At 35.1% G+C, this 141,220-nt stretch overlaps 1 long non-coding RNA gene across 1 annotated transcript; it reads left to right on the forward strand.

Annotated features, from left to right (window-relative positions):
- The first annotated feature begins 36,816 nt into the window (after positions 1–36,816).
- On the forward strand, positions 36,817–101,983 carry LOC141564833 (uncharacterized). The gene is made up of 4 exons (XR_012488750.1): positions 36,817–37,114; positions 78,965–79,125; positions 101,275–101,372; positions 101,816–101,983. It is a non-coding gene; the product is annotated as an uncharacterized LOC141564833 (long non-coding RNA).
- The last annotated feature ends 39,237 nt before the right edge of the window (positions 101,984–141,220 follow it).

Here is a 141,220-nt window from a genome sequence, read left to right on the forward strand (position 1 = left end):
GGCAGGCACTCTACTGGCTACTGGCTTAATGCCCTTGAAGGAGGAGGGAACTTTTGGTTTGGGGTTCCAGGTCAAAAGGTAGAACTGAAGTACAGGCAGTCACCATTCCCCCATTCCATGATTAGAGGTACTTTCACTAATACTTCTCAGAGGAAAAAAAAAGGTGGGGGGAAAGGACAAAGGAGAAAGGAATCCAATTTATTATAGAAATAGGGAAGACTGGGGTTCATCTTTGAAGGAAGATAATGAAGTAAAAACAAGCCTCTTCTACCCTAAAGAATAGTATTAAATGTCTCTCTGTGTCCAGGTAAAATTTGTAGAAAAACTAAAAAAAATTTAGAAATAAAATGAGAGACATTGAGGAAAAACTAAAAAAATCAAAATGAAGAGCATCCAAGAAATGCAAGAAGATTATGAAAAAAGTTAACCAACTAGAAAAGGAGATATAGAGTCTTAGAGAAGAAAATAATTCTTTAAAAATTAGAGTTGGAAAAAAAAAAGGCCAGTGAAGCTATAAGAGACCAAGAAATAACAAAAAATATATAAAGAATGAAAAAATAGAATAGAATATTCTAAGAAAAACAACAGATCTGGAGAATAGATCAAGAAGAAAGAAATATAAGAATAATTGGACTACCTGAAAACTGTGACCAAAAAAAAAACCTTGGCAAAATAAGGCAAGAAATAATCCAAGAAAATTGTCCTGGAGCGATAGAGCATGAGGGGAAAATAGAAATAGGAAAAATCCACCAATCACCACCTCAAAGAGATCTTTTTTGCAAAATACATAGGAATATTATTGCCAAAGTTTGAAACTCTCAGATCAAAGAGAAAATTTTGCAAGAAACAAGCAATAATTTAAATATTATAGATTGACAATTAGAATTGTATATGACATAGCCTATCACACTAAATTACAATAAAAGACCACAGGTGATGGATTCATGTATACCAGTAATCAAAAAATAAACTAGGTCTGTGGCCAAAATTCTCATATCCAGAAAAATTATCCATAATGTTGAATGAAAAATAGATACTCAATAAACTTTCAGATTTTCAGGACTTTTTCTCAATCCAACCCAAACTTAATAAAACACAACATATAAGAGCTAATATCAAAGATTAATTTCAAGGAACTAAACAGACAAATTGTTTGTGTGTGTGTATTTTTACATGAAAATGTATACCATATGTTTAAGATTGACATCAGTAATTGGGGAGTTGATTGGGGGAGTAATTGGGGGCAGAGTTGAGTATGATCTGACTAAAAAGAAAAACTATCTAAGAAAAGGAAAAAGTATAAAAATTATGTTATAAAAATGAAGTACAGAGGAAGAATAGACACAGAAGGGGAAGGAGAGGTTATAGTTCTGAAAAATATCCAAAGTCTATAAAGAAGGAGGGGGACAGGCTAAGGAGGAAGCAAATGATGTGGGGAAAAGACAGGGAGAGAGGCATTGCTAAGTAATAACAGAATTAAAATAGGAGAGTTAGGAAAGATAGTAAATAAGACATATATAGAAACACTACAAGCATTAGGAGTAAAATTTATTAGAAAAACAAAGTAGGACTAGTAATCATTGATCTCAAAGTCAGAGTTAAAAGATTAAATCAAGAGAGAAATCTACATTCTATGTCAGCCATATTAATATTGTTTTAGATGCATGTTTACATATGAATAAATACATACATATGTATATTTCTGAGTATATGTGGATATATATGCTTATAGATCTATGTACATGTATATATATATATATATATATATATATATATATATAGATATAGTATGTGTGTGGGGGTCTGTTGATAGATGTGAATGTATGTGTGTATATTTATGTGTATATATATATTTATATATATATATATATATATATATATATATATATATATACATTTTATATATAAAAATAATCTATGCTTAACTGTAGCCTCCTTGAAGAAGGTAGGCAGGATGAAAGGAGGAAACAAGAATAAAGTAAATCGTTTGCAACAAAAAACAAGAGAATAACCTACAAGTAAGCAAAGAGGGACATTCATGATTATATTTCTACTATTATTATATATGCTTTCTTGAAATGGAAATTTCCCTCCCTCTCCTCAGACAGCAGAACTAGAAAAAAATGGGTAAACACTAGAAAAGCACATTTCCAGAGCTAAGAAAATCTTGTTAGTAATTGGAGCTGTTCAAAAGTAGAATAAGCTCCCTTAGCTTTTCATCTGTTCAACATGAAAGCATAGACTGCCATGCTGCTCTCCCCTGGAGATGACACAAGTTTGGGAGAGATAGTTAACTCGCTGGATAAGTAGAGGGGAAGAGAAATGAGAGAAGAAAAAGGGAGGGCAAAGTGAGGCAGAGAACATAAAGGAGAGGAAGGGAGAGATTGAGGCAATAATCAAGGGAGGAAAAGTTGAAGAGGAGAGGAACACAGAGGAAGGAGGAGGAAAGAGAGAAGAGATGAGAGAAAAGAAGAGAAGAGAATGGAAGGGAAGGAACGAGAATAGAAGGAAAGAGAGGAGAAGAGAGAAAAGAGGAGAGTAAAGTAGAAAAGAAAGAATAGGAGAGAAGAGAAGAGAGGAGAGAAGAAGAGAAGACAGGAGAGGAGAGGAGGGGAAGGAATGGAGAGGAAAAGAAAGTGAAGGGAAGGGAGGGAATGGAAGGGGGGAAGGATAGAGAGAGAAAGAAAGGGAAGTAAGAAGGGAGGGGAGGAAAAGGGAAGGAGATGAAGGGAGAGGAGAGGAGACACACACACACACAGAGAGAGAATGGTTGTAAGCTGTATTTCTAAAGAAAATGCTTATCACACCCCCACAGTACACAGTTTTTACAAAATACAAATACTAATATTCTTTCCTAAACTAAGTACTGACTCATTAGAGTAGGATGACAATTTACAGCTTTAGTAAGAAAACAGTTATCCTCATTTCTATGAATTCATTCTCAGGGGATTTTATTTGGAACATTGCCCAAGTTACAGCTAGCTTCTCTGCTGATTCACCCCGAATTTGAAGTGACTAATGCTTTGATGATAGTAAAGTTTTCCTAAATAATGTCTTTAGTCACTGTCACTCAATCTCTTTGGAAAAGAAAAAACATATGCTAATCCTACAGTTAGTGTATTAGAGTTTAACTTAAGGTAATAATATTCCAAATTATGTTTTTTAAAAAAGTTAGTGTAAGTCCATACAGCATATACTTACATCATATCAAATCATGGATGGTAGCAGGTGAATAATAGCAAGTGTCAAGATCTAGTGATGAGCTGAGACCACATATGAATAACGGATATTAATGGAGCAATAAGCAATGAGCCAGGAGAGCAGAAATGAAATAGACCCAGTATGGGGAGGTGGGTCGTGGGGGAGAAAAAGGTGAGAAATTCAAAGTTTGTATAAGTCATCAGCAAATTGAGAAGCTACCAAATCACTGAATAGCAAACTAGAAATTACTTCAATGGTCATTTAGTCAAACCTCTAATTGAAAGAACTGAAGAAATAAGGTCAGAGGCCTGAAAGTCAGCATCCAGGAAATTCACCGGAGCTGAGATGTCAGACAGATAAATGAGCCACATCATCCAAAAAGAAAGAAGCCAAGAAGGGGAGCCTCTTGTTGTCCCAGCCAAAACCACTTTTGCTTCCCTGCCTCCCAGACTTTGTTAGCCTAGATTCTAATCCTGTGATGATAACTGCATCATATGAGTGGTAGGAAGGGATGACAGAGGAATCTTCCAGACAATCAAAGTCTTTCTAAAGCATTAACCACATGGTCCAAGTCAGAGGATTTTGTTAAAAGGGGCATCAAGTCCCCAAGTTCTTCCCAGGTAAGCTCCTTCTATGGGTAAAACACTAACTTCCATTTCATATCAATACCCCATATACAGGAAATTTTAAATGAAATGACAAGCCATATTAAGCGAGTATAAATAGTCCTACAGTTCTGTTTCCATTACACCTATACATAATATGGAAAAGTGAACATTTCAGTTGGCCATCTGGATATTTGATCTCCATGACACGATGTATTAGGATATTTGAAATTAAGTAGAAAACTTCCAGATAACTGATGATTTTTTTTTACTTTTCTTGTGGCTTTTTTGGTATCATAATGAGTTTAAGTTCAAGGAATAGTGATTTTTTTTCTCTGAAAGGAATTAGTCAACAAGTCCTCAAGGATTTATGAAGCATCATGCTTAGCATTGATGATGCAAGGGCAAAAGAATGAAACAAGATCTATTCTCAGGAAGATTCCAATACAGAAGGCAATGAAAAGATATAAAACCTGTTGGGACACAATTTCCCTTGCATCTTTATATACTGTGCAAATTTCATGAATATACTATCCCCCATACCTCACAAAAATGCATTTCACCAAAGTCCTCAAAAGAGATCACATTAAATAATATAAACAAAGCAAACCTTAAAGGGCTCTATAAATTCTAGCTGTCATATTACTGCTCTTTGAAAGACAGTGTATCACAGCATGAAAAATCAGAAGGCTGAGTATGATTTTAGTTCTTAACATGTGACAATGAATCACTATTCACCCATTAGTTTCAAGTCACTCCTCTGCAAAATGTTGTAAGTAAAACCAATATTACCTTTTTCATAGGACTGTTGCAAGAAAAGGGCTGTTACTACTGCTTTTTAAAAATTGTAATATGCTATACAAAAAATGAAATTTCATTATTGTGTCACTAAAATAAATTATAACTATGTATTATAATAAATATATTCAGAGATCATAGAATTTAAAGTTGTAAAGAAATTAGATCAGGGAATCAGATTAGAAAATTCTATATTCTCAGTCTTAAGATGGATCTAGTGAACTTTCATCCTCAAAACAAGCCTGTGAAGTAAGTTCGGCAGGAATTATGGTCCTAGTTTTATAAATGAAGCACTGAAGGCCCATAGATTTAAAGACGTACACAAAAAACCCCACAAATATAAAAGGCAAAATTCAAACTCTGGTCTTTCTGGGTTCAGATTCTGAGTTTGAAAATATATCTGAACAGGATTTCACTGTTAGTGGCACTAGGAAATCATTTGCAGTTCTGGAAAGTAATTTGAACCATGCTAACTGTACACAACTCAGAAATATCACAACTAAGTTAATACCCCAAACAGATCAAAGATAAAGGTGTAAATGTGTGTAAAAATATTTGACAATATTTTTGTGGTGACAAAAAATGGAAATTTCTGGGGTGTTCAATAATTGGTGGCATATGAATGTGTTTAACTAGTACTGTGGTATAATAAATGATAAATAAAATATATGTAGATATATATAGATATATATATAGAGATATAAAATATATAGACAAATAAAAGATAGTTTCAGGAAGACTTGAAATATTTTATCAATGGATAAGCATATAACCAGAAGAATAATTTTTACTACCAATAATAGAAAGATAAACAATCCTGAAGGATTTAAGAATGCTGATCATTGAAATGACCAACCACAATTCCAGAAGACACAAGATGAAACATTCTATCCTTTTCCTAAAAGGTAATGGATCAAGTGCAGATTGAGACAGGGTTTTTTTGGACATGGTTAGCGGGGGAATTTGTTTTCTTTAATAGTACATACTAGTAACAGGAATTTTATTTTTTTTAATTTGAGGGTTGGAAAAGATAATGTGCATTTTTGTTTGAAAAAAATAATTAAAATATGTGTACACAAATATATATATATATATATATATATATATATATATGTATATATGTATGTATAATATATACACACATACCTGACTAATCTTGGCTTGAAGACTTCCAGTAAGAGAGAAACTCACTATTGCCCAAGGCAACCCATTTCACTTTTGACAGCTCTGATTTTAATTAAAATCTAAACAAGACATTATTTGCCAGCAATTGATGCTTATATTTTGCTGAACTCTGATATAATATAGCTTGGCAGTATGTAGATTCATAGATAACAAGTCAATCTTTTCACATGTCTTTTTAAGGCTTCTTCAAAGAAATAATGACTATATAACATAATACAATCCAAAGAGGCAATAGAGATTAATAGAGAGCTGGCTGCAAAGCCTAAGAGACTTGGATTAATGTTCAATTTTGAAACATAGTGGTTGTATGACCTAGGACAAGACATTTACTACTTAGTATTTCATGTCCAGTATTGTTTCTATTGTACCATTATGATTTTTAATGAAATATGTCATCTCACTAAGAGACTCTAAGATCACTTTATCAGAGTACCCAAGGAACCTCTCTGAGATTATACACTGCAGCAAAAAGGATAACTTCATCAATAAGTGGAATTTCCTCACAAAATTTTATTTATTACTGGAATTACAGGTTTGGAACACATTTTTATTAAAGCTTTTTAATTTTCAAAACATATGCCTGAATAATTTTTCAACATTAACCCTTGTAAAACCTTGTCTTCCAATTTTTCTCTGCTTTCCTCCCATCCCCTCTCCTTGATGGTAAGAAATCCAATATATGTTAAACATAGTAAAATATATGTTAAATCCAATATATGCATACATATTTATGCAATTATCTTGCTGCATAAGAAAAATCAAATAAAAAAGAAAAATGGGAAAGAAAATAAAATGCAAGTAACTAAGATGGGTGAAAATGCTAGGTTGTGAATCACAAACAATTCCCACAGTCCTCTCTCTGAGTATGCATCACTGTCTTCATCACAAGATCATTGGAACTGGCCTCAATCATCTCATTGTTGAAAAGAGCCGTGTCTATCAGAATTGATCATTATATAATCTAGTTACTGTGTACAGTGATCTCCTGGTTTTGCCCATTTCACTTAACATCACTTCATTTAGGTATCTCCAAGTCTCATTGAAATCATCCCGCTGGTCATTTTTTTATAGAACAATAATATTGCATAATATTCATTTAGCATAACCTATTCAGCCATTCTCCAATTGATGGACATCTATTCAGTTTCCAGGTTCTAGCCACTACAAAAAAAGTTGCCACAAACATTTTTGCACATGGGGTTCCTTTTCCTTCCTTTAAGATCTCTTTGACATCTAAATTCAGTAGAAACACTGCTGAATCAAAGTGTATACATATTTTGATATCCCTTTGGGGATACTTCCAAATTGTTCTCCAGAATGTTTGGATTTATTCACATTCCACCAAAAATACATTAGTGTCCCAGTTTTCCCACATCCCCTTCAACATTCATCATTATCTTTTTCTGTCATCTTAGCCAATCTGAGAGGAATGTTGTCTTAATTTACATTTCTCTGATCAATATTAATTTAAAGCATGTTTTCATATGACTAGAAATACTTTTAATTTCTTCCTCTGAAAATTGTGCATTCATATCTTTTGACCATTTATCAGGTGGAGAATGAATTGAATTCTTATAAATTCAAGTCAATTCTCCATATATTTTAGGAATGAGGCCTTTACTGGAACCTTTTAATATAAAATATTTTCCCAATGTATTGCTTCCTTACTAATCTTGTTTAATCTAATTAGTTGTAATTGTTGTAATCTAATTAGTTTTATTTGTACAAAAACTTTTAAACAATATAATCAAAATAATTTTGTGTTCAATAATGAATTACAGTTCTTCTTTGGCCACAAATTCCTTCTTTCTCCACACATCTGAGAGATAAATTTTCCTTTGTTCTTAAAATTTGCTTATAATATCATTCTTTATATCTAAATCATGAACCCATTTTGATCTTATCTTGGTATATGATGTTAGGTGTGGGTCAATGCCTAATTTCTGCCATACTAGTTTCCAATTTTTCCAGCATGTTTTTTGTCAAATAGTGAGTTTTTAATCCCAAAATCTGGGGTCTTTGGGTTTGTCAAACACTAGATTATTATAGTCATTGAATATTTTGCTCTGTGAAGTTAACCTGTTCCACTGATCAACTACTCTATTTCTTAGAAAATACCAAAGGGTTTTTGATGACTGTTGCTTTGTAATATAGTTTTAGGTCTGGCATAGCTAGACTATCTTTATTTGCATTTTTTTTTCATTAATTCCCTTGACATTCTTGACCATTTGTTTTTCCAGATGAAATTTTTTATTACTTTTTTTAGATCTGTAAAATAATTTCTTGGGAGTTTGATTGGTATGGCACTGAATAAATAAATTCATTTAGATAGTATTATCTTTTTTTAAAGATTTATTTATTTATTTGTTTGCTGCCAAGGCAATCAGGGTTAAATTATTTACCCATAGTCACACAGACAGTAAATATAAAATCTCTGAGGTCACATTTGAACTCAGGTCCTCCTGACTTCAGGGCTGGTGCTCTGTCTACTATACCAACTAGCTGCCCCTATTGTCATTTTTATTATATTTGCTCAGCCTATCAATGAGCACTTGATATTTTTCCAATTGATTAGATATGATTTTACTACTATGGAAAGTGTTTTGCAGTTATGTTCATATAGTTCCTAACATTTGGCAGGTAGACTCAAAATATTTTATATTACTGACAATTATTTTAAATGCAATTTCTCTTTGCATTTCTAGCAGCTGGATTTTGTTGATAATATATAAAAATGCTTCTGGCTTATGTGAATTTATTTTGTATCCTGAAACTTTGCTAAAATTGTGAATTGTTTCTATTGGTTCTCTAGGATTCTCTAAGTATACCATCATATCATCTGCAAAGAGTGATAATTTGGTTTCCTCATGACCAAGTCTAATTCCTTTCATTTCCTTTTCTTCTTTTATTGCCAAAGTTAACATTTCTAATACAATATTGAATAGTAATGGTGATAGAGGGCAACCTGATCTTATTGGGAATGATTCTAGTTTTTTCCCATTACATATCATACTTGCTTATAGTTTTAGATAAGTGCTACTGACCATTTTAAGGAAAAATCCAGTTATTTCTATACTTTGTAGCATTTTTAATAGGAATGGGTGTTGAATTTTATCAAAGGTCTTTCTACATCTATTGAGATAATCATAAGATTTTTTTTAGTTTGATTATCGATATAGTCAATTATGCTAATAGTTTTCCTAATATTAAACTAACCCTGCAATTCTGATATAAATCCTGCTTGGTCATAGTGTATCATCTTGGGGATGATTTTCTATAATCTCTTTGCTAATATTTTATTTAAGTTTTTGCATCAATATTTATTAGGGAAATTGGTATATAATTTTCTTTCTCTGTTTAGACCCTATATGGTTAGGATATCAGTACCATATCTGTGAAAAAAAGGAATTTGGTAACACTTCTTCTTTTCCTGTTTAATTTTTTTGAAATAGTTTACATAGTATTAGATTAATTATTCTTTAAATGTTTGATAAAAATCACATGTAAATCCATCTGGCCCTGGAGATTTTTTCTTAAGGAATTGATTAATAGCTTGTTCTATTTCTTTTTCTCAATTGGGACTATTTAAGTAATTTATTTCTTCTTCTGTTAATCTGGGCTATTCCTATTTTTGTAGGTATTCCTCTATTTCACTTAAATTATCAAATTTATTGACATAAATTTGGGCAAAATAATTCCTAATTATTGCTCTACTTTCTTTTTTGTTGGTGAAAAATTCTGCCTTTTCATTTATAAGATCAACAATTTGATTTTATTCTTTCCGTTTTATAATCAAATATATGTTTTGTTGGGTTTTTTTCCATAAAACCAACTCTTTGTTTCATTTATTAATTCAATAGTTTTCTTACTTTCAATTTTATTAATCTCCCCTTTTATATTCAGAATTTTAAATTTGGTATTTAATTGGGATTTTTTTTTCTATTTCTAGCTTGTTTAATTGCAAACCTAATTCACTGATCTTCTCTTTCTCTATTTTATGCAAGTAAGCATCTAGAGATAAAAAAAAAAATTTCCCTTAATAACTGCTTTGGCTGTATCCCACAAATTTTGGTATGTCATCTCATTGTTGCCATTCCCTTAGATGAAATTATTGATTGTGTCTATTATTTGCTATTTCACCCAGTCATTCTTTAGGATTAGATTATTTAGTTTCCAAATAATTTTTAGTCTTTTTCCTTTGGCCATTTATTGCGCGCAATTTTTATCTCATCATGATCTGAGAAAGATGCATTTACTATTTCTGCCTTTCTGTATTTGATTTTGAGATTTTTATGCCCTAATACATGATCAGTTTTTGTATAGGTTCCATGTACTGCCAAGAAAAAAATATATTCTTTTCTGTCTCCACTGAATTTTCTCCAAAGGTTTATCATCCCTAATTTTTCTAGGATTCTATTTACCTCCTTAACGTCTTTCTTATTTATTCTTGGTTTGATTTATCTAATTCTGAGAGAGCAATGTTGAGATATCCCATTAGTGTAGTTTTGCTGTCCAATTCTTCTTACAGCTCTCTTAACTTCTTCTCTAGGAATTTGGAAGCTATACCTCTTGGTGCATATATTTTAGTACTGATATTACTTCATTATATATGGTAGCTTTAAACAGGATGTTGTTTCCTTTCCTTATCTCTTTTAACTAGATCTATTTGGTTTTTTTGTTTGTTTTGTTTTGTTTTGTTTTTTGATTTTTGTTTTTTGGTTTTTTTGCTGCATCAATTGGGTTAAATGACTTGCCCAGGGTCATATAGCTAGGAAGTGTTAAGTGTCTGAGATTAGATTTGAATTCAGATTCTCCTGACTTCAAGGCTGGTGCTCTAAACACTGTGCTACCTAGCTGTCCCTCTATTTTTGCTTTTGCTTGTTCTGAGATTAGGATTGCTACTCTTTTTTTTTTTAGCCTCAGGTCTAAGTATAATTGATTCTGCTCCATCCTTTTACTTTTACTCTAAATATATCACTGCTTTAAATGTGTTTCTTGTAGACAACAAATTGTAGGATTATTTCTTTTAATTCAGTCTGCTACCTGCTTCTATTTTATGGGAGAGTTCATCCCATTCACATTCACAGATAAAATTACTAACTCTGTATTTCCTGCCATCTTGTTTATCCCAGTTATATTTTTTTCTTCCCTTTCCACCTTTCTCTCCTCCCCAGTATTTTGTAACTGATCACCCCCTTCCTCAAATAGCCCTCCCCTTTTGCAAACCCTCCCCATTTCCTATACCTTTCCTCTTCTACTTCTATTCTCCCTTCTATCAACATTTTCCCTTCCTTTCCTCCTTCCTCTCCTAGTTCTCTATAGGATGAAATAAGCTTCTCTGTGAAATTAAATGTGCCTGATATTTTCTCTCTGATGCAAATCTGATAAGAGTAAGATTCACACAATGCTCATTCCCCTCTTCTTTTCCCCTCAATTGCAATTGGTCTTTTTTGCCTCCTCATGAGATGTAATTTGCCCCATTTTAATTCCATTTTCCTTTTCTTCCAATAGAATCACCTTTCCTCCTCCAGTTTTCACATAACAGAGATACAGATCTAAAGACTTAAACATATAATCCTTTCATATAGGAATATAAGCTTTTTAACTTTTAAAAGAAAGTTATTTTTTCTTTCTTTGTTTACCTGTTTATGGTTCTCTTGAGATCTGTATTTGAAAATCAAATTTTCTATTCAGCTCTGGTTTTTTCCATCAGAAATAAATGAAATTCACCTGTTTCATTGAATGTCCATCTTTTTCCCTGAAAAATGATGCTCACTTCTAGGGGATAATTGATTCTTTGCTGTAATTTTTAACTAATTTTTGCTGTAGTTCCTTTGCCTTTCAGTGTAAAGGACTGAAACTCTGAGTAAGTGCACCAAATACTTAAGGCTCATTACTTATTGGACAATAATCTCTTAGAATATGCTTTTTATTCTGTGCTGGCTTAATCATTTGGTGTATACAGAGAATTGTAAGAGGGACTAGGGGGTAAAGTAAGCCAAGCCAGGGAAACTTTAGCAGTGGAAAAAGAGAGAAGAGTTCATGCAGATCCTGCATCCATCCAATTCACTTCTACCCCTAAGACTAAAAATAAAGACCAAGGACTTTTGCTTATCCTGACTCTGGCTGATTCTAAGGTATCCAGGATGCTAATTCAGACTTCACATTTCAGAATATCAGATTCCATGCCCTTTGATGCTTTAAACTGAAAGCTGCTAAGTCCTGGGTAATCCTGATTGTGGCACCTTGATATTTGAATTGTTTCCTTCTGGCTGCTTGCAATATTTTCTCCTTGACCTGATATTTCTGAAATGTAGCTACGATGTTCCTTGGGGTTTTTATTTTGGGATCTCTTTCAGAAGGTGATTAGTGAATTCTTTCAATGGCTATTTTACCTTCTGGTTCTAGCACATCCTGGTAGTTTTTTTAAATGATTTCCTGAAAGATGATATCATCATGGATTTCAGGAAGTCCAATAATTCTTAGATTATCTCTTCTAGATCTATTTTCCAGGGGAGTTGTTTTTTCCAATGAGGTATTTTACATTTTCTTCTATCTTTTCTTCTTCTTTTTTTTTTTTTTGTTTGATTGATTTGTGATGTCTCATTAAGTCATTCATTTCCATTTGTTCACTTCTAAATTTTAGTGAATTATTTTATTCAGTTAGCTTTTTTATCTTCTTTTGCATTTGGCCAGTTGAACTTTTAAGAGAGATGTTTTGTTCATTACATTTTTCCATTTTGCGGATTTTGTTTTTTTATTGAATTGTTTTCTTTTTCATATCTATTTTGTAAGGAGTTACATGATTTTCCCATTTCATCAGGTCTGTTTTTTAAGGAGTTCTTTTCTCAGATAATTTCTAGTGTTCTTTTTTCCATATCCTATTGCAAAGATCTCATTTTCTTTCTCCATTTCCTCATTTTCTTCTTTCTTTTAATGTACTTTTTAAAAACTCTTCTAAGAGAGCTTTGTGAACTGGGAACTAACTCATATTACTTTTTGGGACTTCATCTGGAGTTGAATTGCCTTTAGGATCCTCAGGGTTTGAGTTCTATTCTTCTCTTTCTCCACAAAACCTGTCTATTGTCAGAGATCTTTTTTGCTTTTTTGCTCATTTTTTAAAAGATTGAAGACTGCTTTTAAGGCAAAGGGGTGACAGCAGCTTCAGTTGCCGGGGGAAGTTCTGCTGACTGACTTCTGGTGCTGAGTAATACAGGCCAGGTCTCACATTCTTCTTTGCTTCAGTGACTTACAGTTTGCCTTTTTAATTGACTTCTGGGTGTCTCACAGAAAATCTGCTAAGTCACCAGCTTGCAACCAGGACAGCCTAAGAGCCTCACAGTAGATTCCCTGGTACACAGATATTGCAATACTATGGCTCCCCACTCCAGCTCCTTGCCATGTGTTCCCTGCACTGTAGTCTGGACTCAGAAGCCTCTCCTCCTTCCCAATTGAAACATACCTTTCCTGAAGTGCTTTCAAAGTATGTTATTCTGGAAATGTATTGTACTCAAAATATTTGTAGGTTTTGTTACTCCAAATCCAGTTCAGATGCTTAATATGCTGTTAATTTGAAGAAAGCTTAGAGAAGGTCACAGAGATACAGGTCTGTTCTCTGCCAACTTCCAGAACCCATTCTTAACATAGCCTAGGATTTAGGTATTTCTTATGAGAGAAAAATTGAAAGTGCATTTTAGTTGTTGTATTGACCATGGAATTCTGGTGTAAGATCTTCTAACTTTATTGCCATATTTTCAAATAAACATTGAGGTTGCCAAACATGTCAGGACCTTTTTTTTTTTTTTTTTTTTTTTTTTTTTTTTTTTCCTGAGGCAATTGAGGTTGAGTGATTTGCCCTGGGTCACACAATTAGGAAGTTTTAAGTGTCTGAGGATAGATTTGAACTCAGGTCCTCCTGACTTCAGGGTTGGTGCCCTATCCACAATGCCACCTAGCTGCTTCCTCAGTACTAATGGAGTAGAGCACTCATGGAGAGGCAGCTTGGTATAGTGAATAGAGCACCAAACTTGTCATGAAGACCTGGCTCCAAACCCTATCTCAGATATTCATTTTCTATGTGACTGTGGGAAAATAATAGATCCCCTCTGAGTCTCCAATAGATAAATTTGTTAATTTCAAGAAATATAATCTCAAAGGGTATAATTCAAATTCTTGAGAATTCGTAATTTAAAGATTGGGGATTTATGGGGGGGAGGAATAAGCTTCATTAGAGGGATTCTATTTTAAGCGACTTTTATTAAATTATATAAATGAGAGCAATTTTTTCCCAAGATGTAGGTCAACCCAAATGTTACATTGAATAAAATTACAGGGGACACCGGTCATTCTCCAGGAGGCTCTACAGGGTCAGGCGACCTCATGGGCTGGATGGAAATCAGTTGAGCCCTGGTTGCCTGGCACAGCTGCTGTTGCTATGGGGATGGACCCATGCAAGTATTCCATCTGCTGAAAAAGGGACACTTGGAAATCCTTTTGAAGGGCTAAGGCAGGAATACAACAAACATTGAGTTATGAAGGATTTTTGAGCAAGACACTGTCACCCAGATTTGGAGATGGGCAAATATGTTGCTTCTGCAATTTAAAAATACATTTGTTTTCCTTTTTTAAATGCTCATGAAAACAGTCCAATAATCAGGCAGCTTTCTATTCATCCCCAAAGGAAATCAAGTCATTTGAATGTTTTGCATTTGATCTCTATACAGGATTCACATTTGAGGCAACCTAGTATTTTGCTTAGCAGCAGTCCTTTTGTCTGAATTTCAGTTTTAATTCTTATTCTTTTCTAAAATTATATAGGCTTCAATGGGTTTCTTATTCCCCTGCCAGGCTTCAATGGGCTTCTGATTCCCCTGCTAGACTTTAAGTATCTTGAGAGCAGGATCCATTCTTTATCTATTTGTACCATTCTTTTGTACCATTCTCAGTATTTAATACAATCCTTATTAGTCTGTTTAGTTAGTAATATTCTCTCTCTGGAAATGAAATGACTTTATATTTATTCTTATATATTTTTGTTGAGTTCTTCTGCACATGTTTTATCTTTCCATTGAAAATAAACTCATTGAGAATACTAGTGGGTGGATGAGTGGGTGTGAAAGAGAGAGAGAGAGAGAGAGAGAGAGAGAGAGAGAGAGAGAGAGAGAGAGAGAGAGAGAGAGAGAGAGAGAGAGAGAGAGAGAGAGAAAGAGAAATTTAATGTATTTAATTCAAACTTGAATTGTATAAGCAATATACTTTTAATAAATGCTTGCTGATTCATTATTATTTTCATTCTGTGTTTAATAGGGATAGAAAAATACACAGCAAAATATGAAAAATATTTCTTTTCTTATTATAAGAAAGAATACAAAAAATAAAAAAAAACAACCTTGAATAAAAGAATGTATTATGTTATGTATTTCCACCAGTCAACAATGAATTAATCTGGGAACTATTATTATATTTTTCTTCTGTTCATATGGAAGTCTAAACAAGACAAAAATGTTGTTGAAAATCTGACTGTGGAATAAATGCATGAATAGATGAATGAATGAATGAAACAGAAAAGCACTTAAATGTTTACTATATGCCAAAAACTAGTAAATGATAGGGACACAAATACAAAAGTAAAGCTTGTTTCTGAGCTTACATTCTAACAGAGAAAGATATCACACAGAGAGAAAATTAGTCGTGGAAGAAAGAACACTTTGGTCTTCATAGTCATAGCAATGGTAAATGGGAAGATTAAGGGATTAGATAGACACAACCCTTCCAGGAGCAGTGCCAAAATTGATCATAGCCCCATACCTTGGGGTTTTTCAGTGGAAGGAAAAGAAAAAATATAAGGAAGTTGGTACAGCTATAGGGATAATGATTAGAGAGGAAATAATAAGGTGAGGAATCAATGGGGCCTTCTCAAAATAGTTATCTGGTAAAGCATTAGGCAATTAGTAACAGCTGTTAGAATATGGCAAAAATTGCAGTCGTCAAAAGGTTAAAGTCTTCACAGCAATGTGTCAGGTCCTTTGAGAAATTGACAATAGAGTAGGAAGTATAGAGTATGTTAAATTTCTCAGCACTAAATAAGCTTTAATAAAGTAACTGAAATGATAAGACATTCACTGCTTTTGCAAGTTTTCCTTCTAGAAATAGAAATAATAATAGCTAGCATTTATACAGCATTGATTTAATATATGTAAATACTTTACAAATATTAATTCATTTGATCCTCAGGATATCCCTGTGAGATAAGGTACTATTATGAGCTCCATTTTATAGATGAGGAAACTAAGGCAGACCGAAATTTAATGGCTCAGCCAAGGTCACATAGCTATTAAGTTGTCTGAGGAGAAATTTGAATTCAGGACTTCTTGACTTGAGACCCAGGCATTTCATCAACTGTTCCCTCTAGTTGCCTGTAAAAAATAGTCTCCAAAGTTAGAATTCTCAGTCACAAGTGTGTCCTAATCTGATAATAATTAGATTTGTTAGTAAGAGTAATGTGTGTTAGGGAATTAATAGATGAATCAAGTCAACAAATACTTATTAAGCACCCCTTATATGCCAGGCCCTGTATTGAGTATTTGGGAAACAAAAGAGCCAAAACAATCTCAGTCCTCAAAAGCTTACTTTCTAAGAGGGGATACAACATGTAAACAACTATGTCTATCAAAATATAGAGACAAAAATAATTTTGAATTATTTCATCTTTAATCCTTTTTTAAAAAATGTTTACTTTGTGAAAATTATATAGGACTTAAAACAGTTTACTTATAATTAAGTACATATATCATATATATGTGTGTGTGTGTGTGTGTGTGTGTATTGTGTGTGTGTATATTATTTTGTGGTTATGCATGTGCGTAATATCAGTAAAAATAAATTTTAAATAGGATTGTGTTTAATTTTTGTTGTTGTTGTTGTTGTTGTTGTTGTTGTTGTTGATAAAATGTGCAACCAAAATTTTGGAGCCAAAAATAATGGATAATGGAACATTTACTCCTTTGTCCTTGGAAACAAATTCTTTCTGAAGTAGAGAAGGTCTTTAGTTCAAAGTGTAGCAAACTGCTTCCCCTAGTAAAGCTACTTGAATACCAGATACTATAGGAGTTTGTGGTACCTCTCTACCCATAGTCCAAAGACATTGCTTACCAATTCTACTGCCATGTAGGGAGATATCCTGTGGCCAGTCCATTAATAACATATATATTGAGAAGCTATATTGTCAAGGGATGAGTGAATTTTCTCAGAAACATAATAATTTTTTTTGCCAGCATCCTTTGAAAAAAAATCCATTCAAAAAACTACTATGGTATATAAATTCTGTTATCTGATGTTCTATTAACTGAAACTTTCTGTTAAACAAATCCTTTATATGTATAATCTTAAGGTTTCCTAAGCAAAATTTCAAGATTTAGGGATATAATTTGTTTGTTTGTTTGTTTGTTTGTTTGTTTTTCAATGCCTCTCCAGGTTGCCCTTTTTAATTGTCACAATTTTCTCAGATAGTGAGGTTATATAATTTCATCCAACCTTTGAAGTATCTCTTTGTCCTCAATCTAGAACTGCTCTCCCAGGATGCAATTCAGGATTCAGACCTCTCCCATATTTTTAGTGTTATCAAAACATTCCTATTTCATTTATCATTAATTCAATGTTTCACATTTGCAATCTTAGCAGAATTGCTTTTATTCCTTTATGCAGTGGAATTCAGGAAGATAATGGAAGTTATTTAGGGGAAATGGGAATTTTCATTATCTTAAATTCTATAACTTATCAGCTGCCTAAAAAACATAAATATAGGTCTTAGTTATCAAATAAAATAACAGCTTCTCTGTCTCACCTGACCATGCAAGACAGAAGTACAGGATAGCCATTGTTTTGCTTTATTTTAGGAAGGGCATTGAAATGCTAGCAAACATCTAAGGGGGATCACTGAGATGATGAAAATTCTGGAGAATAAGTCGATTGAGAATCACTTGAAGAAACAGGGTATGTTTGACCCAGAGGAAAAAAACAAACAAACAAAAATTAAAAGGGATATATAACAGCTGTCTTCAAATATTTGAAGGGTTGTTCAAAAAGTAATGATTCAACTTGTTCTATTGAATCTCAACTGGCAGAATTAGGGGAAATGACCAACTAATACCTTGAAGCAAAAATAAAAACAAAACTTTCCAATAATTAAAGGCATTCAAAAGTAGAATGGGATGCTTTGAAGATCAGTGAACTCCCCTGAAGATTCAGGACATTCTAAGATCCCATGATTCTTTTTGAATAACAGATGAACAATTGATTTTCTGGATCATATGAGCACTCATCTTGCATCATATTCTCATTTTGAAAATTGGTCATCCATGCATGGTTATTGTGACATGCTGCATTAGCTCTATTAATGGACATGGAAATCAGAAACATCAGATCTAGGTAAATTGCAGAAACCAAAACAAAACCAAGTTACCTGATTTTTGAAATATTTCTCTTATATGGTCTTCACATACAACTTTTGATATGCATATCCACAAGTATACTTAGAAACTCAAATGGACCTGTGATCTCATCATTGCACTAGGTTTTTATGTCAATAAGGCAGATTCATTGCTCAACATTGAAATTAGTCTAAAATGTTCATCTTTCCATTCATAAAGGGTATATTATATTTTTTTCTATTATATATAATTTCTCATTTTCCAAATCTTTATCTTTGAGGAATTGATTGGTGATATTTGGAAAATTAGAAAGGAATGGAAAGATTTTAAAACAAGTGCTTTTAGAAATCAATTTCAAGTGCTAATTGATACTAAAAAGAGCCAAGATGGTGGACATTTTAGACTAACTTCAATATTACAAAAATGTAAACCAGTGAGATAAATGGAAATGAAGTATCAGAGCCAGACGTGGTGGCACATGCCCACAGTTGCTGGTAGTGGGTGGTTGAGGGTTGTGGACTATGATTTCTGAGCTATAATAAGACTAAATGTGTTTGGGTATCAACATTCTGTCCAATACCAATATACTGAAACTTGAGACCAATATGCTACCAGATTGCCTACAGAGAGATTAGCCAGCCCAGACAGAAAAATAGAATCAGTCTTGCATGAAAGATGGTAGTAGCATTGGTCACATGAGTGACACTTTACTTCCAGTCTGGGTAATATGAGATTCAGGCTTAAAAAAAAGAAAAGCGTCAGTTTAGCATGGATCTAATTAGACTTAGATACAGTATTGCATAATATTATACTGATACATCCTGATACAAAGAGTAATAAAATATTATGTGAATTGAATAATAGTTAAATGAATACTGAGCAGATGGAGAAAATTTTTTTAAAATTCAAAATGTTGTTTGTGAGAAAATTGTGTAGCTGGGAGAAGAATCCATCAGCTCTCTACAGGGTTCAGCTATAGGCCAGGTTATTCAGGGTTGTCACACTTCATTTGAACAAAAGATGCCTACGAAGCTCAAGTTTCTGTGGCCTAGTTCTCAAACAGAAGCTCACACACTATGTAAGAGTGGCTGACATTTATTCACACTTTATTCATAGTAGTAACTACTGACATCATCATTGTCTTTATTTTTTTTTCCTGTACCTGTGATGTCTTCAATATAGGAAACTGATGTTAAAAAAAAGCAACTTCTCTGCAATTTAGAATCTGAGAATTGTTTAGAATACTAAGATTAAGTGACTTGCTTATTGCATCAGAGGCAAGACCAAAATTCAGGGGCTAACTCCAACACTGGCTCTCTAGACATAACACCACAATGCCTTTCATGCCTGACATTTGCATAGCACTTTCAAGTTTGTAATTTTTAAACTCATCTAATTGATTCCTTTGTCATCCCTAGAAAGGCTACTTTTTATAATTTTACACATGATACATTTATAATGCTGAGTTGCAGATTAAGGGACATCAAAAATCACACACAGTGTCAGAAGTGAGAATGAAGATGATAATGATGGTGATGATGATTTCTAGAATTTATATAGGGATTTAAGCTTTACAAAGCACTTCGTTTTCTCCTCACATTGACCAGGTGAGGAAGATGCTTTTGGCATTCCATTTCTCAAGATTTTTTTTTCTCCCTGAGGCTGGGATTAAGTGACTTGCCCAGGGTCACACAGCCAGGAAGTATTAAGTGCCTGAGAGCAGATTTGAACTCAGGTCCTCCTGAATTCAGGGCTGGTGCTCTATTCACTGTGCCACCTAGCTGCCCCTTGGTATTCCATTTCTAAGATACTAAAACTGAGGCAAAAACAGTTTTAGTAACTTGCCTTGCTTCATCCAGTTGATAAAGGTCTGAGGCTGAATTTGAACTCAGATCTTCCTTACTCCAGGTCCTATGTGCTGGTACCACCTCTGAGCTTTGAATACATGTGCTGCTGCCATCATAGAGCATAGCTTCATGTCAGTAAACTTACTGTGTTATATTTATAGTAGGACATAAAAATAAGAGCTAGTGTTCATTCATATAGGACATTAAGATTTACAAAGCACTTCGCAAAATCTCATTTTATTCTCACAAAACCCTGGTAGGTTGGTATCAATATTACCCTCATTTTACAGATTAACAAACTGAGGCACTGACTTGCCCAGGGTCACATGACTAATAAACATCTGAGGCTGGATTTAAACTCAGGGATCCCTGCCTCTAGGTCTAATGCTATGCCCATAGGATTAAGCAGAGAAAAGTTATGATCTGCAGCTACTACAGAGTATGCCAATCACAAGACCACTAGTCTATGGGTATATTTGCCTACATTATCTCATTTGATTCTTACAATAACTCTCTGGGTTACATAGGTATGATAATCCTTACTCTACAGATACAGAGAATATAGCACAGAAATGATCATACAACTTTTAAGTCTCACAGATTTTAGTTAAAACCAAATATTCTTGACTGTAATTCCAGTATTTTATCTGCTGTCCATTCTGTCAGACTCTTGTATACTATTGATCCAACTCCAAGCATTCTAGTGCCTTTGTTTTCTCAACTATAAAATTGAGCTAGCTTCAAAATTGAGAGGAAGGAAGGAAGGAAGGAAGGAAGGAAGGAAGGAAGGAAGGAAGGAAGGAAGGAAGGAAGGAAGGAAGGAAGGAAGGAAGGAAGGAAAGATAAAAGGAAAAAAAGGAGAAAAATATATGTGGAATAGGATACTAAAATTCTTAATAGAAATATAAAAATTGAGTGTTTTTTAAGATTTCAAAATTTTAAATATACCTAAAATAAATATATGTATGTATGTATATGTATATGTATATATATATATATATATGTGTGTGTGTGTGTGTGTGTGTGTGTGTTTGTATATATATACAAACACACATATATACACAAAAGCAAATTTTGAGGAAATAGTTTGCTTTATTTGCATTTAAAAAAATATTTGCATTCTAAGTTTCCCCCACTATGTTGGATAATTACAGAAAAGATGCACATCTGGAATTATCATTTCAATCCTATAGCTCTGAAGCACTATCCCCATCAAAACAAAATAGCTTCAGTTCTACATGGACTTTAAAAAAATTTTTTAAAAAAGTTTTGCTGACAAAGCATCAGTCATAAAGCTGAGCAAGCTATAGTTGGTCCCATCCACAAAACACACATTCAGTATCTGCAGGATGCAAAGCAATCAATGATAACTATCAGTTTAAAACTTCAAAAGCATATTCAAAATTTTCCTCTTAACTGAGATAACCCATGACAAAAAAATTCAATGAATGTGACAATGCTCACAGCTGGCAAAAGTTGTTATTTTTGTTTTGTTTTTTGTTTTTTTGTTTTTTGTTTTTTCCCCTACTATAAGCAAAAGATGTACTTGAAATTTGCATAAAATATTTAAGCCTAATAATTACAGGGAAAATGTAAATGTATCTGGGCAGTAAATGTATTCTTTTGTCTAAAATATGAGAAAAAAATCAATGGATTTGGAAAGTTATAGCAGATTTTCAGTACCATTAAGCGCCTGCTGAGTCTTGTAAAGGTCTGTTGCCTTGGATCCTGGCTTTTCCCCAAATCTCGGTTCCCTTCTATCTTGGCTGAGATACTCCAGCAAGCTTTGTGAATAAAGTATATTTTAGCATGCCACTAGAATTAAATTACTTTCACTTGTACACATTCTTTTAAACCTATAATATATATTTTTAATTTGTACCCCATCTTTGGTGGATACCAGAAGACATACTAAAGAGAAATAGTCAAGTAAATAGCTCTAGGAAAAATTACAACGTCTACTAGTTCTAGCTGGTAGTCCTAAATAACTATAGATCAATCAATCAATAAATTTGCCTAAAGAGTTTCTACTTATATAGTAAGAATTGGTGACATAAGTCTATCATGATATATTTTTTATATTTTTCCACTTTCTATTTAATCCAGAACGTCTTTCCCTTTTAGTCTTCTTTACATTAATCCTAATATTATGTAACAAGTATTAAGATAAAAACAAATACCACTATATTTGACAAGTAGTTAGATGGCCCAGAATACTGACACTGGAGACAAGAAGACCTAAGTCCAAACCGTGCCTTAAAATATTTATTAGTTGTGTGATCTCCAGAAAGATATTTAATCTCCCTCATCCTCAGCTTCCTCAACTCTAAAATGAGAATCATAATAGCATCTATTTCTTAGGTTGTTATAACATTCAAATGAGGTCGTATTTTTAAATGGCTAAGCAAAGTGCCTGGCATTTAATAAATACTTGTTTCTTCCTTTCTTCTTCTCCACCCACAGTTTGTAAATGAGGAATACAATGGAACAACTAGAAATGGTAGTATAAAATCAAGACATTCTGGATTCAGGTCCTGCCACTAATAGATACCAGTCGTGTGACCCTAGACAATTAATTTAACAAGCCAATATCCCAAAGACACCTTCCAAAAAACTTCTGTCTTTACTATTATTATAAATCATTTCTGCCTCTTGTGGCTAAAGTTGTTGAAAAGATTGTTTATATTAGATGTTTCCACTTCCTCTTCTTTCTGTTTTAACCACCATGAAATGGCTTCCAACCCTATCATTCTGATGAAATTACTTTCTCCAAAATGACCAATTGTCTTTTCTGAATCCCCAGTCTCCTTAACCTCTATTAAGTCTTTGTCACTGTTGATCCTCCTCTTGATACTCTCTTCTCTCTAGGTTTTTGGGACAACATTCTCTCTTGGTCCCTTCCTTCAGACTTCCTTTACTATATCTTTAGGGAATGGCCATTAATGGTAGGTGTCACACACGGTTCTCTCCCAGGTTCTTTACTGATTCCCTATATTACACTTCATTTGGTCATCTCATCAGGTCTCATGAATTTGATTTTCATTTCTATGTTGATTATCAACTAACTTTGCTTTCAGAAAAAAAAAAGTTTTCCTTTTATCTAAGACACAGCTTTTCTTAAGTCCTCAAGACCATCTCTATTTCTAACCCCTTTTACAAATGAAATTTTCCAAAGCCAAAAGGACAATACTTCACATAGAATAAATTCAAGGTAATTATGGGATGGAGTTTACTAGTAGATAATGAATCCAGAAAGCCTTCATGTAGCAGATGGTATATAAGCTAGATCTTAGAGAAAGAAGGGAATTCTATAAGCCATAAGTGAAGAGGAAGTGTAGATCAACCATGAGATATGGCCAGTGAAAAGTAATGTAGATGAGATAACGAGAGTAACTTATGAAAAACAATGTTAAGAAAAGTTTGATTAGATATGGAAAGTATGGATAGGGAAGTAACATGTAATGAGGCTGGAAAAATAGATTGAGGGCAGAATGTGAAGGACTTTACAAAACATAGGAGTTTATATTTTATCCTCGATACAATACCCCTTATAATATATTGGTTGGGAGGCATGACATGATCAGATTTGCACTTAACAAAAATTACTTTAACAGCTGTGTGGGAGATGAATTGGAGTAGGGGAAGATGTAAAAAGGGAGAGCAACTAGAAAAAAACAGAGTTTCTTCATCCAGGCAGTCTCTACATCATTGAAATCACAGATCCATTCCTTATGCATATACATACACATATGTACGTAAGTATGTGTGTATATGTGTGTATCTGTATGTATATATGTATATATACATATATACATATTTATGTATGTATTTATATTTGTGTATACACACATATATATATGGTTATAGTTGTATTATCTATCTCAAAGAGTTGTTGCAGGATAAATACTATATAATATATAACTATTCTGATTACACATACATATTTTATATGCTCAACAAGTCTCTATATATATATACATACTAATATATATGAACACATGTACATATATCATATATATGTATTTGGTAAATGTGATATAAATACTGTGATACTTAATGCATGCTATTCCACTTTCTGGGGATTTTTTATTATTAGTTTGTCATTTTCTCTCTGATTTACTCTCTTAAATGCTCTTATACTTGTTAATTCATTGGTGTTCACCCCATCATACAACAATATATACACACATGTGTATGTGTCTATGTATACTTATATATGTATTTACATTTGATGTAAATATATGTATGTACATACGTGCTGAGCATATTATATATATGCATATATAATAAGAATAATTATATAATGTTAATTGTTACAACAATTATTTGAGGTAGATAATACAACTATAATTAGTCCCATTGAAAGGATGAGGAAACTGGTGCAAGAGTTTCAGTAATCTTCTCAAGGTCTGGAATGGGACTTCTAATCTGATTCTGGTTTTAGCTCATTTCCTACTGAACTTTGCCCAAATGTGATGGTATTTTGCTCATGGTTCCATGCTCCATCCCTGCCATTATCTTTAGGGTTACCATGCCTTTGTCTCATGGTTTCCATATAGCTTTCCAATGCTTGATGACAACTCCATATCTCTGACACATTTTCAACAGAAAACCATCCCAGCAACAGCCTAATCCTTGCTTTCTGTGATCGTCATGCTGCATGGGCTGAGTCTGTACTCTCTGGGAGATGGATAGTCCTTTCTCCTATAACTGTTGAAGACAACTGTGGGGAATCTGGATCCTATGTACCTTCTGTGCATCCTTCTGGACCACCACCTACCTTCTATGCACAACAAAATTTGCCTTGGTACTAGAATTCTTACTTTTGGCTCTCCTACCTATATTCACTGATTATAATTAGGAAGAGATATATTTCAGCTTTAGAATATATTACAATTCTGTTACTGTTTTTAAAGGCCATTTAAGTGTTACTTGCCTCATTAGTTTTCAATCAGTACATATTGGTGTGCTCACTAATCAAACTGATTGATTACATTAATCTGGATGGTATCTGGAGTCAAGTGGAAGGCGGGAAAAATCTTTTGATCAGAATTCCAGGGCTATATGCTCTCTTCCCATCTTGATTTCTATCTCCATCTGTTCTCTCTTAGGGAAAAATTAATGATTTTCCTTCCCTTCATGTTGTTACTGGTATATGCTGAGCCAAGAAGGCACACTCCCTCCACTTTGGGCCAAAGACGTAAACAGGGCCAATGTAGTTAATAATAGAAGTGAGAGGATGTGTTGTCTCCAATGCCAAAGAATGATTATTGATAACCATTATTTTATATGAAAAGAGAAGAAGTCATGATCTCTAAGACAGTTAATTGAATAATGTTGTACCACAAGTTAAATGGCAATGGGGGCAAATGAATAAGTATTTTGAAAGGTCAGATTTGCTGATTACCTTTTAGGTTACCTCTTCTCTCTAAGAGGTGCTTTATCGATATGATATTAGCCTTTTTTAAATGACTTCCATTCTAATCAAGCACACGCCTGATATTCCTCATTGAATGATTCATTATTCAAACTGAAGTGGCCTCTTCACTCCAAGAAGTTTAAGATGAAAAATTATGCCTTGTCTCAGATCTTAACTCTCTGTAAACACACCTTTAGTCTTTTTGGATGCCTCAGGTATATTATCTTTCATGTGTTTCTCAAAGGTCAGAAAAGACATTTCTTTTTATTAATAGATCCCTAGCTAATATCTCACACTTGATTTATTTAATATTTAAACTCTTTGATTCTTTCTTTTTTCTGTCTTTCTCTTAATGGCTAATAAAAAAAAGCTGATACTTTTGTAACAAGTAATGTGATATTTAATGAATGCTAAACTTTTAACTTTCTGTGTGTTGTTTGGCTTGTGTTTTTGTTACTGTTTGTTAACTTGTCATTTCCTCCCTGATTTAGTCTTTTAAAAGCCATACACTTATTAAGGCATTATATAGTGTACACACTGTCATGCAACAAATTATCCTCGAAAAAAGACACATATAGATATGCCTTCTTCCAGTTCGGGCTAATAAACAAATCAATTGTAACTGCTTCCATGGAAAGCACGATCTTTTTGCTTCTCTGAGTCCACTTAAAAATTCCCTTAATTCTGAGTTACAGGCTGCCTACCTAGCTCAAAATACTCTTTCTTGACTATGACTTTCTACTCTTTTCTTACCATACTTAATCCCATCCTCCTGTATTTCTTCCACTCTAAATGTCTTTCCATTTTTTTGTTTTGTTTTTTTGTTTTGATTTTGTTTGCTTTTTTTGGTATTTGGTTTTTATTGTTTTTATTGTTCACAAATAGCCTTTATCTCTTCCTAAACCCTGAGTAGTCAATTCAATAGAGTACTGAACTTGGAATGAAGAACTGAGTTCAAATCCAGCCTCAGATACTTACTAGTTATATGATCCTTGACAAGTCACTTAACCTGTGCCTCAGTTTCCTCATGGGAAAAAATAGAGATAATAATAGCAAGAGCTTCTCAAGGATATTGTGGAAATCAAATAAGAAAAAAATATATATATGCATATATATATATATATAAACCTTAAAGTCCTATTTAAATGTTGCTATTATTATAAATTATATTTAATTTTTATATAATTGTATATCAACCCCAATTCCCTGACAAAAATAGAGTGTTTCTATTTAATCTCTATATCCCCAGGAGTTGGCATAATTACTGTGGACTGAATTTAAGTTAGCCCATTATAACAGATTTAACATTTAAACTATAATAAGCACTAATGGGTTGTAAAATTCAATCAAAAGCATCAATCAGGCCTTAAAGGCACATGACACAAAGTAAAAAGTCATCTCCATAGTCATCAAGTCAGGAACTCAGTAAAACAAGCCACAGGTAGTTAGCACCCAGGAAAAATTACCAATGACATTACCAGCCTAGATTAAGCCTATTATGTTTCAAGTCACTTATGTCATATAAAGTGCTGAACTAGGCTGAGAAAAGGGAAAGGGATAAGACAAGAGATTTTGGCAGTGGGTATAACACTAGCAAGAACAATATAATGCTTCTGCTTTCAGTGGTGTAGAGCCAATAACTGCTTTTCAGTGAAGGCCAAGCTCCTGGTATGTTCCATCCATTGAGGAGAGGTCCTCAAAAGTTTGTAGGTGAAATCCTACTGCTAAAAGAAACTTAAAACAATTCTAACAACAATCCTAGTGCAAGAAATCAACATAAAAATCAATAAAACAATAGAAATTATCTTTTTAAAATAGTGAAGACATTTCATCAGAACCCATTCATATAGATTAAAAACAAAAATATTTATGATGGTCAAAATCTAGACCAGGAAAATGGAGTGCACTGAATAAATGATAATACCTTCAATATTATCAGTAGTTTCAAATGAATGACAATATAATCAAGAATTATCATTTTTAATAAGATACAACAAAAATGTAGCCCCTTTTCATCATATTCTCTCCCTTCCACCTTTGTTTACTTTTAATTTTTTGGTTAAATTTTCGATGATAATTCAAGAAATGTATCAGAGTGACTAATAGTCTATTCTGGCTTATTTTCTCCTTTTCTACTTTGCTTTAAGTTGTTCTGATTCTGTCTTTGGTCATTGGCTGATCTCTTATAGATTCCTGCCTTAGAGCAGGATCTCCTTGTGTGAAGTGTCTCACTTCTTCCTTAAGGTAAGAAATTCAAAAGTAAATTTCTTTCAAACACATTGAACATAGACAATGTACAATTTTTCATAGTTACTAAGATGTTCTTAGCATCAGGCTTATGCAGATATCCTCAAAATATGTACAGCAATAATATGCAAATTAACTTCTCTGAAACAAGACACTGGCCACAGTCATTTTTTTTTCTTTAAAAGGCAACCTTACACCCAATATTCAGTTATTTGTGTTTCTCCCAAGCACTGAAGGCTGTATTCCTCATACAGATATCATTTTTCTTTCCCTTTCAATAAATAAAATATGTTCAAACAAGAAAATATCACCATCTCACACTTAGGGTAGATCTTATAAAGTTAAATGCTGAATCAACTGTGTATACTCTTTGACCAAGCAATATGACTACTATTTCCAAAGAGATTGTAAAAATAGGGAAAAAGACCTACATGTGCAAAAATATTTATAGCAACCATTTTCTCTGTGGCAAAATATTGGCAATTGAAAGGATGTTCATCGTTGGGAATGGCTAAACAAGCTGTGGAATGTGAATTTAGTGCAATAAGAAATGATGAACAGGCAGATTTCAGAAAAATCTGAAAAGACATATGAATTGATGCAAAGTGAAATGAGCAGAACCAGGAAAGCATTGAGCATATTATCAGCAATATTATCTGATGATCAATTCAGATAGGATCAGCTCTTTTTAGCAACACAATGATCTAAGAAAAATACATAGAACTCACAAAGCAAAATGCTATTTATAGCCAAATAAAGAACTGATGGACTCTGAATGCAGATCCAAAAATGTTATTTCACCTACCTTATTTTTTGTCATACTCTTTTTCTCTTTTTGATTTGCTTCTTCTTTCACACTGTGGCTAATATGGGAATAAATTTTATATGATAACACATGTTTGAACTATATCAAACTATATCTTTGGAAGAGGGAATGGGAAGGAGAGAGAAAAATTTGGAATTCAAAATCTCATTAAAATGAATGAAAAAATTCTTGAAATGTAACTGGGGGGAAAATACTATTTTTAAAAATTAAATTAAAAGTTTAAAAAGTTACATGTTCAACTAAATCTGTTTCCCTATAATTCCTAGGATTGTATCTATTTAGTTTTGACCTCTAGAGGAACAAGATAATTGCACATTTCACAGGAAAGTCTTTAAAATACCTGAAGCAATTCTGATAGCTATAAGCTTTCTCTTCTCCAAGATATGTAGCTGAAATTTCCTCTCATTATATTACGGTACTCTGACTCTATGTTACACTAATCAGGTTCAGCCACATGTAATCTAGCTCATCAATATTTACATTTAAATTGGCCCATGAAGAAAATGGAATTCCTCCATCTCAACCCCTCAAGTTCATGTCCCATGATTCTAATCTACTTATCTCTTCATATTTGTATTATTTCAAAGACATCCTAAGTAACTATCATGCCTCTAGTCTTTGTACAAGCTGGCTTCAGATTCCCTCCCCTCAAAAAAAAATCTATGTGGAAGCTTATTTCTACCTGACCTTGAAGCATGGATAAGAGATAGAAAGGAAAACATTTCAAACACAAGAAAGAATCTGAACAAAACTCCAAAAACATGATGAAGGATGTTGAAAAGCAGGACAAGGAATTTAGATGGAAAATGGAATAGGAAATAGGGAGGAATCCAAGGTGTTTGAGTTGTATCTATAATTTGGCCTATTAGAAAAGGATCTCAATTTGCAGAGGACCAGTATTCAAAATATTGATCCCCTGAAGAGAACTTCTGCAGGTTATTTTCAAAAAAAATCACACACAAAAAAAATTGTAGGAGAGATTCCTGTTCAGATACATCTTACATCCTGGGATTCCATGATGTTTTTATGAGTTTGAAGATATACCTAAGACCCAACCTCAGTTTTCTCATCTGTAAAAGGAGGAATTTGGACTTAATTATCCTAAAAGGAAAGGGACCTGTGAAAACAGTTTGTTGAATTCATGAGTTGTGGGCATGAAGTAAAGAAGGAAACCAGGTAAAGGGAGGTCATTCCAATAATCCATATGGAAGGACCTGAATTTGGGTGATAGCAAAATAAATGAAGAGCCATTCTAAAAGCAAAACTGAATGTCTAATTAGATAGAAGGATTGTGGATGAGCTAATGTTTTCAGCTTAGAAAAGAGTCTCAAAATACTTCCAAAGGAAAACCTGTCAAATGAAAGATGGACTGGAATTATTTGGGGATTTGGGGAATTTCTTTCAAGTCAAACATCTATTAATCACCTTCTTCATGCAAAAGTGTGCTAGGAATACTAAAACAAAAGAATAAGACCTGCTCTCCCAAACTGACTTTTTTTTTTAGGAGAGGGAAAAAAACTTATATATGCACAAGTATATGCAAAGTATAAAGTTATATAAAGTGATTTTTAAAAGGAAGGCATTTCTAACAATGAAGAAGATCAAAAGAGGTTTTATAATAGTATGATTAATATAACAATATATAAATATAATCAATATAGGCTAATATTAACGGAATATGTTAATAGCATATTTCATAACATAGAATTATAATATTCACTATTACATATTTAATAAACTATTATAGTTTAAAATAACATAATATATTGAATATATTTACATATAACTACATTAGAATATATTATAATTATATAAAATATAATATATTATAGTTTATAATAATTAATGCACAATAATATATAATATAGAATTAAGATATATAATTATGTAGTACATTAATATATTATATGTAATATATAATTACATGCATAATCAATATATCAGCAACATAATATAATAATAGCTGGAATATATAGATATATACAACACTTATTATGTGCTAATCACTCTATTAATATTATTTCATTTGATCCTTACAATAGCCCTGCAAAAAAGGTGCTATCATTAGTCCCGTTTTATAAATTAGTTAACTGAAACAAACAGACCAGCATCATATAACTATCAGGTATATAACACCAGATTTGAATTCAGATCTTCCTGAATGAGGTCCAGTGTTCTATCCACTGTGATACTTACCTGTCCCTTATGTAGGAAATGGCAGCCAAATTGTGCTTTAAAGGAAATGAGCTAGGAAGATACCATAAACAAATTAGAAGAACAGTGGATAATTTACCTATCAGATCTTTGGAGAAGGGGGGACTTTATGACCAAAGAAGAACTAGAGAACATTATGAAACGCAAAATGGACAATTTGGATTGCATTAAATTAAAAAGGTTTTGCACAAACAAAACAAACAAGAGCATTATTTAAAAGAAAGTACAAAGCTGGGAAAAATATTTACAGCCACTGTTTCTGATAAAGGTCTCATTTCTAAAATATATCAAGAACTGTGTCAAATTTGTAAGAGGATATGAACAGTTTTCAGATAATGAAATTAAAACCATTTATAGTTACATGAAAAAATGCTCTAAATCACTATTGATTAGAGAAATGCAAATTAAAACAACTCTGAGGTACCACCTCACACCTTTTCAGATTGGCTAAGATGACAGAAAAGGATAAAGATGAATGTTGGAGGGGATGTGGGAAAACTGCATTATTGGTGGAGTTGTGAAAAGATCCAACCATTCTGGAGAGCAATCTGGAATTACACCCAAAGGGCTACCAAAAATGTCCATTCAGCAGTGCCATTACTGGGTTTGTAATCCCAAGGAAATCATAGGATAGGGAAAAGGGCTCACATGTGCAAAAATGTTTGTAGCAGCTTTTTTTTTTTGGTAGCAAAGAATTGGAAAAGAAGTGGACATTCATCAATTGGGAAAAAGATGTACAAGTTATGGTTCATGAAGATAATGGAATATTATTGTTCTATAAAAATTATGAACAAGCTGATTTCAAAAATACCTGTAAAAGATTTACATGAACTAATACTGAGCAAAACAAGCAGAACCTAAATATATTGTAAAAAGTAACAGCAAGAATATGCAATGATCAACTATGAAAGACTTTGTTCTTCTCATTGATTCAAAGAAATCCCAATAGACTCATGGGGAGAAATGCCATCTGCAACCAGAAAAAGAACTAAGGAGACTGAATGTAAATCAATGCATGCTATGTTCATTTCTTTTTTCTGTTTTTCTGTTTTTTATCTCTTTCATGGTTTTTCTCTTTTATTCTAACGTTTCTCTGCCAACATAATTTGTAAAATAATGTGTATTAAAAACAAACTTTTAAAAAAATTTTAAAAGAAGAAAACAAAAGACTATGAGATGAAGTTGAAAAATGAGATGTATTCCAGACATGGGAGATCAGCTCTGCAAAAGTCTAGTAGCACAGCTAGCCTTACCTCAAGAGGACAGGAAAGATGGGAAACATACTGGAGGATATAAAGTTTCAGGATGAGGTAGTGTGGTACAGTAGAGAGAGACTGGATATGAAATTACTGTCTGTGGCTACAAATCCTACTACTGCCAGTATCTATGTTGTATAACTGTGGACAAGTTACTCAACCATTTTTGCCTCAATTATAAGCTGCCATGGAAACCATTACTATATGACATTTGCCTTTGTATCCCCATTGCACAGACCAATGGCTGTAGAAGCAATTAACAGAGCAATTTGTATTTTCTGACTCCAAATGTAGGTGTCAACCATCACAGAGTCTCCAAAACAATTGAAGATTAGCCCCATGAACTTACTGAATTTTAAGCTGGAAAAGATTAAGCATCATTTGGTACAGCTTTCTTGCTTTACACATAAGACACTTGAAGTACAGAAATGTAATGATCACAAAAGACAAGGGTAGCTGGGACACAATTTGAATTTAGGTCTTTGATTCCACAGTCAATGCTTTTTCTAGTATGTCACACATTTGAACTTATACCAGTTTATCACACAAAATACAACACTCAGTTCCACACTATCTTGAATTAGTCTAAGTATGGAAAAAATTCCTGCCCAAAGTATTTATGAGCTTCATTTTTTTTTCCCTCCATGGTGCTTAGCACAGTATAAAGCTCTCTGTATATGCTGATTAATATCTGTTGATTGGCTATGTTCCATGCACACAGATTTCCTTTCCCTTCTTGGCTAGGAATTTCATAAATGCATGCCACTGATCAAAAAAGAGACCAGCTGAAAAAGTAGATCAAGGAGAATTGGTCACTACACCTGCCGCAACTCAAAGAGTGTGCCTTACTGATGACATCGCCAGCTATCCTGCTACAGTTTATTTTGCATTTGAATGTGGGCCCTTCATTTCTCACTTAGTAGGTCATTTTCCCCTTCATTTTCCTATACATAGCTTTTGACAAATTTAATCAATTCTATTTTATATCCTATTGGTTGGTGATTGTTGTCCTATTTTTTTCAGTGGTGTCCTGTTCTTCATGATCCCATTTGAAGTTTTCTTGGTAAAGATGTTGAAGTGATTCCAGGTCATTTTAAAGATGAGGAAACTGAGGCAAATAGGATTAATTGACTTTCCTAGGGTCACAAAGCTCATAAGTGTCTGAGATCATATTTAAATTCAGGAAGATGAGTCTTTCTGACTTCAGGTCTGGTACTATATTGACTATACCATTGATCTGCCCTTAAAAATGCCCCATATACTTGGTTCATGCGATAAAGTACTCTCTTGGCCAAATCATATAATTCTAAAAGAAGGACAGCCTTAACATCATTTTTTTTTCATTTAGAGCATAATCTTTGTGTTTTTTAGTCAGTCTGATGTTACCAGTGGACCTTTTCTTAGAATAATATTTTTATTGTAATAAATGTCATACCTCTCAAGGATTTATAGCAAAGGGCTATGTATATAACAACATATTCCCCAACTTTTGAACATCTTACATGTGCTGTCTGCCTCCAACTCTATCACCTGCCCCCCTCTGCAGCCATATTGAAAGAGCATTTCCTACAACAAGGATTTCCTGGATAGTGACATCATAGATGTGATTTCCAAGACAATTACGGCCTCCATTTGTTAGGAGCCCGGACCGTTCACAGGAAACCTCAACAGTGACTGCCTCTTCCAGCTTCCCTGACCCGAAGGGGCTTCAGACGTCTCCCGCCCTCCTCGTGGAGACGGGAGGAGGGAATCACCAGACAGAGAGCCGAGGTGGATAAAACACAGTGATGTTTATTGATGTTATAAGTCAGCAGTGTCTCCCTCTTTTATAGCCCATTTGTCTTTTTTGCATATTTCCCCTTTTGAGTTTGGACTCCTCCTTGATTCCTCCCCGAAGGTGGAGCCAGCCCTTACTGTGCCTCCCCTGCACCCACCCAGATCCTACCTCATCAGTTGCCATGGTGACAGATCTGTCGGGCGGGTCCTGACACTAAGGTGTCTCAACTATCCCCCAGGAGGTTCAGGTCCAGAGCCTCTTACATCCATTGAGATTGTTAATCCACTAGTGCAAGTGCAGCATGAAAGTTTAAAAAAAAAAAAAAAAAAAAAAAAAAAAAAAAAAAAAAAAAAAAAACTTGCTACTGATAAGCAATATAAAGACATAACGAATTATATAGTCTGAATTTTGAAGGACCAAGGAGTACTTTCCTTCTGATAGGATATAATTTAGTAAATAGCATCATATATGTTCCCACCCAGGCCTATAACTTTTTTAAGGATAAGAACAGTCAAAAGTTTGGAGAAGGAGTGGATGAGCTTAAGGAGAACAAGAAATGAAGATGTTTTGCTGGTAATTTCCCCACTTTTGATATAGCTAGAGCCCCTTATCTCAGCTTTTTCTACTCTCTAAATTTTGTGAGCAGTTGATGTTGGGAAATTTGGTACTGAGAGGGAATTTAAAGGCCTGAGAGATTGACTTTTTGAATTCACCTGGTTTAATGGAATCCATGGCTTGTTTGAAGGTTCTAATGCCATCAGGTCTGTTATTAATGCTAAACAGCTGACTTTGAACCTATGATACAATAAAATATATGGTCCCATATCCTAAGAATGACCAAACTGGGATGAGTTGGATGATTGCACAATCAGTGATTGCCATGACAATGGTCCTCTATCCATTTGATACAATAAAGCAGCAAAAGTTGATGCCATTGGGTGCCAAAGGGTTGATATCCTGTACACTGGGATGACTAAATGCTAAAGGAAGATTGCTAAAATGAAAATGGCAAAGCTTTCATTACTGGTAACTGGTCTAATGTCCTCAGAGTCATGGATAAATTTCTTGTGTTTGTCTTACATCATGAATCAAACGTGATCTAAATACATTATAACTGAAAATGCAAGAAAATACTTATAAATTAGGTGACACAGAAGTGTAAAACAGCTGATGGACCACACAAGTTCCACAACACTCCAGAGTTCAGTATGATTCAGATTAAAATGTAATTAGAAACTATATAACCAAATAAAAAATACAACAAAATTGAGATAGTTAATATGTAATTTTTAAAGGAAATATGTGTCCACAGAACTCCATAAGTATTGTTTAGTGTTTCTCATTTCTATTAGAAGGTATCTAAGTGTCACAACAGATAAAGTCCCAGGCCTAGAGTCAGGAAGTTGTGAGTTCAAATCCAGCCTTACATACTTACTAGATAAGCCATTTAACCCCATTTGCCTCAGTTTCCTTGGCCAAGAGAAACATAGTCACAAAGAGTTGGACATGACTGAAACAACTGAATGACATTTTTATTAGAGTTTGATGCCACTGATAAAGAATATTTAATCACATTTAACATTTTGGACCATTGACCTTAAAGAAATTCCTATTGTCTTTTCATCCAGTATAGATCATGTCTTTGGAGGAGTCAAGAAAATCTCTTAGAAAAATTATGGAACTTATATAGGAAGTCTTATATAAAATAAGGACAACTAGATGACACAATGGATAAAGCTCTGGGCTTGGAGTCAGGAAAACCTGAGTTCAAATATGGCTTTAGATGCTTAGTGTCTATGTAATCCTCTATTTACAAGGCAAGTCACTTTACATTATTTGCCTCAATTTATTAAATTGCAAAATGGGAAAATTAAAGGTCCCACCTCCTTGGGTTGTTATAAGGATCAAGTGAGATAATAATTATAAAGTACTTAGTACTGTGGCACATCGTAAATGCTATATAAATATCAGCTACAATTATTATTAGGATTACTATTACTATGTATTTCAGATGACATGAACTTGGATCATTTTGTAGGAACATAGACTTATGTTTAAGAATTTCTTTTTAAATACCATGCCTCTCATTTGTAATTAAGCATGTGTGTGTGTGTGTGTGTGTGTGTGTGTGTGTGTGTGTGTGTGTATGTTGTTTTATACAGCTGGATATTTTACAGTTAAGATCTATGTTGGGTATTTACTGTAAAATAATTTTTAAAATGTTCTAAGAGTCTTAATGTAATAACTAGATTATAAAAAAAAAAGAAAAGTATGATTTTTCTCATAAAAGTTTACATACCCTATATATCTATCCATAAATGTCTTCAGGGTATATAAACCCAAGGTTATGAATTTGTAATACTGAGATGCAATAACTCTAAGTTTATTATAAGGAATTAATGAGATTAAACAATTCATTAAGAATTGTTAAAATGTCAAAAAAGAATTGGTGATGATCACATAAAGGAAACTAAGGATTATGTCATATATGTCATAGAAATAGCAGTAATTTAGAAGCCAAAAAATAGAGATTTCATTTTCCCTCTGCATTTTATCCTTTTTATGCCTCAGTTTTAATCATTCATTCACTCATTCAACAACTTGAGGAGGTGACCACTATGTGCAACTTGAAGATGATCCAAATTAGATAACATATGTAAAACACTTTGCAAAACTATTAATACTGAGTGTGATAGGTGAAGACTTCTCATTTGTTCAACCTCTAAAAGTTTACCAGAAATTATCTGACTTATGAGAAATGAGAACTCTAAGTTGCCTGCCCTTGAATGCTATTGTGAGACTTTGCCACATCAGCAGGAGTTAGGCCAAATAAGGTTAGGTTACAAATATTTTTATGATTTTGAGTTGGTTAATTTCTGTTTCCCCATTTTAGATTGTGAGCCTGCCTCCCAATCACTGGGATTGGAGGTCAGTGGTGGAAGAGGATTTCCCATTTAGGGATATAAAATTTGGTGCTTTTTTCTGTGATTTGCCTCTATTTGTCTGACTGCTTGTTAGGAGGGAGATGTCTTTTCTTTCAAGATAATAATAAAATTGCTTTCTGCTTTCACCTTGAGGAATCTCTGATTATTTGAGCCCATGGTCTTTGTCTCACACAGATAAGTTGAGTGCTTGTCTGGGATCTTGAAGCCTACCTGGGAGAGGAGCTCTGTTTCCAAGACTGGGGATAGGTGTATCCCGCCAACCTTTGGCAGTCTCGGACCCAGAGGGTGAGTGCTGAACGACCAGAGAAGAGACTCTGGTGAAGGAGAAACAATCCTGGAAACCACTCTGATTGTACACCCAGCTGGGTGAGTAGAGCAGTCATGTAATTGTACATATGCCAAGAGGTAAGCGCTAAAAGATCGGGGTTATTTGTGGAGTTTTTGAGACTCAGAGGAGATGGATGACAGCTCCCAACCAAATTATGGGCAACAAACAGTCTAAGTCTGTGCAGTCAGAGAACAAAAGTGAAGTACCAATTGATAGTCCATTAGGGGCCCGACTAATCAATTGGGATCTACCCAAGTATAAGAAAAGGATAAGAAAAAGATGATAAAATATTGTTGCTCTATGTGGGAAGGGTGTTTCCAGGACTAATTGAGTATGTCAGGCTTAAATCTTGTAAAAGCTGGAAATAGATTTCTGTGTGTATCTTGTATGAATGTCTGCTTTGCACTCTGTATTGTATGTTAAAAGTTAGCAAGCTTGTGAGAGATAAGAATTCAGCTTCTGTGTTGAATTCTTATCTCTGGCTTGGAAAAATATCAGGCTGAATTGTTGGAATTCATTCAGAGTAGTAATTCTTTCAGAATGGCTCAAGTTAAGATCTTTAGAAGTTTCATACCATCCTGTTGAACACCCAGTTTTAGGGCTCCAATCCTTGATTCAGAGTCCTAAAATTCCTCTGCATCAAACTTGGTATGAGCTGAGGGAGGTAGCTTTCTTAGCCCCCTTTCAATGAGAGACTGCTCTAGTTTTGGGAAATGTAAGAGAGCAAGGCAATGTAGGAGAATAGATTGGAATTTCAGATAACTTTGGGAATGGGAACCTGCACTTTTAGAAATAATAACTAGGAGGTTTGGTATCTGTCCTGTTTCATGGAAGGAGAGGAGATTTATCCCATGGAGACAATTTTGAGGTTGTAATTCATTTGAAACTGAATTTGGGAGCTAATTCTGGCTCCTTAAGGATTAGGATAGTGCAAGGAAAGAGAATATTTTTCTTTTTCTCTCCCTCTGCCTCTGGCTGACTGCAGTAACCTTTCAGGGAGAGGAAGAGAAGAGTAAAATATATTTAATACAGTGAAGATGGTAAAAGCCAGTGGAAGAGGTGTCAGATCAGAGTGATAAAGAAATGAGATATACAGTTTTATACATAAATAGAAAGTTAAATGAGAGAGTTTGTAATCTTCTGGGAAAACAGAAAAGCAGTACATTTACCACTTTAAAAACTCCTGCAAGCAAGGGGCCTGAAACTTTGTTATCAAACTCATCACTTATCACTTATCAAAACTCATGCCAAGAAGAATCTCAAGGTACAAAGCCATATGAAGCAAAAATTAGCACATAACTCTTTCCTGGCTTACAAAAGAGAAGAGGTTTCTGTGAATTTGAAAAACAACTAAATGATAATTTTGCTTGAATGGAACATCTTAGTAGATTTTAAGGAATCCCCAAAACTAAAGTACTGGTTAATTTTAAATTAACTTTTAAATTGGTATATGTGTCAAAATTGGAAACTTAATTGGTTGTGATAAAATTGGTTTTATTCTACTTGAACTGATAATCAATGGGTTATTTCTGACATTATAGCACCCAGATCTGGTTTGTTATCTAGTACTCTGAATGTTATTAGAATATAAACTCAAAAACTTACAGGAGGTGGAAAATGTGTTAAAGAACCTGTTGTTATTATCAGCTTTACAAACAATAATTGTAATTTAGGAGATTGGGTAGATTGTGAATTAAGAAGAAATTACAGATGACCATTTGATAGTTACTTATGAAAATTATAAGATTATTCATTATTTTAAAACTTACAATTGGCAATCAGTGTATATGTAGAACAAGAGTAAAAAGAAGAAGATTTAATAGTTACTGGAGTGGACTTTTTAGTCAGGAGTTTCAGGATTATAATTATGAGATAGCTGTAAATTCCAGAGGTGGGGAATAACTTGCCAGACAGAGATTGTATTATACTATTGGTATTGGAAATAAAGGTGTTGAACCATCAGAAAGATTTAAAATACATCCTCTTTTGGTAAAATATGAATGACAAAATAGGAGAGGTTTAAAATTTCCTCACTTAAAATCAATCTGAAAAATCTAAAAGATGTGATGTGTCTGCTAAACAATATTCTATATCATGGGAGGGAAAAATAGGATTGCAATCAGTAAGAAAGGGACTTATGAAGGATGGACTATTTTGTATGTCCCCTTTCAATATTCCTATTTGCCCCTTAGGAAATCAGATGAAATTTATGGATTGATACAAAATCTGGGGGCAATAAATAATTTAGTGACATGTTAGAAGAGTATTAAGAGAGCCTGGCTCTGCTACCTCAAGAGAGATTAATAGAATAACATTGGATTAAATTATATCTAGGTGTGGATTGCTAGGGACTATTGAATTTTGATAAAGGAATACACTTTACTTCTACAGTTTTATAAGAAATGAGGGAAAGGGTGCTGCAAATTTTGAGTGCATCTGCCCTCATCACGTAAAGTGAAAAGAATTAATCAATTTTTAAAGAAACATTACCAAATTGATGTTAGATACTAAATTGCTTTGGACCAAGTGTTTCTTTATTGCTTGTCAAAGAATTAGAACTGTCTCCAGAAGTGATCCTGGACTTTTCCCATATGAGATGTTGTTTGGATTAACTTATAAGGGAGGAGAAAGAGAAGTACCCTTTTTTGTAACAAAGACTAAAGTTTTAAGGAATTATACACTGGCAGTGTCCTCATCCCTTTCAGAATTTAAGAAGCAAGGATTGCTGACTCAGAAAACATCTTTAAGTATGGTTCCAAAAGAATGGGTGCTTACTAAGTCCTAAAAGAAGCAGAGTGGGAAGGACTTACCAAATATTGCAGATGACCAGAGTTAAAGGACCTGTGGAGGAACTTCAAGAATAGATTGTTAAGGATAATTTATAATTTGTAAAAATTGACTTTGAACCAATGTTTTGGTGGAGGAGGAAGTGTATCAAAGAGTATATCCCATAGAAAAGTCCTAAAGATGGTTGGGGTGAACAGGTAGGAACATCAAGCTAGCCCCTTCTCTGGGACCCTTGTTGATTTCTCTATTTGAAATATTATTATGTTTTTTGAAACCATTTTGTCAGCCCTTTGAAGAGTTTATTTAGGTTTTACAATCTCCAAAGAAGGAATGGATTTATTGATAATCTACAAGTTTGCTATATAAAAATTATTTCTATTGTTTATCTCTTATACCAGAATGACTTTTGTTATAAAGAAAAGGGATCAAAGATATTAAATGAAATTTTTTATATATGTAAAGTTTAGGAAACTTTGTTTTAATTGGTTGTATTGTGCCATCTTAAAGTTGTACCCATTATTTAAAGGGATTCTGAGAATACTAGTTAGTGTCTTTGTTCCTTTGAACATATTTTTGTATTAGATATTATACAATTTTGAATCTATGCCTATATATGAAAACTTGAGCCTTTGGTTACTAGTTATTGAGTATTTTAAAGCAAAAAATGACTTGTTTAATATTGAACTTAAAACTATCTACTTAGATATGAAAGATAAGCTGTGAACTTTCTAGGATGAATCACTTACTGTTATCATTGTAAGATCATAGTCAATACTTATTTAGTATGTGTGATTCTTGAGAGCTAATTAAATTCACCTGAAGTTTTGATTAATGAGACTTGCTTTTTGAGATAAAATCTCTTGGGACTGTAGCCAATGTTATTTGGAGTTTTAAATTTAAGTATGATTGTCTGATGTATTATCAAGTCAGTTATCTACCATCTGAAAAGAATATGCCACAAGCTACTCAGAAAACTGTGATCCTGAATTGTTATAGGTGGAAGTTAGTATCTGGAAATTAGAGGACAATCTTGGCCTCTGCTTAAAGTGGGATCCTCCAGACTCATTTTCCCAGTGGTGTTCTTTTGAATAAGAATTATTCCTAAGTATGGCTATAAAGTGGTATGGTTACTACATGATTAATTGAAAACTGATAATTATCTGAAGGGAAACTGAGCTAAAGATCATGTATGTGCTCTCAGGTTACAACCTAAAGGATCCATTTTGATGCTATTATAACATGTCTCTTATGGCAAGTTTCTATAATCAGAGCAAGTTTAAAAAAAATGCATTTGACACAAAGAGGCATACAGAGTGAAGGTAAAAGGCTGGAATAGAATTTATTATACTTCAGCTAAAGTAAATAAAGCAGGGGTTCAATTCTGATCTCAGATAAAGCAAAAGTAAAAATAGATAAGGAAGGAAAGTACATCTTGATAAAGGGTACCAAAAAAATGAAGTAGTAATGATACTAAATGTGTATGCACTAACTGATAGAGCAGCCAATTCCTAGAGAAGTCTTTAAGACAGCTATAGGAAAAAATAGACAACAAAACTATTCTAGAGGGGGACCTCAACTTTTCCCTCTCAGAAATAGACAAATCCAACCACAAAATAAACAAGAAAGAAACGAGGGAGACTAATAAGATCCTAAAAAACCTAGATATGATAGACCTCTGGAGAAAATTGAATAGTGACAGAAAGGAATACATCTTTTTTTTCCCAGCAATACATGGCACCTGCACAAAAATTAACCATATATTACATCATAAAAATCTCACAGTCTAATGTAGAAAGGCAGAAATAGTCAATGTTTCCTTTACAGGCCACAATGTAATAAAGTTACATTCAATAAAGATCCAGGGAATGATAGACTAAAAACCAAATGGAAATTAAATAATCTAATTCTAAAGAATGAGTGAGTCAAACAACAAATCACAGAAACAATCCATAATCTCAAGAGAATGACAATAGCAATTCTAAAACTTTATTATAAACCAGCAATCATCAAAACTATTTGGTACTAGCTAAGAAATAGAGAGGATATATCAATGGGATAAATTAGATGTACATAACACAATGTAGTAGTCTAGTATTTGGTAAACTCCCAAATTCTAGCTTCTGGAATAATAACTCATTATTTGACAAAAATTTCTGGGAAAACTGGAAAATAATGTCAGAAACTCAGCATAGAACTACATATTATATCCCATACCACAATAAGGTCAAAATTGATACATTATTTGGGCATAAAAGATGGTACAATAAACAAATGAGGAGAACAATGGACAATTTACCAATCAGATCTTTGGAGAAGAGAGGAATTTATGACCAAAGAAGAACCAGAGAACATTTTGAAAAACAAAATGGACAACTTTGATTACATTAAATTAAAAACGTTTTGCACAAAACAACAGAAACAAGATTAAAAGGGAAATGCAAAGCTGGGGAAAAATCTTTACAGTCAGTATTTTTGATAAAGGTCTCATTTCTAAAACAAATGAAGAATTGTGTCAAATTTATAAGAATATAAGATGACAGGAAAAGATAATGATAAATATTGGGGGGATAAGAGAAAACTGGGACAATAATGCATTGTTAATGGAGTTGAAATGATTCATCCATTCTGTAGAGCAATCTGGAAATATGCCCAAAGGGCTATAAAAATATGCATACCTTTTGACCCAACAATGCCACTGCTGGGTCTGTATCCCAAGGAAATCATAAAGGAGAGGAAAGGACCCACATATGCAAAAATGTTTGTAGCAGCTTTTTTGTGGGAAGAAAAAATTGGAAAATGAGTAGGTGCCCATAAATTGAGGAATGGCTAAACTAGATGTATATGAAGGTAATGGAATATCATTTTGTATTAAAATGATGAATAAGCTGATTTTAGAAAAGCCTGGAAACAATTAAATGAACTGATGCTGAACAAAACAAGCAGAACCTGAAATACATTGTAAAAACAAATAACAGCAAGAAAGTGCAATGATCAGCTATTAAAAAAACTTTGCTCTTCTCAGTGATTCAGTGATTCAAAGAAATCCCAATAGACTCTTGGGCAGAAAATGCCATTTGTATCCAGAAAAAGAACTAAGGAGCCTGAATGTAAATCAATACCAACTATGTTCATTTCTTTCTTCTGTTTTTTTTTAATCTCTTCTATAGTTTGTTTCCTTTTGTCCTGAGTTTTCTCTCCCAATATGATTCATAATGACATACAATGTTATGCCACAGTTCTCTTTTATTGTCCTGACTTAGTTTTCCTAATTATCCTGACCCAGTCCTGCCTCAGTTTCTCTAATTGTTCTGCTTCAGTTTATAATTGTCAGCTCAAATCTCAGTCCTGCAAAACCTCCCCTCCCTCTTTATCAGAATATTTGATAAGGATAAAAGATCTTATGTTTTAGAATATCAGAATGCTTCTCCCCATCCCAAGCTATCAGAATATCAGATACCATCTTATCAGGATGCCTCTCCTCTTCTCTGGGGTGCCTCCCCCCATCTCCCGTCGCTCACCCCACTCTGTCAGAGTCCCGTCCTGCTCTCAGCATCTGGACTCCATCCCTGCCTCAATCTATCTCCTGAGTCTGAGCCATGTATATAGGTCATTGAGAACTCACATTGTCTGCTGGATTCTTGGAGACAATAGTCTCATTCAGCCCTGGGACCAAACCATGGATCCATTTCATCCCAATAAATCTCTCCCTTTTAAATAAATTATTAAAAACTCTCTAATCTCTATCTTGCCTCATTTTCTTCAGCATTACAATACATGTTAAAAATAAATTTTAAAAATATAATCAGAGCAAGTAGTCAGTAAAAGCCATGTATACAATTCAATTATGTAAGATCTTGTAGTCTTCAATCTGAAAAATATGTGGTTATTATATCATAAAGTAAGTAAGTGAGAATTTGGCATTATCATCTATATGTTGCTAGGTGCATAGCAATTATGTTGTTTCTAGCTTTTGTGATAGGCATCTTTATAGGTGCTACCTGCTACTTGGGCCCAAGCCAAACAAGAAAGCTTTCCTCCTAGCACTAAATGGAATCCTCCTACTCCCAATTTGTATTCCATGCATGATGCATTATCCAAAATAATTAGAATGGAGAAACATGCTGGAAAATCTGTCAAGTTAATGATTCTTAGAGGAGAAAGGTGGGCGCCTGCTAGTATAAAAGAAGAGTCTGACTTTGACGAGCAGAAAACTGATAATGAAGAAACAAATGAACTATATAAGCAGTGGTGTGAGAAATCTTCAAAGAGTTAGTAGAAGAGGAGAGATTGCGTGTTATGGGTGAAGACTTCTCAGAGTCACTAGGATAAATTTGTTCAAATTGTAGCACTCAGTTTCATTTACCAGAAATTATCTGACTTATGAGAAGCTGGAATTCAAGTCCTCCTCCCCTCAGTGCTATTGTGAGAATTTGCCACATCAGCAGGAGTTGAACCAAATAAGATTATGAATGTTTTTTATAATTTTATATTAGTTAATTTCTGTTTCCTTATTCTTTGTATCTGGGATAGTTTTCCCCATTTTAGATTGTGAGCCTGCCTCCCAGTCACTGGGATTGGAAGTCAGTGGTGGATGGGAAATTTCCCATTTATTTATATATAATTTGGTGCTTTCCTTCTGTAATTTGCTTCTTCTTGCCTGACTGTTTATTAGGAGGAAGACACCTTCTCTCACAAGATTGTAATAAAAGTCCTTTCTGCTTTCACCTTGTTTATTTGAGGCTATGATCTTCCCACACATTATATAAATGATAGCTATTGTTTTTGTTTTTTATTGTAATTGTTTGGTAAATAATTATTCCCCTTATTAAAAAGTTTATAACTTATACTTAGACATTTCATCCATTTTAAAATAAAGAATTTAAGTAAGTCAACTTATAAAATAATTTTTAGCTCACTACAAAGGAGCTCCAGAGTAGGACTTACTTCGCTTTTGACTTTATACTCCCACATTCTACAATGGCACCTGGCAAACAATTGCTGTTGTTATTTTAGCCTAGCCCACAATAGGCACTTATTCTTTCTGAATTGAATAGATTCTGAATAGTAGCAGGTCAGTGAATTTAGCAAGGACTTGAAAGGAAGATATTTCAAATTCGCTTGATTTTACTTTTCTATGCCTTTTCTAACATGATTAAGTACTATTATCATTTATTGGAGTAAAGGAACTAAATTATTTGTTAATTATGTAGCATTTTATTTTTCTCTATTACATGTTTAAACTTTAATACTCAGTTTTAAAATTCTGAGTTCCAAATTCTCTCCTTCCCTCCTCACTTCCTTCACTGAAAAGGCAAGCAATTTGATATAGGTTATATATGTGTAGTCATGCAAAACATATTTCAGTATCAGTCATATTGTAAAAGAAAACATAGACCAAAATAAAAATCTTCAAGAAAAATAAAGGTTAAAAGTATGTAATCAGATTCCATCAGGAGAGCTAAATTCTTAATGTATGTACTTAGGTATTGAATAAAACATTTTGCAAATATGCAAGACAGTCCCCGAAATAATAGATCAGAAGATTAATCATTAAAAACTAGCTAGGGAGAGAATGCCATAAAAAGTAAGCAAGGGTAGATTTTCTTTCTTGAATAAATCCCTGATCATATTTTGGAGCATTCAGCATGTCTTTATAGAATCATCGGATCTAAGAGTTAGATAGGAATAGAAGTCACATTATTCTGTTTCCTATCCATTGAAAGAATTTCCTCCAGTTATTGAACCTTACTTTTAACATCTCCCCTCTGACTGATCATGGGAAACTTTTTAGTTCATGAGGTAGCCCATTCCATTTTAATATAACCTCTCTTTACTTATGTAATCTCTAATTATTCACAAATTTTTTATATTTATCTGAAATCTGTATTGTTGAGTTCTCCAGAGCAAAAAGGGGAAAGTTACCCTATTAAATATACATATATAATCATGTATTTTATATATAAATATGTATTTTATATATAATATATAGTGCCACAGATAAAACATATATATATACATACACATACATATATATGTAATAGAGAATAAAAACATAAAGATTCCTACTCTCTAATTGAATGATAGATTTCTGAACAGCTGCAAAACTGAACAGATGTGCAGAATCTTAAGTAAGTTCTGTTTTCCAAGAGTGAAGGACACAGACAAAACAAAGAAGCAAAAGAGGAAGAAAGGAGATAATGAGAAACACATATCAAAAACTAGGGTCTATGCTGCAGAAGGACGAGCCTTTCATTTCATTGGATGGATAAATTCAGGGCCTAAGAAACAAGTTTCACATTAACAAAATAGCCCATTACAGTCTCCTGATTCTCCATCCATGTCTTTAATGTGAGACAATTGTATGCTGCAAATGTTATCTCCACTGAATAACAATCTATAGTAAATCAGCTTTGCAAATAGGAAATTTACCAGCTCCAGCTTATAGCAATTTTCCCCCAGACTGAAGTCCACAGAGACAATGGTGATACCCAGAACATTTACCACTTAATGATTGTTATTCCATGCCACCTGGCCACCTACACTTAATAAGGATGGACATTATAGGCTATTGTAGCAAGCCTACAAATAATGACATCATTGTACAATTTCAAGTACCTAGCAAATTAAATTCAGTGTATCAACAGTAAAATAAATTGCACAGATTCCTTCCTTCCACCCAACTCCCAACCCCCCCATGTAAACCATATTTGTGCACATGCCATTTTCCATAGACAAATGTAGGCAGTTTGAGGGAAGGACTACTTTTTAATATTGTTTTATTTTTTGTTTTTTGTTTTTTTTGGCTGGTGCCTAGCATATAACAGGTAGTTAGTAAATGCATTTTAAATTGAACAGTTCAAGAAGGGAACATTACATAAAAATTAAGTGTTCAATGTTATAGAGCTGATGTTGAACTCAGAAAGGAAGGAAATTGTTGGTTTGATACTTTTCAAAGACCAAGGCAAGTTAGTCTAAACAAGTCTAGGTTCCAGACTCAAAAGGCAGTGAATGAGACAAAAGAATTTGCTGTATTTTTAGCCTTAAAATTCAGAGTTTCTCCTTTATATCAAAAGGTTTCCTTGCCTAATCAAGTTAATGACCAAGACTTCCTTGGTACAATTCAATAAAAAGACAGCTTCCTCACAGCCTGAAGCAAGATTACAGAATCATCTCTTTGTTTCCCCTTTCTTGAATTTGGGCCATAGCATGCACTTCTGTTTGCTAACAATATTAAATTGAAAGAAATATCATCATCATCATCATCATCATCACCATCATCATCATCATCATCATAATGGGGGATTGTCTAAAATGGAAGCAGCTCTATTCCTCCAATATTATTCAGGTGCTCTGAGGACACCAACAGATAATTTTACCAAGATTAATTTTTTTTAACTGTCTACTTCTGAAATATTTACAACCTGCTCCCCCACCTCTTTTTGAGAGGGGGGGAACGATATAAAACTAATGGTAACTGTCATCATTCTTAAAGCTGTGAAGGCTGTGATATGATGAAAGAGCATCAAATCTTCAAAGACCCTGTGTTTAGACTCCAGCTTTTTCTCATTAGACATTGGATATTCTCCCTGGACCTCAGTTTATACATTTGCAAAATGGTAAAAGTTATAAATGTGCAACTTAATTCATAGAGCTTTTTGAGCAAAATTCTCTGCAAATTTGAGGTGCACATATAAGATTTTTTCAATCATTTAAATTAAGCTGTCCATTTGTTTTTGTTTTGTTGCTGTTGTTGTTGTTGTTGTTGTTGTTGTTGTTGTTGTTGTTGTTGTTGTTGTTTTAATGGATTCTGAGTTATGACAAAAATGTAGACCAGGAAAGCAGTGATCAGAGATAACTATCCCAGGATTGCTCCATCTTAGAAGTACTGAAAACTTGCATGCCTTCAGAATTCTGAAAACAGAAGCACGAAAGAGCTTGAAGCTTATGACATTGCCTCTCACATATGTAAGAAGAGCTCAACTTTAACAAAATTCAAAGTCAAGAAAAAGGCTGGAAAATCAGGCAAAAAATAATTTTAAAAACTACTGAGATGGTGAGAAAGACCAAGACAACTCAGGAGAAAACACTAATTTGGGAAAAGCTTCAAAGCCTCAAAAAAAATGCTAATTAAACTAAAGTCCAACTAAAATTTCTGAAAGAGTTAAAGAAAAAGATAAGTATGGTAGAAAGAAATTTGAGAAATTAAATGAGAGTAACATAAGAAAATTGTGAAGAGAATTAAGAGGCAGAAAAAATACTGAAGAAAATAACTCCTTAAAATAGAATTGTCCAAATGAGAAAAGAGGTACAAAATCTCATTGAAGAAAATAGTACTTACAAATTAGAATTGGGGAAGTGGAAAGTAACGACTGCACAAGACATCAAGAAACAATTTAAAAAGTCAAAAACATTTTTTAAAAAATATTTTTCATCCTTTTTTATCTTTTTTTTTCTTTTGTGAGACAACTGGGGTTAAGTGACTTTGATGAGGTTTAGATTTGGGATATCCAGATGAAATTAGGATTACTGGTGTTCAGGGAAATGAAGTCTAGTAGTGGTGCAAGCACTTTTCTGTAAAGGAATTTACAGACCCGAAAACGTAGCTCGATAAATGAGGTTTATTATTGGGATTGGAAGTAAGGTTAAATTCTAGTCTAGTTAAGGAAATAGGTGAGAGTAAAGAGAATGGGCACTGGAAACCATTTTCCAGTGGACAGAGGTTCCTTGGAATGCCAAGCATGACATAGCTGGCATGTTTAGAACCTCTGCCAAAAGAGGACTCCATCTTGGCTCTTTTTATACTGAGAGATTTAGCTAAAGGGGCCCATGGGTGGAGTCCCAAATTGGCTCAGATCCAATGGGGGCTGGGAGAGCCCAAGTTGGCTCAGATCCAATGGGGCCGGACAAGCCCTGATCTCCTATTGAAATTCAAAGGGGTACTTTTGACCAGGATTTGTGAATCAAAAGTCCTAGCTTCCTGAATTGATGCATCAGCTAAGAGGGGTTGGGAATCAGAAAGGAATAAATCAATCTGAAAGGACTAGTTTCTTTTCTTTTTTTTTATTCATAGGAAAAATATTTTTATTAATTTGTTTATAGTTCCCTAAGCAAGAAAAAGGCTATAATGGGCAGAAAAAAAAAAAAACATAATCTAATGGACTGAGGGGAGTTAGCTATGTTAGTTTTTTTTTATTAATTTTATAATTATAAATTTCTTTGGCAGTATATATACATGAGTAATTTTTTTATAACATTATCCCTTGTATTCATTTTTCCAAATTTTCCCCTCCCTCCCTCCCTCTACTCTCTCCCCTAGATGACAGGCAATCCCATACATTTTACATGTGTTACAGTATAACCAAGATACAATATATGTGTGTAAATCCAATTTTCTTGTCGCATGTTAAGTATTGGATTCCGAAGGTATAAGTAACCTGGGTAGATAGACAGTAGTGCTAATATTTTACATTCAATTCCCAGTGTTCCTTCTCTGAATATAGTTGTTTCTGTCCATCATTGATCAGCTGGAAGTAAGTTGTATCTTTCCCTCAGAATACGTCCTCATACAGTATTGTTGAAGTGTATAGTGATCTTCTGGTTCTGTTCATTTCACTCAGCATCAATTCATGCAAGTCTCTCCAAATGAAAGGACTAGTTTCTTAAAGGGACCATAACCCACTTCAACTTGACTAGAATCACATACTTAGGAAATATTAAGTATCTGAGGTTGGATTAGAATTCAGGTCCATCTGACTCCAGGGTTGGCACTCTATCCACTGTTCCATCCAACTGACACACTTTTTTTAATAGAAGAAAATATGAAATATTTCATCAGAAAAATAATTGATCTAGAAAATAGGCCAAGGAGAGCCAATTTAAAAATTATTGGACTACCTGAAAGGCATGATTGAAGAAAGAGCTTAAATATTATATATCTTGAAATGATTAAGGAAAATTGCCCCAATATATTTGATATAGAGAATAAAATAGAACTTGAAAGCATCCACCAAGCACCTTCTGACAGAGATTCCAAAATGAAAACTTCCAAATTCCAGAGCTCCCAAGTCAGAGAAAATATTTCAAGCTGCCAAAAAGATATAGTTCAGATATGGTGGAGTCAAAATGAGGATCTCACAAGACTTAGCAGTTTCCACATTAAAGGATGGGATGGTTCAAAATATGATATTACAGAAGGCAAAGGAGCTAGAATTATAACCAAGAATCAGCTACTGAACAAAATTGAGTATAACCTTTCATGAGGGAAATTATTTAATGAAATAGAGGAATTTCTTTTTCTTTTTTTAAAATTAATTTTATAATTATACATTTTTGACAGTATATATGCATGAGTTATTTTTTATAACATTATCCCTTGTATTCATTTTTCCAGATTTTCCCCTCCTTCCCTTTACTCCCTCCCCTAGACAACAGGCAATCTCATACATTTTACATGTGTTACTGTATAACCTAGATACAATATATGTGTGTAAATCCAATTTTCTTGTTGCACGTTAAGTATTGGATTCTGAAGGTATAAGTAACCTGGGTAGATAGACAGTAGTGCTAATATTTTACATTCAATTCCCAGTGTTCCTTCTCTGGGTGTAGTTGTTTCTGTCCATCATTGATCAGCTGGAAGTGAGTTGGATCTTCTTTATGTTGAAGATATCCACTTCCATCAGAATACGTCTTCATACAGTATTGTTGTTGTAGTGTAAAGTGATCTTCTGGTTCTGCTGGAAATAGAGGAATTTCAAGCATAGCAGATAAATAGATCAGAGCTGAATAAAAAATGTGACATTCAAACACAAGACTCAAGAGAAGCATTTTTTTTAAAAAAAGTTAATCTGAAAGACCAATCATAAGGGTCTCAATTAAATTCAACTGTTTAAATTTCTATATAGGAAAATGATACATATAACTCCTAGGAACCTTTTTTATCATTAGGACAGTTAAAAGATGTTTATGTAGATGAATGAGTATGCTGGAATGATCTCAAAAAAATGAACAGAAAAGAAAAAGAGCACAAGGGGAAGCTAGGGGAAGACAGAATAGGGAAAATTTTCTTAAACAAGAGGTTCACAAGGAAGAGCCTCCTATGTTGGTCTGCTCATATGGTCTAATTTATGAATTAATAGCTCAAAGAACCTTCTATAATATTTTCCCATTTGCATATTAGTTATGACAAAAAAAACAAGTATCTGTGATCCTATATATTTTTTAGATAATTCTCATAAAATCAACCTATATATATATATATATATGTATGTATGTATTTTAAAATGAAGCCTATTGTGAAGGTGATATTGAAATAGGATGAACAATAACATTATTTGGCTGGTAATTATGCAGAAATCAAAATGGCAAGAGAACCGGGAAACTCTCTAAAACTCCTTCAAGAAGACATTCTCCTTGAATACTATCTCTATGAGATTCACCCCAAGGAACCAAAATAAAGTGGTTGCAGTATTCAATTTCAAGATTTTCTACCCCTATTGTTGGCTCAAAACCACTCCCAATAAGTGGTCTCATCTAGGCCTTGGGGCAGTGACAGCATTGAGGGAATCTCATTCAATTGAAACTTCAGTCTCAGATTTCTTTATAAAATAGTGATTTTAAACTCACTGCTTGCAGAGGACCTAACATGCCATGCCATGCCATGCCATGCTATGCCATGCTATGCCAGGGAAACCTCTGCCTGCTAAAATAATACTCTCTTTCAGCATTACCCTCTCTTTATCTCTCTCACCTATTTCCTTAATAAAACTTTATACCTCTCTGTCAGTATTTCTCTGCTAGAAAATCTCTCTCTGCCAGGATTCTTCCACTACTTTACTCCCCTGTTGGGATCTTGCTACTAAGGAATTCAGCCCTTCTATTCATTCATAGCAAGTACTGGCTTCCCAATACCAATAATAAACTTCTTTTTATCAGTCTGGTTTTTCAGGTCATAAATTCCTTTATGAAGAACCTCTGCACCACCAAACGGGAGTTCCCAGAACTCTCTGCTATGCACCAAATCCAAAGGGTATTTAGGGGAGTGAAACCTTTTCATTTGGTTCCCTGAACCCCGATCCTGCCACTAACCTCATCATTTAATTCCCTGATCACCAGGAACCTTATTCTCATCATTTGGTTACCTGAATCTAATCTCATCAAAAATATATTCCTTTCTGTCTATTGCTTCATTTAATCATTCAGTCACTCAAACATTGGTTAAACACTGACTTGTGTGTAGAGGAAGGTACAGAGTTATATAAGTCTCAGAAGCCTTCCTTCAAGTATTTGACTTTAGTAGGGAAAATAAGGTGTTTACCCATATAACTAAAATACAAAGCATATGTGCTTGATACCACATTAGTGGTGCAAAAAAAGTGTGGAAAGTGAGAAAAAAATTACTTCTGGCTGAATTGTTATAAGATTATAGATCTAAAACAGAAAAGGCTTTCAGAGTTTATCTTGTAAAAACCCCTTCATTTTTAAAATAAGAACACTACAACTATGGGAAGGTGCATAAATTTCCATTGCCCCAGAATCAGAATTGCTTCCACTTCTAACTTCCAAACAGAGCATCTTTGAGTAGAATTGAATAGAGCATTGAATATTAAATGCTACCTCCTGAAAATCTCAGCAAATACTTTAGAATGAAATCAGAGAATCACACAATTTAAGAATTGTAAAGAACCTAGGCACCTTGCCCACACAAGAAATGAATCCTCACCATCAAAGGCTAAATGAAGGCTTGGACATCCAAGGAGGGGAAAACACACCATTTTCCCACTGGACAGCTCTGTCAAGATTTCTGGGATCTCTTAGAAGAGTATAAAAACCCTCATTTTGAAATCCTACCTACAGAAGGAAGCAGAGCAGAAGAGAATGTTGGAGGCAGATAGGAGGTAGAAAAACACCATCATAGAGCTTATATAAAAATTCATATTTATATTGTGAACACCAATTCCTGTCTTGTCATTCAATGCAATAGCCAATAAACATTTAGGAAGGTAGTGACTTTTCTGAGAACACAATACTGGGTACTGATGAAGAAAAAATTCATTTCTTCCCTAGCCTTCAGCAAGATTATAGTCTAGTAAAGTGAGTTACTTGGCTATAAAAATATTTTTCAAGATCATAAACTTAGAACTGTAAGAAACCTTAGAAGTTATCAAGTCTGATCCCTTCATTTTAAAGATGAGAAAATTTCAGAAGCCCATAATCTCTCTCAGGTTCATATGGATAGTGCTGAGGTAGGATTCAAATCTAGTGAAATTTTCTTGACTTCAAAAGCCCATATTCTATCTACCATGCCAAACTAGTTTTACTGCTTCTTTAAATTATATTTTTATTTTATTTTATAGATGCAAAATTATTTCTTTACATCTATCTCAAAAGTTGAGGATTTTTTTTATTTTCTATTTGTTGATAACAAAAAAGTAACTTATTAACAGATTACCTTGATCAAATATTAACTGCATCAGAAAATCCATTCTTTTTCACTATTTTTACTTAATAATTTATATATCTATATATAGATATGTGTATGGGTATATAATGCATATATTATATACACACACACATATATATATATATACATATAATATATAATTTTTTTTTCTAAAGCATTATGCATAGTGCCTGGTACATAGTAGGCACTATGTACATGTTATTGTTGCTGTTATTATTACCTTACATTAAAAATCAAAATTATTCTTCTAAAAATATCTTAGAATTATTGTCTAAAAAATGTTCTATATGACCAAATAAATTGTTTTAATCTCTTGTCTAACTATAGGACTCGTTTCCCTTTAAAAAAACAAATAAAAAGAAATAACTCTAGATTTTCACTTTCAAAGCAAAGTCAAAATAAAGAGGAAAATATAAATACTGATTGCTACAATTGTTTTTGGCACCCAGTGAGTCAGATGAAAAAAGAAGTGCTAAAAATTCTGATTATCATAATTAAAGCAATAAGAAATAAAGAAAAAGAAAAGTAAGACTTCTAGAGCTAATGAATTTCATATATCTCTCTTCCTAAATATGTTCACTGGAGCAAAGTATACTTGAAGCCAGTGAGTAAGTTTAACACAGTTTACTATATAATGTTTCCAATACAATATAAAACAACAAATCCATCATGCACATGCCCCTAAACTGAATAAACATTATTGGATTAATCCAAATCCCCAATTGTTCAGAACCATGCTTGGCCTTCATACTTGCTTTGCACTCATTCCACTCTAATTTCATGGATTTTTTAGTTCATTTCCCAAAACAACTGTTCCCAAATTTTTATCTCTCATCAAATACCCAGCCATTCTACTAGCCCTGATGCTTATAACCTATAACTTAGACCTTTGCTTTTCTGAGAAGAGTCAGATTATCCAATGGTAGCTTTCCTCCACATTTGTCCACACAGCCACTCCTTCTTTCTTTATCCTTTTATGACTCAGAAGTAGAGATAACTCTCCTAGAGATAGCCAAAACATTCAGACTAACATGAAAAAACAAAATATAGTCTCAGTTCTGGGGAGCTCAGAAAATAGTCTCAATAGACAGAAGAATGGGTAGTTACTAGTCTACTTGGCTTTCATTCTTTTAGTACTTCTCCCATTTTTGTCAGTAGTCTCAGAAGTTCTGATCTCTCCCAACCTCTTCTTACTTATCTCAAATAGCTGTGCATTGATCATTAGGTTGATTATTCTTCAGATTAAATTGTTAGAATTAGTGCCATTTCTAGAAATAGCAGATCCAAGTCAAAGCTCTCTCTCGTTAGAAGAGAATAATGGCCATTCTCTAGTTTTATAGAGACAATCCTATTTTCTAACTCCAAAAATCCCATTACTTCTTTCCTGGGTTCCATCATATTTCATTTTCTCCAGATCCTTCTCCAAAAAATTTCCTGTCTGCTTCATGTATCTTCAATTACTCCCTCCCTATTGTCTTGTTCATATATGAGATAAAAGATCAAAAAGACTTTAGATATCCTGTCCTGTCATCCTTTCTGCAAACTGATTATCTCAGGGATAAAAAAAAAAAAATTTGATTTAGTCTCTTTAGGCCACTCAATCAAAGTCCAGAAAGTACTACTAGTAATAACATGTTTTGCTGACTCAAGTGGTATTTTCCCAGATATGATCATTTACCTAACAGTACATGAATTAGGATTTCAAATCTCTATCATTAAAAAAAAATCAACAAGCTTCATCATGTTACAGAAATGAATCTTTGTTTTAAAGCATCTAAATAAAAATGTCTAAATATTTCAGTGCTTAGCATAGTGCCTGAAACCTAGAAGGTACTAAATAAATGTTTATGGACTAATTCAACTTCAAAATTATGTATTGATGCACAAATTCCTATATAAAATACTATTTGCTATCTCTAGAGAGATGCTCAGGATCTTCTTTCAAATGTGTAATGACTTTATCTTATATAAAAAGAGTTGTCTGTTGCTTCATCCTGTCTATATCCCAGACAACTTCTTCCCAGACAACTCAGGCACTGGGATAATTAAGTCTATTTCATTTGAATACAAGTTCTATAAGGTATAAATAGGCTGGAAATGCTTTGATTTAAAAAGTCATATGCTTGTCATCCAAGATCCAAGTTAGCAAACTTCAAATCAGTGACTTGCTTTTGGCCATACCAATTCTTGGACACTGTTTCCCAAATTTGAGGTGGGTAGCCATCTTATATAAAAATGGGAAGATGGCTGAATAGATGCAGTGATATTAGGGGAATTCTCAATATAATGATATCAGTGAGAACAATAGTGAAGGATGGCAGAGATCTGATCATTGTAATGACCAATCTTAGTCTAGGAGAACAAAGAATGAACTAAGTTCCCCTCTTCTTGGAGAGATGGATCTCCTAGTGTAGAATGTCAGACATGATTTCTTCCTAATTGGTTTTGCTTTATGGTCTACTGATGGGCAGAAAGAATTCTATAGGGTACAAGATAGTATAGAAGTAAATGACCTCACTGTAAAAATAAAATCCATAAGTAAGATTTTAAATTTTTAACAAAATTAAAGAAAAAGAAAGCAACTTTTAGAGAAATGAAGCTCTGTAACCTCTTGCATATAACATTTTAGAGGATTATACAGATTCTTTATCATTTACTAAGTTTCTAATATATGAGAATAAAAAAAAAGAAAAATACAAAAATGCATTGCCATTCTTGAATGTATATCAGGGCTCTAGACTCTATTTCCCCTCTATATTACCTAGACTTTTAAAGCAATCTTTTTTCTAGCTAAAACTCAGACTATCAGAGTTGCCTGCTAATCCAAGCTAATTACACTAGTGTGAACACATCTGGAAGTCATGCTGCAGCTAAACTGGGTCAACTGACAGATCCAATACATCTTCCCGTGTGTTCATTCTGACATACATTCTGGGGGGAAAAAAGCAGTCATTAAGGAGGAGGAGAATTTAAGAATGACATTTCCCTAAGTGTACAATTATTATAATTGCTGAGGCTGCAGTCACCGCATCCTGACCTTTCATAAAGATTTCCTTCTTTCTGTAATGGAAATGGCTTCATAAATGAGCCTAATGAAGTAGAAGTAGCCAGCCCACAGAACTACTCCATCACTTGGTGGTCCTCAGCTCTGCAGCAGGGAAGGAAAGCAAGGATGAGAGTTATTCCCTTGTCCTTGAAGAACTAGAAAATCCCACCACCATCAAAATGGCAGAGTGATTGACCTCAAAATCCTCAGTGCTGAAAGATGCTTTTCTCTTACAGTAGGAATTTGCTATTTCCTCAGAATCCACAGAGTATTTGTTTATGGCTCCTAACACATTCTGCCTTAAAGAGACTTGCTGGTATATACGTGTCTTATCTCCTTTAAGAAAATTGTCCTGAGCATAAGGACCATATCCTATTTAATGTCAGTTACTATTACCAGCATTTTAATGTTTGCGAAGCACTTTACATAAATTATCTCATTTGAGCCTCATGGCCACCAAGTGAGGCAGGCACCACATTTACCTTCATTATCCTTCAGAGAAACTAATGATTTATCTGTAGTAGGCACAGAGAATTTGTAACTCAGAATTCAAAGATAAATTTTTCCAAAATAGATTCCTGAACTCTAACTACTTCACCATATGCTCATTTTCTTTCTTTTTTTTATGTCTCATCACACCTAGTACACAGCTTAGTCTATATCAGGGAAGAAAGGAAGGAATGAGGGAAGAAGGAAGAAACCGAGGAAGGAAAATATGAAATAAAAGGAGGGAGGGTGGAAAGAAGGAAGGGAAAGAGCTAGGAAGGAAGGGAGGGAGGGAGGAAGGAAGGAAGGAAGGAAGGAAGGAAGGAAGGAAGGAAGGAAGGAAGGAAGGAAGGAAGGAAGGAAGGAAGAGAGGGAGGGAGGGAGGGATGGAGGGAGGGAGGGAGGGAGGAAGGGGAGGGGAAAAAAGAAGGGAGGGAGGAAAAAAGGAAGGAATGAAGAATGAAAAGAGAGGGGGAGGGAAGAAGAGAAAGAAGAAAGGAAAGATTTATTAAGTGCCTATGATCTATAAGGCATAGCAGGCAAGCCAAAGTCTCTGGATCATATAGTACATGAAGGGACAATAAAGTGTAAGATGAATAGAAAAGCAGAAATAATTCAGGTTAGAACAGATATGGTGCTGATAGCTAAACCAGGGAGAGAGAAAAAAGAGAAAGAAAATTATAGACCAGTTTCCTTAATGAATATTGATACGAAAATCTTAAATAAAATATCAGCAATGAGATTACAGAAAGTCATCCCCAGAATAATATACTATGACCAAGTAGATTTTATATGAAGAATGCAGGGCTGGTTCAATATTAGGAAAGCTATCAGCATTACCAACTATATCAATAACCAAATTAACAAAAATCTCATGATTATCTCAATAGATGCAGAAAAAGTATTTGATAAAATCCACCCATTCCTATTAAAACACTAGAGAATATAGGAATAAATTGACTTTTCCTTAAAATGATAAGCAGCATCTTTTTAAAATCATCAGAAAGCATCATATGTAACAGAGACACACTAGAACCATTGCCAATAAGATCAGTAAGGCTGCCCACCATCGCCATTACTATTCAATATTGTATTAAAATGTTTACTTTGGTCTTAAGAGAAGAAAAAAAGAGATTAAAGGAATTAGAGTAGGTCATGAAGAAACCAAATTATCACTCTTTGCAGATGATATGATGGTATACTTAGATAATCCTAGAGAATCAACTAAAATTTTTCTAGAAACAATTCACAACTTTAGCAAAATTGCAGGATACAAAATAAAACCACATAAATTATTAGCATTTTTATATATTACCAATAAAATCCAATAGCAAGAGATGATACAAAAAGAAATTCCATTCAAAATAACTGTCAATAGCATAAAATATTTGGGAATCTATCTGCCAGAGAAAGTCAAGAATTATACAAACACAACTACAAAACAATTTTCACACAAATAAAATCTAATCAATTGGAAATATATCAAGTGCTCATGGGTAGCGAGCAAATATAATAAAAATGGCAATACTACCTAATTTAATCTACTTATTTAGTGCCATACCAATCAAACTCCAAAGAAATTATTTTACAGATCTAGAAAAAATAGCAGCCAAATTGATCTGAAGAACAATGAAGGTGGCCTAGCTGCCAGATTTAAAACTATATTATAAAGCAACAGTCATCAAAACCATTTGGTAATGGCTAAGAAATAGAGTAGTCAATCAATGGAATAGGTTAGGATCACAGGATAAAATAGGCAATAACTATTGAAATCTAGTGTTTGACAAATCCAAAGATCACAGCTTTTGGGATAAGAACTCACTATTTGACAAAAACTGCTGGGAAAATTGGAAACTAGTATAGAAGAAATTAAGGCTTGACCTACACCTAACACCACATACCAAGATAAGCTCTAAATGGGTTCATGATTTAGACATAAAAAGTGATATTATAAGCAAATTAGGGGAACATAGGATAGTTACCTCTCATATCTGTGGAGAAGGAAGGAATTTATGTCCAAAAAAGAACTTGAATCCATAATTGAACACTAGATAGGTAATTTTGATTATATCAAATTAAAAGGTTTCTGTACAAACTAAACTAATACAGACAAGATCAGAAGGGAAGCAATAAATTGGGAAATCATTTTTACATTTAAGGGTTCTGATAAAGGATTCATTTCCAAAATATATAGAGAATTGACTCAAATTCATAAGAATCCAAGCCATTCTTCAATTGATAAATGGGCAAAAGCTATGAACAGACAATTTTCAGATGAAGAAATTAAAACTATTTCTAATCATATGAGAAGGTACTAAATTGCTATTAATCAGAAAACTACAAATTAAGACAACTCTGAGATACCACTACACACCTCTCAAATTGTCTAAGATGATAGGAAAAGACAAGGATGAATGCTGCAGGAGATGTGGGAAAACTGGGACACTAATATATTATTGGTGGAACTGTGAATGGATCCAGTCATTCTAGAGAGCAATTTAGAACTATGTTCAAAAAGTTCTCAAACTGTGCATACCCTTTGACCCAGCAGTGTTTCTATTCGGCCTGTATCCCAAAGAGATCTTAAAGGAAGGAAAGGAACCCACATGCACAAAAAAGTTTGTGGCAGCCCTTTTCATAATGGCAAGAAACTGGAAATTGAGTGGATGCCCATCAGTTGGAGAATGGCTGAATAAGTTATGGTATATGAATGTTATGGAATGTTATTGTTTTATAAGAAATGATCAGAAAGATAATTTTAGAAAGTTCTGGAGAGACTTACATGAACTGATGCTAAGTGAAATGAGAAGAACCAGGAAATCATTGTACACTATAACATCAATATTATACAATGATCAATTCTGATGAATATGACTCTTTCCAACAACGAGATGATTGATGCCATTTCCAATGATCTTTTGAGGAAGAAACCATTTATACCCAGAGAGAGGAACTGAATATGGATCACAATATAACATTCTCACTCTTTTTGTTATTTTTCACTTGCATTTGTTTTCTTCCTCATTTATTTTCTTTTTTTATCTCATTGCTCTTGTGCAGCAAAAGAATTGTATAAATATGTTTATACATATTAGATTTAACATATATTTTAACATATTTAACATATTGAATTGCTTGTCCTTTAGGAGAGAAGATGGGGAAAAAAGAAGAAAATCTGAAACAAGGCTATGCAAGGGTCAATGTTGTCAAATTACCCTTGCATATGTTTTGAAAATAAAAAGCTTTAGAAAATAAGCTCAGTTTAGGAAAAGCTTTTAATAATCCAGGGAGATGATTTTATAGTTGATCTTAGAGATAGGAAGGACCCCCTCTTGAATGGGGGTAAAGAGTCAGATCTATACTTTAGGAGAATCACTTTAATAGGTGAATGGATGAATGGAGGATGACCTTGAATGAGAATAGCCTAGAGTCAGGGAGACAAATCAAAAACCTACTGTAATCATCTAGGCATGAAAGGATGAAGGCCTGTGCCACTGATAGCAATGTTAGAAAAGATAAAGGGGCATAAATGGGAGATGTTGCTAAAGTAGAAATGACAGGACTTAACAATTTATTAAACATAGGGAAGGGCAAGAAAAAGTCAGGAGTTGAAGATAACATCTAGTTGAGGTTACTGAGAGGGTATTGTTTCATTTAACAATAAAAGTGATATTGAGTGGTAGAATTCAAATCTTAGTAAATGTCCATTGACCCCAAATACAGCTGCTTTTTCCACTGAAGCAGGCATTTCAGATTCCATCTCTTACATACTAATTGGCTGACCTTGGGAAAATTATTCACTCTATTAATACCATTAGCAATTCTATGATATAGATGCAGATCTACTTTGATGAAGGAATATTTCTCACTGAAAGTTCTATTCACTAAAGACATTTTCCTACAGTTAGAAAATCATAATCTTTATACTATACTTCACACTAAAGTGCTATATAAATAGCAGCAACAACAGCAATAGTAGGACAGTAGTAATAATGGAGGTGTTCACACTGAAAAGAGCACTAGATCTGGAGTCAGGAAGACTTGAGTTCAGTTCTGACCTCAAACACATACTAGTTGTGTGACCCTGTCCTAGTAATTTAACCATTTTTGCCCCACTTTCCTCATTTGTAAAAGGAGATAAACAAGGAAATGGAAAACAACTTCAGTATTGTAAGGCAATGTAAAATAATCATTGAAAGGAAAATTCAAGTAGTCTTCCAGGTTCAAGAATTCTTGCTACTTCTTTTACAAAATTCCAAAATGAGTTTTTGAGTTGAAAGAGACTTTAGAATCACACATACATACACCCCTGTCCAATACAATCTCCTTATTTTAGAAATTAGGAAATAGGTCCAGAAAGGTAAAAGGACTTGTCTATAGTCACATGTTAACTGGGAGAACCTAGATTTGAATACAGTCCTTTGTATTCAAATACTATGTTCCTTTTATTCATGAGAGGTAGCAACAACAAATTATGATCATAATATTACATTACATTAATACATTACACAATGTGCCATTACATTAATGGATGATTTTGAAAACAATTTTAAACAATATCTAGTCTCCCTTTTCAAATGTGAAGCATTTTTATAAAAATTGAATACAAAATAAGAAAAAAAATTATAAAAAAAGAAAGACAGGAAAAATTTTTAAATGTCATATTCTCAACAGAATATCAGAAAGAATTAAAAATACATAACAATAAATTTCCAGAAGCTAAGATGGCAGAGTGAAGCCAGGAAGCTACTCATGCTCTCCCAATTTCCCTCAAAAACAATTTAACCAAGCCTCTGAGCAATCTGACAAAATGAAACTATTCTCCAGTCAAAATGGATTAGAAAAACCTCAAAGAAAGTTCAGTCTCACTGGGGCAAAAACGGTGTTCAGTCTAGCTCAAATGGAGTCTGGGAAAGCCAGTGAAGGGATCTTAATCACAGAAAATAGGCAACTAAAACCCTAAGTCCTGGCTCAGTAGAGAAGCAGACCAGTGGTGCAGCTTTCAATTTCAGCTTGGAAGAAAAATTCTAGGAAACCAGAGTATTCCCTGAAAACAGCAGATAAATTTATACCCTATAAAACATAAGATACCCCTGTGCTCAAAGTTGAGGTTGAGAGCTGCACAGAAAGCTTGGGACAGTCCCCCCTTTATCCTTAGAGCAGAGCTCAACCATAAAAGTCACAAAAGAGGAAATATCAAAAGAAAATGAACAAGAAACTGAAAAGAATCTTGACCATAGAAAGATACTTGGGTGACAGGGAAAATTTGTGATTGGGACCAATTCTCCCATAAAATTGAAGAAAATAACAGAGTGAATTAAAATACAAAATCCTACAATATTTTGTTTACAAGAAACATATTTAACACAGAGAGAAAAATACAGAGTAAAGGTAAAAGGCTGGAATAAAATTTATTATACTTCAGCTAAAATAAAAAGAAACAGGGATATTAATTCTGATCTCAGATAAGGCAAAAATAAAAAGAGATCTCATTGAAAGAGATAAGGAAGGAAAGTATATCTTGTTAAAGGGTATTGTAAACAATAATAGTAAATGTATATTTATCAAGTGGCAGAGCACGCAAATTTCTAAAAAAGAAACAGATAGTAAAACTATATTAGTGGAGGACCTCAAACTTCTCTCAGAATCAGATAAACCTAAATAAAAAATAAACAAGAGAAAAATTTAGGGAGGTTAATAGGATCTAGAAAACCTAGATATGGTAGACCTCTGGAGAAAATTGAACAGAGACAGAAAGGAATACACCATTTTCTTGGCAGTACACAAAGCACCTACACAAAAATTGACTGTATTAGGGAATAAAACCCCTCACAATCAAATGCAAAAAGATAGAAATAGTAAATGCTTCCTTTTCAGTACATAATTCAATAAAAATTATATACAATGAAGGATCAAGGAAAGAGAGAGTAAAAACCAATTGGAAATTAAGTAATCTAATCCTAAAAAATGAGTAGGTAAAACAAATCACAGAAATGATCAATAATTTCATACAAGAGATGACAATAATAAAAAAACATATCAAAACCTATGGGACACAGCCAAAGAATTGCTTAGAGGAAATATTATATCACTAAATAGCTATATAAATAAAATAGAGAAAGGAGATCAACAAATTAGGCATGCAACTAAAAAAGCCAGAAACAAAAAAACAAATTTAAGCCCCTCAACTAAATACCAAAGTAGACATTCTGAAACCCAAAGGAGAGAATAATAAAATTGAAACTAAGAAAACTATTGAACAAATTAATTAAACTAAGAGTTGATTTTATGGGGAAAAAACAACATATATAAACTTTTGATTAATTTGATTAGAAAAAGGAAGGGAAAAAAGCAAATCAACAGCATCAAAAATGAAAAGAATGAACTTACCACAGATGAAAAAGAAATTAAAGCAATAATTATGAGCAATTTTGCCCAACTGTATGGCAGCAAATTAGACAATCTAGCCAAAATGGAAGAATGCTTAGAAAAATATAAATTGCCCAGATTAACAGAAGAGGAAATAAATTACTTCAATAGTATCATTTTAGAAAAAGAAATTGATCAAGACATTAATGAACTTCCTAAGGACAAATCTCCAGGAACAAATGGATATACAAGTGAATGCTACCAAAGATTTAAAGAACAATTAATTCTATACACAACTATTTGGAAAAATAAAGAAGGAGTCCTGCCAAATTCCTTCTAAGACACAAATATGGTACTGATACCTAAACCAGGAAGAGCCAAAGCAGAGAAAGAAAATTACAGACTAATCTTCCTAAAGAGCATTGATGTAAAAATTTTAAATAAAATATTAGCAAAGAGATTCTAGCAATTTACCAACAGGTTAATATATTATGACCAAGTGGAATTTATACCAAGAATGCAGAGCTGGCTCAAAATTAGGAAAACTATTACCATAATTGAACATACCAACAAGAAAACCAATAGAAATCCTATGAAAATTTCAATAAACACAGAAAAAGCTTTTGACAAAATATAGCACCTATTCCTGTTAAAAACACTAGAGAGCAGAGGGATAAAGGGAGATTTCCTTAAAATAATAAGTTGTATCTATCTAAAACTTTATTTGTAATGGAGAGAAACTGAAGGAACTATTATTAAACAATGTATAGAAATTTTGGCTTAAAATAAGAAAAGAAAAAGAAATTAAAGGAATTAGAATAGGCAACGAGGAAATAACTGTCACTCTGCAGATGATATGATGTTATACTTAGAAAATAATTTAAAAACCTACTGCAAATAATTAACAGCTTTAGTAAAGTTGCAGAATATAAAATAAACCCACACAAATCAGTTTTTCTATATATTACTGACAAAGTCCATCATCAAGACAGAAGAGAAATTTCATTTAAAATTACTGTAGGCAAAATAAAATACTTGGGGGTATACCTTCCCAGACAAACTCAAGAAATACATAAACATAATTACAAAACATTTCTCACACAGATTAAGTCAGATCTAAACAATTGAAAATATATCGATTGTTCATGGCTAGACCAAGCTATTATAATAAAAATGACAATTCTACCTAAATTGGCTTACTTGTTCAATGTCATACCAATCAGACTGACAAAACATTATTTTATAGAACTATTAAAGTAATTACAAAATTCATCTGGAATAACAAAAGGTCAGGAATATCAAGGAAATTAATTTTAAAAATACAAAGAATGTTGGCTTAGCAATACCAGACCTAAAACAGTATTATAAATCACAGTCATCAAAACCATTTGGTACTCACTAAGAAATAGAATGATGGATGAGTGAAATAGATTGGATACACACCACACAATAATCAAGGCCTATAGTAGCCTAGTATTTGATAAACCTCCAAACTCTAGTTTCTAGGATAAGAACTCATTATCACAAGACTTGCTGGGAGAACAAGAAAATAATGTCAGAAACTTGGCATAGACTTACATCTTACATCTTACATACCAAAATAAAATCAAAATGGGTACATAATTTGGACATAAAGGATGATATGCCATTATGCATATAAAGTGAATGCTACCAAAGATTTAAAGAACAATTAATTCTATACTATGTAAACTATTTGGAAAAATAGATAAAGAAGGAGTCCTGCCAAATTCCTTCTAAGACACAAATATGGTACTGATACCTAAACCAGGAAGCAAATTAGGAGAGCAAGGGATAATTTATCTATTAGATCTTTGGAGAAGGGAGGAATTTATAACCAAAGAAGAGCTAGAGAACATTATAAAAGGCAAAATGGACAACTTTGATTACATTAAATTAAAGTTTTTGTATAAACAGGACCAACAGAAACAAGATTAAAAAGTACAAAGGTGAGAAAATATTTGTATAGCCAGTGCTTGTGATAATGGTTTCATTTCTAAAATATATAAAGGAACTGTGTCAAATTTATAAGAACACAACTCATTCCCCACTTGACAAATGATCAAATTTTTTAACAGACAATTTTCAAATGATGAAATTAAAGCCATATTCTATAGCAATGGTCCTCAAACTTTTTAAAAAAGGGGGCCAGTTCACTGTCCCTCAGATTGTGGGAGGGCCAGACTATAGTAAAAACAAAAACTCACATTCTGTCTCCATCCCTCAGCCCATTTGCCATAACCCAGTGGGCTGCATCTGACCCACAGGCTGTAGTTTGAGAACCCCTGTGTCATATAAAAAAAATTCTAAATCACTATTGATTAGAGAAATGCAAATTAAAATATCTCTGAGGTACCACCTCACACTTCTCAAACCAGATAAGATGACAGGAAAAGATAATGATAAATGTTGGAGGGGATGTGGGAAAATTGGGACACATACATTGTTGGTGGAATTGTGTAATTATCCAACCATTCTGTAGAACAATTTGGAACTATGCCCAAAGGCTATAAAATGTTCATTCCCATTGACCCAGCAATGGTACTACTAGGTCTGTAGTCCAAGGAAATCATAAAGGAGGGAAAAGGATGCACGTGTGCAAAAATGTTTGTAGCAACTTTGTGTGTGTGTGTGTGTGGTAGCAAAGAAATGGAAAAGGAGTAGATGTCCATCAATTGGGGAATGGGTAAATAAGTCATAGAATATAAAGGTAATGGAATATTATTGTTATATAAAAATGATGAACAAGATTATTTTCTAAAAGACTGGAAAGATTTATATTATGTGATGTTGAGTGAAACAAGCAGAACTGGGAATACATTGTATACAATAATAGCAAGAAAGCCCAATGATCAACTATAAAAGACTTGATTCTCCTCAGTAGCTCAGTAATCTGACTTTAAATCTAGACTTTAGATAGAAAATGTCTTCTGCATCCAGAAAAAGAACTATGGAGATTGAATGTAAATCAGTACATGCTATGTTCACATACATGCATATACTAACACATATATACATATTTACCCATATGTAAAAATTCATCTAAAATTATATTAATTTGGCTAACATACAAAATAAATCTCTCTTGATTATTGACTTTGTCAAAGTCAATAATAACTAGCCTTTTTTTCCTAATAAACATTACTCCTGATCCTTGTTGTAGTGTTTGAATATATCTCTTATTTTCTCCCCACAATCTCTGCCACACAACTGAGCCTGGCATTCCTAATCAGCAGAAGTTCCCTCTGTTTGCCCAGACTCAAACCCCTGACTTCTCACAAAGTCTGGGAAGTGAATGTTCTTGTGGTTCAAGATGGGGCTTCCTCCAAACCCAATTAGGCCTAGGCTTCATTGCTTGCTGTTTTTGTGGAGCTAGCCTGGATGCATTTGCACTTCACATTGATTAATCACTGTTTGGGATCTTTCTTTGGGTCTTTTTTCCCATTTGTGCCAGGAGGACCCTCTGGGCAGAAACCCAAGTCGTTTTTGTTTTTCACAGGTCTATGTTCACCCAGAGGTACAAATTTGTTCCGTTTGTGGGGGAAATCTGGATGGAGAGCTTGAAATTTACCAACATACTCCACCATCTTCCAAGAATCCTCCCTAAAACACATATTGACTCACTGTTCACATCTAAAAAAAATCTACAGGAAACTTCAGCTGCACTTACTGAGCTATTTCCTAACTGACCCAAAATAAACTAGTTTGATTTTGCCTTGAATATATGGAAATTCACAAGCCAAAACTGAATACAACCCTACTGATAATGAAAATAATCACAGTAGAAGAAAATCATTTGTTCTGGCTTCTTTTTCCTCATTGTTCTTGCTATTCTCCTCCTCCTCCTTGCCCTCCTCCTCCTCCTCCTTGTTTTCTTCCTCCTACTCTTCTTTCTCCTTCTTCTTCCATGCTTGAGCCAAAACTATAGACTAAAAGCCAATAAAGATATTTCTCTGATTTTACCCATCTTGTAATTGGGCACTGAATCATCTAATATCAAGGCAGCATTTTAAACTCAGGAAGTATTTCATGAGTATTCACAGTTTTCCTATAGTAGAAACATAGAAAAATATATCCTATCCTGCTATTGTTATGCAGAAGTCATTGGTAAAACTTATTCACTAGATTAAAAAAAAGAGAGAGAGAGATTAAGAGGTTTGAGGACTATTCCTGGCTTTATTTGTATATATGTACAAATATTGCACATATTTGTTAGTATGCAAATACATATTTATATGTATTTATTTGGGAAAAGGGATATTATAATTTGATCTATCTGATATTTTCAATGTAGGTACTCCCTTTAAAGCCATCACTAAGGCAAAGTAACCAAAATTTTGTCCCAGGAAGCTGAATTTTTACATCTAGGGATATTAGGTAGTAGACATAGAGTCAGGAAGACCTTAGTTCAAATCCAGTCTTTGACACTTACTATCTATATGATCCTGGCAAGTAATTTAACTCTGATTGCTTCACTTTCCTGATCTATAAACTGAGCTGGAGAATGAAATGGCAAACCACTTCAGTATCAAAATGGAGTTAAAAAGAATTGAACACAACTGAAAATGGCTAAACAACAGTATTCCTCTTTTTATGGCAAAGAAGCAACTGAACTTAGCACTAAGATGACAGGAATAATTTGATTAATATCAAGTGCTACAACTGTCTTTTTGGTGTGGGCACATTCATTGTGATTTCTTTCATGCAATTAACACCAACTACCCACTCATCCAATGGCCTCCTCAACCAAAGACTTGAAGTATCTTAGGGTTTTTATCTCCAGCCCAATTTAATTGCTTTAAGTATCAAATTTTCTAATCACTATTCTGGTTATCTGTAATGGTAGAGATCACATGTTCTCTTACTTTGTATTTTTCTCATGTCCTTCCAACTATTATTCTCCATTGAAAATGTAACAAAAACATGGTAGACTTTCCTTTTGGTCTTTTATCCAAAGCAGTGACCGGTTCACTTGATCATTCATCTCCTAAATGTTATTTTTATGCCACTTCTTGGACTAAAGTTCATTGTTACTAATATATCTTTAAGTTGATTGTACACAATTGATTCACTGAAGATTGTGGTGGTATTTGTCTTATATGCCTCATGATTTAGCATTCCTGAAAAAATATATTTATTTCTAAGATGTTGATTTTTCCAAGGGGAAAAAGTTGGGCTTGCTAATTATGATGATGATAGTGGTGATGGTAGTGGTGGTGGTACTTTACAAATAATTTTGCACTTTTTCCTCATAAAATCTTTCAAGGTAGATGTTATTGCTATCCTCATTTTATAGATATGGAAACTGAGGTAGACAAAAATTAATGACTTGATCATGTTGCAAAACTAGTGAGTGCTTAAAGTCAGATTTCGACTTGGACCTTGCTGACTCTGGTAAAATGCTCTATCCACAGCACTAATTAATATCATTGAGTTATCTTAATGAAAGCATAAAAAGTTTCTAAATTCAATCCAAATCATTATTTTTCTGTTGAGCTGTGATTCGAACTAATTGTCAACTGTAGTAGCTAAGCAAGGTATAAAATGTATTGATGGACTTACTCAACAAACTGTTTATATTACCTCTCATAATCTGGTAAATAAGCATTCTTTATCCATTTAATCTTATGGAGTTTTTTTTTTCCTTGTGTGGATTGTTATAAGGATGAATAAATGTTCTTACTATTCAGTAAGCCCTGTATTATTTTAGAGGAATATGCAATAAACAAAATATAATCTGTAAATAGCATATTATGTACAGGCAATTTCTCTTCTCTCTGAATTCTGAACAGGACATCCTCCTCCCATTCCATATGTACTTTTTCCTGTATGAGCAATATAGAATGTTAGAGTTGGGGTCATGCTGATAAATGTTTAACAGCCTTCTAAAAATGTACACACAATTTTAATGTATTCACAACACACTTTTATATTTAACTTGTATTTTTAACACTTTTGAAAGTTTACACAATCCACGAAACAATAAATTCAAGCTCTGATTTGTCCAATGTGGCAATTTCTGTGGTATAAATGCTCAAGCATAAAATTTAAGAATTGATTTTTGTAAGCCAGTTTGAACTAGCTTTTATATACTCCTGGTTAGAGACCAAATGTGTTTGTTTTCAATGATAATTATTGCTACAGCAACATTACCAAATATATTCCATTTTGTACCTATTTGCTGCCTTCTCAGTCTTACCTATACATGGGTTGATATTGTATGGGACAAAATCAGAGACTCTCAAGATAGAAAAGGAAAAAGTATTTATCAGTCATTCCATGGGATTCAAAGCAGCATGCATTTTAGTCTCTTTGGTCCCACTGGTTAAAGATAATCTAGTCAGAAATCCAAGTTAAGAAAGCTCCTGAGACCATCCACTATGGAAATTCTAGTCATGTCCCTGAGGTTAAATTTGCCCTATAAAATCGACTTATGGGCCACCCCATAGCTGCTAACTTCCTTTGGGTCAACTCATCGACCCACTTCTCCTTATAGCTAACTAACTCTTTTAGGGTGCTAAGTCCTTTTCAGGATTTAACCAGCCTGCTAAAGGCATGCCCCTACCTCATAGGGGTACTCCCTATCTACTGGGAAATAAGTTCCCTTGAGGAACTTTCATATGCTCCCCCAACTATTTCATTTTTACCATTCCTGGTGAATATTATATCCCTTCATTTTATCTGTAACCTATTCCCCCAAATAAATCTACCCTTGTGCCAAAGAGAATGGCCATTATGAATTATTCACATGACTAAATCCAAGCTTTTGATACCTGCCATTATTTGGTGACAGATCCCATACCAAAGATCACAAATGTGAGAACCAGGTCTAGAATAAGACATGGGTCAATTTTCTGATGTCTTTGGCAATTTCCTTCACACAGCAAAAATTTAATTTCCCACAAACTCTCCCTTCTTCAGCCAACAAATAGTCCAATAGTAATCTTCTAGAGTACTCCTTTCTAATCTAAGTGTCCTGATCTGCTATCAAATCCAGTACTTTTCTCATCTGGTTTGTAATTAATTACTTTGACCACAGAGGCTGGAGTCTACTGAACCTATTCAGCATACATATTAGGGTTCTGTACTCCCACATCCCATATATCATCCCAGCCATTTGTATCCCTAATAATTAGAGTTGATAATTCTTCACCAAGAAAAATTTTCTTATCAGGAAGGTCAGCAACAGCAGAAAATGTTGAAAGAAAGAGACAGGCATGTGCATCTAGCAATAGATAGATGACCAAGCCAAATACTCACCTACTTATTTAGAATATAATGACTTCATATTTTCAGATAGGAAACTACAACATCTTACATATTTGAACTGTTTCTCATAGCTTCTACTGAACACTTACACTGATTATAGAAATTTGTTTTAAAAGGAAAAAGCTGGGACATGATTATGATAGCATTAAAACCTGTCCTTCAGGCCTCAGCCTGTGAGCACATACATGACAGAATAAAGCATCATTAGCTAATTGTATGTATAATAATTCCACTTTATAGCCAGACTCAGGAATAATCAAGTGGGTTTTTAGTTCAAAGGAATACCGCTGGGAAACTGAGTCAGAAGGATGTCACCTTAAATGGAGACCAAGGCTGTCCTCCCAATTCGTGCCCACATACTAATGTTTACCTGTAACAATTCAGGATTACATTCCTCTGAGTAACTTGTGGTATGTTACTTTCAGATGGTGGATTACTGGCTTGATAATCCATCAGACAGTCATATCTGAATTCAAAACTCCAAATAAAATCAGCTAGAGTCCCAAGAGATTTTATCTCAAATAGTCTCATTAATCAAAGGTTCCACTTACCCCTCTTAAAGCAGCAGAGCTCAGGGCAAAGCTTCCACCCTTCCTATCAAATGGGCCACCATATCTCTTCCCCACTGATGTCATTTCACTAAAACCTAATGTGAATATTTTGAAGCCAAGATCCTTCCCTCTGGAAAGACACTTCCTCAATATCTTCTTATTTATCTTTAGACATTACACACACATTTTAGATACAATTTGTTTATATGTCCCTATGTGGCAATTTTTCTTACTTTTACTTCTTTATTAAAGGATAAAAAGCAAGACAAACCTTAATATTCAAAATATAGGTAATATCTAAATAACTTTAGACCATATTTCACAAAATTTATATCACATATCAAACAGGGCTGAAAAAATGTTAAAGCACATCTCATACAATTTTTTTTAACTTCAAATTAAATACAGATTGAAACTTCTAGAAGCAATAATTCAATATTAATGCACACATATTTCTAAAATATTACACCATAATAAACAAGTTCACAATTTTAGCACACATTAATGATGTCAAGATATAGTCTTGGGTATCATCAATATAGAGGCAGTGAATTGTCCACAATCACATGGGTGATAAGCAACAGGTACAGTACTAAGTAAATGCAATTTAAATTTAAATTAAAGAGGGACAACTCTTTTGACACATAAACAAACTTCCTTAGAGGATAATGAAAAAACACACAAAAACATTGTAGGCCTAAAAGCAGCCACCAATTAAGAAAGTGTTAAAGGTCAAACTCAATTTTCTCTTTGGGGACAGTATTTTTTCCCTATCCCGGGCCTTCAGATTAGAGAAGTGAGGAAAATAAAGTACTCCAGAAGAGAGAACAGCAAGGGATATGGAAGATGGTACTTTTAACAAGCTAAATGCATCCCCCCCTCAGTACTTAAGAATGTTATATGCTTCTCTCAATTTATACCCCAAGGGTTTCATTAATTCAAATTATATATATAGTCATCTTGTTTCTATAGACACTAAATTCACACAGACCCAGTGTCATTTCTATTGCTCTTTCCTAAATTCTCCAGATGTTCTTATGTTTTTATTCCCCTACTCTTGCAAACATACTTTTTCTAAAGGCAGCCAAAAACAATTGAAGTCTCTTTTGATGTTCCATAGCACTATAATTTCCTACCTAATTTCCTATCGTTGTTTTTCTATTACAGTACTTTCTTTACTTTGATCTTTTTTTCTGATTCTGTTTGGGTTATTTTCAAGTTGAATCACTGATATATTTTACAGCTAAATATCAGGCCTAAATATCCATATTTCTTAGCTTGTTGAAGGCTTCTCAGTTATTTTCATATTCATTTTTTAACACTTCAATCTAACATCATCTGCTAATGATACCTATTCATTCCATTTCTCTTTTACTTGTTTTACAAAGATATCAAAACTAGCTCTTGCTCTTCAACCTTCTCTTAATTATCTTGTCTTCATCATTAATCAGCCTTTTTCAATCAGGTTAATATATTCATTTTTTCTAGTAAATAAATGAATGAATGGATAGATGATAAGTATAGAACATTCCAACCAATGAATTCAATTCAATTTTATGGGTTTTTTTGGCATATATAATATACCATGGCCCCATCATTGGAATTCAATAGCTTGATACAGCAAAGGGGAGGGTGGGGAATGACATGACTTGAGGATCTTAATAAGACATTTGAAAGTAATCCAAGAGAAAAAGAAGAAAGAAGTAAAGGGTTGTTTAAGGATTTGTGACTTCACTAGTTTAATCTTCTTCTGAAACATATCACAGCACTTCCTTTCCATGCCTTAGTGGGCTTTATTTATGAATTTCTTTGAACAAAAAACTCATAATCCTGTGGTTGGCCTTGAAATGAGGTTTTCTCTTTTTTTAATTTTTATCTATCTTGTTTTTAATTTATAGAATAAAACAAACATTTCTATAAGATATATGTATTTTAAAAGTATGATTGCACATGATACTGAACTTTTAATGTACAACTTGCTATTCTTTTTAAATATATAATAAATATGTTTATATATTTAATAAATATAATAAAGTTATCCTATAAATTTCTTCTTTTCCCTTTGTTTCTCATCTCCCTCCCACCCTGCCTAATCCTAAATATGGCTACCATTAGACACAAACCAACTTAGATTGATCCTAAACAACAGATTTAGCACAGTCCACTTTCAGCCTAATATGATCTGCCAGTGCTTTTATTCTTCTGGGTTATTCTTTTAGAATCTAATGTTTCATTCATCTCTTGATGAAGGATCAGAATAATAACTGGATCAAGTAAATAAAAAAGATTGCTCCATGCTCCATGCTATTGTCACTCTTTTAAGTACACAGTGACCTCTCAGTTGCCTTTGCTATCTTTACATAGAGCCAGTAGAGGCAGTATGTCCTAATAAGTGGAGGGTTGATTCATATCATGGGACACTCATTGGATTTCTCAAAACCCCAGGAAGCTTTCTAAGATTATACATTACTAAAGAGCTATCTCAGTGAAAAGAAGTTCTACACCAAATATTCTCCTACATCAACCTACCAATAAAAACATAAATCCATACTAAGGGTGATTGATTCTGTGTGTTTGTCTGTTAGGGCAATAGGGAAAGAATTGAGGAATATAACAATATGCCTGGGAAGGTAGATTCCTGATTTATAATTTATTATCTTATAATTGTTTCCATGTTTAGATTATATGTGACTTCTATCACCCTATTCCATGACTTTTTATGATTGTCCCATGGGCTAAGAATAATCTCCCCCCTCACTTCTGTCTCTTTTGAGTCTCAGATACAATTGCACCTTCTGCACAAGATCTTTCTTTCCTCTACCCACTCAGTGCCTTCTCTCTGAGATCACCTTCCATCTTCCCTGTATATATCTTGCATATGTTATATGTATATGTATACACATATATGCAATACAAATATATTATCTATGTATGTTATTCATATGTTGTCTAGTCCACTCCCCACCACTGCCTCCCTTAGAATGTGAGTTCCTAGAGGGCACGGACAGTGCTTTCTTTGTATCCCCAGTGTTTTCCACATTCCCTTGCACAAAGCAATTGTTTAACAAATACTTATTGACTGATCAACTTGTATATCACAAAACAATTGTTTGATTTAATTTTTTTAACATAAAATCTTAGAGCTAAAGTTAGAAGGGTCCCCAGAGGCTATCTAATTTATCCACTAAATTTTACAAGTAAGGAACTAGGATCATCATTAAGTGATTTGCCTGAGATCACAGAGGATATAAAAAAGGTAGGTTTTGAATCTGTTTTATGACTCTGGAGCCAATGCCCTATCAGTGCAGCATGCTGTATATCTTATGTGATGGATTTTGGTTGGATGCCCCCCACAATAGTCTGTCCACATTCATTTCCAATTATGAACAGATATGTCACATTGTTTTAGGTTTTTCCAGATAATATGTTTCTGATCTTTTCTTTCTTTACCTATATTCCCTCTAGTTTCAATTCTTCCCATGATGCTAGCTTATTTTGAAGCTGAGTTAAACAACATCAAATCAATCTTGTAATCTTGTAAATTTAGGTTTCTTTAGAAAGAAAATAACCACATTTCTGATCATAACACACAGTCTAGGGCTCAGCAATTTTCCCCTTCCTCTTAATTAAAAGTTTTTAAATCCTCTGTACAAACAAAATACTGCTACAAAAAAGCAACACCATAGACACTTTTCAGTGGCCAACCACATTTTTTTGAATAAACTGTTAATCATTAAAGATTTCAAGGATCATGGACTCATAAAGGGGATCCACTGTCTAGTCCAAAGCCTTATTTTGCAGAAGAGGAAACTAAGGTCAAGGTAGTTTAGTGATTTACCCAACTTCACATAACTGATAGAGATAAGATTTGAATCCAAGATTTCTGGCTCTAAGGTCATGCTTCTTCCTCTGGACCACACAATCTGTCACCAAACTTTAGTTTCTGGTTCAGATTTAAGAGCAGAAAATTGATAGCTGTCACTTAATCTTAGATATACCAGAGAAGCTGTTGATATACCTTGAGACTTAGCAGAAGTAGAGGTTGTAGGGTAGATATGGCCTAAGGTAGTTTTGTATTCACATACTACCTCTCACATGTGCCTATGGACAAATCATTTATAACTTGACCTCAGTTCCCTTATCTGTAAAATGGGAGTAGTACTATCCATGGTAACTGTATCACAGGATTCTTATAAAACTCAAATGTATAATATCTGTATAATACTTGGCAAATTAGATATGTACACATATAATGAAATTTAAAAACTGGCATATTAGATACATAAGACAGAGTAATAAATGATAGATGATAGACAGAGCAAGAGCGAGTGAGAGAGTGAGAGAGAGAAAGATCATGAGAGAGAGCGAGTAAGAGAGAGAACTAGAGAGAGACAGAGAAAGTGAAGAGAGTGAGAGAGAGCGAGCAAGAGAGAAAGCTAGAGAGAAGAGAGAGAGAAAGTGAATGAGAAAGCGAGCAAGGGAGTGCACAAGAGTGAGCAAGGGAGCATGCAAGAGCAAGTGAGGGAGCTAGAGAGAAAGTGAGGAGAGAAGAGAGAGAGAGAGAGAGAGAGAGAGAGAGAGAGAGAGAGAGAGAGAGAGAGAGAGAGAAAGAGAGACAGAGCAAGAGCAATCAAGAGAGACACAGAGAGAGAGCTAGAAAGAGAGAGAAAGCGAGTGAGGAGAGAGAGAGAGAGAGAGAGAGAGAGAGAGAGAGAGAGAGAGAGAGAGAGAGAGAGAAAGTGACAGAGAGAGCAAGAGAGAGTGAGTGAGAGGGCTAGAGAGAAAAAGTGAAGTGGGAGAGAGAAAGTGAGAGAAAGAGAGCAAGAGAGTGAGAGAGACAAAGCAAGAGCAAGCGAGAGAGAGAGAACGAGTGAGAGAGAGCTAGAGGCAGAGAAAAGCGAGCGAGGGAGCATAAGAGAGTGAGTGAGAGCTAGAGAGAAAGAGAGAGAAAGTGAGAGAGAGAAAGCAAGAGAGAGATCAAGAAAGTGAGAGAGACAGAGCAAGAGCTAGCGAGAGAGAGAAAGAGAGCTAGAGAGCAAGAAAGAGAGAAAGCAAATGAGGGAGCGAGGGGGGGGAGTGTGCCAGAGTGAGTGAGGGAGCTTGTGAGAGAGAGCAAGAGAGCATGTGAGAGTGAGCAAGGGAGCACGTGAGAACGAGAGAGCAAGAGAGAGCAAGAGATAGTGAGAGAGTTAAAGAGAAAGAGAGAGAGAGAAAGCAAGAGAGTGAGAGAGACAGAGCAAGAGCGAGCAAGAGAGAGAGAGAGAAAACTAGAGAGCAAGAGAGAGCAAGAGATAGTGAGAGAGAGCCAGCAAGGGAGCACATGAGAGTGAGCAAGGGAGCTAGAGAGAAAGAGAGAGAAAGTGAGAGAGAGAGAGAGAAAGTAAGAGAGATAGAGAGAGAGCAAGAGAGTGAGAGAGAGAGCAAGAGCGAGCAAGAAACAGAGAGAAAGAGAGCTAGAGAGAGAGAGAAAAAACGAGAGAGTGAGAGAGACAGAGCAAGAGCGAATGACAGAGTGAGCGAGAGAGAGCAAGAGAATGTGAGAGTGAGAGAGAGAGAGAGAGACAGAAAGAGAGCGAGAGAGAGAGAGAAAAAAAGAGAACAAGAGAGTGAGACTGAGCAAGAGGGAGCAAGAGACAGACAGATAGATAGATAGATAGATAGATAGATAGATAGATAGATAGATAGATAGATAAATGTTAACTTGAAATGTGTTTTGTTGGTATTGGAAACCACATCTACCAAGCAGTCAGCTCCTGCCTTGCAACTTAAATTCTCAAAGAATTTCTTAGTGTTAAGAAGTTAAGCCCCCTGATTAGTATGTATCATAGACAGAATTTGAACCCAGTTTCCTGCTGAAGACAGCCCTCTCTTCGTTGTTCTATTAGTTATTAGTAGTTCCTTTTAAGAATATGAAAAGTTGGAAGAGTAAGATTTGCACTGTGATCTATTTTATTTCTTCACAATGATAAATCACTGTCCTGTCCTGCAGGAATCTCTTGCATTGAAAGTTATTACTACAAAAGATGAACAACATTATACCTGAAAATAAACATTTCCTAGAGTGACTCCGTTATGGAATATCAATCAAAGGTTCCAGCTGGTCACTCCACAAAGAGATTTGGAGAAGGCTTCATTAGCTCTTTTGTATGGTTTTGCAAAAGGCTAATCACTATTCTGAATGCTTTTGACTTGCCTCTATACCATGTGTGTATGCAAGCTTAATATAGGCGCATATATAGTTCATTATACAAAACACAGCTGTAAGATTATTGTTTACAATTATAGTAAAGAATAAAGCACAATGCAGCAGCCTGGATACCAATAATAACTGATGGAAGCTGATTGAGATGTCTTTTCCCCTTCACAGTTCCAAACACAACTCCAAAAAAGGAGGTCATTGGACAGCACTAGAGGAATTGAATTAGTTCTGCTAATAATTAGATCTGCTAATACATTTTCAATCAGATTTGTCTTCTGCACTCTCTTTATTAATTACAATGGATATTGAATGATTTTTCCTCCCTTTCTATTATTAATCTTGTAGAGGTATCAGGGTATGAAGAATAGGGTCAGTGACTGGGATTCACATCCCTTCTCCAGCATCTACTGGCCGTGTGATGCTGGGCAAGTCTATCACCTTCTCAGTGTGCCCAGAAAATGCTCTAAAACCTAACTTTGCATAGATGTTGCTAATAAGCATTGGTAGAGTTTGATTATGGAGAATTTTGTTAATAATGAAATCAGAGATTTTTACTGTTAGCAACTTAACAAAAATTGTACATTTTGCAATTTCATCAAAGTGCAATTGCAATTTCATCTTCCCAGTGTGGAAACTCCCTCCACTTGTGAAAAACAGAAACTCATCTATAATTTCTACAATTTGAAAATTGCCTCAGGTCACATAACCCGTATATAGACAAACCTTCAGGACTCCAGTCAAGCCTTTTAAATCACCAAAGGCTCTTTCTTGGATCCTTTCATCTTTTCTCTCTAGAGTCTCTCACTTAGTGATCTCATCAGCTCTTAATGACTGTCTCTATGCATATGAATTCCATATTTATACACATAGTGGTAGTCTCTCCCCTTAGCTCTAGTGCCTATTTGACTTTTCAAATTGGATTCTAGGAATATGTCAGATTCAACACATCAAAACAGAATTCTTCCAAAACCATACATCTTCTGAATTTCCTATTTCTGTGCAAGATGTAACCATTTGTTTCAACATTAACCTCAAATGTTACATTTTTCCAAGTCCTTCCCTCCTCTCCTCCCAAAGTTACCTAGTATGAGTACAAATTGTATCCCATATTAGAACATAAGCTTTTTAAAGGTAAATACTGTTTTGATTTTTATTTTGAAACCCCAAGACATTGCCTGGGATAAGATATGTAAATATGTATAATACATAAATATGAATTTGTTACATAATAACTTAAATTAATGTCGAATAATTTTATGACATAGCATGCTTCCTTCATGTAAAATGCAGTAGCGGAAAAATCCCTTTATGAGATGTTGTCACTTAAATTCTTTTCTTCTGCTAGCAAAGAAAAACTACAAATATTACTATTTCTATTCTCATGTTATAGTAACAAAACACTCTGACTGGGCAAAAGAATGAGAAAGTCGGCAACTTGGGACATCAAATCTTGATAGGTGTACAAATCTAGTTCAGTCACTTCATCTGTCTACCAAGCAACACCTAGGAATCATGTTTGCTTCACAAGTGGATTCACTGAAAAAAATACAATTCTTAGAACCAATCTTTTATCAGGCTGATTTAAGAGAAAGCTAGCACTCTGCTGCAACCTACTGGTAAAATGGAGAACTACAAGTATAATACCATGTTTACTTTTGGAAATGCAAATTTTTTTTTTTAAGTTGATCTTTATTATTCTAGGTGAATCAAATCAAGTGTGAACCCGAAATAGAATTCCAGAACTTCCCAGTTGGAAGGGATCTCAGAGGCCGTTTCATCTAACGTGGTTGTGCCCGACCAAGATTCTTCTCTAAAATAGCCTGGGATGTTGCCCTGGGTGCTCATCCAGCCTGCTATTAAAGGTTTGTGTTGAGGGCAGGGATTCCATAACCATCTGGGATATTCATAATTGTTAGGGATCTTTCTTCATAAGTAAAAACTTGTAGTGGGGGAAGATTAATAAAGAGAAACACATAATTAAAAGAGGGCTTCTACTGGAGGGCAGGATGTTGTTAGAAAGGATACAGTAATGGCAGAATAAGAAATCAAGAGACAGACATTCAGAAAGAGAAAAGGGGAGGAGGAGGAGAAAAAGGAATAGGAAAAGGAAGAGGAAGAGAAAGAGAAGGGGGAAAGAAGGAGGAAGAGGAGGAGGAGAAAGAAGAAGGTGATGATGATGATGATGATGATGATGATGATGATGATGATAAAGAGTAACAATTGAAAAACGGGGAAATATGCAATTAATTATGTAGCAATAAGATATATACAAGATAAATAAGAGATAATCAGCAAAGGGAAGGATGATAACCATTAAACAGGACCAGAAAAGGCTTCTTGTAGAGAAAGTAGATTTTAGTGGGGAGAAGGAAAGCAAGGGATCCAGAAGGAGGAGATGAGGGGGAAATTCAGGCATGGAGACAGCCAGAGAAAATGCCTGAGAGTGGAAAGAGGGAGTGTCTTGTGCAAGTAACAGCAAGGAGGCCAATGTCATCAAATCAAAGAATACATGGTTTGTGGGGAGTTTGGGAAGGACATAAGTGTAAAAAGATAGGAATTGCAAAGAGAATGCAAGTTAAAGAAAAATGAAAATAAAAATCATTAAGGAAACATTCAAAAATACATAGAAGCTAAAAGAAGATAGTTCAGAATGAGTTGCAGATATCAGGTGCCATTTTGTTACATTGATGCATACAATCCTTATTTGTAGGTTGAAATGTCTCCTTAACTACCCAGAACTTTTGAATTATTTTATAATTGCCCTCCCTTGCCAATTAGAAAAATCTGTGATCAATTTGATACTTCTCATTAATTTGAGCAGATCCCATAATATGATCTTTGTTTTGAGGCATCTGAGTGATTACCTCCTCATAGAATATGAGCATGTCTATTGTCCCTGGATTAATTGGAATAGGGGTTACCTGCTATTGATTGGCTGACTGAGAAACAGTCAACATCCTTGGGGTCAATAATATACCAGTCTTTTTTTTAGCTCTCTCACTCTTCTGAACTATCCTTATGCCTTTATTCTTGCTTTTGTTGCTCAGTTATGTCTGATTCTTCGTGACCCCCAATTTGAGCTTTTTGAGTATCTGAGACCAGATTTGAATTTTGGTCTTCCTGACTCTAGGGTTGCCACTCTACCCATTGTATCACCTAATATCCTAATATCAGCATGAATATTGGTGTGTGTGATAGGAAATTTCTGATTGGAGCAGAAGTAGACATGTGCTTCTATTCAAATAGAAAAAAGCACCCCTATATACAGTTTCTGCCCCATCATCAAGTATTGATGACTCTCATCAAGAGAGTCCTCTCATCATTAGGACCTCATCAAGAGGTCCTAATGAATTACATATTTTCACAGAGGTTTGAGAGGCAAGTTACCTGACCTTAGGTTCCTAGCCATCTGTTATCCTGATATCTTTCCACTTTCCTTTCTGAATACAATTAGATATCAAAGATCTGAAAGTCTTATTTCTCAAATCAAGCTAGTAACAGTCAGGGCACCAACTTTCCTATAGAAACACATGGGAGAAACAGACGAGTACATGCCCAATCAATCTGAGAAGAGTTTTCTAGTTTGGGGAGCTGAGTAAGCTCTTTATCATGCAAGAGAGAAATGAGTGATTGGTTCTCAGGCATCTGAGCAGTAAAAGGCAATCTTAGAAATTCAAACAGTAAGAACAGTGGAATCATTAACATTCTTTGGGAAGGCATTCCCTAGATGCTTCTAAATAAAGGCACATGATTAAATTTCATCAAGCTTAACTGGGAATCCACTGATCCAATTCACCCTTCCCCAATTTCATACATGGATACAAACACACACACACACAGAATTAATAAAACAATGTGTGTTATTCTAGCATTATTGACTTTATCACCTACTATAGTTATGGGCAGAAATAGAAATCAGAAAGAAACTTTTGAGGAAGTTGGAATTTTAGCTGAGTCGAGGGAAATTACGGAATCTAAGAGTCAGGGATGAGGAAGAACATTCTAGGTCAATGACAGCAAAAAGGTATTGATATGGAAGATAGAGTCATCGCACAGAGGTCAAGGCAACTGAACCAAGAGATATTTTAGAGGGAAGTAAAGTCTAAGAAAACTGGAAATATTGGAAGATGCCAGGCTATCCAAGTCTGCAATGCCAAACAGAGAATCCTAGAGGTAATAGAGAATCACCTGAGTTTATTGAGTAGTAGGGAGCTATACTTAAACCTGAGCTTTAGCCTAAGAAAATCACCTTGGTTGTTAAATGTATGGGACCTTGGAATGAGAGAGAGATTTGATCCCCCAAAGCCAAATAGAAGATCTGATCTCACTTCCATCTTAAAATCTGTGTTCCTGTAATCCTACTTTATCAGTGGAAGTCCCGGTATAAAATCTCCCTCCACTAAAACAACTTGCAACCCAACTCTAAGTAAAGTTTTAGTTACAAAAAGGTTAACTGCCTTTCCTAGGTCACTAGGTGCTAGAGACAGAATTTGAACAGAGATAATTCCATTCATCTCATTCATCTCCAAGTCAGACACTTTATCTGCCTCGGGATGCTGCTTCTCCTTTTAATTCTATATGGTAAAATACTTAGCCATGAATATGCTTTTTCTCTGCAATCTCTCATTCCATTTATCTTCTACTCTTTGACCTTGGATTTCAAAAACAGATGACAATAGGAGCCTACACCTAATAAGTTTGTGGATAAAACAGCAGGCTTGTCCTAGAACAAAATAAACAACATGGAAATTGCTTCTGTTGAGTGCTTTGGGATTCCATGGTGCCAGGGTGAGGGTGGGGGAAGATATCAAATATCTATTATTCTCTGACCTCTATAGTTTCAGGTTTAAGTAAGCTCTCATTCTTTCCTTCAGCTGAGGGAATATAGCTGTGCTCCTTGGCAGGTGTAATAATCTCCTGCCAGAAAGACTGATTTCTGGAAAGTGACCTACAAAATGCACTATATATCACAGGTTTTTGTTTTGTTTTGTTTTTTATCAGCTGATATTACTCATATCACTGTGACATCCAGACACATATAAGTATCTTCCTCCACTAACTCATAAAAGGAAGTCATCTACTCAGGAAAGAAGGAAACTAAAATCAACAAAATTACTTTCCAAGCACACAGGGGATGTAGTTGAGAGAGTCCTAGTTGGCCAGGTCAGTGCTGGTGCAGACTGACATGCCAGAAGGATCTCTTCTTTGTAATGAAACACTTTCTCTAAGAAAGGTAAATTTTGAGGTTCAAATTAAATAGGCAAGCTCAAATTTCCAGCAAGAAAACTTCACTGGCCAGGCATTGTAGCATATAACCATCATATCTGCTGCTGAGGACAGTTGAGATTGGTGGATTGCAGAAGCTTAGGAGTTCTGAGTAGCAATAATGTTTAGCTAATCAAATTTCCACACCACATAGAGTAGGGCTAAGCTGATCCTGTCTTCACTAAGAAGGGGGTAACTGGACAGCCTAAGGAGGGACCAAAAGGCTCAGGTCAGAAATAGACTAGGTAAAAGCTTCCATGCTTATCAGTAGTAGGCTCAGACCTGTGAGTGGCTGCTGCACCTCCAGACTGAAAAATGATAGGAAGGTGCAGTTTCCATAATAAAATAAAGTCACACTGGTCTCCTTTGGCAACAAAGGTTACTGAGTCTCAGCCATTAAAATGGTGTCCCACAAACTATGAACAGCTAGGTAGTAATAAAAATCACTAAGATGTTCGTGGAGATAATAAGATTGCCAATTCTTTTGAGCATCCTTTGTTTATGTTATAACAAGGGAAGATAAATTTACAGGATCATAGGTTTACATCTAGAAAATCCCATAGAGTCCATCATGTCCAATTCCCTCTTTTTACAGATGGTGAAACTGAGGCTGAGTGAGATTAAATAATTTTTCCAGGATCCCACAGCTAATGTATCTGAGGAAGGATCTAAAGCCAAGTCTTTCTGGCTACAATTCTAGAATTGTATTTACCATACTATCTAACTGTCCCATATGCCAAATACTCAATTCAATTCAATAAATATTTATTAAATGCCTACTTTGTGCCAGACACTATAAGTATTGGGAATGCAAGAAGAGGCAAAAGACAGTCCCTTTCCTCAAGAAGCTTACAATCTAATGGAAAAATTTTATTCAAATATGCATAATAACTAATATCTATAAAGTGCTATAAGATTTGCAACACGCCTTACAAAATTGTCTCATTTGATCCTCATAAGAACACTGTGAAATAGATGTTATTATCCCCATTTTATAAATATGGAAACTGAGGCTGGTAGAGATTAAATAACTTGCCCAGTGACTCACAATTGGTAAGTGATTTCCAGATCATTGGAAAAATCAGCAGAACAAAGGACACCCCTGAGTCTCTTTAGCCTTGAATCAGAAAATTCTAGTCTGCTGAAATAATTTCTTATGTAAAATAAAGAAAAGGGGATGTAATGATTCAAATGAATTCTACCAACTGTGATTCATAGCAAGAAATCATCACAATATTTCCTAATCTTGATATCTAGTACTACTCTCAGATTGCACCTTTCAAATAGCATCATCAGGACAAAATAGAGAATATGTTCAAACTAAACAAATCCAGCAAAGCATAGTGACTTATAAAAGCCATATTGAACAAGTTACCAGGGCTCAAACCCTAGATGGGAACATCTTAGACAAGATAAGCAATCTGTCTCAGCCTCAGTTTACTCATCTATAAAACAGAGATGATAATAATGCTTATACTATCCAACTCACAAAGTTGTAATGAGGAAAGCACTTTGTAAACATTTAAATGTTATATAAATATGAGATCTTATTATGTTGAGTAGCTATGCTAGTTTTCTAGCAGACTACAGAGCCCAAGTTTGGTTTGGGCATTTAAAGCGAATGACCATTTGCTTTTGCAAATGGATATAAAACGGCTTCTGCCCTGTTGCCTTTGGATAGAATTGACTAAACAATGGAGGAAGAAATTAACTCAAGTAAGACTTTTGGATATCAAGGATCCAGATGCACTATGGGTTTCTTGACTGAAATATTTCTGTGTGTCTTACTGAGAGACTGATGGGCTTAGAAGATAAAAGGAAAGGAATTGTTGTTTAGTTTCTCACCAATCTAAGCTTGGGAGATTTTGAGATTCTGTGATTTGATGATTTTGTCCCTATGATTTTGCTTAGATTCTATTGCAGAGCAAGATTTCAATTCCTGAGTGTGGACTATAACATAGCATTTTCACTCCTCTTATTGTTTGCTTGCATTTTTGTTTTCCTTCTCCAGTTTTTTTTTTTCTTCCTAGATCTTATTTTTCTTGTGCAGCAAAATAACTTTATATATGTGTGTGTGTATGTGCATATATATATATATATATATACATATACATATATTGGATTTAACATATAATTTAACATATTAAACATGCATTGGACTACCTGCTATCTAGGTGATGGGGTGGGGGGGAAGGAGGGGAAAATTTGGAACAGAAGGTTTTGCAAGGGTCAATGTTGGAAAAAGTACCCATGCATATGTTTTGTAAATAAAAAAGATTATAATTATAATTATGATAATGAAAAGATTTCAATTCCTTGAAAGAATGTGATGTCCCTAGGATATAGTGATATGATGATATGTATGAAAGTGATTGATCTTTGATACACTAGGTGAAGCAGTAATTATAGCACTGGGCCTGGAGTCAGGAAGGCCTGAGTTAAAATTCATCAACAGAAATTTACTACTAGCTGTTATGATCCTGGGTAAATCACTTAATCTCTGCCTCAGTTTCTTCATTCTCATCTATCTCCCAACATGTTGTAAGAATCAAGCATGTGATACGTACAATATAAATAAATGCTCATTCTCTTCAATTCCCTCCTAACTATAGTTACCCCATTTCCCATAGGAGCAAGTTTGATAATGCTTTCAGATAGCATCATCAGGACAAATTATTATTATTAGAGTAAAAGGAAATTTTTCTGGGCACAGAAGTTTGCCTTGGGAAAGATGGGTCCAGAATGTCCATTTATGATTGTCTTTTTAATTTGTCATGGAATCAATTTAAATCTCTTCCAAAAAATTTGATTAATATCTTTCCAAAATGATTGATTTATTTAAAGGATGTGGTAAAATCTAACAGAGACTATTTATTTTCAAGTGATTGCTACTAGCAATAGACTAGTTTAAAAGTCATCATTTTGTGTCAATCAAATCATTATAGTAAGGTAGAAAAAAAGAGCTGGGTTAGCAGTCAGGGGTCCTGGGTTGAAGTCTTGAGATACATCACTTAAACTCTCCAATCTCAGTTTCTTTACTTGAAAAGTAAAGATATAGGATTCTGAGGATCCCTACAGTTTCAAAAATATGAATGAGATTCTATGAATTAAAGTTCTACCTAGTTAATAGCTCCCACTAGAGAAAATTGATGGAAAGAGAACCCCTCACCTCAAAAAAAATGGAAGGATTCTACATTCTGATTGAGTGAAAATAATCTCATCATAGCATCATAAGATTGCTTCTTTGTCCTCCTGACTGTTAAATGGGAAAAAAAGCAATGGATCTTAGAACCTGAGAGCAAGGAATAATAGAGACCACAGGTTGAAAAATTACTACCTGTTTGATAGGTACTCCAGGAGCAGTTTGAATAGTTATTCCTTCTATATCACAATTTCCCCCATCATGATTTCAATATTTCACAGGTTGTCTCACGAGAAATTAAATAGGAATTTATGGTGAGCAAAAACTGCAAACTGCATACAAGGGCCAACTGGTAACACAGAAAAATACTTAACCCCAATTTTACAATAAAGTATTGTAAACACCCAATGAAAGAAAAAGAATTATTCAGGCTTCTCTGGTAAGAGGAAGATTGTTACAGAACACAGGAGTGTCAAGTCCTTAATGTCTGCAATATAGAATGGATAACCAAACTAAAAGTGGTTGAAAGATGAAAACAAGAAGGACTTTTAACTTCAAACTATTATTCTAGATGACTTTTTATCTGGGCTAAGCTCTGAGAAACATATGACTAGCTAGGTCTATGATGTTGAGAAATAGAGAATTCAAATACTAATAGAAAATGCCAATGCAAATACCAAGAACAAGGCAAGTAGGGCAATTATGGAAAACAGACCTAATAATGGTATTTCTGAGTCAAAGTTTTATAAATCTTTGGCCATAATTTCAGATTTCTCTTTAGAATGATTATATCATATCACAAATCCATCAACAGAGGGGACTTTTTATGGTCAAAAGAGGTGCTCCTTTTTGGACCCCATAATTCTGAGGTGCTTATGAACTTTCATCATCATTATCATAATACTTCACATTGATGCTAAGCTCTAACATCTACACAACCCCTTAAATCTATCTTCTCTTTCTGATATTCAGGGAATATTAATTCTTTATACTAGAAAACAACCAGAAAATGATAAGACCTTGACAAACTTTAAATCTGATTCCTCTGCAAAACTATCTAGAATAGTGAAAGTATGACAGTCCTGCAACTAATGAATGAAATGCCTGTCATAGAATTTGAATTGACCTACTGTTCTGTTAGTTGCTGCAAAAAAATCTTTAGGAGCCCAGATATTTAAAGCTGAGAGCTCATCTATAATTTTCATTTTTAGATGAGGAAAATGGGGCTAAAGAGGCTCATTTTTAGATGAGGAAAATGGGGCTAAAGGACTTTTATAATTTAAAGAAAGCAGAAGAAATTATTGTAACTAGTTTGGGCTGACTTGGACCAGTTCTCAGGATACCAAAATTTGGATGGGTCTTGCAGCACTTTTACTCTTATTGCAGGTAGAAACTTTTGTATTTAGCACCTAGGTAGCATGGATAATGAGTTAAGATACAAAGGATATTCTTCTTTCACTTGCATCCTCAAGAGAATACAACTTCAGTGGATCCTGCCCTGCTTCCTTCTTCAGAGTTAATTTCCCAACACAATTGTAGTAATGTCCTAGTCTAGAGTATTTTTAGTAATAATTTAGTTGTTTTAGTAGTAATGTCCTAGTCTAGAGTATTTTTATATTCTAAGCCTTGAGGTCTTTCCAGCTAAACATCAATCCATATATAAACACTGTACCGGACACACTTTACTAAATACACAAAGAAAAGGAAGGGAAATCCTAAATGTTGGATTTGAAGGTTCTTTTCATAAAGATTTCTCCAAAGAATATTTTGTGATAATTTTCCTGAGTTCACAAATAGTCATTATAGTTCTGGGAAAAGCTATGGTATTTTTCCATCAAAAAAGCAAAAAAAAAAAAAAAAATCCTATATTAATCAAGGAAACATTTGTTACATTAATTTTATGTGTCAGGCAATGTTTTTCACTGAGACTTACAAAGACAAAAACTAAGTAGTCTTTACCCTCAAGGAATTTACATTTTAATGATAAACTACATGCAATATATAGATATGTGCAAAATGCATTTAAAGCAGACACAAGAAATTCTGGAAGGGCAAAAATCAGGAGCTCAGGATTACAGGAAAGGCTTCCTGTCGAAGATGAATCTTGAAGGAAACCAGAGATTTCAAGAGGTTGCAGAAGAGAGTTTTCTAATTAGTATCCATTCATTCACTTGAAAAAATCTTTCTGAATGGCTGAATAAGTTGTGGTATATGAATGTTATGGAATATTACTGTTTTATAAGAAATAATCAGCAGGATGATTTCAGGGAGGCTGAGAGAGACTTACATGAACTGATGCTGAGTGAAATGAGAAGAACTAGGAATTACACATGGCAATAGCAATTATATGGTGATCACTTCTGATGGACATGGTTCTCTTCAACATGGCCAGTTCCAATGGTTTATGATTGTGGGAACTGAATGTAGATCACAACATGGTATTTTCACCTTTTTGTTGTAGTTTCCTTGCATTTTATTTTCTTTCTCATTTTGTTTTTTTAATTGATTTTTCTTGTGCAGATTTGTAAAATTATATATAGAAGAATTACACATGTTTTTACATATATTGGATTGCTTGCCTTCTAAGGGAGGGTGGGGGATGGAAGGGAAAAAATTTGGAACACAATGTTTTGCAAAGGTGAATGTTGAAAATTATCCATGTTTTGAAAACAAAAAGCTTTAATAAAAAATAAGAATATTTCTGAGGACTTGCTATGTTCAAAGCACTGTCCTAGATGTTGTGTACAATGCCATTATTACTATAGCAACCCTATTTACTAGGGAACTACAAATGTAAAAATCTTCCTAACTGAATAGTTTCCAAGAATTTCATGTCTTAAGAGTAACTCCAGAGGTTTTTTTTTCTCCTTCTTTTTTACTATATTATCTGATGGATTGAATTGGCCTGTGAGCTTTCCATTTTCCTTTTTTCTCTAATGAAACCATGTCTCCCTAAAGCAGCTTCCACTGGGAGGAGGGGAGGTTCTGTTTATTTTTCTGTGTCTCAGCACAGATGCTGGTACCAAAAGCCAAAACTCTGGGAATAATATGCCTTTGTTGAACACTAGCTGTACACCTGCAGGGTCACTGCTGGCACTGTCTCATGATTCTAATATCCTGGGCCAGATGAGAGAACATACCCAGTAAATTGAGCATCCTAGCACATAACCATTTACAGACATGTATATGGATTTGGGTTCTCTCTCTCTCTCTCTCTCTCTCTCTCTCTCTCTCTCTCTCTCTCTCTCTCTCTCTGTGGGTGTGTGTGTGTGTGTGGGTGTGTGTGGGTGTGTGTGTGTGTGCGTGTGCGTGTGTGTATATATGTGTGTATTCTTTCAAACTAAAGGCAGATATAATTTTTTGGAGAGTGACATTTCCTGCTAGATATTACTTTGGAGAAAAATCTTGTACCCAGTAGATCGACAGTTTGTTCCCTTTAATACTGAATCACCAATGCAGCTAATGCAAATACTGTTCATTTAAAAAGTTGTTTCTACTAGTGAATTTTTCCAGAGTATTTAAATTTATTCTCTTCTTTGCACCATAGTAATGAATAGTTTTATTTCTCTGTATTGTTACAAGTAGCAAACAGTTTATATGATAGAATGAAATTGTTTGTAAGCTTGATATTAAAAATAAAATTCACAATAACATTTATTCATTCCATTTGATTGATATTTCTATTCATTTTAGTTACTATATTGGACCAAAAGTTAGTTAGTTTGTTTGTTTTAAACCCAACCAGAAACTTGTGTATATGATCTACCATTCAAATCTCTTCTCCAAACACACATAGTCTGGATTCCATTTGGAGAGTTTCTTTTCTTTGATAATTTTTATGTTTCAGTCCCAATCCATGTTTAAAACTTGGGAACTTTAGAATTTGGTTCCTATCTTACTCAAGGTCTTATTTCCCTGAGGTTAATGAAACTTTTTTTTTATTTTTATGTTTGCATTTATATTTACATGTATTTTTTCCAAATACATGTAAAGATATTTCAACATATATTTTTATAGAACTTTGTGTTTTCCATTTTTTCTCCCTCTCTTGCCTTCATCTTCCCCAAGACAGCAAGCAATCTAATATAAATTTAAAATGTTCAATCCTTTAAATTATATTTCCACGTTTGTCATGTTGAATGAGAAAAATCAGACAAAAAGAAAATAATGAGGAAATAAACAAAAAGGTGAAAATACTGTGCTTTGATCCACATACATTCTCCATAGTACTCTCACTGGATGTGACTGGAATTTTTCATCCCAAATCTATTGGAATTGCTTTGAATAACATGATTGTTGAGAAAAGCCAAATCTATCACCATTGATCATCACATAATCTCCCCATTACTGTGTAGAATGTTCTTCTGGTTCTGCTCTTTTCACTCACATCAGTTCATGCAGGCTTTGTTGGGGTTTTCTGAAATCAGCCTGCTTATCATTTCTAATAGAACAATAAGATTCCATTATTTATTCATAAATAAATAAATATCACTCCAGAGTGGTAGGGGTCTTCATGTACTGATCAGTGGGGCCCATTTGTATTTGAGTTTGAACTACCATCATGGAGGAAATAATATCTACTATAACTTAGGTAATAACCAATTGGCCATCAGCCTCTAAATGAAGATCTCCAAGAACAGGGCATCCACTATCTCTCAAGCCCTTTTCACTTTTGAATAAGAAGGCTGTTGTGAATATCAAAAGAAAAGTGACCTTCTGTTAGGTTCTTACTAAGTGCTAATGAGATAATAGGTTCTTACTAAGTGCTAAGTCAGTACTTAACAATTCTCTAGTTCTGGTCTTTACTGGGGAGCAAGTTCATTGGTTGAAGTAATTTTTCCCAGAAGCCCTTGCATTATCCCACGTCCATTCTCTGGGAGGATAAAAGAGAGCAGCTCTGGAGGAAAGAGGGAGTTTTGTCTGGAGGGACTTGAGGCTACTCTCTGCAGGAAGGGAAGTCGGCTCTCTACAGGAAGAAGAATCTGTCCCAGAGATTTGAGTTGGCACAGCAGATCTCCTCCCAGAGAGCGATCAGTAGCTTCTGAAGACAACAGCACATTACAACCTTCCTTGTAGTCCCACTGCTTACCATAGTATCTGACATAGAGTAGTCATTTAATAAATGCTTGCTGACAGATTTCTTTCCTAACATTATGATTCTATTTAGGAAACTATAGTATCCCCCCCCAAAAAAATCATAAAGGTGTAGTCTAAAAAAGACACTGAGTAGAAATAATGAGAAAATATTTAGGGTTCACAGATATACTAATTCTTACCAAAAAAAAAAAAAATAGATCCAGTACTGCAATTACCTTTCTTTGCTCTATTTTGAAATCTTTTTTGGTCTCAGCAAATAAAAAATATGCATTGTCCTTAGGAGTAAAGAGCTCACATTCATTGTTTTTAGTTCCATGGCTTTCATGAAGAAAATCACTTTGCAGTAGCAATGAAATTGAAGGAATGGTTTGGTTGTGGGAATAAGGAAGGAGAATATCTAAAAGCAAAAAGTTATTGAGAGATTGTCTAATTTTCATAGATCATGAAAGACTGAGTCCCATGGGGATATAGTTTTAAGTTCATTTCATAATGTCAGCATTCACCATATTCCAAACTCATCTATTTTTTATTATTTTAAAAAAGCATTCTTAACTGGTAACTTGTGAATGTGTGTTTTTCTTTGTTTTTTAACTGAATATCCTGATAACACTATTTCAATAAATTCAGATAGCTAGATCCAGAGAGCAGTGGACCTGGAGTAGACAAGAAGGCCTTTGTTCAAATTCAGCTTCAGATATTTATTAGCTTTGTGATTCTGGACAAGACATGTAATCAGTTTAAGTTAATTTCCTCAACTGTAAAATGGGGCTAATAACAGCAACTATCTCACAAAATTATGTGAGGATCAAATGAGATAAGTAATAAAGTACTTTGCAAATTCAAAGTACCATAAGTACAAGCTATCATTATTATTAATTGGTTTTGATTGATAATTTTATCTTATTTATTTAAAATATTATTCTGAGTAAGGACCCCCAATTTTACTACAGTGCTAAATGAGTTTATGAAATGAAAAAAAAATTTAAGGATCCCTGATCTAAAAACAAAAAGTTATAGGACAATTACCAGTCTGTAATGATAAAAGACTTCTCACTAGCTATTTCAAATTCTTTCCACCCAACCCCACCTCACCTCCCAGAAACCTACATTGAAAGACCTAGATTTGTCCTGTTTCAGCTTTTTGTTTTGTTTTTTTTTTTAATCACCAAAGCATAGTATAGTTTTTAAGTGAGGCAATCAGGGTTAAGTGACTTACTCATCCAGCATCTTACAATTACTGTGAAGTATGAAGTCACATTTGAACTCAAGTCCTCCTGATTCCAGGGCAGATGCTCTATCTGATATACCATCTAGCTGCCACTTTGAGAAAGCCCTCATTCTAGAGAGAAAGTGCTGATTCTTTCATTGATTTAACACTGAATTCAATGCAGAAACCATTTTATATTAAAACCAGAAAAATTCATGAATTCCAAACTAAAAAAGAAATAATTCAGACATCCATCAAAAATTTTACACTGAAATGCTAGGACTAATAGAACAAAAAGAAAAAAAAAAGAGATATATTTGTCTGAGTTAGGATTTCACTAGGGCAGATGGGCTGCCGAACCACCCACATACCCGGCAACCTATTTGTCGCTTAGTAGCTGTTCTTTAAGTGCTGCTGTATCTGAAACATTAATTACTCTGTAGCCAACCTGGTTATGGGCTTCACAACTTAGCCAGGCTGACCTTCAACTGGCAGACATACAGTCTGTCATTTGGCCTCCATTCTAAACTCTTCCAGATTAGTGGGAGCCATGTGCCAATGACATGGCTTTAAAGAACCCATGGTAAGTTCTGCTACTCAATGAAGCATCATATAAGGGTTTTAATGGAAGAAAATCTTAGATATTTAAACAGAAACATTTAACTATATGATTACCTAAAGAGTAGGTAATCAAATTCAATTAAAAAACATTCAAAAACAAATTCAAATTCAAAAACAAAAAGTAACATAAAAGGTGTTTTTCTTCACTGCCAATGGAAGAAAAATGTAAGATCCTTAGCTTAGAGACTTTAGGGCTCATCTACACCTCATTTCACAAATGGAGAAACTGAGGTTCAAAGAGTCTATCACACAAGGAGTCATAGAGGCAGTATTTGAAGTCAGGTCTTTTAAATCCAAAAACAGTTATCCTTTTATTCTATGACACTATTCCATTTAAAGGAGTTAAACACAAGCTCCCTGGAGCCCTATTTTATTTCTTAGAAATTTGAACTACACTGCAAAGTAGCACAGTTCTTAGAGTCAAGAAGACTTTCAAATTTGTTCAAATTTGAGTTCAAATTTGTCCTAAAATACTGATTAGTGTCCTAAAATACTGATTAGTGTGACCTCAGGAAAATCAATTTCACCTGTTTGACTCATTTCTATATTTCCTCTTTTGCAAAATGAGGGTGATAATAATAGCCACTACCGTGCTTATTTTTTCTCTTCTCTTACCCTCTAACCTAAAAGGTAAACTTATTTATGCTGACTGAAGGCATAGAGTTGGTTAGTCATGCCCTTAATGTTGGCCTATAAACAGAACCTATAGATTTATTGTCTATAACATGTCTAAGATAAAGGGAGTTTTCCTTCCTGGTAACCCTAAATGCAAATTCTTTTACAAGGGTTCCTCTAATTTTTCTGAGACATGTGCCATAATTTAATGAGGTTTTTTTGTTTGTTTGTTTTCCTGGAAACTAGAGTCTATGTTTTAATATAATGTGAGTTACAATCGTTTGTTTGTCTGGGAATTTTTGGTTTCTTTTGAACAGAAACAACCTAATTTCGTTAATGTAGCATGAGAATGGTATTTTCCTGAACAGCAGACTTCTTGTGAAGAACAGAGGGTCATAAATGTGATCCCACTATATTAGGAGGAGGAGGAGGAAGAGCTAGGGACTCATAGCCATGATAAGGAGGGAAAAAGGATTCAAATTTTGTATAAAACAATTCCCATAAATCACTTGAATATTTTAAGTAAGATGAGAATGTGAGTCTATCTAGAAGTCCCAAGTATATTTCCTTTTTGTGAAGAATCAAAACCTCAGAGTAATTACAAAAGGCAAGGTGACTCTACTGGTCTCTATGGCATGAAATTAAATTTCATTGAAATGATAGAGTATTGTCCCTCTAGCCACTACAAATGGATTTCCCTTCTGAAGGGAGTATACATCACAGTATTTGGACTGTTTTATGAATCTGGGAGGCAGGATGCATCCCTATGGAAAGTTGAACTTACTCAATGTTAGGGACCCACTTATAATTTGAGTTTCATTCATTTTTGAGGTAGACTCACAATCAGAAAAAAATGGCATTATGAGTACAGAGGGTTTGATAGCTCTATGGGAAAATGGAAACAACATTTTATTCATTGTATATGAATTATTTTGGATCCTTTGTGTGTGTGTGTGTGTGTGTGTGTGTGTGTGTGTGTGTGTGTGTGTGTGTATTTGACGGTCTCCCTATCTTACTCAGCCTGAAAATTCAGTAATCACTCATAGCCTCAATCCTAATTCCAAAAGAACAGCTTTACTTTGCTTCACTTTCCTGACTTGGACTGATTCATCCCACCTTTAGAAGAGATGGGCTTCTGCTCCCAGGAACTTATCATATTGGTGCCATATGTAGTGTAGAACCCTAATTGATTTTAGTCCTATCGCAGCTCATGACTCTAAAACTCTAGATTCGCCAGCCTCAGCCTTCCCAAGAAGCAAGGATTACAAACGTGCCATAATGTCTGTCTTCTTTTATTTAGTATGTACCTTTGTTTAAGAGCTCATAGAAATCAGTTAACTCTTTAAGACTATGTTCAGGGAATAGGTGCCAACCTGAATTGGTAAAAAGTTTCCTTATACAGCTATTTCCTATGTCAATAAAATCACAAGTCCATTTTCTATCTTCTTACTCTATGAGATCTTTGCATTTTCTCTAGAATGAAACAAAAGCTGTCCTATTACCCAGTGAATCCATTTGTTACTTTTAATGTGTGTGTAAAAGCTGGAGACTGCTTTTATACACATCTATAGAAACATAAACTTTAACTATATTCAAAATTTTTCTCAGAATAAACTCTAATTGCAAAATGAGGCAGAAAAAATAATATTTGGAGGCAGCCACTAAGATCCAGTCTAGTCTGTGAACTATATGTTCAGTCTATTCTGTGAGCTGTAAGTTACAAAAACTCAGATAACTTTCATTACCTTATCTATAAAAATGGTTATAAGAAATAAATTAGTACGCAAAAATGCTTTATATATGTATATGTATATATGCATATGAAATCCATGTATTGATGAGTATTATTATAGAAAACTGAAGTAAATTTCTACTCATAACAATGGTAAATCAACATAAGTAACCACATGCCATTATTCTTATATCCCTATAATTTTATTCATTTCTTACAAGATACAATTATGTTCATTTTGCCTGCATTTTTATTTCCTTTAGTATTAGTGAGAAATTACATTTCCTACAGCATACAATATGTTGTGTGGGGCGGGGCATGGATATGGTAGAAAAGCATTCTGATATTTAAAATTTAAGCATTTGTATTTTGCCCTCACATCATCAAACCATATCTAAGGATTTCCAGTCACATTGCACCATATTGGTTGAGTAAACAAATTTTATTTTTCATACTGCTATCCAGCTACCATTATGAATAAAAGAAACTCCACCCAAAAGATGTGCATGTGATGTTTCTCCTAAGCAGTCACTCTAACATTCCAAAGGGCAGTTAAAAAGCAGCCCTAAAACATTCAAAAATCACAATACAAAATTAGTCCTGTGTTAGGCCAGAGAAAAATCCAAAGCAACAAATACAACTGGGAAATTTGCCCAGGACCCAGATGCTAAGGCTGCTGTTTGGTTTCCCTTTCCCCACAGCTGGGCATCTGCTTTCTGTGTCCTAATAACTGAGGAGATAAATTGCACCAATATCCACATTCAAACGGAGAGAACTTGTAGACACTACACAACCAAATAAAGCTATTCACGTCAAATATCAGCATTACTCAAGGGGAAAAATTTTTACAGGAAAAGGGAGCATGGATTCATAAAACTGAAAACAGAAAGGGACCCCAGAGATCATCAAGAAAAACTCCTTCATTTAGGAATGAGAAAAAGCAGGAGGGGGAAGAATGATTACAACAAAATGATGATAGCAAGGAGGATTTGGGAAGATTGGAATAAGTTGTTGTTGTTGTTGTTTTCCAGAAACACCACAGTGAGTACATTCTATGTAAAAACAATAGATTATCTCTCATGTCTCTCTCTCTCTCACTCTTTCTCTCTTTCTCTCTCTTTTTGTCTCTACATATATGTACACTTGAACACACATATACACACATGTATACATAGTTACATTCATAAACACATATATACATATGCAATTGATTTTAGCTCTTCAGCAGCTCACAACTTCATAATGTAAGTGATCTGCCAGCCTCAGCCTCTCCAAATCACAGAGATTACAAATATGCACCAGAATGCCTGTCCCCTCTTTATGGGTTTTCCACCTTTGTTTAAAAACCTTTGTTCATATATATGCATATATTCATGTGTGAGTATATATACATTTGTGTGTATATGTATACAAATATATGTATATATTTATATGTATATCCTCACAGTGTTGTTGTTATTTGTTCTTTGTTCTTGAAGAGAATCATTACATCAGCAAGCTGTTACCATGAAATGGAAGCAAATTAGATTTAAGTTAGGGAGAACTGTGCAGTCACCAGCCTTACTTTCTCTTCAGAACCACATGGGTTCAGTGAGCAGCTGTAGATCAGAATGGAGACAATCTATCGTTTTTACATAGAAAGCACTCACTGCAATGTATATTTATTTATTTATAAATATATGTATGAATATATGTGTGTGCATATATGTATATATCATATATACACACGTGTTTATGTGTGTATGTGTTTATATATGTTTTTATACAGAAAATACTCATTGTGATGTTTTTTGGAGAAAAAATCAATTTAATTAAACTTTAACTTCACTCCATATCTTCAGACCCCAAACTGGTATAGAGAGAAGGGAACAAGCATTTATTAAGTGCCTGTTGTGTACCCAGCACTATAATAAGCACTTTACAAATATTATTGCATTTAATCCTCACAACAACTCAGTTTATAGTTAAAGAAACTGTGGCAGAAAGAGATTACAAGGGTCACCCCCTTTTAAGTTTTGATACCAAGTGAAATCATTCTGACTCCAGATCCAGAGATCTCTTGTACTACCTAGCTGCCAGTGCAGTTGGAGTTTCATCCCAAGTACCAAATTTGAGGAGGGCAATCTAAGTGGAACCATGGGTGATTCTGTGTTGACACAGTGTTAAAGTTTCCCTCACCTTAGTTTATTGCATTACCAAAATTAATCATTTTTTAAATGATTCCATATAGAACTCTTAGTATTCTTTAATTCTGTAAATACTTATATGTATTTTCTTATACATATATATTTTTCTTACATATATATATATATATATATATATATATATATATATAATTTTCTTCTCCAGTAGAATTTACACTCTTTAAAGGTAGTGACTATTTTATTTCTGTATTTGTATCACCAGGGGTTTGCACAAAGTAGTATCTTAATCTCTCTTGATTGATTTCTTGGAATAAAATTCTCCTTGATAGTTAGTCACTATTATAAAATCACCTTTCCTTCTGAACCCTCTTCAAGTTTATGTCACTATTTTTTTGTTCCTATCCCCTCATAGTTTTAAAGTCAATCTTCTCTAACCTATTAAATGATAGCTATTTCATTCCAAAACAGATTTGAATGGAAAATGTCAATATTCTTTCCTTACTCATCTGCAAATTCTTTGAGGTCACAGAATGTACCTTTGTACCCCTCCTCCCCACCATGCCTAGCACAGTGTTCATGTAGGTCATTGCTAAACAATTTTAAAATGAAAATAAAGAGCTGGACTTATAACAAGCTTATTAAGGTTATCCAACTTCTATAAAACAATAAAACAAGAACTTGAATATCTCTTTAAGTGACCTCCAAACACTTAAGCTTCAGATTACCTTAGGGAGAAAAATAGAAAGCATTATGAAAGCATAAAAAGCAAAATTTAATATCTCACATCCAAATGACTGAAGCATCTGCATCTCCAACTGAAATAACGGTTATGTTCTTTATTTCCCTGATGCAGAATCCAAATGGACTCCTATTTTCCATTTTTGCCTTTGAATGTAGGTGAAGGTTGTTCCTAATCTCTATAACTGAAGTCAGGAAAATCCAATTTAATGCATATTTTTCTCTAAAATGAAAACCAGGGAATTCTCCAACCCAGATTCTTTACAAGCCAGCCATCTATGGGGAAAAGAGTGAAGGGGGAGAAGTCTAAGGAAAAAAATGGGGTAGAAGATCTGCTATGAAGTATTCAGTATAGCCTGATTGATCTCAGAGTTACTCATATTGAAATCCCAAACTGGATGCTCTAGAATCTTTGCAAAATCCCTGAAAAGAGAGGCTTTGGAAAGAAGGTCAAAAAAAGGAAGACAACTGCAAAATTGGAACATTTCCTATATTTGGGAGGTTCCATGTTTCCTTCAACACTAATAAGCATACCAACAATGAGCTATTTGCAAAGAAACCTTCATCAAATTCTGCAAATTTTGAATTACCTTGGACACTTCCCTCTCCCAGTGATCCATTACCCAGAGCAGGTAAGATATTCTGACATTTCCACCTCAACAATATCTCTTCAGTGCCTCCCAATTGTCTACAGAGTGGTTAATCAATTCCTCTTTGTAAGCTAGCAATACCCCATCTTTTCTGCTTTAGCTCTGCAGGCTTTATTCTAATCAAAACCCCTAAAATATATTCTTTCTTTCTCCTTATCTATTGAGAACTGTGGATGAAAAATCATTTACTGCATTTGTTTGCTTTTGGGTTTTTGTTGTCTTTTTTTTTTTTTGAGGGAGTACATGGGCATATAAGCTTAATCAGTAACAAACAAAACATAATTATACATGATTTTAATTTTTAAAAATATGGGAAAAGACATAAGAGATTATGATCTTTTGTTATGTCCAATTTAACTTTTTAAAACACTGAAGTCAACCACTCAATTACTACTATTAGCTAGACACTATCCTAACTTCTAGGGAAACAAAGAAAGATAAAAACAGTCTCTGCTCTTAAGATCACAATCTAAAAAAAATGCAAACAATGACATACAAATAAGATATACACAGAATAAATTAGAGGTGGTTGTAGAGAAAATGCCTTGAAATTAAGAACTGGGAAGGCTAGCTCACTGATCAAAGCTTCTTCATCAAAAGCCCAAATGAATGCTCTCTAAGGTCCATTTCAGCTTTGTGAGTTTAGAGCTTTCTACATCTGAAAATAATTTCAGTGATAGTACACAAAAAGTCTACAATATTAATTTGAATTTTTACTGAAAATACTACTTTTATTTTCTTTAATTTAGGAGGTTATGGGAAAGAATTACAAAAGGCAATGTAATTTCAGAGGAAAAAAGCAAGATATTTATATTAAAGTATAAGAAAATCATATACTCCAGCCTAATCAATCAAAATGCAAAAATGTCAATTTTGCATATTTTTATTCAAAAAGCTTTTCTCAATTATTCTTGAGACTTTATTAAAATTAAGAGTAATGTGTGTAATGTATGAGACAAAGAACCCTGGCTCAAATAAATCAAATAAATTAAGGAGATTTCTCAAGGTAAAGCAGAAAGGAATTTTATTACAATCTCACAAGAAAGGACAACTCCCTCCCCACAAGCAGTTAGGCAAGGAGAGGTGAGGCCCAGATAAGAGACAAGAATTATAAAGGGACCTGGGCTAATACTCCCTATAGATTGGATCTTTGTCCTGATTAGCCAGGACAAGTGGCCTCACATTCTAAGTCATAAATGAGGAAAAACTTTCAACCCAATCACATCTTTAGGATTATTAAATTACCATATATGGTAGTTCCAGTGTCAAGGTGGCCCCAATTTAATCTCACAAAGAAAAGGTCCCATTCCTTGTAAACCACATGATTTCTGGAGAAAGACACCTGGCCCTGGGGCACAGCCTACCTTAACTCAGTCTTTAAAATACTGTCTCCATCTTGTGAGACAGCTTTTACAATTCACTTCATTCAGTAAGACTAGATCTCAGCAAAATTGTAAAACAAGTAAAGTTCAATTGCAATGCTCCCAGAATTCTTTTTGTCTACTCTCTGTTCACTCCCTTAACCTCCCTTCCCTAGTACATTCTATAATCTTGTCTCCTAGTGATTGAGATCCTTCCACCCATCAAATCATGCTCTCAGGATCATCTATCCTAAAATATAAATGAATGATGGCAAAGAACAAAAAGTTAACCTCTCAGCAGTATTTATATTTTAAATGGGAAAAGGTTTCAAATTAAAGGAATAAGAACTCACACATATTCAACCTTTAAGTTTATAAAGTAGTCTCTGTGCAATCCAATTCCATGCATTAAGCATTAAATTCCTGCTATTGATGAGATCTAGAATGGGGTACCTAAATGAAATTAGGGTTTAATTAAGGTCTAGTGGCAGGTTCGGGGTACAGGGAGTCAAATGGATTTCCCCTGCAACCACTTTGGATTCGGTGCAAGGATACAGAGTTAAATGAGGTCTAGTAGCGGCACAAGAGTCCCCTGTAAAGGAATTTACAGACCTAAAAACCTAGATTGATAAAAGAGGTTTATTCTGGGGGTTGGAAGTAAAGTTAAAGTCTAGTTAGTAAAGTTGAAGGGAGAGATAAGAGGGCACTGGAACCAGGGTTCCAGTGGACAGAGATCCTTGGCGTGCCAGGCTTGAGACTGCCATGTTAGGAACCTCTGCTAAGAGAGGACTCCTGCTTGGCCCTTTTATAATGAGAAATTTAGCTAAAAGGGCCTGTAGGTGGAGTCCCAAGTTGGTTCCTCCCTGGGTTTCAATGTGGGCTAGAATTTGCTAGGTGGGGGTTGGGAAACCTGAGCAGATCATTAGAATGGGGGCTGGGACAGCCTCAATTGGCTCAGATCTGATGGGGGTTGTGAGAGCCCAGATATCTCCTATGGGAGTTCAAAGGGATGCTTTTGACCAGGATTTGTGAATCAAAGGTCCTAGCTTCTTGAATTGATAAGCTAGGAGGGGCTGGAAATCAGAAAGGAATAAATCAATCTGAAAGGATTAGTCTTAAAGGGACCACAACCCCCATGACTATGACAACCAGGATCCCTTTAAGGTAAACAAAATTGTTTATACCTAAAAAGATATGTGTATATAAAGGAAAAGATATATATATATATATATATATATATATATATATACATATACATATATATATATATATATATATATATATATATATATATATATATATATATATCAGTAGTCAAAAGTTGAGAGAGATAGTTATTATAGAGGAACATTTTGGATATCTTAAAGAAATAAGAGGACTTCCAGCCAAGATGGCGGAGTGGAGGCAAACAGCTGCTTGAGCTCCTTGTTTTCTCTCAGGACTTACTTCATGACAAGCCTCGGAGTTAATGCTTGACCTGAAAAGAAACCCACAAATAATCACCAAGAGAAGATATCCTTGAAATTCGCCAGAGAAGGTCTGTGTTTGCTCGGGGGAGGGTCGAACAGACTGGGTGGAGACTGAGGGCAGGCAGCCAGAAAGAGACAGGCAGCTCACACAACCCAGACCAGATGGAAGAGGGATACAATTGCTTCCGTTTCTGCAAAAAGACTTTTACCCAGTCTGGATACTCCATCTTGGCAGCAAGCCAGGAGTAGCAGAGAGGGTGTAAACACTGGAGGTGAAGAATAAAACCCCAGAAAGCCAGCATCTCTCAGAATCCAGCCACCCCCACCCCCACCCGGAGTGACTCAGCTCATTCTCAGAGCGCAGACGCAGCACAGCCATCGCTGTCCTGTTAGTACTTCACCTCTGTCTCCCTCAATCTGTAGAGGAAGCCCAGTAACACCATCCAGCCTTATCTCCCCCCCCCCCCCCAGAAACAGACTAATTGATTCTCTTGTCAATTTTTTTTCTTAGATTCCTGCTCTGACAAAATGAATAAAAAATTCAAAAGGGCTCTAACCATTGATAACTTCTGTAAGGAGAGAGAACAGACTTCAAATACTGAGGAAACCAAAACCAGAGGAATCGCCTAAGGGGGATATGAGCTGCTCCTCAATACATAAGACTCTCATAGAGGAAATCAAAAAAGCTCTCACAAGAGAGCTAGAAGAGAAATAGGAAAAGGAAAGGGAAGCTTGGCAAGAGAGTCTGGAGAAGTTATCCAGAGTGAATAAAGAGATAAAATCATTGAGAAATAAAATTAGTGAATTAGAAAAGGTAAACAACTCCAAGGAAAACAGGATTAGTGAGCTGGAAAAAGAAAACAGCTCCCTAAAAAATAAAATGGATGAAATGGAAAAAAATTCCATAGAAGAAAAAAACTCACTTAAAAACTCAATTGGACAATTACAAAAAGATATAAAAAAAGTGAGTGAAGAAAATATATCATTGAAAAATAGACTCGAACAAATAGAAATGAATGACTCAAGGAGAAACCAAGAGATTGTCAAGCAAAACCAGAAAAATGAAACATCAAAAAGAATGTCAAGTACCTTATTAGAAAGACAACAGACCTGGAAAACTGATCCAGGAGAGACAATCTGAGAATAATCGAACTCCCTGAAAAATGTGAGGGGAAAAAAAGAGCCTGGACACTATTTTCCAGGAAATTATCAAAGAGAATTGCCCAGACGTCTTGGAAACAGAGGGTAAAATAGACATTGAAAAAATTCATCGATCACCTACTGAAAGGGACCCTAAAATCAAAACGCCAAGAAATATAGTGGCCAAGTTCAAGAACCATTAGACAAAGGAAAAAATACTGGAAGCTGCTAGAAAAAAGCAATTCAGATATGGAGGAGCCACAATAAGGATAACCCAGGATCTAGCAGTGTTCACATTAAAAGAACGAAGGGCCTGAAACATGATATTCTGAAAGGCTAAGGAATTGGTATGCAGCCAAGAATAACTTACCCAGCAAAAATGAGCATCATTTTCCAGTGAAGAAGATGGACATTTAGCAAAATAAATGAATTCCATCTATTCTTGATGAAAAAACCAGACCTACACAAAATGTTTGAACTTCAAATATAGAACTCAAGAGATTTCTAAAAAGGTAAAAAGAAATCTTGAGAACTATATTTCTGCCATAAAGATATGTAAAGATCACAGGTATAATTTGTCCTAGAAACTAGAGGTAGAAAGGAAATTATATCATAAAAAAGGGTAAAGTGGTGGTACTACATCTCATGAAGAGGCAAAGGTAACCTATTATATCTGAGAGAAAGAAAGGAGGGAGATGAACATAGTGTTCTTGTTCCACTTCATTGAAAAGTGAGAGGGAAGGAGTAAGCTAAGGGCAAGGGAATACAGAAATTGTGAGGAAAAGGGGTAAAATAAGAGGAGGAATTTTAAGGTGTGGGAAGGATACTAAAAAGGGAGGACTGTGAAAAGCAAGTGGTGTTCACAAGTTTAATACTGGATAGGAGGGTAAAAGGGAAGGAAAGGGGAAAAGCATAAGCAGGGGTTAATAGGATGGCAAGCAATATAGAATTAGTCCTTCTAACCATAAATGTGAATGGGGCAAACTGCCTCATAAAGAGGAAGCAGTTAGCAGACTAGATTAAAAGTCAGAATCCTACTATATGTTGTTTACAGGAAACACACCTGAAACAGGATGATACATTCAAACTAAAAGTAAAAGGGTGGATCAGAATCTACTAAGCTTCAGGTAAAGCCAAAAAAGCAGGGGTAGCCATCCTCATCTCAGATCAAGCAAAAACAAAAATTGATCTAATTAAAAGAGATAAGGAAGGGCATTATATTATATCCTACTAAAGGGTAGCATCAATTGTAAGGGCCCTTTAAATGGGCAGACACAGTGCAACGGGAGATTTGAGTCCCCCAGGAAGGAATCTCTGTGGATATCAGGACTGCCTTGTAGGTGGGATCTTGGCCACATTGAGACTCTCTGATTGGCTGTGTGTGTGACCTCACAGGCCCTTTATAAGCCCACTGCAGGTGGCAGTCGCTCACTTTAACCTGGTACTCTTTAACCTGGCTCCCTAACCTGGGTGGCCAAGCCAAGATGGGTAGCCGAAAGAGGTAAGGAGTTTGGTAGTGAACACGTGGGTCTTCTGACCAGGTGTTCACTCGGGAACCAACAAGTCAGGGCATCAGGCAGAGCATTATGTGAGTTGGTATAATAAAGGCTTTTAAGATTACACATGACTGTTCTTGAGTGCTCTACCGGTTATTAAACTATAGATTCAAGAAATCATGGCAAGAGACCTTTGAAGGCCTCAGAGGAGGTGAGCCGGGTACAGTTGACACTGCAAAGATCACTACCAAGTGGTGTAGCATCTAAATTCTTAAAGGAGAAATTAAGAGAGCTACAAGAAGAAATAGACAGCAAAACTATAATAGTGGGAGATCCCAACCTTGCACTCTCAGAATTAGATAAATCAAACCACAGAATAAATAAGAAAGAAGTCAAAGAGGTAAATAGAATACTAAAAAAGTTTGATATGATAGATCTTTGGCAAAAGCTAAATGGAGACAGAAGGGAGTATACTTTCTTCTCAGTAGTTCATGGAACCTATACAAAAATTGATCATATACTAGGGCATAAAAACCTCAAAAGCAAATGCAGTAAGGCAGAAATAGCATATGCATCCTTTTCAGAACACAATGCAATTAAAATTACATTTAATAAAAAGCCAGGGGAAAATAGACCAAAAAACAATTGGAAAATAAATAAACTTATACTAAAGAATGATTGGGTAAAACAGCAAATCATAGACATAATTAATAACTTCACCCAAGAAAATGACAATAATGAGACATCATACCAAAATGTGTGGGATTCAGCTAAATCAGTAATAAGGGGAAGTTTTCTATCTCTACAGTCCTACTTCCATAAAATAGAGAAAGAGAGGGTTAACGAATTGGGCTTACAAATTGCTGGAAAAGGAACAAATTAAAAACCTCCAGACAAACACGAAACTTGAAATTCTAAAAATAAAAGGTGAGATTAATAAAATTGAAAGTAAAAAAACTATTGAATTAATTAATAAAACTAAGAGTTGGTTCTATGAAAAAACCAGCAAAATAGACAAACCCTTAATAAACCTGATTAAAAAAAATGGAAAGAGAAAAAGCAAATTGTTAGTCTTAAAAATGAAAAGGGTGAACTCACCACTAATGAAGAGGAAATTAGAACAATAGTTAGGAGCTACTTTGCTCAACTTTATTCCGATAAATTCTATAACTTAAATGAAATGGAAGAATACCTTCAAAAATATAGCTTGCCCAGATTAACAGAGGAAGAAGTAAGTAGTCTAAATAGTCCCATCTCAGAAAAAGAAATAGACCAAGCTATTAACCAACTCCCTAAGAAAAAATCCCAAGGACCAGATGGATTTACATGTGAATTCTACCAAACATTTAAAGAACAACTAACTCCAATGCTATATAAACTATTTGAAAAAACTAGAGATTGAAGGAGTCCTACCAAATTCCTTTTATGACACAGACATGGTACTGATACCTAAACCACGTAGATTGAAAACTGAGAAAGAAAACTATAGACCAATCTCCTTAATGAATACTGATGCTAAAATCTTAAATAAGATAGCAAAAAGACTTCAGAAAATCATCCCCAGGATAATACACTATGATCAAGTAGGATTTATATCAGGAATGCAGGACTGGTTTAATATTAAGAAAACTATTAGTATAATTGACCATATTAATAATCAAATTAATAAAAACCATATGATCATCTCAATAGATGCAAAAAAAGCATTTGATAAAATCCAACATCCATTCCTACTAAAAACGCTTGAGAGTATAGGAATAAATGGATTATTACTTAAAATAATAACGAGCATATATTTAAAACTGTCAGTAAGCATCATATGTAATGGTGATAAACTGGAACCTTTCCCTGTAAGATCAGGAGTGAAAGAAGGTTGCCCACTAACCCCATTACTATTCAATATAGTACTAGAAACGCTAGCCTCGGCAGTAAGAGCCGAGAAAGACATTCAAGGAATTAGAGTAGGAAATGAGGAAATCAAACTATCAGTCTTTGCAGATTACATGATGGTATACTTTAGAGAACCCCAAAGACTCTGCTAAAAAGCTATTAGAAATAATTCAGAACTTTAGCAAAGTTGCAGGATACAAAATAAATGTACATAAATCCTCAGCATTTTTATACATTACCAACACAATCCAAGAGCAAGACATACAAAGAGAAATTCCATTCAAAATAATTGTCTATAGTATAAAATATTTGGGAATATATCTACCAAAGGAAAGTCAGAAATTATATGAGCAAAATTACGAAACACTTGCCACAAAAATAAAGTCAGATTTAAATAATTGGAAAGACTTTGAGTGCTCTTGGATAGACCGAGCGAATATAATTAAGATGACAATACTCCCTAAACTAATCTATTTATTTAGTGCTATACCAATCAGACTCCCAAGAAATTATTTTAATGACCTAGAAAAAATAACAACAGAATTCATATAGAACAACAAAAGGTCAAGAATTTCAAGGGAAGTAATGAAAAAAAAATTAAATGAAGGTGGTCTAATTGTACCTGATCTAGAACCATATTATAAAGCAACAGTCACCAAAACCATTTGGTATTGGTTAAGAAATAGATCAGTTGATCATGAAATAGGTTAGGTTCACAGGGCAAGATAGTGAATAAAAATAGCAATCTAGTGTTTGACAAACCCAAAGATCCCAACTTTTGGGATAAGAATTCATTATTTGACAAAAACTGGTAGGAAAATTGGAAATTGGTATGGCAGAAACTAGGCATGAACCCACATTTAATACCACATACTAAGATAAGATCAAAATGAGTCCAAGATTTAGGCATAAAAAATGAAATCATAAATAAATTAGAGGAACATAAGATAGTTTACCTCTCAGACTTGTGGAGGAGGAAGGAATTTGTGTCCAAAGGAGAACTAGAGACCATTATTGATGACAAAATAGAAAATTTTGATTACACCAAATTAAAAAGTTTCTGCACAAACAAAACTAATGCAAACAAGATTAGAAGGGAAATAACAAATTGGGAAAACATTTTTACAGGTAAAGGATCTGATAAAGGCCTCATATCCAAAATATACAGAGAATTGACTTTAATTTATAAGAAATCAAGCCATTCTCCAATTGATAAATGGTCAAAGGATAGGAATAGACAATTTTCAGATGATGAAATTAAAACTATTTCCACTCATATGAAAGAGTGTTCCAAATCACTATTGATCAGAGAAATGCAAATTAAGACAACTCTGAGATATCATTACACACTTGTCAGATTGGCTAAGATGACAGGAACAAATAACGATGAATATTGGAAGGGCTGTGGGAAAACTGGGGACATTGATGCATTATTGGTGGAGTTGTGAAAGAATCCAACCATTTTGGACAGCAATCTGGAATTATGCCCTAAAAGTGATCAAAATGTGCATACCCTTTGACCCAGCAGTGCTACTACTGGTCTTATATCCCAAGGAAATACTAAAGAAGGGAAAGGGACCTGTATATGCCAAAATGTTTGTGGCAGCCCTTTTTATAGTGGCTAGAAACTGGAAAATGAATGGATGTCCATCAATTGGAGAATAGTTGGGTAAATTATGGTATATGAATGTTATGGAATATTAATTTTCTGTAAGAAATGACCAACAGGAAGAATACAGAGAGGCTTGGAGAGACTTACATCAACTGATGCTGAGTGAAACCAGCAGAACTAGGAGATCATTATACACTTCAACAATGATACTGTATGAGGATGTATTCTGATGGAAGTGGATATCTTCAACATAGAGAAGAGCTAATCCAATTCCAATTGATCAGTGATGGACAAAATCAGCTACATCCAGAAAAGGAACACTGGGAAATGAGTGTAAACTGTGAGCATTTTTTGTTTGTTTGTTTTTTGTTTTTCTTCCTAGATTATTTTTACCTTCCGAATACAATCCTTCCTTTGCAACAACAACAACAACAAAATTGGATTCTGCACATATATATTGTACTTAGGATATACTATAAGATATTTAAAATGTATGGGAATGCCTGCCATCTAGGAGAGGGGGTGGAGGAAAGGAGGGGAAAAATTCAGAACAGAAGGGAGTACAAGGGATAATCTTGTAAAAAAAAAATTACCTATGCATATGTACTGTCAAAAAAATGTTATAATTATAAAAATTAATAAAAAAAGAAAAAAAAAGAAATAAGAAAAGAACTTTGGTTTAATCAGAAAAATCTTTGTTCAAAAGTTACCTCAGTCATTTGGTAGGCAAATCACTTAATCTCTCTCAGCCTGAGTTTCTTCATTTATAAAATGTGGATAATAATAACCCCTACCTCGCTAGTTAAAATTAAATGGTTTAACCTATATGAAATACTGTGCAAACATTAAAATGCTACACAAATGCTAGCTATTATTAATTTTAAATGGTTAAATATATATATATGATAAAACAATTTTCAGATGGGATTTGATTACTTTGGGACATATGAATTGTGGTATTAATATCAAGACACAAATCACCTTCTAAATGATGTGGAAAAGTGATAACTCATGTATGTGAAAGATTTGATGTTTTAACAGGTTAATGAAGACTTTTTATTTATTTAAATTATATATATATATATATATATATATATATATGTTTGTTATAATGTTTTAATGTTATAATGGTTTTATAACTAAATGAGAGAAAACTAAAACTCATATAATATTAAAAGACTTTAATTATAATGTAAAAGACAATACCAGATTCAAAGGGGAAATCTGGGACAATGCTATCTTTAAATACAAAGTAAGCCAGAGTCAGGAGACTTTCATTTAAGACATCAAAGGGAGAGATACCTAAGAAGAAATTGTGTAAACCCTAACAGACTCTCAATTCAATTATAGAGTGATGAGGAAAATGATTTTGTCTCAAAGCATCTGGGAATCTGGGGACAGGCATTTTATTAGTTATAGTTGAGGATTTATTTGTTTATTATTAATCAATGACTACATAAACTAAGAAGGCAGGTTAGCTGAATGGAATCCTTAAGGCTTTTAATCAGGTGTACAAAGGATTAAATCAAACCTTGGATGCTTTCTAGTTTTGTGTCTTCTTAAGCAACAAAATAGAATTTTCCTATAAAAGCCTAGAATGTCACTTTGTCATTAGTTGAAAAACATTCCAACACATAAACACAGAACTTTTAATTCTTGATAGGTATAATTTTTAAAAAAGAAAAGAAAACATGGAAATGTCCTCAGAATAATCTAGGATGATGTGGACTATTTCACTTTGCTTCCCATTTTGTTTCTTTTCTTTTGGCAAAGATGGATGTCTTTTAAACTAAAAATGTGGTTAACAGAAAACTGGCATTTAAGAGATGTAGAAGAATAGTAAGAGTTCAACTCAATGTCCTGAGTGAATTCAAGTCACCTGACCCAGAAAAAGTATACTGAAACATGTGTTAAATGCAAAGCCATTGTCAATGATTACATAGAAATCATGGAAAGGGGGAGAAATTCCAAAAACTGGAAGAAGGACAAATGTCTGAATTTCATGCAAGGGAAGAGAAATATAGATTGCTGAATTTGACTTCAATGACTGAGAAAATTTGGGGAGGGACACCATTAAAAAAACATTAGAAGGGGAAATAATGATTACCAATATCTGGCAAGACTTCAGAAAGAAAAAACAATGCCAAACTAACCATATTTCCTTCTCTCCCACCATAGAAATATTAAATTAGTAGAGAAAGGCAATGTGATAGATATAAATTACTTATATTTAGCAAAGTCTTTGATAAATTACCTCATATTACTTTCAGAAGAGGGCAAAGAGATATGGATTAAATACTAATCCAATCAGATGGATTCAGAGCACTTTAAATAATTGGACTCAAAAATTAGTCATTAATGGTTCCATGTCAACATGACAGAAGGGCTTCAGTGGAATACTAAAGGTATCAAACTCAAATAAAATTGGAGATAGCTAACTCCTATACAAGGATCCCTGCTGACTATTTATTGACTTAAGAAAAAAAAATCATGTGGTTGTAGATTTTTTTTAATTAATGCATAAACACATTAGAAGGAGAGCTAGATTTTAATCTGGTTCAGGTCATACTCAGCAGTATTATGTGCAGCACGTGGCCCAGGGACTATGTATTCAATATCTCTGGCCTGAACCAATAATTCCTACTTGGCCCTATGCACAGACTTAATAAAAGCATAGATGCTACTCTCATCAATTTTTTTAAATATATTTTTTCAAAGATCGAGTTCCTCTTTCTCCTAATCCTCCTCTGCCCAAATTGAGAAAACAAGAAAAATAAAGCTTTTTTTAAGAAATATATATGGTCAAGTGCTGGAACTCTGTCTTCCCAGAAATCAGCTGGAGTCAGGATCACCAAAAATCTTTATTCTTGGCCTTTTGTAGTCGCAGTCAGGGGATTAAATCTAGCAATCTCCACACCACTTTCCCCTCTCTCCACCGCCAGGAGAATGCCTCAATTTCCTCCTCCTACTCCACTCACACACATCACTTCCTCTTCTTTGTCCCACCAATCAAGTCAGCACAGAACAGCTGAGGAGGGTCAACCTTCAAACATGTTAATAGAGAATTGTCCAATTGGTAATTAGTCTCACATGCTCCATTATCCAAGTGCATTTGCTCAGTTCTAGCCTTTTATATTTCCCACTTTCTTTTGTTTTAGAACACAGGTGGTCACACCATCCCTGACCTTTCAGGGAGGTGAGAACCCCAAAAAGGAGGTGATCATGCCCCCCCGACTTCTCAGGAGGGGAGATGAAAGCACTAAAAAATGGGTAATCACGCCCTCCCTGACATCTCAAGAAGGGAGGTGAAAAGGGAAGTGGGGATTGCTAGCAGGTTTCTGGGTTGAAGGGTCTTATTAGAGACAAGTATACACAAACACATCAGCATGGGAGTTATTACACAAGCACATAACAATAACACAGAGGCTAATAGTGATGACTCTCCCCACAGTCAGTGCACACTCGTTGAGGTGTAACAAACAGGAATTGTACATACAAGTAGTGATATAACAAACAATATAAATCAACACGGTTTTGTAAAAGATTTCCAGAAGTCCTAGAAAGAGGGTATGTAAACATCAGTCACACAAACGCCTTCTTCAGCAACCAAGATATAGTTCAAAACCAATCTATTGTCCATTGCTTCACGTGTTAGGAAATCCAATAATCCCCACAAGTTTTTCGAGTCCTGCATCAGTCATTTTATATGTTAGGGAATCCAATGATCCCCACAATTTTTGAAGTCCCGCAACAATCTTTTTGTATGTTAGGGAATACAATGATTCCTACAGGTTTTGAAGTCCTGCAACAGTCTTATGATGCCTCAGAGAATCCAATGATTCCTGAGGGTTTTCAAGTCCTATACCGGTCTTATCACATCTCAGAGAATCCATTGATTTCTGAGGATTTTCAAGTCCAACAATTTTTGATGTCCATGAGTCAAATGCCATAACTGCCAGGTTCTTTCAATGGTGGGCACAGTCAGCAGTGGAACCGCCTGATTTTTCTTGGGTCTTCTCCTTCATTTCAAGGGTTTGCTCTGTGTCTCTCTGATGGACAAGGCAAATACAGCTCATTGGAACCCATCTGATTCCTTCTCCATCTGTGGAGATACAAGCAAACTCTCTCCCCCAAGCAGTTAACCTATCTGGTCCCTTCCATTCACCACTTTCTGGGTCTCTCCACATCACCTGGCGATTATGTAAAGACAGTGGAGCTGCTCGCACTGGACACAACCTTTCTCGTGGGTTATAAAACCTGTCTGCCAGAGCCAGTGCATCTTTGTCAAATATTTAAAAATTAAGGGTATAGAGAACTAAATTTAGAAGTTCTCTAGGGTTACCTGTGGCTCCCCCTTTCTTTTGTTTTTGGAGGAGTGTCTTATATCAATTTCTTCTCTCTACTATTGCCTGCCCTTGAGGATTAAAGGGTATGCCCGTGGTAAGTAAAATCTTATACTGTGCACAAAAGTGTGTAAAATGTTTAGACATATATGCAGGTCCATTGTCTGTTTTTATTGCTTGTGACATACCCATAATTGCAAATGCTTGTATAAGGAATTCAGTGACCACTCGGGCTGTCTCTTTTGCTGCTGGCAGTGCAAATGTGAATCCTGAAAACGTGTCTACTACGATATGGATAAAAGATGACCAAAAGATTTATAATGGGTCATATCCATTTGCCAAATTTCCTTAGGTCTCAAACCATGGGGGTTCTTCCCTGGAGGGAGTGTAGGAGTATGGAAAGGGAGGCAAGCTGTACAGGCTTTTACTATACTCCTAGCTTCTTCTCTTGTTATTCCAAATTGCAAATGTAAAGCTCCGGCAGCCTGATGATATTTAGAATGAGATTATTGGGCTTCTCAAAATAAAGGATATTGGCCAACATGGTTAGAATGTTATCGGCCTTTGAATTACCATCAAAAATAGGACCTGGAAGTCCACTATGGGAGTGGACATACAAAATATAAATCTTACCTGGATGCTTTCTCACTCACTCTCAAGTTCCTTAAAGAGCTAATATATATTGGAGGCTACAAATTTTATTTGGGCTTTGGCAATCCTTTGTACCACTCCTACTGAATAGGCCGAATCAGAAATTATATTTATGTCTCCCAGATAATAAGCAAGAACTAGAATGATTACATACAATTCATTCTGCTGAGTCAACTGAAAAGTTCTGATTTACTTTCTTTATAGTTAAGTCATGAGAGTATACAGCGCAAATATTATGTTTGGATGCATCTGTAAAGATAGTTGGTCCTTTAAGAGGAACTTTAGAAACTTTTTCTTCAAGAAGCCATAGCCAATTATGTAACAATCGGGTTATCTTTACTGAAGACCCGTGTGTAAAATTTGGAGCCATGGCTAATAAAATTTGCCACTCTGGGATGGTTTCACAGCACACATTAACTTGTGCATTAGTATAAAAGGTGTATATCTTGTCAGGTCTTATCCCAGATAATTGTACTGCTTGCTTAATGGCCTTTAATAAAATTCTAGCCACAAGCAATGGGTAAGGAATAAGGCTTTGTTCTGGTTGTGTTGGGAGGTTCACCCACTCTATCACACTGTCTCCTTGATGAAGGACTGCTGTGGGTGCCTCTTGTGTAGCAAAAACTGATATTTCCAAGGGTTTTTGAGTGACTCTTTCAACCACATTGGATAAAGCCAGTTCAACTTGTCTCAAAGCCTCTTGAGTTTCTTTTGTAAGCTGGCATGGTAAATTTAAAGCATTGTCTCCCCTTAAAATGTCATATAATGGTTGCAATTGACAGGTAGTCAAGCCTAGCACGGGACGCATCCATTGGATATCTCCTATCAATTTCTGGAAGTCATTTAAGGTGTTTAGCTTCTCTGTTCCTAAGGAGAGTTTCTGTACTGTAATCACCTTAGGATATACTTCATATTCTAAATATTGAAAAGGAGCATGTCTTTGAATCTTTTTTGAAGCTTTGTGCAATTTATACTTCCTTAGTATTTCTATGTTTTTTTTGTAGACATGCTTCTAACATTTGTTCCTCAGGTGCACCTCCCAATATATCATCCATGTAATGTAATAACATTAATTTTGGAAATTCTTTTCTTACTGGAGTAAGAGCAGCAGCAACATACATTTGACACATAGTAGGGCTGTTGTTCATTCCCTGTGGCAAAACTGTCCATTCATTTCTTTTATAAGGCTCAGCTAAGTTAACACTGGGCACTGAAAAGGCAAATCTTTTCATATCCTCATTATCTAGAGGGATAGAAGAGAAACAATCCTTAATGTCTATAATCCACAGAGGCCATTCTTTAGGCAATTGAGTAGGAGATGGAAGTCCAGGTTGAAGAGTTCCCATAGTTTCCATCTGTTCATTTACCTTTCTTAAATCAGTCAACATCCTCCATTTTCCAGATTTCTTTTTTACAACAAATACTGGGGAATTCCAAGGACTTAGAGAAAGTTGTAAGTGTCCTTGGTCAAGTTGTTCCTGTACTATCTCTAATAAGGCCTGGATTTTAACACTACCTAAGAGCCACTGTTCTATCCACACTGGTGTATCAGTTTTCCATTGGATAGGAACAGGTGAAAGTGGTGGCAGCCCTGCCTAAAAAACCAAAGTACTCATTTTTAACCCTAATTGTTGTAAAATGTTTCTTCCCCACAGATTGATGGGGATTTTTTCAGCCATAAAAGGAGTAAAAACTCCTTTCACCTACAAATATCCATCTTAAAGGGGTAACACTAACTTCAACTGCTATTGATCCTCCTACCCCAGACATGTAGGTGTAACGTGCTCTCCTGGCAGTTACAATTACTAGTCTGTCCTAGGCCCAACAGAGTACCTTTGACCACTGACCTTTGCAGTGTGAACTCTACCCGGCTCGCCTCCTCTGAGGCCTTCAAAGGTCTCTGGCCACAATCTCTTGAATCTATAGTTTACTAACCAGTAACACACTCAAGAACAGCCACCTGTAATCTTAAAAGCCTTTATTATACATACTCACATAATGCCCTGACTTGTTGGTTCCCTAGTGAACACCTGGTGAGAAGACCCACGTGTTCACTACCAAACTCCTTACCTCTTTTGGCTACCCATCTTGGCTTGGCCACCCAGGCTAGGGAGCCAGGGTGAAGAGCACCAGGTTAAAGAGAGCGACTGCTGCCTGCAGTGGGCCTATATAGGGCCTGTGAGGTCACACACACAGCCAATCAGCGAGAGTCACCCATTACAAAGCTATCCCAATGTGGACAAGATCCCACCTTCAAGGCAGTCCTAATATCCACAGAAATTACTTCTGGGCCTCAATCTCCCAATGGACTGTGTACGCCCATTTAAAGGGCTCTTACATGTAGGTGCCTGCCTTAGTCTTTGGCCAGTGACTGGGCCAGTTGGTGCCTCTAATGACTGTGCGATCTGCACCTGTGTCCATCAGTCCTTCTAATGGTATGCCATTTATATAAATGGTGAGCATAGGTCGGTCAGCTGTCACAGCTGCTGTCCAGTATATTCCTGGCTTTTGCTGCTTGGAGTCAGAATGTGGGTGACTGTCACCAGATTGATTATTAGGGGTCTGTATCAATAAACCTGATGCTACTACTTCCCCTGGTTGATAAGTCACACATTGTCTACCTGTGTTAGTGACTGGGATGCTATCTACACATTCCCCAGTTTCCCACATCAGTGTATAAATGAACACTGTTTTGTAAGTACTCATAGGAAGGGGCAATGGTCAAGCCTACTGTGCCAAGGAAAAGGATCCATAGGCTGGAGAGGAACAGATTTCACCTCTCCAGGGGGTATCTCAGTTGTCCCAGCTGCATACAACTCTATCCTCCCTAATTGTAGTCCCTTTCTCCCATCATGTTGCTTCCTGGATGACTGATTGTGTAATCCCTTTCTTCCCTCAGATGGCTTCCTGGCTGATTGGTCATGTCTGGGTATTGGACTTGGAGGCACTCTCTGGGTGTGGCATCGGCTGCCATCATGCCCCAAGTGTTTTTTGCCTGGGGCCCTGGAGCTGGGCTCCTCATCCCATTTCCCTGAATCAGTCTACATTATGATGCTCAATGGAGTCCTTTGTTGCATTTTGGACATGGGGTTTTGGGTCTTGTTCTCCCAGCCTGTTTTATCACTCTGTCTCTATGCCAACATTGAGCTTGCAGATGGCCTACTTTACCACATTGAAAGCATTGATGAATCTCTCTGGAAGTCCCTTGCCAAAAGGGACCCTGTCTTACTATGTTGGAATCTTGGGAAGTCTGCACCATAGCCTGGCTATAAAAGGTATTTTGTAATGGGCTTTTGTCTCCAGAAACTGTTGATTTCTCTCTGGTCTAGAGGAGAGACTTCTTCCTCCAGAGAGCCCCCTCAACTCTGGCCTAGAGCAGAGACTCTCTATCTCTGGAGTGACACCCTCTTTTATCCTCCCAGAGAATGGGCGTGGGATAATGCAAGGGCTTCTGGGAAAAATTACTTCAACCAATGAACTTGCTCCTCCCCAGGAGTTCACAAGTAAAAACCCCAGTAAAGGCTGGAACTAGAGAATTGTTAAGTACTGACTTAGCACTTAGTATAAACCTAATATCTCATTATCTCATTAGCACTTATTAAGAACCTAACATCTCCCCCTTTCTTTTGATTTAGAACATAGGGTGGTCATGACCTTGAAACATAAATCCATCAATATGGGAGGCATTACACATAATTACATAGATTACATAAACACATAGTAACATAGTAACATAACACATGCTAGAAGTATGTAACAAATAACATGATTAAATAATCATAAATTGAAAATTTATAAATGTCCATAAATCCATTGTCCATTAGTCTCATCTTGTGTTAGGAAATCCAATGATTCCTACTGTTTTTAAAGTTCTTTAACAGTCTTCTTATTAGCCATGCTCTTTCAGTGTCAAATGTTTCTTAGATTTTCTCCTTTGTTGTGAGGTCTTTCTCTTTTTCTGTCTCTCTCTGATGGACAAGGCGAATATGACTCATTGGCACCCATCTGATTCCTTCTCCTGCTGAAGAAATACAAGCAAACCCTCTCTCCCAGGCAGTTAACCTATCTAATTTCCTTCTATTTACCACTTTCTAAATCTCTTCTCATCATCTGGCAATTACATTGGAGTTGTTTGCACTGGACACAGCCCTGTTGGTTTAAAAGGCCTGTATTCTCCCCAAGTGTAATCCATTTTTTCAATCTGATTGCCTTTTGGCTGACTTATCAGGTAATCCTTTTCTGCCATGTGATTGCTTTTCTGCTGGTTGATCAAATCAGAGTCCTGACCTTGTAAAGGTTCTTTGGGTGTAACATCAGCTGCCATCATGCCCCAAGTCCTTTTTGCCTGGGGCCCTGGACCTGGGCCCCTCAGCCCATTTCCCTGAATTAGTCTACACTCTGATGCCCAATGGAGTCTTCTGTTGCATTTTGGAGATGGGGTTTAGGTCTTCTCTCACCCTGTCTTCTCACTCTATCTCCATATTTACACTGAGCTCTTAGATGTCCAATTTTTCCACATTGGAAACATCAAAGAATTTCTCTAGAAGTCCCTTGCCAGGAGGGACTCTGTCTTTCCATGTTCATCATAGTCCGGATGTAAAAAGCATTTGTTCCCACTGTAGCACAACGTCTTATGATCTCCTCTAAAGGAGCATCTTTGTCTAATCCCCATATAATTCTTTTGCAAATCTCATTGGCATTTTCCTTAGCCAGATGTCTGATCATTTTTTCTGTAGCTTCATTTTTCTCCAATAGTTCTTTTGACAGCAGTTTGCAAACATCCCACAAAATCTGCAAAAGTTTCATTGGGACCTTGCTCTATTTTAGTCAAAGCCTCTCCCCGAACTTTCTGTCCAGGGAGGACACCCCAAGCTTTTATTGCAGCCTTAGCAATTTGCTCACATATTGTCATGGTATAATTAATCTGTTCTGAATTTTCTCCATACTGACCTTCACTAGATAAGTGCTCAAAAGTGAATCTTGTGTTAACTCCTGTTTCCAAATTGCATCTGACTTGGATTTTACATAATTCATGAAACTCCGCAAGCCATAACAAATTTTGTCCAGGTTCTAGGCATGTCCTTGCTATGGATTTCCAATCATTCAGGGTAGGACTTCATAAGACAAACCATCTAGTAACATTTTAACATAAGCTGATGTAGCCCCATAAAGGGTACAACCTTTTTTTCAAATCTTTAATTTTATTCAAATCTAAAGGTGCATATCTTCTCCTTTTTTGACCTACAGAATCAATCTCTTCAATCACAGGATATGCATGTATAAAATCACTTATATCCTGTTCTTCTCTCTTAGCTTTAACCAATACTTTTTTAAATCTTGTCATAGGCTTAGGCTGCTTCACAGGAGATTTTGTTTGTGTTTCTGCCTCTTTCCCTCCTCCTTCTAGCTCCACCCCTGAAGGGTTAATTGAGGGAGGAGATGGCAAATGCTCCTGTTGCTCAGAATTGTACTTAACTTCATTGTTGTCTGATTCATCCTTTTCACCTAGTTGACACTTCCCCATTTTGCTCCTTCTTCTCTTTCTTTAGAATAACAATTTTTAAAGCCATTTGGATTAAATTGTAGGTATGAAGTGTATCTTTGGAAATTGAGTTTGGTCTGGAATTGTATTGTTCACCTAATTGCTTTCCTACTAATTCCCATTCATCTAGATCCAGTTCTTCTTCCAGAGAAAAACAAGGACATATGACTTTCACAGTTTTAAAAGTTCAGTAATCTCCTCCAAAATTATAATCAATCCTTGCCTTTTCATAACCTTGATGATGCTCTCTAAACATTTTCCTTGAACAGAAAGCGTTTGCCCCATTTCACTATAAGAGATTGCTGATTTAGCCCTTAACAAGTTAAGTTCCTTATTTATCTATTTGAACTCTCACTTACTCTTTAACAAAGTTTCTTTATTACTCATGGTTCTGGGTCAGAGAGACTGAGATCTGGAGGAGGCTTTTCCACTGGAATCAGGATCGTGTCTGTCTCTGTTCAGGCGCCAATTTGCAATGGTCCAGTCTAGCTCCTCTGAAGAGCTCAGAATAAGTCCTTAAATGTGAAGGTCTGGACTAGCTCCTCTAAAGGGCTCAGAATAAGGCCTTGTCAGGATAAGCAAAAGTCCTTGCCCCACGTTGTGGACGCCAATATGTAATGTGTTGTTGTCTCCAGAGACTGCCGATTTCTCTCTGGTCTAGAGGAGAGACTTCTTCCTCCAGAGAGCCCCCTCAACTCTGGCCTAGAGCAGAGACTCTCTATCTCTGGAGTGCTGCCCTCTTTTGTCCTCCCAGAGAATGGGCGTGGGATAACGCAAGGGCTTCTGGGAAAAATTACTTCAACCAATGAACTTGCTATTCCCCAGGAGTTGACAAGTAAATATTCCCAGTAAAGGCCGGAACTAGAGAATTGTTAAGCACCGACTTAGCACTTAGTACAAACTTAATATCTCATTATGTCTTTAGCACTTAGTAAGAACCTAACAGTATTTGTGCCCACTGTGGCACAGCATCTTATGATCTCCTCCAAAGGAGCATCCCTATGTAGTCCTAGTATAATCCTTCCATAAACCTCATTGGCATTTTCTTTAGCAAGTTGCCTTACCAAAGTGTCTGTTACTATATTTTTACCATTAGTCTGTATGACAGCTGTCTGCAAACGTGCCACAAAATCAGCAAAGGGTTCATTTGGTATAACATACCTTCCTGGCAGTTATAATTATTAGTCTACCCTATGCCCAACAGAGTACCTTTGACCACTGACCTTTGCAGTGTCAACTCTACCTGGCTTGCCTCCTCTGAGGCCTTCAAAGGTCTCTGGCCACAATTTCTTGAATCTATAGTTTAATAACCAGTAGCGCACTCAATAACAGCCATGTGTAATCTTAAAAGCCTTTATTATACCTACTCACATAATGCCCTGACTTGTTGCCCTGACTTGTTAGCTCCCTAATGAACACCTGGTCTGAAGATCCATGTGTTCACTACCAGACTTCTTACCTCTCTTGGCTATCCATCAGCTTGGCTTGGCCACCCCAGGCTAGGGAGCCAGGTTAAAGAGAGCGACTGATGTCTGCAGTGGGCTTATAAAGGTCCTGTGAGGTCACACACACAGCTAACCAGCAAGAGAGCCATCATCCATTATGAAGCTATCTCAATGTGGCCAGAATCCCACCCACAGGGCAGTCCTATATCCACAGAGAATACTTCTGGACCACTCAAATCTGCTGTTGCACTGTGCCCACCCATTTAAAGGGCCCTTACAATTTGGTCCTTGTTAAATTTTTGTGAAGGTCTCACCCTTGTTGTTTTCACTGGGGAGAGAAGCCCATGCTTTGATAGCAGCAGCAGCAATTTGCTCAAATGCTGTTATGGAGTAATTAATCTGTTCTGAAGCTTCTGCATAAGAACCTACACCTGTTAGTAGGTCACAGGTGATTGAAGTATTAACTCCACTGTGACTATTTTGTTGGGCTTGAATCCTACAGAGCTTACTATATTCAGAAAAACCACAAGTTCTGTCCAGGTTCTAAGCACACCCTTGCAATGGCTTTCCAGTTACTAGGGGTTAAAACTTCATAAGCCAAATTCTGTAGTACTATCTTAACATAAACTAATGTAGCCCCATAGAGAGTGCAAGCTTTTTTCAGGTTTTTAAGGATGCTGATATCAAAAGGAGTGTATCTTTTACTTTCTTAGCCTGCAGAATTATACTGTTGAATCACAGGAAAAATGTGAAGTTTGAAATCATTATTTATTTCTTTTCCATTTTGGGCCGATTGAAAAATTGCTTTCTGTAATCTAGTTATAGGAGTGGTTGATTGCTGAGGGGGAGGTGCTGATGATATCACCGCCCCTCCCACTACTCTTCCTCCCTCCATCCCTGAAGGTGGAATTGATGTGGGCCTGTCAATAATCTGCTCTCTAGGTGGGGTTGAAGCTTCTTCAAAAGAATCAGAGACATCATACCCTAATTCCTCATTTAAATCCTCTTGCCCTCCAGCAAGGTCTTGAGATTGCTTATCTTCTATCTTTTTTTCCTCACACTTCCTCCTCTGTTCATTTTTAAAACTTTTCCTTCTCCTATAACTTGCTCAATAGTTTAAGTCTAAATGAACTACATTGTATATATAAAATACCTCTGTGGAAATTGAATGAGGCCCATTTTTTGTGTGAAATTCTTTCAGTTGAAGTCCCACTAGCTTCCAGTTATCTACATTTAGTTTTTCTTCCTCCAAGAACCAAGGGGACGTGTGTTTTAATGTGCCCAAGAGTTTGTCAATCTGTACCCAGGTTACAAGTAAGCTCTGCTCCTCAGTTATCTTAACTATACTCTCTATAGCACCACTCCTGGGTGGGGCTGGAGCTGGGGTTGGAGCAGGGGCTGGGGCTGGGTCGGCTGAGGTCGAGGGAATGTCTTTAGCTAACATCTGCCCCATTTCAGTAATAAGAGATTGCTGGTTTAGCCTTTAATAAGGTAAGTTCCTTATTTGTCTATTAGAATACTCACCTAATCTCCTGGTCACTGGAGGACTTCAGTGGAGGTAGGGTGCCTGGTCCACATTGGACGCCAAATGCTGGAACTCTGTCTTCCCAGAAATCAGCCGGAGTCAGGCTAATCAAAAGTCTTTATTCTTGGCCTTTTGGAGTGTCAGGGGATTAAATCCAGCAATCTCCACACCATCTTCCTCTCTCCACACCGCCAGGAAATTCCTCAATTTCCTCCTCCTACTCCACCCACACATGTCACTTCCCCTTCTTTGTCCCACCAATCGAGTCAGCACAGAATAGTTGGGGAGGGTCAACCTTCAAACATGTTAATAGAAATTGTCCAATTGGCAATTAGTCTCATGTGCTCCATTATCCAAGTGCATTTGCTCAGTTCTAGCCTTTATAGTCAAGCAAGACAAATTTTCATATTGGGCATGTCCCAAAAAAAGTTTCAATCTGCAATCTGAGGCAATCACCTTTCTATCACTGGGGACTCTGAGTATCCCTGGGTATCATGGGCAATCTATTTCATCATAAGTATTTTTGGCTGGTCATTGTGATGATCATAGTTTTATGTTTTTCAAAGTTGATCGTCTTTATAATTGTAAATGTATATATTGTTCCCCTCGTTCTGGCTCACTCACTTCACACTGAATCAGTTCATGTAAGGCTTTTCAAGTTTATCTGAAACCATCTCTTTCATCACATCTTTCAACATGAAGTCATTCCATCAATAATCATCAAATTTGCATATAAAAGGCAGTTAGGTGGGTGTAATTAACATAGTGAATGACAAGAGTTGGGACCCAAAAGAATCTTGACAGGATAATTTCTAAGGGTTTTTAACATAAAGTCATGAACTTATAAAATATTTTGATGAAGAAATTTCATATGTAATCAGTTTCCTGAGACAAAATATGTTATTTTATGCATTTATTCTGAGAAGATACCTACAGGTTTCATCAAATGGTGATCATACACATACACACACACACACACACACACACACACACACACACACACACAAACATAAAGTGATAGAAACATGGAAAGACAGCAGTTATTCTGACAAAGATCTGATGGCTTTAGTGAGGGGAAAGAAAAGGGAACAAGCATTCATTAAGTGCCTACCATGTGCCAGATACTATGCTAGGCACTCTTATCTCATTTAATGAGATAATGTGCTTCACTAAGCTGTACTTCAAGGTCAATATATTGTGACATAACAGCCCCAAAATTATTCATTTTTGAACAACATTAAGAGAGGCAATGTCCCATTGAGTTCTCCCTTGTCATACCTTATCTGGAGCATCTTTTTCACCTCTTGGCTCCACAGATTAAGAAAAAAATTTACAGATTATGTAAAAGAAGGCAATCAAAATGAATGACCTTGAATTACTGACATGAAAATGAGCATGTTAGCTTGGAGAAAAGAAGAGTTAGGAAAGAATTAGCATAGTCTTCAAGATTTTGAAGGGTTGTCATTTGACATGTTCTGTTTTGCCCTAAATAGCAGAAAAAGGAATAATGGATAGAAGCTACAAAGCAACCTTAAGCTTGTCATCAGGCAAAACTTTCTAGTAATTAGATTTGTCCAGAAGCAGAATGGGCCAACTCCCATTGAGAATTACTCTTCCTTGGAGGTCCTCAATCAGAAAGTGCATAACCTTTTGTTTAGTTCAATAGGAAAGTAATACTTTTTGTATATGTGTTGGACTAGATACCTAAATTCCCTTCCAGCCCACACACTATATGATTCTGTGATCTTTGATTCCTTCCCTGGATATGCTGATGTCAAATAAACAAGAGATTTTATGGAAATTGAAGGGAAGAACATTGTGGTTCCATTATTCTATATAATCTCTTATTGTATTATCAGGTCAAAGGATCCTTGAAAGATAACTGCAGGGAAAATGCTGACATAAAAGATGATCAATTAAGTTTTCAGGCCAGATATTTAACCTTTCTTTAGTTCTGAATGGCAATGTCCTAGAAGATTTCCCTTCAAAATCAAATCAGGTACTAGAGGTCACTCATACATGGATTATGGAACAAGCAGTTAAACAGAGTTGAGAAAGGAAAAATAAATGTATTTGTAATTTGGTCTAGCTAGGAAATGCAAGAAAGTTCATTTCAATAATGGCTTAGTCAGACCTTAGTTTGGTCATTGCATATACAATACACTTAAAATCAGATAATCTATAAATAGCTACTTGAATAAATGACATTTAAAAATGAATCCTTTCTTCTCAACTAATTTTAATTGAATTGAAAGTGCTCCCAAATAGCTCTTTTCATAAAAGCAAGTGAAAACAAGCAAAACTTGAATTAAGAAATGAATGCAAGTTAGCCTGTTTTGGAACAGTTTCAACTAAATTGCCTCCAATTTTGAATATTCATATATTATAGATTACCTGCAATGACATGGCCTGTAAATAGTGAGCAATCTGATATTAGCACTATATTTAATATATTAGTACTATTACATATATATATATATATATATATATATATATATGTATTAGTACTATTATATTATTATTAATACTGTATTTTTATGCCCCATGAAATTGCTAATCTACAGGGTTACTTAAAAGACCATGACCTAAGTTAGACTGAAAAGCTATAGTAACTTCATAACCTGGTTTACCCAAGAATAATAAATATTATATAAGATTCCCTCCAGTAAGCTCCAAATATAATGGGAAAAGCATTGATGTGAGAGTAAGGGAGACTAGATTTTTATCCTATTTCTGCCATTCACTGACCTTATGATCTTGAGTAAATTCTTTGACCTCTCTAGATTTTAGTCCTCTCATACATAAAGTGAGGGTACTAGAAAAAGGAATAGTCCTTTAAAATTCTACACAGTTTTTTTTTCATTTTAAATTACCTTAATTTCCATTAGCATATGGTACTCCAATGGTTGTTTGAGCTCATTGATATGGAACCATGATATAGATCAAAAACTATGAATTAATTATCATGGGAGAGAATATCTGGAAAGTAGCACAGTGTCTGTCATATAGTAGGTATTTAATTAATATATATTCCATTCCCTATCTATCTTCATACACAGCTGTTTTTCATATTAGATTCATATTCATTTTCTCCCATAAGATCTCCTTCCCCATAGGAAGTAAAGTACCCAAGCTAGACTCTCTCTTCAGCAAATGGATACCATGGAATTATTTGACATACCCATCAGCTATCCCACACACTCACTATATAACTAGTCCATTTTTTGTGCAAATATAAATTCATTTCATTACCTCATTTACACCAGTCCTCCCAAGGAATGCTATAGTTATAATGTATTTAATCCAGTCATCCACTAACTTCAACTCCCCAGAATCAGAATTTGAGTCCAAAATATTTCCAATGATTATTACTTATAGATATGCAATATTAGCAGAAATAATATTGGCATGAAAAACATGGATCACTACTTCAGAAATAAACTTGAGGTCATTAAAATCACTTTGAAATTCCTAAAGGCTACCAGTACACTCTTCTCTTGATCAATTCTTGGACTTAGTTCCTCAGCTCATCATCCATTTGATTATCTATTCAAGATGAATATATACTAATGATATGTTCCAGTATGCGAGAAGGGATATTTGGCTAAATATCCAAATGCTCAGAGATAATTAAAGCATCTCTAAATAGTTTTTTCCCTTCAGCATCAGAATTAGCACCAAGTTTTCAATCCAAGACAATCTGTGATTATTCAAGCATTGGCTAAAAAAAGCTACCTGGATTATCTCTGGGTTTAATGGATCCTTGCCACTCTTATTCTTCATTGGCAAGGACAATCAGGAATTGGTTAAAATACTTCTGCCAAGACTGGATGTATTAGAAAGAGAGTGGTCCAAATGTTTGTTTAGAGCATGTTAAAGAGATCAATCTAAAATCTGATATATTTAAACTTGTCACTGTGGTTCAAGACATTTCCAGATGCTATTTTGATCACTAATGAAGCAATTAATTTCAGTTATCTGGGAAGAGAATCAAAATTGATGAGCTATTCCCATGTCATTTCCAAATCACTCACTGGGGGCCACTCCTTCACCAAGCTTCTCAATACAAGTTTAATCAACAAATAAAATAATACTTCTGAAATATCTAGAAAGATTTCTAGGATTTTCTTTAATTCATTCATAAGAATAACTCTTGACCAGATTATGCATTTCATTTTGAAATTGACTTTTATCATTTCTTTCTAAATTTGTAAAGCTGAACAAAAGGTTCCATAATTGGCTCATTATCTATACAACAAAAGTTTACTACTAAAAAAAGAGTGGTTGCCCCTTCCACTTCTTCCATTTCCTTTAACTCCTAGACTGCTTAAAATCTTTTTCTGCAACCACTGCTTACTTGTCCTCTCACCTGTTTATGCCTGGCAATGTGGTTTTTATTTCTACCCATATTTTCCAGGATACCCAATTATTTCCATGTGACCAAGTACAGCAATCTTTTCTTTTTTTATAATGATAGCTTTTGTTTTTCAAAATACATGAAAGGGGTGGGGGGCAGCTACACAGTGCAATAGATTGAATACTACCCCTGAAGTCAGGAGGACCTGAGTTCAAATCTAATCTCAGATACTTAACTTCCTAGCTGTGTGACCCTGGACAAGTCACTTAATCCCAATTAAAATACATGAAAGATACTTTTCAACATTCACCCTTTCAAAACCATGTGTTTCAATTTTTTCTCCCTCTCTTCCCACCTCCTCCCTCCCCTAGAAACAAGTAATGCAATATAGGTTGAAAATGTGCAATTCTTCCAAATATATTTTCACATTTGTCATGCTGCACAAGAAAAATCATATCAAAAGGGGGAAAATTAGAAAGAAAAAAACAAGCAAGTATAAATTGTGGTATATGATTATTATGGAATATTATTTTTCTGTAAGAAATGACCAACAGGATAATTTCAGAAAGGCCTGGAGAAACATATATGAACTGATGCTGAATGAAATGAGCAGGACCAGGAGATCATTATATACTTTAACAACATTATATGATGATCAATTCTGATGAACATTTTTTTCTACCCATGAACCAGTTTTGGTTTTTTATCTGTTACAAATTACAAATCTTTATGAGAAAACAAGCTAGAAAGGACAGGATAGGAGGAAAAGACAGGAGAGGAGGGAACAGGAGAGGACAAAAAAGGATAGAAGGGGAGAAAAGGGGAAGATAGAAAAGGGAGAGGAGGTCAAGAAAGGAGAGAGGAGAAGAAAAGAAAAACTATTTGTGTACATAGGTGTAAAGGAATAGGAAACACAATTCATATCTTAGAAGGCTGTTCTCAGCCATTAGTGAGAGCTAGCATTTGCCACCAACTAAACAGTATGATATGGAAAGCTGATGGTTCCTTTCTCAGTTGCTTTCTCTCTCCTTCCTACCAGCAAGATCTGGGACTGCTCAAATTTCAGGAAAACAAAATGTGCCTTTCAGATCAGCCAAGATCGCCGTATTCCATCTGGTATCCCTTAAAGAGAATGACAACAACATTGTACTTTGAAACAGAATAATGTTTAAGGTAGATAAAAAATGAAACTATCTATGGAATTGGTGAGGTGACAGAAGATTTAATTATTTTTCAACTATAACATTTCCATTTGTGGTTAGCAAAAACTCCATGGAATTTGAAAGTATGAAACTAAATTTTTTCATGTGATCTGTCTTCCTCCTTTTCTTTCTGGTTAGTAATCGGGGAGCTATTGGTGGTGTGGTGGCTTGCTCTGAAAATAATCAAAGAATTGACAAATTTGCTCAGAAAAAAAGTAGGCCCAACCACAGACTTCCAAGACTTATTTGAATCTTAACAACTTGCATAACATTCCATAGAAAGAGGTGAAATGTGCCAGGTTATCTTTCTGGGCACACAAATATCCAATATGTTCATGTGGATGGATTGCTATTTTGGAAATGAAATATCCCATAATAGACAGATTCTCAAACTCTGTGCCTACTTTTTCACTAATCTACCTGCTTTGATAGCAGCTGCTGGACATATTTTATAGTATTTGAGCTGACTTGGCATGTGCTTATAGTTTCCTTTTTTTTTTTTTCTTTTTCTAAAGACTTTTAAAAATGGTAATTAGAAATGGGAACAGAAATTTATTTATATTAATATCAGAGGTTATGTTAGTATAAGAGTTTTTAAAAAGTCATCAGACAATGCTATCACATCTTCCCAAGACTAAAGAACTCTGATTAGTACAATGACTGACCAACCATAATTCTAAAGGCCCAATGATGAATTTGCTAACCACCTCCTGACAGAAAGATTCAAGATGAAAAATGAAACACATTTTTGGACATGACCAATGGAGGGTTGTTTTGCTTGGCTGTGCATATTGATTACAAAGATTTTGCTATTTTTTATTAATTTTATAATTATAACATTTTTGACAGTACATATGCATAGGTAATTTTTTTACAACATTATCCCTTGTACTCCCTTCTGTTCCGAATTTTTCGCCTCCTTCCCTCCACCCCTTCCCCTAGATGGCAGGCAGTCCTATACATGTTAAATATGTTATAGTATATCCTAGATACAATATATGTGTGCAGGACCGAATTTTTTGTTGCACAGTAAGAATTGGATTCAGAAGGTAAAAATAACTGGGAAGAAAAACAAAAGTGCAAACAGTTTTACCCTCATTTCCCAGTGTTGCTGATTCTGTCCATCATTGATCAATTGGAACTGAATTGGATCTTCTCTTTGTTAAAGATATCCACTTCCATCAGAATACATCCTCATACAGTATTGTTGTTGAAGTGTATAATGATCTCCTGGTTCTGCTCACTTCACTCAGCATCAGTTCATGTAAGTCTCTCCCATCCTCTCTGTATTCATTCTGCTGGTCATTTTGATGGGGGTTGAGGTCCCTTTAAGATTCCTTTCTGATTCCCCAACCCTCACGGCTGACCTTTGATTCACAAATCCTGGTCAAAAAGCACCCTTTTGAATATCTGGGCCCAGCCCTCACTGGATTTGAGCTGGCTTGGGTTTTCTCAGACCCCATTATCTGCTCAGGTTTCCCCAACCCCCACAAACAATTTCTTCCTTATCTGAAAAGCCCGCCAGGAACTTGGGGCACCGCCCAGAACCCCTTTTTAGGTATAAAAGAGCCAAGCTGGAGCTCTCTCTTTGCAGGAGCCCTTCCCCCCAAACATGGTATCCTGCCGGCCATGTAAGGGTTCCTGTTCGCCCAGCGACTACCTTTGGCCCTGGTGTCTTTCTACCTTTGACTTTACTTCCAAATTTCTACAATAAACCTTTTTTTATCAATCTAGGTTTTCAGGCCTGTAAATTCATTTACAGGGGACACTGTACCATAATGGGACTATCTTTGCACCGATCAAAATGGGGTTCCCCCTTTCCTATCTCTCATCAATTTCTTACAGAAAAATAATATTCCATAGCATTCATATATCATAATTTACCCAACCATTCTCCAATTTATGCGCATCCATTCATTTTCCAGTTTCTAGCTACTACAAAAAGGGCTGCCACAAACATTTTGGCACATACAGGTCCCTTTCCCTTCTTTAGTATTTCTTTGGGATATAAGCCCAGTAGTAGCACTGCTGGATCAAAGGGTATGCACAGTTTGACAACTTTTGGGGCATAATTCCAAATTTTTGCATTTTTTTTTTTTTTTTTTTTTACTGGGGAAGTAGAATGGATAAAAATAAATGACTGTCAAATGAAAAAAAAAATTCAGATGTTAATTGTTTCCTAGTAAAACATTCTTCATTTGTACCAAAAAGAAAAAAGTCAGCTTCTTAAGCTACTTTATTATTATTTTTAGGGTGATAGAGCTTTCAAGGTGAAATGACCCTCAGAGATTATCTAATCCAATCTTCTTTTGTAGATTAGGAAACTGAGGCTGAGGAGGACCAAAGTCTCATGGTTTTGTGACTCCAAGTCAGGTTTCTGAGGCCATGCTTCTTTCTTCTCTCCTAGATTATGGCAATAATAGTTTATTATCTAACAAATGTTCATTCATGTTGACTTCAAGATCTTCTGTCTCCAAGTAGATCTGTGCATTGCTACCAAATACATTTCCCTGATATTATGTTCTCATTATTTCATTCCTCTGTTCAAAAGTGGCTCCCCACTTCTCACTCCATCAAGTTTAAACTTAGCTAGCTCTCAAGGGCATCTTCACTATACTGGGCTAGTTGTGTATGCAGATACTACTGAAGACTCATCCTTCCTTCTAATTAAGCTATTGTGATGAATAGGACAAATTAGTCACCTTAGTATTCCTTGAACATTCTCAATCCGCATCTTTCTTAATGTTTGGAGAACATTTGACATTGTTGATCACCTTTTCTCCCTGGATACTCTCTTCCTTTTTGTTTTTGCTATTTTGCTTTCTTGTTATCTTCTGATTCTACTCCTATTTAACCCATTCTCTGCTACTTATTCCTCTTTGACTGATTCTTTATCTACTGAAACCTGTAGAATAAGACCTTATCCTAGCTTAGAAGGCCAAGGTCTCTCATTGCTTCCAGAAACATCTCCAATTATCTTGAACTGTATGTGACCACTGGAACCAGATGACTATGGAGAGGAAAGTGAGGCAGGTGGCCTTGCACAACCATCCCTCACTGAAATCCAATTCATTTGTATAATATGGCAATACCTTGCTAATGTCATGGTCCTCTTCAAAAACAAAGAACAAACAACAATCTATTAACCATATTGTTCTCAAAAGATCTGGCCTGGGGCCTCTTCTTTTTTCATTCTATGTTCTCACTTATCAATCTCATCAACTTTCTTGGATTTAATTTCATCTCCATTCATCTCCTTCCTAGATCTAAATATCTGTCCCTAAACTCTGTTTGGAAATATAATCACACATCTCTAATTGACCTTTGGACTTATCAAACTGGATGTCCTGGAAAGATTTTAAATTTATCTAAAATAGAGCTCATCTATCACCATCTTAAATCTTCCTTATTATTGTTTAGTCATTTTCAACTGTGGCCAACTGTGGTCATCCTATTTGGGTTTTTTTGATAAGAATATTGGAGCAGTTTATTATTTCATTCTCCAGATCATTTTACCTGAACAAATTCAGGTAAACATGATTAAGTGACTTTTCCAGAATTGCATAGCTAGTAAGTGTCTGAGGCCAGATTTGAACTCTAGAAGATGTTTTAGTACCTCGGCATTCTATCCACTATACAACCTAGATGCCTTCTGTAAATCTCTATCCATCCTCAAAAAAACCTTTCCTCTTTCTATCAAAGACTACGTCTGAGAGGAAGCCTTTCTTGGCCTTTCTGCCCTTTTAAGCATCTACTTTTTCTATATTTTGTAAGCATCTAATTATGACATAGTTTTCCTCCACTAGGATATGCAATATTTCTTGTAAAAGGGATTATTTTTGCCATTCTTATTGCTACTGCTCAGCATAGAACCTGACACACAGTGAAGTGGATAATAAACATTTATTGACTAACTCAACTTTGTGTCTTTGTTCATGCAGTTTCATTCCCTTGAATATGCCCCTTCTCTTCACTAAATTCTATCAGTTCTTCAAGATTTAAATCCAGTTTGAATCCCACTTCATGCCAGTACCATTGCTATCTCAGCTCTGAGTGATCATTTCCCTTCTGATCTTCAATAGGACTTTCTGAAGGCAGAATGGTGCGAAGTAAAACTCAGATGATGTTGAACTGACTCCTCCTTCTGTCATTTGTATGAGTTTTTACCTGCCATTCCACTTCTCACTTGTAAGATTAACAATTTGGTCTAAGTGGCCTTTTACAATATTCTCAATGCTAAATTCGTAATTCTGTACCTCTATCACATGATTGAACAACAACAAAAATACCTCTATAATGACATCCAGAAACTGACATCAGAATTCATTTAGCATTCATTGGGAACTATCATATATTATAGGAGAGCAGAGTAGCACCATGGATAGGTAGAGTGCCAGGGAAGTCAGGAGGAGTCATTTTCTTGAGTTCATATCTGGCCTTAGACACTTGGTAATTATGTGAATCCAAAAAGATCATTTAATGTTCTTTGCCTCAGTTTTGTCATCTATAAAATTAACCAGAAAAGGAAATGAAAGCCTCTCTAGTATCTCTGCCAAGAAAACTTCAAATGGACTCACAAAGAGTAGGACGTGACTAAACAAAAACAACAATCACATATAATTTAGTTCTTCAGCAGGATATTCTAGTCTCCCAAACTAAATTTCAATATCCTCCAAGCTACAGTTCATATTGTCACTTTTTGATTTGTGTTCTTTCTGATATTAAGATAATTGATAAAACATTGTATCGTTCACTCAGAGTTGAAGCATGATGGACTGTAGTTAGTCTCTACTTTTTTATACTTATAAATCCTTATGTACCTCCCAAATAACTTTTGTCTATATGGATTATTTCTATTAATACTTGGAATATTTTAAATGCTTATTATTTATGTTAAATATTTGTTTAATGTATACTTCAATAAATCTATATTAATGCCTTGCATTAAGTCATTTATTATATTTAATAAATGTGTTCACTTAGAATGATGGATAATAAATCTATTACTTGTTGACATAACATATCTTATGAAAAATGACTACATTTCACCAAACCAGAAAAATGGTGAGAAGACTGGTATTGTTTTACATATTTTTGCCAATCTCTTTAATGTCTGACTTAATATAAGACAGCTGGATTCTCCTAACTACTTCTGCATTAAATCTGTTGTAATATGTTGTTTTGATGGAAGCATATGAAGAAAATCTGCCCTCACACAGATATGAGGTTGGAAAAGGGAGGAAGGGGAATATTAGTAGGAAATCAGATGTATTATTAAGAAAATAGTTTTGACTTTTCAGATCCCTTAAAAGCATCTCAGAGACACCCTCCCCTTCCCCTTAGGGGCCCACAGATCACAATTTGAGAACAGCTGGTGTTGTGAAGAAAGAACTGATCTTTATCAAGTCAGAAAGACAGACTCAAAGCTCCAAGATGCATTAATGTGTGACTAAATAAGTCACTTAGCATCTCAATGTCCCAAGCAACTTTCTAAATGTAAAAGTTACAGTTAAATGAATGGATAATCTGCTTCCATGGTGTTTCTACTTATCTAGATATCAAAATAAATAAATAAGTGAGGCTATTTTGCCCTAGGAATGAAGTTTATCTGTGTGCGAGGATGATCATTTGTAAACTGGTATAAGCTCTATAATGCAGGTTTCTTTGATCTATACAAAGGTCTGTTCCACTTTGTCCTGAACATTACAATTCCTTGTAATACTCAAGGTTGAATAACTCCCAAATAATTGATAACAGAATCCTACCCCTCCTCACTTTTAAGACGTAGGGAAAGGGAGAATAGGGAAAATGAAGGGCAGGAGAAGGGAGGAAATTCAAAGAAGTAATATTATTTAGAGCATTTCAGACTTGTTCAAATATCTTGGCATATGACTATTAAAGGCTCCCCAAACTAGACAAGATTCACTATATACAATTCTAGTCTAAGTATAGAGGGATACTGAGCCACATCACAATTAGCAAACCTCAATCCCTTTAAATCCAGACTGGAAAACACATGACCAATTTGCACATTAATCCATTTTGTTTTCATTAAATTAATTCACTTCCTGAAACTTCTTCCTTAGGGATCTGTACAATGTCTAAGTCTCATCTTTACTATGTCTTGATATTGTAGTAAGTAAATACCACTTACACTGAATGTGGGAGCAGATTCTGTTGTATTCTGAAACAATTGTAAAATCATTAATTTAACCAACAATGACCTAAACAAGCTATATGACTCCCAGGTAATTATCTATAGTTTATTTTTCTTGTATGAGTTAGTTTAAATACTAAAGCTCTGGCTCACCCAGGCTTATCTAATCAGTACAAAACAAAGTCTTCCCAATTTCCTTTGCTATATATGGACTACTAGGCCATTCTTCTAGTTGAAGCCTGACTGACTTATTAGAAAAAAAGAGCAATTAAAGGAATTAAGAATGTATTCTTCTCTGACAGCCTCACATTATACTTGAGAGGTGGAGTATGAATGACTTCACAAAGCAACTATAAATCTTTTGGAAAAAAAATAGATCTTAACCTATGAATAAAAAAATTATCTCTGAAGGGGAAATGTGATGTGCCTCAATCTATAAATAGCAGCAGAGACAAAATGGAGGCTTTTAAAGTTACTTCTTAATTTTGGTTTTGAAGGTTTTAACCACCAGGGCCATTCTTCCTTCAAAAAATATCTCCTGATCTTGATGGAGAGATATTGAAAAACAGCATTTCTTGGACAGTCAATCAATAAACATTTAATAGGTAGCTACTATGTACCAGATGCTCTTTGCCTCAGTTTTCTCATCTATAAAATGAACTGGAGAAGAAAATGGCAACTGTCCAGTAGCTCCACCAAGAAAACTCCAAATGAAGTCAGAAAGAGTTTGACATGACTGACTGAACAACAACAACCACATATTATAATTTACTTCTTTAGCTAGATATTCTATCCTCCCACACTAAATTTCAGGAAAAGGAAAACATTCCATTATCATTGCCAAGAAAACCCCAAGAACAGTATGATCCACAGGGTCACAAAGAGTCCACATGACTGAGTGACAAATGTGCCACATACTGTGCTAAGTACTAAGAATATAAAAAAAGACAAAAGTCAGTTCCTACTTTCAATGAGCTCACATTTGAATGGAAGAGATAACATGCAAACAAATATATACAAGTTAGCTATATACAGGATAAATAGGAAATAATTTACACAGCAAAGGCACTAGAATTAAGAGAGACTATGGAAGTCTTCCTATGGAAGATAGGGTTTTAGTTGGGATGTAAAGAAGCATGGGAATCCAGAAGATAGAAATGCCAAGATTTCTATAGTATTTTTAGAAAGCAAAAATGCTAAGCACAAAGCATACAACCACCACCACCACAACAACCTATTAGATTAAGGAAAAGATCTATCTTTTCCATTCTTGTATCCCTAACCACTAACACAAAATGGAAATGAATTATTCAATAAAATGCATTGACTTACTGGACATGCTCAATGTTATAAAGTTATTAAATGCCTCTGTGTTCTGAGGAAGAGTAGGAGGAAGGTGTTATCATTACTGAAGCATCATTAAACCTACTCTAGGAATCTTTTCACTTCACCACATTGTCTCAATAATTCTTTAGTTTAAGGTAAAACAGAAACAAAGATACTTATATTCATTGAATACTCATTTGAATATAATGAACAATATGTTCAAAATACTATGCTAGATTTTGGAATTAACAGAATGAAAAAGAAAGACTGATTCCTGATCACAAGATATTTACAATGCAACAAGATACAATTTTATATTAGTGCAATCTAGGCACATGCACAAAAAACTAGCTGGTAAGGTAGAAAGTGATGAGAAGGTGAAATGCAAGCAACATGATGGTTGATAATTAAAGAAATCAAAGATTCAGGAGATTAAGGATGTATTAATAACATTTAGAATCATAAATCAGGATCCTGAAATATTGGAGAGATGGATGAATATTCAATCTTGTCATTCCCATGCAAATTTTAACAAACTCTTGCCAACCAATTCAACCAATATGATCCATGTCCAAGTATTCCCATAAGTCTGCAAAGGCCACCTATTAAAATGGAGGCAGTCCTTCCCTTTTTGTTTTTATTTTTTTCTGTCCTCACAAAGATACCAATGGAGCATTCTCACTAGTGTATCTTTTCTTCCTTTTATATGATTCCTTGATTACATTTTCCCCCGTTCTTTGGAATTCATTTACTTTATGTTGCAGCTACCAGGTATTTTTCTTTTGCCTTCTGAATGCTACTAGTTTTTAATTCCCTGTAAATGTTGTACCCCATGTTTCACAATCAAACAGCAATACCAGGAGAATATTGAAATGTTTAAAAAAATGAGAATTCAGGGTCATTAAAAGAGCTTTAAAATGTTCCAAAAACCATCTACCCACTCAACTCTCACTGTTCAATTTGGGGTTTAACTCATTGTTCCAGATATGTATATTGATAGGTCTATAAGCTGACCATCCAAATGCATCTTGTAATTTGGGCAATATATAGGCTTTATTCACTTTGTCTTTCTTGTGTGAAATACCCCCAAATCTCTGAATAATTCCAAATCTCTTCCACAAAGTTCTATGATGTTCCATGGTGAGATGCAATCAATGCAATGTCTTTTGTAAACAAAAGTATTTTCAGGACCCCAAAATCTATAGTGAATCTTAAATTACTACTACTGCTACATACTATATATTATCCATCACAGTGGCAAACACTTTGAGAGGACATAACTGTTTTATATCTTGAATGATGAGATCATTGAATAATTATGGGATTTTTTATAAGAGCCTAAGAAGTAACATTTTTTGCTTGGCTTGATTTACCTTTTCATGAAGAACAAAAAATTAACATAAGGGAATAGCAATACATCTTTTAATTATATACGAAATGGCAAAAATGTGATTTATGAAAACCTGTTTATTTTCTATTAATGCCTTCAAAGAGAATGACTTCATTTGCATATAGATGATTCTCATTTAAATTTTTATCAAAAAGAAAGTAGGCATATAGTTCAGTCAAAAATAAACATTTTGGTATCAGGCCCTGTGCTGGTGAATCAAAAATGAATAAAAAGGCAATCGCTGCCTTCAAGGAGCGTATAATCTAATGGAAACATATTTAGTGATATCTTCTGGGTCCCTTTTAAAATTTTTTATAATATCTGAATTTTGTCCATAACTTGATGGATGATGGATGATGGATGGATGACAATAAGAAACATAGTAGAATCCTTAAGACTGAAGTAAGAGAGAAGGATGGAAGAAGCAAACATTTATTAAGCACCTACTACATACCAAGTACTATGTCAGACACTTTACAAATATTTGACTCAAAGTTTAAGGAATTTAAGAAGTCTAAGATTGAAATAGTGGAATGAAGACGATTTGGAGTCAGTGTGTTTTAGTTATTATTCTACTTCTGCAACTTACTTTTTGTATGCTTTTGGATAAGTCATATGACTTCTTTCAGCCTTCATCTCCTCAATTATTAAGTGAAGGAGATTGAACTAAATAATGTAAAAGGTTCATTCCCTTTCTAAAATTATTATTTATAATTCTGTCATTTGCCCAAAATCACATAGATAGGAAATGGTGGAGCTAGTATGTGAAACAGATTTTCAAATTCCAAGAACAATACTATGCAAACAATACATGCTGCCACTTATAATGTATTTGACATTACATATTATATTGTTATATAACATTATATGTTATAATGTATTTGATGTTATAAAAATGACAGCATTTGACATACTCAAAAAGAAAGCTAGATCCAAAGGTGTAAAGGGCTAGAACTGAGCAAATGCTTTTGGATAATGGAGAATGTGAGACTAATTGCCAATTGGAAGGTTCCCTATTAACTTGTTTGAAGGTTGACCTGATTGGTGGGACAAAAAGAGGGAAGTGACATGTGTGGGAGGAGTAGGAGGAGGAAGAGGAAATTGAGACGCTGATGCTTAGTCAGTCTCTCTTGGCATTTGAGGGAGGAAGGTATGTGTGAGATTGCTAGACCTAACCCCCTGACCTTGACCATAAAAGATCAAGAATAAAGACGTTTAGTGATCCTGACTCCGGCCGATTTCTGGAAAGACAGAGTTCCAGCATTTTGGCGTCCAAATGTGGAGCCGACACCCTACTTCCACTGAAGTCCTCAGGTGACCAGGGTGAGTATTCTAATAGAAATAAGGAACTTAACTTGTTAAGGACTAAACCAGCAATCTCTAATAGCTGAGATGGGGCAGGTGTTAGGTACAGACATTCCCTCGGCCTCAGCCGACCCTGCTCCAACTCCAGCCCCTACTTCAGCCTCATCTAGAAATGCTATAGAGGATATAATTAAGATAATTGATGAGAAGAGTTTACTTGTAATCAGCCCACAAATGGATAACCTCTTAGACTCCTTGAATCCCATGTCCCCTTGGTTCTTAAAGGAAAAAAAACTAAGTGTAGATAACTGGAAGCTAGTGGGACTTAAAAGAATTTTACACAAAAAAATGGGCCTTCTTCAATTTCTGCAGAGGTATTTTATATATACAAACATGATTTAATTAGACCTAAGCTATCGAGCAAATTATAGGAGAAGGAAAAGTTCTAAAAATGAACAGAGGAGGAAGTGTGAGGAACAAAAGATAGAAGATAAGCAAACTCAAGACCTTGCCAGAGGGCAAGGGGATTTGAATGAGGAATTAGGGTGTGCTGACTCTTATTATCCTGAAGAAATTTCAACCCCTCCTACAGAGCAGATTATTGATCACTCCACACCAACTCCACCTTCAGGGACAGAGGGAGGAGGAGTAGTGGGAGGGGCGGTGATATCATTGGCACCTCCCCCCCCAGCAATCACCAACCCTCATAACTAGATTACAGAAAGGGCTTATTGAAGCTATTAAAGATAGAAAAGAAATAGATAATGATTTCAAACTTCAAATTTTTCCTGTGATTCAACAGCATAATTCTACAGGCCAAGAAAGTAGAAAATATGCTCCTTTTAATATGGATGTCCTTAAAGACCGGAAAAAAGGTTGTACTCTCCTTGGGGTTACATCAAATTATGTTAAGATGTTAATATACAATTTGGCTTATGAAGCCTTAACTCCTAGTTACTGGAAAATCATTGCAAAAGTGTGCTTAGAATCTGGACAAAACTTGTTGTGGTTTTCTGAATATAGTAAGCTCTGAATATAGTAAGCCCAACAAAATAGTCAAAGTGGAGTTAATACTTCAATCACCTGTGACCTACTAACAGGTGTAGGTTCTTATGCAGATGCTTCAGTACAGATTAATTATTCCATAACAACATTTGAGCAAATTGCTGCTGCTGCTATCAAAGCATGGGCTTCTCTCCCCAGTAAAAACTACAAGGGTGAGACCTACACAAAAATTGTACAACTACCAAATGAACCCTTTGCTGATTTTGTGGCACGTTTGCAGACAGCTGCAATATGGACTAATAGTGAAAATATAGTAACAGACACTTTGGTAAGGCAACTTGCTAAAGAAAATGCCAATGAGGTTTATAGAAGGATTATACTAGACTACATAGGGATGCTCCTTTAGAGGAGATCATAAGACGCTGTGCCACAGTGGGCACAAATACCTTTTATAGCCAGGCTATGGTGCAGACTTCCCAAGATCCCAACATAGGAAGACAGGGTCCCTTTTGGCAAGAGACTTCCAGAGAGACTCGTCAATGCTTTCAATGTGGTAAAGTAGGCCATCTGCAAGCTCAATGTTGTCATAGAGACAGAGTGGTAAAACAGGCTGGGAGAACAAGACCCAAAACCCCATGTCCAAAATGCAACAAAAGACTCCATTGAACATCATAATGTAGACTGATTCAGGGAAATGGGATGAGGAGCCCAGCTCCAGAGCCCCAGGCAAAAAACACTTGGGGCATGATGGCAGCCGATGCCACACCCAGAGAGTGCCTCCAAGTCCAATACCCAGACATGACCAATCAGCCAGGAAGCCATCTGAGGGAAGAAAGGGATTACACAATCAGTTATCAAGGAAGCAACATAATGGGAGAAAGGGACTACAATTAGGGAGGATAGAGTTGTATGCAGCTGGGACAACTGAGATACCCCCTGGAGAGGTGAAATCTGTTCCTCTCCAGCCTATGGATCCTTTTCCTTGGCACAGTAGGCTTGACCATTGCCCCTTCCTATGAGTACTTACAAAACAGTGTTCATTTATACACTGATGTGGGAAACTGGGGAATGTGTAGATAGCATCCCAGTCACTAACACAGGTAGACAATGTGTGACTTATCAACAGGGGAAATAGTAGCATCAGGTTTATTGATACAGACCCCTAATAATCAATCTGGTGACAGTCACCCACATTCTGACTCCAAGCAGCAAAAGCCAGGAATATACTGGACAGCAGCTGTGACAGCTGACCGACCTATGCTCACCATCTATATAAATGGCATATCATTAGAAGGACTGGTGGACACAGGTGCAGATCGCACAGTCTTTAGAGGCACCAACTGGCCCAGTCACTGGCCAAAGACTAAGGCAGGCACCTACATGTAAGGGCCCTTTAAATGGGCGGACACAGTCCATTGGGAGATTGAGGCCCAGAAGTAATTTCTGTGGATATTAGGACTGCCTTGAAGGTGGGATCTTGTCCACATTGGGATAGCTTTGTAATGGGTGACTCTTGCTGATTGGCTGTGTGTGTGACCTCACAGGCCCTATATAGGCCCACTGCAGGCAGCAGTCGCTCTCTTTAACCTGGTGCTCTTCACCCTGGCTCCCTAGCCTGGGTGGCCAAGCCAAGATGGGTAGCCAAAAGAGGTAAGGAGTTTGGTAGTGAACACGTGGGTCTTCTCACCAGGTGTTCACTAGGGAACCAACAAGTCAGGGCATTATGTGAGTATGTATAATAAAGGCTTTTAAGATTACAGGTGGCTGTTCTTGAGTGTGTTACTGGTTAGTAAACTATAGATTCAAGAGATTGTGGCCAGAGACCTTTGAAGGCCTCAGAGGAGGCGAGCCGGGTAGAGTTCACACTGCAAAGCTCAGTGGTCAAAGGTACTCTGTTGGGCCTAGGACAGACTAGTAATTGTAACTGCCAGGAGAGCACATTACACCTACATGTCTGGGGTAGGAGGATCAATAGCAGTTGAAGTTAGTGTTACCCCTTTAAGATGGATATTTGTAGGTGAAAGGAGTTTTTACTCCTTTTATGGCTGAAAAAATCCCCATCAATCTGTGGGGAAGAAACATTTTACAACAATTAGGGTTAAAAATGAGTACTTTGGTTTTTTAGGCAGGGCTGCCACCACTTTCACCTGTTCCTATCCAATGGAAAACTGATACACCAGTGTGGATAGAACAGTGGCTCTTAGGTAGTGTTAAAATCCAGGCCTTATTAGAGATAGTACAGGAACAACTTGACCAAGGACACTTACAACTTTCTCTAAGTCCTTGGAATTCCCCAGTATTTGTTGTAAAAAAGAAATCTGGAAAATGGAGGATGTCGACTGATTTAAGAAAGGTAAATGAACAGATGGAAACTATGGGAACTCTTCAACCTGGACTTCCATCTCCTACTCAATTGCCTAGAGAATGGCCTCTGTGGATTATAGACATTAAGGATTGTTTCTCTTCTATCCCTCTAGATAATGAGGATATGAAAAGATTTGCCTTTTCAGTGCCCAGCGTTAACTTACCTGAGCCTTATAAAAGAAATGAATGGACAGTTTTGCCACAGGGAATGAACAACAGCCCTACTATGTGTCAAATCTATGTTGCTGCTGCTCTTACTCCAGTAAGAAAAGAATTTCCAAAATTAATGTTATTACATTATGTAGCGAGCTGTCGTCTCTAGAAGCTGCCGGATCACTCTCTGGGAAGAGATCTGCTGTGTCTACTCAAATCTCTCAGACAGATTCTTCTTCCTGTAGTGAACCGTTGTCTCCAGGCAGTTGCTGTTAACTCTTGTCCTTAGAAGTGACTTCCCTTCTTGCAGAGAGCCCCGTCAAGCCTGATGCAATGCAGAGTCTTTCTTCTTGAATCCTGGCTCTGAATCTCCTCCAGCTCTTATCCTTCTCCAGGCCGATCTCTTCTCTGGGCCCAGTCCTGTCTCTTTTATCCTCCCAGAGAATGGGCGTGGGATAATGCAAGGGCTTCTGGGAAGAACCACCCCAGCCAATGAGCTTGCCCCCTCTATCAAGTCAACCTGAGTTCTCACCTTGTAATTGTCCAGAAAACCTGAATTCTCACCTTGTCACTATCCAGACAACCTCAGTTCTCACTTAGTAATCCTAACAACATTACATAGATGATATATTGGGAGGTGCACCTGAGGAACAAATGTTAGAAGCATATATAATATCTGATTCGGCCTATTCAGTAGGAGTGGTAAAAAAAATTACCAAAGCCCAAATAAAATTTGTAGCCTCCAATATATATCAGCTCTTTAAGGAATTTCGAGAGTGAGTGAGAAAGCATCCAGGTAAGATTTATATTTTATATGTCCACTCCCATAGTGGACTTCCAGGTCCTATTTTTGATGGTAATTCAAAGGCCGATAACATTCTAACCATGTTGGCCAATATCCTTTATTTTGAGAAGCCCAATAATCTCATTCTAAATATCATCAGGCTGCCAGAGCTTTACATTTGCAATTTGGAATAACAAGAGAAGAAGCTAGGAGTATAGTAAAAGCCTGT

The sequence above is a fragment of the Sminthopsis crassicaudata genome, chromosome 3 (assembly GCF_048593235.1).
Source record: "Sminthopsis crassicaudata isolate SCR6 chromosome 3, ASM4859323v1, whole genome shotgun sequence".
NCBI lineage: Eukaryota > Metazoa > Chordata > Mammalia > Dasyuromorphia > Dasyuridae > Sminthopsis > Sminthopsis crassicaudata.